This window comes from Colossoma macropomum, unplaced genomic scaffold (genome assembly GCF_904425465.1).
Source record: "Colossoma macropomum unplaced genomic scaffold, Colossoma_macropomum, whole genome shotgun sequence".
NCBI lineage: Eukaryota > Metazoa > Chordata > Actinopteri > Characiformes > Serrasalmidae > Colossoma > Colossoma macropomum.
In genome coordinates this window covers 2,657,112-2,787,896 of record NW_023494795.1, presented here as the reverse complement: position 1 = coordinate 2,787,896, position 130,785 = coordinate 2,657,112, and the positions used below count along the sequence as shown (strand labels likewise).

At 39.4% G+C, this 130,785-nt stretch overlaps 1 protein-coding gene across 2 annotated transcripts; it reads right to left on the bottom strand.

Annotated features, from left to right (window-relative positions):
* Positions 1 to 16,297: 16,297 nt before the first annotated feature.
* galnt14 (UDP-N-acetyl-alpha-D-galactosamine:polypeptide N-acetylgalactosaminyltransferase 14 (GalNAc-T14)) lies at positions 16,298 to 120,155 on the bottom strand. 2 transcript variants are annotated; one of them, XM_036581194.1, is made up of 16 exons: positions 119,694 to 120,154; positions 108,385 to 108,554; positions 84,219 to 84,317; positions 68,602 to 68,669; positions 67,326 to 67,391; positions 58,504 to 58,625; positions 57,327 to 57,414; positions 54,496 to 54,580; positions 47,915 to 48,018; positions 43,448 to 43,574; positions 38,150 to 38,242; positions 37,935 to 38,018; positions 33,245 to 33,389; positions 20,490 to 20,609; positions 18,268 to 18,568; positions 16,298 to 16,527 (listed from the first exon to the last, which is right to left on the bottom strand). In XM_036581194.1, exons 1-15 carry the CDS (start codon positions 119,823 to 119,825, stop codon positions 18,410 to 18,412), a joined length of 1,662 nt encoding a protein of 553 aa, XP_036437087.1. In that variant the 5' UTR covers positions 119,826 to 120,154; the 3' UTR covers positions 16,298 to 16,527; positions 18,268 to 18,409. The 2 variants fall into 2 exon arrangements, with proteins under 2 accessions (XP_036437087.1, XP_036437088.1); XM_036581195.1 differs by lacking the exon at positions 84,219 to 84,317 and having other exon boundaries at positions 119,694 to 120,155.
* Between the last annotated feature and the right edge of the window lie 10,630 nt (positions 120,156 to 130,785).

The window sequence follows — 130,785 nt, the reverse complement described above, 5'->3', positions numbered from 1 at the left end:
TTACTTTACACTCTCCAAGCTGGGACTGACTTCTTTGGCACTGACAGTATAACATGTTATTAACACTATTTATAATGCATTATATTAACAATTCATAATGTATAATAAACATGGCTATAAAGTGTAATTCATTTTTATAAATGTTTATAATCATGTTTATAATGCTGTATGAAGGCATTATAACATGTTATAAATGTGTTTATAGATGCTTACAACCATGACATTCATAGAAAGTGTTATTGGATTATCTTATGTGCTTTTACTCACAACTGGTGAGCTCAACGCACTTGGAAGAGAAGGTTACTGCCAATTCTGTTTGATCAGCTAACAGACACCCATGTTGGCTTGCACTGCTCTGAGTTATAAGTGGGAGTGGAGACGCCATCCTACCCACCCAGAGAGCGCAAGGCCAATTATGCTCTTTTGGACTCCTGGACACAGACCAACGCTTAAACGACTAAGCCTTAATTTAGACAGTAAACACCCTGTGAGCTTCTTGTATTTTTGCAATATCATATGAAAACGTGTGTATTAATACTTTTGAATAGGTTTATGACAAAAATGTTTAAAAATCATACGTTTCATATTAAAAATACCTGGAACGACTTTTCTATGTAGTTTGATTTTGGACACATTGACATTTCTGGTACATTTTAACTTACTATTTATGACCGCTGGAGTGTCACCTTGAAGCTCAAGCTAAGTCTTGTGTCATATATAAGTGAAAACAAGTCAATTACAAGGTAAGAAAAACATGATGAGTTGGACTCTTTAGGAAATGCGCTACATCAGTGCTATTCAGATATTTTAATTTTATATGCAACTACAGGCCACAAAGAGATGAAAATGAGCACCATTCTAATCTACCCTACTGACTGACTGAAAGAGGGGCTGCATTTTACTTTTTATTAGTTGACAAGTCATTCAAAAAAGTGGTCAACCAGTCTTCATTACCACATTAAACACAGGAGTGTTCTGGACTTCTGTGAAAAGTATCTTGCTAGTGTCTTGCTGATGGGCCGCTGCAGCAGATACTGAATTTCAGTGCTTTTTGTTGTATTTCAGTAAGTTTCAGCCTCAGGCAATCTGCACACAGAAGTACACACCCTGCCTGATTTAAACTGCAAGCTAAAATCAGCACAGCTCTCAGAAACTCACCCTTTCACAGGGAATTTAAACTGGCTCTGCACTGTCAAATGGGAATCACCCGATTGTTTATGAGGCTATACGCTGGTAGCAAGCAGCTGCATCTACTCACCAATAAGCCTTTCAGAGCGAGGTATATCTAGTTGCTGAGCCAGGAAAACTTCATAATGTCATAAAGTTAGTCCTGAATTGTGTTTGAAACCTTAGGCAGCGAGTAAAGAACATTACTTTGTGTTTGCTGATATGTACTCCAAGTTTGCTGTTGTCTAGGCTTGTGTTAAACAGTCTTCAGGTCCAGATCATCCAGTGGGTTTTATTTGCGTGTGTCCAGGGGCCAAACCTATTAGGGGGCCTCAGTGGGCAATTGTGATTAAATCTATACAGCTGTTTTGACTCATGGTAAGAAATTTACTGAAGGAAAAAGTAATTTCAAAGTAATTTGTCATTGGTTGTGTTTAGATGCACCCAATAATCTGATAACTGCAAAAAACCTGATTTTTTTCAGTAATTCGTTTAATGCGTTCACATTGATTTCCTACATGGATTTCTGCTTTGCAACCAGCCAATAAACTCAAAGAAGATGTGACACAAAAGTAATGTAAAACTCAAGTGCCATTATGGCAGCAGACTAACCGGAAAATGAAAATATACATCATCTAGAAGATGAAGAATATTTGAATTCTTCATTTTATGAAGCATGTAGTCGGTTTCAACATGTTGCCATGTTGCAGGTGCTGTGTTAGACGCTGCTGTCTGCTTCCAGTACAGTGGTCTGTTTTTGCACATGTGCAGACTGAGAAAAATGAAAGAAATCAGAGTAAGAGTTTACATGCTCTAAAAACCCTGATTACTGAGCTAAAATCCAGCCTCTTTATCTGAATTCTAAATTGAATTTCTAGGCCTTAATCTGTTCTAAGAAATTGGAGTATGTTCTTTACATGACCACTTAAGTAATCAGATAACTGCCAAAATCTGATAGTGATTGGGTTATTAAGTGCATGTAAGCAGTGATTGTGTTACAGCCGATCAACATCCTCATCAGTCCTGATCAAAAGCCGATTAGAACGTTCACTTCATTTTCTCCTCCAATCACTGCTTAGCAATCGTTACGCTATTGCCATGACTTCTGTTTTAGCAGTGAGCCAGTTCCTTCGAATTTGACTCTCCAGGTATTCAAAAGATGTTCCTGGGGGATCTGTAAAAGCGAGACTTGATCCTTCCACAGAGTAAAGGATGGCCTTTTACAAAGCCAAATTCACTCTCAGAAATAAAGGTACGAAACTGGGGCAGCACCCCTCCTGTCACTGGGGTGGAACCCTCAAGGGTCCATCTCAGTACCTTTAGTCAGGGAACATAACTGTACCATAATCCACTGACATTATATGTACCTGCACAGGACCTTTATTTCTAACAGTGTATAAAATGTCAGCCACCGAGTTACAAAAAAAAGTCGCATCATCCTTGTGAGAAGTGATTGGACAACTGTCATCAAAGGTGAGATATAAATGAAAAAAAATAAGTTTTTAAGTTTGTTGCTTTTTTCTGTCTTTACTTCATTTCAGCTGTCCGACTTTAATTTGTCATCTTCACTGGAGTAAAGGTTTTGCTTGTCGAAAGTGGACACGCTTTATAGAGAAGCACTTGTTGTTGGGTTTATGTTAACCTGTGCTCTCTTCAAAGTATGCGTAATCTTATTGTTGTCGACTGGAAAATTCATAGCGGTGACGTGCTCAACACTATGGTTAGTGTGCTGCCATCTTGGTGATGCATAGATAAAAAATGACTGACCATCCAAAAAATGTAGCCAGCCCTTCCTGTACAATACACCAAATATCTGTGCTACACTGTTAGAAATAAAGGTAGTAAACTTGTCACTGAGGTGGAACCCTCAAGGCTCCGTCTCAGTACCTTTAGTCAGGGAACATAACTGAACCATAATCCACTGAAATGATATGTTCTAAGCTGTACTGACTCCACACACCCCGTCTCGTCTCCAGGACTTTATTTTACTGTTCTGTTTTAAAACATTCGGTTATGAAAAGGTACAAATACGAATTTTCACCTGGATAAACTTATTTAAGGTTCACAATCAGACCTTAAAACCACTGTTGGAGCTTTGAGGGAACATTTACACTGTTTGTACCTTGATGATGAAAACGTACCTGAACAGAATCTTCATTTCTAACAGTGTAGGAGCTGATAACTTTACAATCCAGGCCTGATGGTCTGTTGAATGACATGGAAAACAATCAGATGGCCCTTTCCTACTGCGATTCTCAAAACCTACCAGGTCGGACAAATGAGCTTATGTTTCAGTGCAGTTTTTGTGGAATTAGCTTTATTTCGTGTGATATTTGCACACAAATGAAGTGCTTTGGGCTGCGTTTAGCATAAAAACTGATTTCTGTTTTCTCCTCCTGCCTCTGCAGTTTTTACCACCACTGTATTAAAGCTGACTGACGCCCACAGTGCCGACGAATGGATTTATTAATTGACTATTCAACCCCAACTTTGAATATAAAAAGCCTGTTTCATTGACATTGTTTGAGCCTAGTCTGGGACTAAACTACAATGCCGGTGTTTAAAATTCCATTTAGTCTAAGCTTTGGGTTATTTTGAGTTTGGGATACTTAACTCACTGCCTTCATGCATCAGATTGAGAAAACAAAACCAACACGTTCAAACTATCCTAAAACAGCACAAATTCAGGAGAAAAGAAAATGTGATCCTGGGCAAAAGGCCAGTGAGGTCAGTAAATCAAGAAATTTGGCTGTGGCCACGGAGATGCCTAGAGCGAGTAAACAATGAGGGCACCGATATGATGGCTCCACATGACCTCTCGAGTTCTTTGCACTGAGGAGTCAGCGGGGTTACACGAACCCTCACACTCCAGAGCAAACCTTTTTACCAGCTGCCCCCCAGCATATAGATCCCTGCTCTGACAGCGCTCAGAAAAACGGCAAAGTAATAGGAAAGTGTGCAGCTAAGCTGCGGAGCCCTGGGCACAGAGACAGACTTGGCAGCGAGATGTCGAGTAATATTTATTGGAGTGTTTAATCTGTTACTTTCTGCACCTGCTGAAAATAACTGGAGTGGAAAATCGAAGAAGGTTATCGCCTTCAAATTCGAGAGGCACTGAACAATTAACTTCAGAACGAGCTTGTAAAGGCATATTGATATAAGAACTAATAAGTTTCAGCAAATGGTGAAGATTCAGCATGTGTGTCAGAACAGTTTGGAGCCCTGGGCCACACATTCATACACTGTCATTTCAAATGTTTAGGTTTTAACACTTTTTTACAACATTTTTGTTTAGTTGAGCTCTTCCGCTATTGGAGAGAAAACTGAGGAAAGCTTGACTTGTTTAAAATATCAGCTGCAAGTTACATGTTCTCTTCCATTTTTTGCATGACACTTTTTGGAATAGAAATGCTAATAGGTGCAAAAAAGAGAGCAGGGACTGGTCTACGATTGGGCCGAAGAATTTGTTTAAGCCGATCTTTTAGACTGCTTGTCGCCCTGACGCCGTGCTGTGAAATCACAGCTATAAATTGTGGTTGTTTACTCTCAAAAGAAATGACTCGTATGGTAACTTTGCATTCACATTAGCAGGAGTCAGAGCAGGCGACCAGTCATTTCCTCTGGGAGTCGGTGATTTGTAGCTGTGCGTAAAATTTGCAAAAAAATGTAGCCCTATTGGATCAAAGACTAAAAAAGTGCTATAAGAAAATCAGACAGTGTAGCCAAACTTTTAGACCGATTTCGATTTCATTGTGCTGGTACGAGTGGATCAGACACAGCAGTGCTGCTGGAGTTTTTTAACACTGTGTCCACTCACTGTCCACCCTATTAGACACTCCTACCCTGTCGGTCCACCTTGTAGATGTAAAGTCAGAGACGATAGCTCATCTGCTGCTGCACAGTTTGTGTTGGTCATCCTCTAGTCCTTCATCAGTGGTCACAGGACGCTGCCCACAGGACGCTGTTGGCTGGATATTTTTGGTTGGTGGACGATTCTCAGTCCAGCAGTGACACTGAGGTGTTTAAAAACTCCAGCCATTTTAGATGGGTAATTAAATAAGAGGTTAACTTAACTAGGCTGATTAAATTCAACCTGACTCATTCAAGAGTAAGCAGAGCTTGACAGGGAAGAGCTCAACTGAAACTATTTAAATGTTTGGGCTGTTTGGGTTAATCTTACTTGCTACAGATGTGGGTATAACTAACAATAAGTAAGTGCAACTCAAAAACACAGTTATTTAAGCTTGAAAATGTCAAGTATCTTTGTTTTTGAGGCATTTAACATTTGCTTGCATGATTTTTTTAAGTAAAGCCAAGCTTACAGTTTAGTTATGTGGCAAAAAAAGTGCTAGCCTGAAGGCATTATTTGTAACAGTTTGCTAGACGTCCAACTTTCTGCACGGACAGCATTTTGAAATCAGCCCCAAGTCGAAGTCCACTCTCGTCTGGTTAATATTATGTTCTATTTTTGCTGATGTGAAGACGTTAAATGTGGGGAGAGCAGTTTGGTGATTACCCATAGCTGCAGCTTGCTTGTTTTTGCTCAGATGGCTATTTTAGTGTTGGATAATGATGACCGCCCCAACCACCACCACCAGGCATGGACACCACTGCTGTTTGTCTAGAGGACAGAAGCAGAGGCACAGCAGAAAAAACAGAGAACCAGAGAGAGAGAGAGAGAGAGAGAGAGAGAGAGAGAGAGAGAGAGAGAGAGAGAGAGAGAGAGAGAGAAAGAGGGAGGGACGTCAACAAACCTGCCCAGAGGAGCACAGGGCCTATGAATCACTGCCTGCTGATGTCCACTGATTACATCCTTAGCTTCTTTTAATGCGATGCGGCAGCTAAAGTAATTGTTCTCTGCTGAGAGAGAATAACGGCTGCTAATGTGTCTCTGTGGTCGAACCTCAGGGTTTCGCCTATTGCTTTAATGCTGGGGAAGTTAATTCACCTTGCTGAGGTCATACTGAAGGTCATGATCAAAGCTCTGCCCCCTATTTAGAACCAGAGAGACAGTTAATTAGTCTTACGTACTTAACGCTCCTTATGGTTTCTGGAATCCTGCTGAAAGAAATAAGCATATAGAAAAGTATTTGTGTTGAGTTCAGTTATGTACGCTGAATTTACAGTTTACCCTTTTTAACTCCTTGGGACCACCGGTGGTTCCAAAACGCACTTCGTCATATTCTTCATAACTTTCATATTTCATAAGCTACATTCTAAAGGTGGGGGTCGTATGAGAGCTGTAACTGTCTTCTTTCCAGTCAAATAGATGGGTGATGTCATTTTAAACCCTTATAATAAAAGAAGCTGAACTTAAGTTTTTTGTCTACTGAAAGTCGACCCATTTTTCCACAAATCTGGGCTATAAACTGGATCTCAGATGGTGTCTCATTAGTGATCTGCTCTGCAAAAAAAATAAAAATACAAAGAGCATCTAAGATTTTTGGCTTTCAGCAGTAAATTGTAAGCATAGAGCAATATGTGTATGATCATAAAACACATTCTGTTAATTTGAGGGGAGCTCTTAAAATAAATAAATAAATAAATAAAAGTACATTTATTTCATGCAGTTACTGAATAATTTGCCTTATGATTTGGTCATGTAAATTCAGACGGAAAAACCGAAATACACCCTGTGTAGACGTCAGAATCACGTTTTCATTTATTTAACGTTTAGTGAAAACCACGACGAGTTTGAGCTCATTTTTTAAAAGAAGGACCTTTTCAGTCATTCTTTTCAGTATTTAGTGTGTCCACTCTTTGCCTTCCATTCTTTATGTGAGACTTGCTTTTGATTTTTCTGAGAAATTTGCAGGGATGTTTTCCCACACATCCAAGGTTCAGTCCTAGAAGCTGATAGAAATAAAGACATAAAAATAGTCATATGCTAAGGTTTGGGCAGTTTTCACATCCAGAGAACACACTGTGGCACATTTTAATGCAAACCGGTTGGTTAAATGGTTAAATGAAGAGAAATTGTGCTCTAAAATTAACAGAAAATACCTTATTTAAGTGTGTTTCATGTAGAGAGAGCTTATATTCACTTCATCAACCAACAAAACATGTATTCAAACTTCTGACTCATCTGAGGCTGCACAATTAATCAGACATGGTTCAAATCAAATCAAATCAAATCAGATTTATTGTCACATCACAAGAGTACAGGGACACAGGTGAGTGAAAAACTTGAGTGCGAGTTCCACAAATTATGCAGAGAACAGTATTTACACATAGATAAACAAAACTATAGATAGGATAGAAGAATAGATAAAACCAATTTAACTAAAATATATACATATAATCTTACACAATAACTTAAAAATAATAATATTGCACCGAGACATATAATATTGCACTGGGAATGTAGGGTGGGTGTAATCAACTATATACTATATATAGTAATGGATATTACAATGCTATGTGGATGTGCAAATAATCACACTAGGTGTGGAGGTAGAAGATGGTACAGTAGGTGGCAGAGTATTTAGTAAAGTGCAAGGTACAGGAAGTTAAGTGGAAGCGCAGGGGGAGAGTATTGTCTTTGGATAGGTATTCAAAGTCCAGCTATGCAAGTAAAGTGCGGGAGTACAGTGGGTGCACGTACGTGTAATGGGAAGGGTTGGGCTGGGCAGAGCAGTGGTTACTGGCTGTTCAATAGCCTGGTTGCATGGGGGAAGAAGCTGTCTTTGAGCCGACTGGTTCTGGCTTTTAAGCTTCTGAGCCTCCTACCACTCGGCAGCTGAGAGAACAGACAGTGACTAGGATGGGAGGGGTCCTTCATAATCCTTCTGGATTTCCTCAGGCAGCGACTGGTGTATAAATCCAATAGGTTAGGGAGCTGAACCCCGGTGATGGACTGTGCTGTCCGCACCACCCTCTGCAGAGATTTCCTCTCACGAACAGTACAGTTCCCGTACCAGGTGGTGATGCTGCCCGTCAGGATGCTTTCCACAGTGCAGGTGTAGAAGGTCTTAAGGATGCTGGGGTTCAGGCCAAACCTCCTCAGCCTTCTGAGGAAGTAGAGGCGCTGGTGGGCCTTCTTCACCACCTGTGAGGTGTGCACTGCCCATGTCAGGTCCTCGCTGATGTGAACACCGAGAAACTTAAAGCTGCTGACCCTCTCTACCGCAGTCCCATTGATGGAAATCGATGGGTGTACTCTCTTCTGCTTCCTGAAGTCCACGATCAGCTCCTTGGTCTTACTGACGTTTAGAGAGAGGTTATTCTCCTGGCACCAGTTTTCCAGGATTTTAACCTCCTCTCTGTAGGCCGATTCATCGCTGTTGGAGATCAGGCCCACAACTGTTGTGTCGTCAGCAAACTTTATGATGACGTTGGAGCTGTGTCTAGCAGTGCAGTCATGGGTGTACAGGGAGTACAGGAGCGGGCTGAGCACACAACCCTGGGGGGCTCCGATGTTGAGGGTCAAAGAGGAGGATGTGATACTTCCCATCCTTACCACCTGCCGTCGGTCCGTCAGGAAGTTCAGGATCCAGCTGCACAGTGTGCTGTTCAGACCCAGATCCCGGAGCTTGCAGTCGAGCCTCGAAGGAACGATTGTGTTGAATGCTGAACTGTAGTCTACAAACAGCATTCTCACATACGTGTCCTTCTTTTCCAGGTGGGAGAGGGCAGTGTGCAGGGTCAGGGCGATTGCATCGTCGGTGGATCTATTCCGCCTATATGCAAATTGCAGTGGGTCCAGGGTGGCAGGCAGTGAGGAACAGATGATATCCCTGACCAGCCTCTCAAAGCATTTGCTTACGATGGAGGTCAGGGCAACAGGTCGCCAGTCGTTCAGACAGGTAATACTAGCTGTCTTTGGAACTGGCACAATGGTGGCTAGGTTGAAACTAGCTGGCACGACCGAGAGAGACAGTGAGGTGTTATAGATGTCTGCAAAAACTCCTGCTAGTTCCCTGTAGCAGGCTTTAAGCACTCTCCCGGGAATGCCATCTGGTCCTCCTGACTTGCGTGGGTTCACCCTCTTGAAGGCTTTGCACACATCAGCTACGGAGACGGAGGGGGGGTTGGGATCAGCGGTGGGCGGGGCGCTCTCCAGTGGTGCTGCGGGAATTCCGTCGAAGCGAGCGTAGAAGTTATTAAGCTCGTCCGGCAGATCAGCGCTGGTACTGGGCAGAGTGCGAGAGGCAGTTTTATAGTCAGTTGTTTGTTAGGAGTCCCAATTTTCTTTCATCTTTTTTACCCACATTCCTTTGACTTTCCCCTTCCTCATGTAAGTGGATGATTCTTACATCCATTCTTCCCAGAAATATCTTCTTTAACCATAAATATCTTTAGCCATAAATATTTTTAGCCAGAAATATCTTCTTTAGATGCACATTTGTGTAATTTTCTGTTAAATTAAATTTTCTGCCCTGAAAACTGAATAATTTGACCATTTTGGCTGGTAAATAAATGAAGGGTGGTCTCTGACTTTTGCACAGTACTGATCCTTGTAGCACCTACTAAATAGATGCGCTTTGTAGGTTTATAATCACTGACTGTGGCCCATTTGTTAGTGCACGGTCTATGAGCCCCCCTCTACCCCATCCATCACTGAAAAGGGACCACCATAAGACCACCACTGATCAGATATTGCCTGGATGGTGTGTGCGGTGCTGGTAAGAGTGATGACACAGTAACTTGTGTCTTTAAACTGTGTATTTACTGCCCACTCCATTAGAAACACCTACCTTGTTGATCTTGCAGGTGCACAGTTAGAGGCTGTTGCTCATCTTTTTCCATGCACAAGCTGTGTTAGTCATCCTGTAGTCCTTCAGCGGTGGTCTTTTTCTGATCACAGGACCACTTTGGCTGGATATTTTTGCTTGGTGGACTATTCTTAACCCAGCAGTGACCCTGAGGTGTGCAGTGCCTGATCCACTGGTACCTCTACCACACATACTACGATACCACTAGCATGTTGGTGTCTCACCTCCCAAATAATGTCTGGTCAGTGGTGGTCTTATGGTGGGCCTATAAGGCCCATAAGAGGGGGGCCTGATTAATTTTGCAGCCTCAGATGAGTCAGAAGTTTGAATACATGTTTTGTTGGTTGATGAAGTGAATATAAGCTCTCTCTACACTTAAATAAGGTATTTTCTGTTAATTTTAGAGCACAATTTCTCTTCATTTAACCATTTAACCAACCGGTTTGCATTAAAATGTGCCACAGTGTGTTCTCTGGATGTGAAAACTGCCCAAACCTTTGCATATGACAGTTTTTATGTCTTTATTTCTAGCAGCATCTTCCTTTCTGTGATCACTGACTTTATGGCAAAGGAAACAATGTGATTTCCAGTGAACAGATTATTCCAGAAATCTCTTTAATTCAGCCCACACAGCATTGTCACTGAGGTAGCCCAGAGGACATCACATGCACAGCCACGGAGAATCACAGAGCGAAAGCAGCTTGAAAGGAGACTCATCCCATGTTAATGCTTACAATTATAAAACACAGACTTTCTCTGTTCAGAATGCGATTGTAAGTCGTTCTTTGAAGCGTCTTTGCCGGCGGTGCTGTGCTTCATTGCTTTACAACAGCCCAAACTGCATCCTCTCATGTCTCTATAGAAGTGGGTAATTGCAGGCGTCCGTTTCTTAAGATAGACTGCTTAGCATTACAATGGCCACAGTGTAGAGTGTCCAGACATATCATTAGGCTCTGTGTCTGAGGAGAAGCTTACAGTGCGCTTCCTTTATTCTGCTATTCCCTCATGAAGACCTGTTGTTTCTTGATGAAGCTGGATTGTTAGGAAGTTCACCGATCAGGCATAACATTATGACCACCTCCTTGTTTCTACACTCATTGTCCATTTTATCAGCTCCACTTACTATATAGGTGCACTTTGTAGTTCTACAGTTACAGACTGTAGTCCATCTGTTTCTCTGATACTTTGTTAGCCCCCTTTTACCCTGCTGGAGTTTTTAAACCCCTCAGTGTCACTGCTGGACTGTGAATAGTCCACCAACCAAAAATATCCAGCCAACGGCGTCCTGTGGTCAGCGTCCTGTGACCACTGATGAAGGACTAGAGGATGACCAACACAATCTGTGCAGCAGCAGATGAGCTATCGTCTCTGACTTTACATCTACAAGGTGGACTGACAAGGTAGGAGTGTCTAATAGAGTGGACAGTGAGTGGACACAGTGTTTAAAAACTCCAGCAGCACTGCTGTGTCTGATCCACTCAGACCAGCACAACACACACTAACACACCACCACCACATCAGTGTTACTGCAGCGCTGAGAATGATCCACCACCCAAATAGTACCTGCTCTGTGAGGGTCCATGGGGGTCCTGACCACTGAAGAACAGGGTAAAAGGGGGCTAACAAAGTATCAGAGAAACAGATGGACTACAGTCTGTAACTGTAGAACTACAAAGTGCACCTATATAGTAAGTGGAGCTGATAAAATGGACAATGAGCGTAGAAACAAGGAGGTGGTCATAATGTTATGCCTGATCGGTGTGTTACATTCAGAGTTGTCACTATGGAAACACATTTTCTGCAATTAAGTGAACTTTTTACATTTCAATAAAAATATAATGATTTTATGTGTGGACAACTGTTCAAAACTGTGTTTGCCAGCTGAGTTTTGCTCAAAATTAGCTAAAATTGCCAGTACTAAAACAATCACTAATGAAACATTTGGTAAGGTTTCAGTAGTGTTTTGACTGTTTTGGCAGTGACATAATTGAATGCTCATTCATTTATTTTAATAAACATAATTGAGGTATAGAGTCACTCAAAGTCCAAAATGGGTTTCCAACTCTGACTTTAAACCAATTTGGTAGAAAGATCCATATAACCATGCCATGTTCTCCAGATCAGCTGGAAGTTACTTTGCCCTTTTTTGTAATCAAATGAAATAAATTGGATTTTCCAAGCACTAGATCCTTATCATTTATCGCAAAAGGAACTGATTGCGTTAAACAAAGCTTTATAACCAACTGAATCGTCTGCCAAAACACGCGCAATCGTTTCATTGTTAGAGAAGTCCAGAGTTCTCCGTCTCTTAAATCATTAGAGTAAGCCGGCTCGTCCCTGTAAGGTATAAAGCATCCCTTGGAGAAGCCCTGAAGCCTGATTGGATGTAATAGCTTGCCGAGTAGCTGGGAAAAAAAGCAGGCACTGATCAGGCCGTCTGAGCTGTGTATCGTCTGGGGCTCAGCTCTCTCCCACTGGCTGCTAATGAGGGGAGGAGGACAGAGAGAGGAAGTGGTAATTGGATAGTCCCTGTCCTGCCGCCTGAGCTGGTGCGGCTGTGTGTCTGATCTTTATATAGTGGCTTTAAGCAAACAGCATCTGCTGTCTGGGCAACAGAGGAAAACCACAGAGCAGGAGAACACAATCACGCCGCATTCAGAGCTCTGCGTGGTAAAGCTCAGCTCTGCTTGAGTTCTTTCAGATATTATGAAGCAAGTGGAGCGGATACTGATTCATAGACCTTCTATTAACAGATGAATATATGTAGCTGTCACATTAATTAAAACTGTCTGCCTGTTTAAGCTGCATGGAACTTATCATCAGCTCATCAGCTGTTCTGCAGCACCATCACTATCATTTATCTCCTACATTCAACATCCATGTTTCTGAACCGATAGAATATAATATTATATATATATATATATATATATATATATATAAACACACATACATGTGCATAACATTGGGCGTCACTGGTTGAATGACAAGTTTTGCTGAAGTGAGAGTAAGTTAATGCATTTTCATATAGATTACTCAGCAAATAAATATAAATGGTGCACTAAGAAAAAAAATATATGCATATATGCATATATATATATATATATATATATATATATATATATATATATATATATATGCAGAGATGCAGAGAGCATGCAAATATATATATATTTCTGTAGAGGATGTGTTTTATTTTCCCTGCATCTTATTTCCATTTAGAAAATCAACTAAACATAGTTTGACTGGGGATGTTCAAAGTTTAGCATAATACATATAAATGCACATATAAAACCTACATGTTGGCTCTGTCAGAACCAAACTAGAATTATGAAATACCAGCTACATTTTATGCTGTTAAAATTTCATATTGAATGGACAAATAGCAATGATTCAGAAATAATATTCCCTTAACTTCCAATCAAATTTAAGAATGTTTTTCCTTCCCCTGTAAAATCACCATTTTGGACATTGGTAAACAGCACTGTAAAAAAGGCATCTGAGTAAATATGTAAAGCTATTTATCTGGGCAGTAAGATTTTATCAAAATTTACTAAATACTAACATTAGAATGTAAACTAATACGCAATGCATTTAATGTTAGCTCACCCATTTCAATAGCTGCTAATCAGTCCTTCACTACATTAAACCAGCTGTGCTGCAAATGCAGTGAATTAAACTTGTGTTCTTCCAGCTGTATTTTTCTATAAACTTTTATAGAAACTGTTATGTTTTGTCATGATCATGTTCATTTGTATTAGTCATAATGTTATGCAGATCGATATGGGAGCCTATAACGTTTGCACAGTACTGTGCATATAATTAGAGCACTGAGAAACAATACAAAATACTAAGAAACCTGTAGTTTGTGTTAAGCCGGGGCTAAAATACAACCCATTTTACTGACTAATTAATTTACACTCCTGGGCAAAAAGAAAGTGGGCCAAGCTCAAAATGGAATAGCATTAGGCTTTTTATGGTCTCAACAACAAATCATTAAACAAATAGATAAAGTAACTTAATATAGGAGAGCTTTTCTCTTTGATTTCCTCAAATGTTGAAGTTTTGTGTGTCAATTTGCAGATGAGCTTTTACAGAAAAAAAAGTTTTCCCCTCAGCACTGACGGCTTCAAACAGCTGGAAAACATTGTCAAGCAAGTTTGATTTTAATGTGGGACCAAATATTCTCTATAGGGCTAAATTTTGACTCTGACCAGTTCAAAACCATCAGTAAACACCATTATATTTTGGGTTTGGACAGTTTTTTTGTTCAGGAGTGCAGATCAATCACTAGTTTTCTTTGTGATAAAGGCTAAAGAATAAGCACTTGGAAAATCTAATTTATGTGGTTAGCAACGTGGCTGTTAGAACCATGGAGAACACAGGACGCCTTAAATGAGTCGTCATAAAGGACCAGCAAAATACAGTCCTGTGAAGAAATAAGAACCTCCTGTGAAAAGTGTAGTCCTTTAAACAATACTGATAGATAAAGGTGATGTAATTTAACGAGTTACATCTACAATTACCATTTTTGTCATCCTTTATATAATTGAAATGAACAGAAATGCAGTTACTTTATGTGAAAAAGTAAGTACATCCTTATACATATTCTTCAAATGCATCAAATTGAAATCAGGTGCATCCACTCAGTTGCGATTGATTAGAACACCCTTAGAGAACGTCTTGGAGGAATCTGTCTTATTGAAACCTGACATATCTGGTCTGGTTTGTTCTTTGTTATTTGAGTGTGAGATCAAAAGAGCTCTCTGAGGCCTTCAGAAAGAAGGCTGTGGATGACTATGAGTCTGGGAAGAGGTTCGAGAAGCATTTCCAAAATATTGGAAATCAATGATTCCACTGTCTGGAAGATCATCTACTCTGCCAACTTGTCCTGGCCCGTCCGCCTCACCATATCTATCCCAAGAGCAGATTGTAAGATGCTACAAGTCTTTAAGAAACCTAGAATTTCATCAGAGGATCTGCAGGTAACTCAACAACAGGCGGCCCTGCATGCATCTACTATTACAAACAAGACTGCACAGGGGAGCTGCGCCAGGAGGAAGACTAACTAAAAAGAACATCAGGGCAAGACTACAGTTTGCAAATCAGTATCTGGGCAAGGACCAGAACTTCTGGAACAATGTGCTATGGACAGGCGAGTCAAACAGTCAAAGAAAACCAAAGACAGCATTTGATCAGAAGAGCCTTAAACCAACTGTAAAGCATGATGTCGAAATGTTTGGAGCTGCTTTTCTGTCTCAGGGCCTGGTTTACCTGCAGCCACAGAATTCACTATGAATTCTCTTTCATGCAGGAGAATGCTAAAGGAGAATGAGAGGCCATCTGCCAAAAGGTTCAAGCTGAAGAAATGGACCTTCCAATAGGATAATGATCCCATACAAGTAAATCCACCATGGAATGGCTTAAAAGGAAGAAATGGAGGGTTTATGGAATGGCCCAGTCAAAGCCCAGATCTGAATCCCAATGAAATGATAGTAGATGCCAAAAGCTGGTAGACAGTTCTAGGAAATGCCTACATAAATCTGTTTATATCCAAAGGGGCTATACCAGTTACTGAAGCCAGGGGTGTACTTACTTTTTTAACAGAAAAAAGACATCTCAGTTAATTTATTTGTAAATAAATGATTGTAAAGTCAAATTCCGCGTGTGTTTGTTCTGTTACACAACATTTATATAATCAATCATTTAAACTAATCAAATTAATCAATCACCCATTGCAGAACTGACTCTGTGTGTTTTTCCTTTCTTTCCTTTGCCGAGCTGTACAGTTGCCCATCTTGTGCGTCTGATGCTGCTGCCTCTTCTGCCTTGATCGGGTGCCACTGCTCGCCGTGCAAACCTCACCCTCAGAACCTGACCCCACTGATGCTGCTGCTGCTGCTGCATGAACTAAACTATTCAAATTAATCATTTGCTCCACCTCTTTCCCTGTTTTTGTACTACAATACTTTATACTAACAATGTTTACTATCCGGTGTCGACGAGAGGAGGATGGGTTCCTCTTCTGAGTCTTGGTTCATCTCAAGGTTTCTTCCTGTTTCCTAGGGAGTTTTTCCTTGCCACTGTCGCCACTGGCGACGCTCATGGGGGCTTGGACCCGGATTTCTTTTTGTAATGCTGATTTCCTTGTAAAGCTGCTTTATGACAACACCTGTTGTAAAAAGCGCTATATAAATAAACTTTACTATTTATGCATACTGTTTGGCTAATAATCAAATACTGATATGCCTACATATGTCCAAAAAAAGTATTTCATGGGGTGCACTTACTTTTTCACATAATGTAAGAGAAGCACATTGCAAGTATGTCTGGACAGTCAACCACTGTAACGCAAAACAGTCTCTATTAATGAATATGAATGTATGTATTCTGTCCTGAAAACAAGCGCGAGGCAGTCATGTCTTTAAGAAAAATAGGCCATTTATTGATGTGATGTGCGAGCTGATCTATTACACAAGTGCTTTGCTTTGGGGTGAATTCAGGGTAAAAAAGTTCTTTGTGCGTAGATCTCCAGTGTTACTTTAAGGGCCTCGCTCAGGTTTGTGCGTGTCTGGCAGACTTGCGTACGTGTGGCCAGCTGCCCAATCCTGTTCTGCACAGCATCAGTGTGATTGACACTCCAGGGATCCTATGAGCAAAGCAGGAAAGAATCATTAGATGCAAACAAACACCCAAAAAACACAAAACATTAACGCACTTCTGCACGTTTAACGCACAATTACTATTTACTCACTGAATTGAACATATTGGAGCAAAAAAAAAACCCAAAACATACACATGATATATAATATTATATATTGTTGTTTTTAATTTTTTACATTTTCACATGATTTGAAAAAGGCAGCTGTTGTTTTGACCAACAGAAATGGTCCAAAATAATATCCTGCTCCATTAACTTTCTAAGGATGCTAAGGATGTTTTTTCCTTCTCCTGTAAAAATGACCTTTTTGGATATACAAATATTGGAACAAAGCATTATATGTATATATACATAGTCCAGCCACTTCATTAAGTGCATCGCCTTGTTTCTACTAGCTCCACACATCATATAGATGCACTTCGTAGTTCACCACAGGACTTTCTAAGCCCCCTTCACCCTGTTTTTCAATGATCTGGACAGAGCAGGTACTATTTGGTTGGTGGATCATTCTCAGCACTACAGTGACACTAGAGTGGACAGTAAGTGGACACAAAGTTTAAAAACTATCCACTCATACCAGCACCACACACACTAATACACCACCACCAGTGCTGAGAATGATCCACTATTCAAATAATACCTGCTCTGTGGTGGTCCTTTGGGGATCATGACCCCCATCATTGAAATCACAGGGTAAAACAGGGAGAACAGAGTCTACAGAGAAACAGATGGACTACAGTCTCGAACTGTAGAACTTAAAAGTGCTCCTACATGGTAAATGTACCTGATAAAATGAAGACTGTGGAAAAAAGGTGTATTTGATAAGTAGAAAGCACATTTCACAGGGCCATGTAGATAAAAATGTGGTGGTTTAAGAGTTTTTTGATATAGATGAGCTCCCTGCTGAAACCGGCATTGAGTGGATCAAACATGCAAATGCACTTTGAACAGAAGATCCAAAGGTGTTCCAATCATGTAGAAAATAATATTCCAATCATACAGGACCAATATATTTTTTTACATTTTTAAAACTATAATTTTATTATTACTAGCATTTTATCAGGCACATGATTATTCTGCAACTCTGCTTGTGCTTTTACTCTGGGCAACTAAACTTGCTTGCATTTGGGCCACAGCCCCAAAGCAGCCTGCAGCAAAGGAAAGTGAAGAGCTACGCTGTAATGTAAACACAGTGTCAGTCCTCAGTTGTGTACTCATAAAATAATGCACTGACTGATGAGCTGGAGGTAGTTTAGTATAATGCTACAGACAGAATAGTATGGCCCAAGCCCTGCACTGTGTATTTATTTCCTCAACATTCAAAAATGTGGCTAATACTCTGCTAACACTGCGGTGTTGTGTTGTTGAAGGGTGTCCAAGCTCTGTCCTACAGGGCTGGTGTCCAGTACAATTTGGTGATTTTCCAGCTCTACTAAACATGCCAATAAACTCATGACTTGACTCTGGTGTGTGTGCACGGAAATGAACAAAATCTGTGTTTACATTACGAGCCTCGTGGCTCAATTCCAATTCAATTTTTTCGCTAATAATGGGTGGGATTGGGACAAAACGCTTTGGCCTGCAGGTGGGAGCAATGATTACGATTTTCTATGGGAGTAGGATGAAATCTCACAGGACCTCTACCTCCAGACCAAAGCTGGACACCCCTGGTGGAGTTTCCTTGTGACTATTTTGACCAGCCTTTTCCTCCCTGCAGTCTTCCTTTACCTCATGTGAGCTACAGACACAGAGTGAGTGGAGCAGGTCAGCAGGGTGTTTGGTGTAGTCTCCCCGGAGGTGCACACTGGAGCCTTTCCCTCGGTCTTCTCCCTCTGTCTCACTGGGCGGGGGAGGCCTGGCTGGGGTAGGATCATGAGAAAGGCATCTCCCATCTCTGCGTGTGGGCTGACGGCTCGCATGGGCTGATCACCAGCATCCTACTGCTCTCCAGGCCGTCCAGAGCCATTTCGCTGTCCAAGCAGAAGCGTGAAGCCTGGTGTTCCAGGTGGGTGCCGGATTTCTGCCAGCGCTGAGACACGGAAAATAAAATGCAAACAGGAGAAAAAAAAATGCAGATACACACCAATAAACATGAGATCAGCACCCAGAAAGAACATCAAATACCTAGTTGGGGGTTTAACAGTAACATAATGTCCTACAAATTATGAAAACTATGTATTTTTTTAATTTTGACAGTATTGAATTTCTGGCTGACACTTTATTTGATGCTTATCTTGCATTTAACTAATATTCAACAAATTATTTGTTAAATTTACCTTAATTTTTCCTAACCCTAACCTTAAGCTCAACCCAAAACCTAACCCTACCCCTGGTACTAATACTAACCCTGACTTTCAGCAGATAGTTTGTTAATCAACTGAACATCTGCAGACAGTCTTTTGGGAGCTATCTAAACAAAGTGAGACCAATTTCTGTTCCAAATCTATCTAATAAACTAAAATAAATAAATTCTGATACAATTCACCCAATAAATGTTAAACCATCAATCTTACAACAACTACCTTTAGCTAAATTAGCACTTGCACAGCTCCACACTGCTGTCCTACATAACACTGTTTAACATTGAGCAATTTGTTGTTTCTGGTTTTCACATTCATTTAATAATGAATTGAAAAATTGGCTCATTTTGTTCAGAGCTAATAATTCAGTGGGAACTAATGCCTTAGTTTTTGCTAATGATTTGCTTGTTTAAGTTCTTTGGCCACCAACAGATAAAGCCCCTTTTCCACTTGGCCTGCTGTGGACCTGCCCTGATGGGCTGACTGACAGATGGACGTCTATGACATTTGACAGACTGTGTGCCGTAACAGGTTAGTTTGAAATAAAGTTTGGAGCTCTCCAGTCAACAAGCGCTGATGATTTTACAGTCTCTGTCTTTTACCAAACATCTTATTGTACAGTAACATTGCTTCAAACATGCTTTGACAGTATGAACAAAGTGGTTACTGCTCAACCCCAACCTGTTTCAGGGGCACCAGGGCTGTCAAAGTTCACGTGTTAATAACACATTAACGAAAGAAATTTTAACACCACTCATTGTTTTAACGCCATCAATACATTTTCTTTCATCCAAAACTATGCGGGCTGAAGGCCGGTTCCTTGTGTGCTGAATCTGCAATTGTAGCCCTCTTTAAACACAGTTTTTAAACTGTGGCAAAACCTACGAATAAATCAACGAGTAGCAAACTAACAAAAGCAACAGCAAGTGGAAAGCTAAAGTTCCTCTACTACAACAATATAAGCTGTAAGAACAGCTCTATTGACTTTATATATGATATATACACTTTTTGGTATGAACATGTGGATGCTGTTGCTCTCACTGGACATTGGTGATGAAAATTGGAAACTGTGTTCACCCTGTGGAAATGATAAGTTCAGGCTCACCTCGACTCATGTGAACGCTGCATTTATATAATGTTGAAAATAAAAAAATACTATTCTGATGACACTTTTTAAACTGAAAGTCTTTCCTTATGATCACATTTAGGCAAATAAGCAATTCATTATGATTAACTTTACAAAATAATATAAATAACTGCAATTAATTCTTGTTTTTTTCTATCCTGTACTAAAATTACACCCTAAAATTTCAGTTACACCATTAGTGTTAGTCCTGTCACACTCCCTCCATGCAATGATCTGACTTTTCTCCATATAGCAAACTCTCATAGAAGAATCTTGCCACTCTGCGCTACACCCACCCGAAATACATCACTCCGACATTTCCAAGGCGACAAATTTGACAAGGGAAGCAGTTGCTGGTGGCTCCCATGAGAAAAAAGCTTTTCCACGGGGGCCTGCCTAATGCTCCAGCTGTCTTGCCGAACTCATAGAGGCTGTGTCAGGAGGCTCCTCTAGAAGCTGTCAGGCTGGGCGTAAGTGAAGCTTGATTTATGGCCTGTCAGAGAGAGCATGCTTTGCGGAGTTACCTGTTTGCCGTCGCTGATGTTGCAGGGCATGAGCAGGATCTGCGAGGCTGGGAAGGTGGTGGAAACGGACAGGCAGTGCTGCTGCTGTCGAATCTGCTGCCCGTGCGTGTAGATCCACTCCTGCAGAACACAGTCATGGTTGGATGGCTGGTTGACCAAGTTTGGTAATAGCACTGTGCACCTGTAAGGTTCTTTTAATGGACACTGTTCACTGAACAGAATCACACGTCTCTAACAATTAACCCTTCTGCTGAGTTTACATGTTGACAATAGACGGTTGGTGGTAAACGGTGATGTAATTTACAAACACACATCTGCCAGTTCCCTCAAACCACTGGACTCAGTCTATCACTCTGCACTGAGGTTCATCACTGGAGACCCTTAAAACACTCATCACTGCAGACTGGATGAGAAAGTTGGTTGGCCCTCACTAGCAGCACGGCGGGAAACACACTGGTTTATTTATATTTATAATACACTCTCTGGCCGTATGCCAGAATATATAACTTCAATGATGTCTGTAAATAATGGTATTTATCAGACTCGCTCCAGTGGCTGGATCACATGCCAGCTACCGGGAGTTTTTACTGAACTGGGAAAATCTGCCTGTAGTTCCAGCTCAGCTCACTGGGTCACTCAGTTATTTAAACCTTTACTCTCTAACCACCTCCACTCTGACTGACACTGATTTCTTACCATTATTGTCTTATTTTCATTATTTTATTATTTATTTTTATTTATCATTATTATTTTAGATATTTTAATTATTTTTTGTTTACTTTTATCCTCCTTTTATTTTATTTTGATTTGATTTTGTTAAATTTTACATTTTAGCTACGTTTTAATTACTGTTTTATTTTCTACTGTATTTTTATATATTTTTATTATTAATGTTTAATTTTTCTATGCTTACCTGATTTGAGTCATTTTTTATAGACAAAAATGGAGATGCAATTTTTATTTTTTTTTATATTCATATACATCATACAGTGGCACACTGCCATTGGCCGTGTACTGTCACCAATTTTGCTATAAGGCCTATTTTTTGTAATGGCAACATGTCAAGACAACTTTAGAAGCCATAGTTGTTGCCGTTGATGGCAAATTCATGTTGCAATTTGATATTAATGGCTTATCATCCGTAGCCCATTGAAACAAATGGAGAAACTGTATTAAAAGTGCAGATTCTGAACCTTCAAATCAATCAATACTCTATTTGTGTTTGTAAATGGAAGATATTTTATTTATTAGTTTTAGTATGACGAAGTTGATGAAAAGTTGAGCATGCTGCCTCCATCTGAACTGCAATTCATTACATAATTAATTAATTCTGCATTTAATGCATTCGAATACCATCATCCTGAGACTCAGTGTCCTTATTTGAGGACATCATATCTCAGCCTCACTGTGCTCTTCACATTACTGAGCTACCTTAGAACTGATATTCTGAAATGAGGACAGTGTGTTTATGTCTAGTGTCATTAGTGGCACAAAATCTGCTAGGACGTTTAAAAAAGATGGCACCCACCTCAGTAAACTCATCTTTTGAGAAACGCAAACAAAACAACAAGATGTTTTGATGCTAAAATTAGTTTAGTTACAGTATTCAAAGTTCAGTTTTATGCACTAATTTGATGCTTTCAAGAAATATATATAAGCTGTCTTTGTGCATTACACATGTAGTACCTGTACCAGGACAGTGCGACAATGTTCCTGAAAAGCAGGGGTCAAACTCAACCAACAAAAATTTAAAAATCCCAACAAACCCGTGGGCCAGAGAACGTCTATGTTTTTATTTCATTTTTAATTATTGTTGTGCTATAACCCCAACTGGCTATATAACATCAGGCACTTGTAGTAGACTTTGAAATATCCTAAATTTAAATGTCCCCAGGAGCTCAGTCTTTTGAATCTACTATCTGCTTGAACTAGACTCCTGGCATCCTTTCTTTGCTGCAGGTTCATTAAGACTTGAGCTCAGTTTCTGAGCTGCTGAGCTGACGTTAGATATATATAGTGGCTAAACGGCAAATGAAATTCAGCTAGTTTGGTGATATGACTGGTGTAGAATTGTGTAGAATTGAGGTGTAGCCGCTGTCCCATAGACTGTTGTTGGAGCAGGAGAGTTGGAGCACACATTATGTTGCAGTGCATGCTGGGGACTGTAGTGCAGCGCACAGTGAAACGAGCTAATATTAACAGAAAATTAAAATACTTTTGTGGGCCGGATAGGATTGATCTGGCCCGCGGGCCTTGTGTTTGACACATGGGCTGTAAAGCAACCAAGCAAACCCATAGTAACCTTATACATCATTACCTGCAATTACACAAGTAACATCAGACTGTGCACACGCTGTTAGAAATGAAATGATGTCACGTGTATTTAATGTATTTGTATTTTGTAGGCTATACTGAGGTCTGTATACTGTAGGGTGCAACTAAATATGCATAGGCTACATCATTCAGAACAAACAGATGCATCCTGATGCCTTCAAAACAGGAAAAAAGATCCAAATAGGTGCTACTTGTTTTGTTGTTGTGTATTTATTTTAACTGCAGTTCCCTCTAAAAGTTTTTATCTGCAAATAAAACCCATGTCAGCTACTTGCTTTTTACACTCAGGTAATTTAAAAACGTTACAAGAAAATAAACCCGCTATCCTTAAGGACAGTGGTTTTTTTTGTTGTTGCTGTTCACAAACTACTTTCTGTTCCAGGATGTTGTTAATTTTACACATTTGGCAGGTGCTACCAGCCACAAATAATGAGGAGAGATTCAAAACGCATTAATTAACTGGGTCAAGGACAGCAGAGTGGTGCAGGTCAGCGCACCACAGTATTGTCAGAAAACAGCTCACTAGACTGATTTAAAGAACAAATTAGCTTTGTTCTTTTAAGCATGTTCGAAATCTCTCTCTCCATCTACATCAAGTCAAGGTCTGTTGGTGCATGTTAAGCAGTTAACAGCCTGAGCGGCTTCCCAAAATCCTATTATTCACTCAAATGAAGTCATCGCTGTTAGGCGTCTCCAGTTTTGCTGTCTTGTTTCTAAGCGTTTTTAAGGCTGTTGGGTGTTTCCAAACGTATGAGACCAGTTTTCCGCTCAGCAACAAGAGTCATACATTGCACTGATCTCTGGCTACAATGATTACAGTTTAACATGAAGGCAACTGAAATACACCCTGACATCTTCTACATGTTAATCTGTTTTAGCACAACACTTCTTTCATGACCATGATTCTGTTCTACATTGTCAGTATCCCACAGTCTGTCACTACACTCTCAGAAATAAAGGTACTAAACTGTCTCTGGGTCAGTTCCCCTCCTGTCACTGGGATGGAACCCTCAAGGCTCCATCTCAGTACCTTCAGTCAGGGAACATAACTGAACCATAATCCACTGAAATGATATGTTCTAAGCTGTACTGACTCCACACACCCCGTCTCGTCTCCAGGCTTTTATTTTACTGTTCTGTTTAAAACATTCGGTTATGAAAAGGTACAAATACGAACTTTTCACCTGGAAAAACTTATTTAAGGTTCACAATCAGACCCTAAAACCACTGTTGTACCTTTGAGGAAACATTTACACTGTTTGTACCTTGATGAATGAAAAATGTACCTGAACAGAACCTTCATTTCAGACAGTGTATTTATAAAGATGGCTCGGTCAGGTTTTTGAGTACTTATACCTGAATACTTGTTCTCAAAATCACCCTTAAAAACAATAATATTTATTATGTATTTTTTGGAGGCCTTGTTTGTCCTGCGTAAGCGTGAGGTGTCTACAGATATCCAGTCAAATCACACACACTTTCTATGGAATTCTAAACTACATTTCAAATAATAATTGACAACAATCTTTGTGGCCCAGTTGTTGTAGAGCAGCTACTGCCATACTAACAGAGTGAGGAGGAGACTCTTCTCTGATATAGTGGAAAAAAAATGCTGTGATTTTGTCAGAATAAATAGATCTGCTGTTTGTTCTTAAGCTGTAAAACTGTTTAATTAGAAAAGAAAGAGAGAACAAAGTGCTAATATTCTCACCAAAACCATGTGAAGGAGTCGCAGGCAATGTAGATTTTGAGCTTTTTCTTTATCATCTGATAATTAAAGGCGCCCTCACTCGTGATTTTGTAGGTGACTTTGTTCTTTTAACTTCAACGCCACGTGGGAAGCGGTGCAGGTTGAGTTGAGGTGACGTGGTTGCCTGGCATGAATGTAGGATGCACTCAAATCGCCTGGTTTGGGAATTGCAATGACTCTGATCGCAAGACCCTCCAGCGAAAAGTGAGGACATCAGGGTCTCTCACCCCTCCATCATGGACATCTACACCACACGCTGCATCCGTAAAGCCACCAGCATCGTGGGCGACCCCATCCATCCCTCACACAGACCTTTTTCACTGCTGCCGTCTGGCAGAAGGTACCGGAGCATCCGTGCCATCACTGCCAGACTCTGCAACAGCTTTGATCCTCAAACGATCAGGTTTTTAAACTCACAAGGACTGAACTGAAAACCCCTCACACACTATCTGAAACATTGCTACTAACACTGTGTTCTACTGAAGTACTGTATATCCTACCTCAGTAACGGCTGTGTTTATATATGTTATCTGACTGCATAAACCCAATATCACAGCATGTTAAATCTCTCTGCACCTTATTCTCACTACCTCATGCTCAGAAATGAGTGCTGTGTCGGTGCTGCACTGTCCTGTCAGTTTACTGTGTCTAATGTCTGTTTTAATTATCATATTTATTGTATTGTTGCTAGTTTAATGTTTTCACACTCACATCTGCACATTTGCACTTTGTACTGTATTATTATTTTGTTCCATGCTGGTCCTGGAGGATCGTAATTTCACTCCACTGTATACTTGTACCCAGATGGAATGACAATAAAAGCCTCTTGACTTGACTTGACTCAATGAAATGAGCTATGATACATATATATTTTTAACATGTGTAATACATTGATAATAACTGTTCTATCTAAATGCTTTTGTTGATTAAATAAGTGTAGTTTAGGCTAATCCATGGAAACAGATGGTTTGAAGGCTTAAGGTTTGGCTCATGGTGCAAACTCTCCCTACCGCTGACCGTACAAAGGCTAAAACAAAGCTGATATACACAGATCAGGCATAACATTCTGACCACCTCCTCGTTTCTACGCTCATTGTCCATTTTATCAGCTCCACTTACTACATAGGTGCACTTTGTAGTTCTACAGTTACAGACTGTAGTCCATCTGTTTCTCTGATACTTTGTTAGCCCCCTTTTACCCTGTTCTTCAGTGGTCAGGACCCCCATGGACCCTCACACAGCAGGTACTATTTGGGTGGTGGGTCATTCTCAGCACTGCAGTAACACTGACGTGGTGGTGGTGTGTTAGTGTGTGTTGCGCTGGTCTGAGTGGATCAGACATTTATTTTGCTCATTTTGTTTTTGTAAAAGTTTTTTGTTTGTTTTAAAAGCAAAGCCTTCTGGTTTACTTTTGCACATTTTGCATTAAAAAATCTGTATTTGAGAAAAAAATCTGCAGTTTAAATTTGGTTACATTTTTTCCTGCTGAACCGTGATATAAACTGAACTGTGACCCAGAAGCCGAGGACAGAACCAAACCGTGAAAACGTCTCACCTCTTTTTCCAAATACGAAATAGAGCATACCAACATAACTAACGAATCCTCAAGTACTTAAATTATACTGAAATTTTAAATTATATTCATACAGCCTTAATAAAGACATGCAATTAGAAGATATCAATTGTAAATATTCAGTTCCCCTCAAGAAGCAGAGAAATCAAAACACTAGAAGATCAAAGAATATTAGATTTGTTTTACTGCTTTATGAGACGGTGATACATACATGTCTCACTCGCTCTTACAGAGATGCTGACGGACAGAATAAGAAGGCAACATGTAAATTGGTCATTCTACAGAAACGTCCATTTTTGTGTCCCTAGCATTTACAGACATATTACAGGGTTACAATTTATTTATATTTTAAAATAAAACTAAGTTATTTTAACAATTACACCTTCTTCAGCCTCAATATAGCAATATTGATTTTTAAATCAATCATATAGAATTCCAAGCACCACAGAAGAGCTCGTCCCCACAGTCATGTGTGAAGACTGAGACCATATTCTGAGGTAAAACACATGCTTTTCTGCAATTTTAACTACAATAATCTATACATGACTATGAAATATCTGAATTAAATGACGAAGAAAACAAATGCCAAATAAATATTATAAAATATATAATGAAAGTTGTTGTCCCCAGGAGTCGAGTCACTGGTGTTACTGCTTATTTTGAAATAAAAGTCACACTGATGACATCACTTGACTTCCTTTTAGCTGTTTTCTGAGGATCTATGAAGGAAAGCTCATGGTGAGTCCACTGTGTCTTTCAGTTATCAGAGATTTTCTCATTTAGCTCATGATTTCATATGAAGCTTTTAGCTGAAGTCACTGGTGTGACCGACTTTATTCTGAGGTCATTGTTTAAAAAATAGAATACAAATGGATTAAATTCCATATTTTACTGGATATTCCCTGATTGACGACATGTGGTTTGATGCTCTGTAGCAGTTATTTTATAAAATGCATTTTTCATTAAAATGTCTCTGGTGTTCCTTTATTATGTGTAACACCAATGAGGATCGGTAACACCAGTGACCCCTATGGACAGATAGATAAGTGGACGTTTCTGCAGAATGACCCAGATGTGTTTTTGCATGGGGGGATGGCAGCTTCCCATATGGTTAGCTTCACAAATCATCACACGGTATTAAAACTACAATAAAGTATACTGAGCTGATGCTAATGGAAAGCTCATGCCTGAGCTGGCCAGTAGTAACACGAAACACCAAGGACCAGGAGAAGGACGGAGGAATGAAGAATGCGAGGATTAATGTGCAAAGCTTTACAGCTGGGAGTCAGTGGGTTTACAGGGCTGAGGAGAGAGGCTGGGTCAGGAAGCAAAGGGCATCTCTGTGTTTAATATAATTACACCACGGCACAAAATGTGATCTGAATTAAATCACATTACCCTGCTGCAAAACGTACGGCTGCCTGTTCTCACGCCCCTGGCTGCACGGTGTAACGATATCCAGCGTGTCCCCTCTTTGAAATGTGACTAAGGGCTTTAGGTGTTTCACATTTCTATGAAGCGAGGATGTTTATACTCAGTGCTTCTGTTGTTGTTTTAGGGCACCGAACTGAACTGCGTTACTTTCTAAACCAAACCATTAAAGGACGACTTCACTCAGAAATATTAATGTTGCTAAATATAAATATAATCTCTTTTAGTGTTATGCAAATGATATCATGTTTTCATTCATTACTACTTACAGTCATTAGCATTTTGAGGTCAGTCTTGATCTACAATGCTCAAGATTATGCAGCAGCGCAATCACAGGAGCGTCTAACTGAGATTGCAGAATGATTTATACCTTGTGGATTTCTACCAAAAGTGCTCTGCATTCTGTTATGGGTGATTACCTCTGTACACATAACTGTGTTTTTATCTCTGGGGTTAGATTTATAGTACCTTATTACAGAGGCTTCTCCTTTATACTGCATATACTTGGTAACCGTTCATAAAAATAACCATGACACACTCAGTCATGTGATTACTGTTCTTTAACCTTTTTAACACTTTGAGACCACCGGTGGTTCCAAAACACACTTCATCATATTCGTCATAACTTTCATAATTCATAAGCTACATTCTAAAGGTGGGGGTCGTATGAGAGCTGTAACTGTCTTCTTTCCAGTCAAATAGATGGTGATGTAATTTTAAACCCTTATAATAAAAGAAGCTGAACTCACTATTTTTTTCTACTGAAAGTCGACCCATTTTTCCACAAATCTGGGCTGTAAACTATAAACAGATGGCATCTCTTCAGTGATCTGCTCTGTAAACATTATTTTTATAAAAAAATACAAAGAGCGTCTGAGATTTTTGTCTTTCAGCAGTAAACTGTAAGCATAGAGCAATATGTGTATCATAAAACACATTTTCTGGGAACTTTTACTAAATAAATAAAATAAAAATATACATTTATTTCATGCAGTTACTGAATAATTTGCTTTACGATTTGGTCATGTAAATTCAGATGGACAAACCGAAATATACCCTGGTCAATAAGAGGTTAAACTCTTTCTGCCAATAGTTTTAAAAAGGATATTATTTAAGAGCATCCTGGCTACACAAATTCATTTCCAAAAGCTTTACACTTAATATTTAATTATTTTCTTTTTGTGACTTTGGGAGGTTTTTTAATGATTATTATACTTATTTTAACAAGAGCCCACTGTCTATGAGACATATTCTCAGCTATATCACCTGGTAATGCACCAAAATGGAAATTCTTGGCCAAAACTAGAATTCAGAACACAATGGGCCAAAAACCAAAAAACGCAGTGCATTAAAGTATATGGGCTTCAAAAATGTTGAGTTTTTTATTTTTAATTATTCTGTTCAGAAAAAATAACATGACTGCTAAATAAACATTGCTCGGGTCAGGGGGAGGAGAACTGTGAGAGAGAGTGAAGGAGACAGTATTATCTTAGAGAACTGAAGAGCAGAGGTTAAACTGAGGGAGGCAGCAGGTCAGACCATCCATTTTTATATACATTTACAAGACAGTACTTAGTTACACAGGGAAAAATACATCGCTTGCACTCAAAGAAGAAAAAAATTAAGCCTGTGAATACAAAAGTAAATGAAATATGTATTATGAATGTTGTTATTTTTTAGAGTCAGTGAGTTTACATGCATTCAATAATCCAATCATAAGAATAATCGGATTTCTGCAGTAATCCGATTATTCAAATGATCATGTAAACAACATATTCTGATCTAGAAATCCGATTAAGAAATCTGATTAAAAGGCTGTATTTTAGCTCAGTAGTCAGATTTCTCAGTGCATGTAAACTCTTACTCTGATTTCTTTTGGATTTCTCAGTCTGTGCATGCGCGAGATCAGACTGCGGTACTGGAAATAAGCAGGCAGCGTCGCCGCGAGACGCAGCAAAACACTTTGGGGCAGCACAGAAACCAAACATGAAATAAAAGACTTAAATATTCATCTTCTAGATGATGTATGTTCATATTTTCAGGTAAAGTAGTGCGATGTTTAAAAAAACAGCCCAGCCTAAAGTTACGTTTATGTCACGTCTTCTTCTGTGAGTTTATTGGCTGGTTGTAAAGCAGAAATCCGATTACTGCCTGACTCATGTAGACCTGGAGTTTCCCCATTATCTGATTACTTATCTGATAGTTATTGGACTATAAAGTGCATGCAAACACATTCAGTGTCAGTGGCTTTTTTCTCTTTTTTTTTGGCAGCCAAAATCTCTGTGTCCTTGATATCGTTCTCCAGAAATAACAAACATAACATAAGCACTACAGCTTGAGTGTGGAAGCACAGCTTAGTGGTATAATGGTATGAATTTTTCCCATTTTACTCAGCTGCTACTCTGGTGGCCAGAAATGATGGGTGGAGTGGTGCAACAGGGGGTCTTGCACCTCCAAATCCATCCAAAAAATTTTTTTCTGAATTTTCCCCCAACTGTATCCCCAATTTAGTCATATCCCCCAATCTTTTCGACCTGCTGCTCACGCCACATCACTGGACAGTGGAACTCGCTCGGAGGAAAGTGGCAAGTGTTAAGTGATGGGGGGAGACGGGGGGCTATCCTACCCACCCAGAGAGCGAGGACAATTATGCTCTCTTGGACTCCCGGCCATGGACGGCTGTAGCATCACCAGGGATCGAATGAACAATCTCCTGACGACAGGGCCAACAATTAGACAGAGCCAATGCAGTGGTATCTCTTTAACCAACCTTTTTTTAATTCATTTTTTTCAATATAATATGCTCTGTGAATCGAATACATTTAGATTTCATGCTATAAAATGTGTGATAATGGCACATATTTTACACTTACAACCTTTTTTGATGCTCTCACTCAAATCTACTTGCACTGGAACATTGCTGTTAATACTGTGTTCTACTCAAGTACTGTATATTTCTACCTCAGTAACTGCTGAGCTCACGTATGTTATCTGACTGCGTATACCTACATATCATAGCATGTTAAATATCTCTGCACCTTATTCCACTACCTCATGCTCAGAAATGAGTGCTGTGTCGGTGCTGCACTGTCCTGTCTGTTTACTGTCTCTGATGTCTGATTTATTTATCGTACTTATTGTATTGTTTCTAGTTTATTGTTTGCACACTTACGTTTGATGGAATGACAATAAAAGCCTTTTGACTTGACTTGAAAGGTTTTTATAGTTTTATTTAACACAATCCATTATATCCCAACAAGTGATGACCACGAATGGTAAAAGTAGCGCCCCGCTGCTCAGCTCTCTGAACTCTCAGTTCGGTTAGCCTACCTTGGACGGTTAATTAGCCAAGCTCTTTGAAAAGGCGAGCAGCGAGAGCAAGCTTGAGCTAGAACAGGCAAAACAATACTCGCATTTATCTCCCTTTTGAGAACACTTCAGTTTCCCAGTCTGTTACAAGTTACCACTTTAGTTGTAACGCTTTACATTTGTGCTGATTATGATAATAAAAATAGGGACCTTTAACTCAAAGAGACCGCATTAGTGCTCCACTAACTGCAGGTGTGAGAAGGAAGACTAAGGGATTAGCATTCATAAATCCTCTGAACCAGATCAACACATCCCTGGAAATGTTCTCTGATCGCTGATCTGAGGTGAGGGACGAAAGTAATTGCTGCTTTTGATGATGAGAGGAAGAAGGCCAGGGCAGTCGGAGCAGAATACATTTTTAATGAAGCTTTAAACTGTCAGCAACCACTGAATATTGCAGTGGAAGCTGTGGGAGTCCTGCGTGGCTCCTGCACACAGTTCATTGTTCTGTCTCCGCTTCGCCGCAGTATTGACCTGCCTTATGTCAGAGACCATATTTGCATTGAGATTAGTAAATGTTGAAAACTTGGGGGGCCGTATCATAAAGGCTCACCAAAGTTTATGCATGCTTTACATGATTAACTCTCAGACGGCAAGGCAGGTTTATTTATATAGCACCTTTAAACACTGCTGTCGTTTAAAGTGCTTTACAAATCAGAAAATTCAGAGTCAGAGTTGTTCAAAAAAGTAAACATAAATAGAAAAATATAATTAAAACAATACATTTAAAAAGAGAAAATCTTTAAATTAAAAATCAAATTAGAAATTAGATTTAGATTAGTTAATAAATTTAAAAATTAAAAGTTAGTTTACAATAAAAAAAAAACGGGCTAGAAACACTAAAACTGCGTTTTCAGGCTGGTTTAAAGTGCCCAGTGTCGGGGCTCTTCTAAAGCTCTCTGTCCACTGGGTCCATTTAAGACCAGCATAGTATCTGAACGCTGCTTCTCCATGTTTAGTCTTCATCTTCAGCAGGACTAACTGACCAGTTCCTAATGATCTGAGAGTTCTGCTCGGCTCATATCGCTGCAGCAGATCAGATAAATACGCTGCTCCTGCACCAATAAGACATTTACAGAGCAGTAACAGCTCCTTACAGTCTATTCTAGAACAGACGGGTAGCCAGTGTGAGGATTTAAGAATGGGGCGGGGCGGGGCGGGGTGGGGGGGGGGTGTCCTTCTTTTACTCCTAGGGAGACTCTGTTTTGGAGTCCAGTTAGGAGACCATTACAGTGATCAATCCTGCTAGAAATAAAGGCATGGATGAGTTTCTCCAGGTCTGCTTTAGTCTGAACATCTGTGATCTTGTTGATGTTCTTAAGGTGATACTTTGACACGACTGATAAAACTAAGATCAGAGCCCATCAGTACACCAAGGTTACGTACTAGTTCTTAAACTAAAACACTAAAAAGAAAATCTACAGCTATGATTTTGCCATCCATTCACATTACATAACTGTTTAGATACAAATGCATGACTGATTACATAGCTAGTTATGTAATGAATTACATTTCCATTTTTACATTACATTCACTATTAACAGCTATGAATCTACACTTCTGACTTTTGTGGTCTGTTCCTATTTTAAAAAATGACAGTAAAATATGAAGGATTTTTTTTTCTTTTTGCAAAACAAGACTAGCAAGAACACATTTTTTCATGAAATCCAATACATAATAAAACATCTCATACACAAAAATGACATTCATTTAAAGGTTCCAATCTGCACTTTTGATAGGAATTCTGTCTTCAAAGAACTATGAGAGAAAAATAATGAAACTATATATAAGAAGTGATGTATCACGGTAGAGGTGGATGATGTGGCAAAAATCCTGATATCACTATACTTTTAACACACGATAAGTATCACAATATTTAGTTTTTCTGAGGTTTGATTCAATGTTAATGAATCAATGTTAATGTTAACTTTAAATAAAGTTATTTAATGAATTTAAAATATTGAGAAAAAAAAAATAATAAACATAATTCATGGCCTGTGCAAAAGTTAAGGGACATTTTATATTTTATGTATTACTTTTTCCAATATGTTAAGCTCAAAGAAAGAGCATAAATTGTGCACTAAATGGATGGTTAATGAGAGTTGATTTGTTAACCAATGTGGCCAAGAAATTCCAGTACTTTAACCGGAAAGAGGTCATTTGACTGTTGTGTAAAATGACCAACCGCATACTTGTTTTCGTGTGATACGGTTAGCAATTGTCAACACAGTAAATGATCTGGTAATTGTAGAAATCACATAATAATTGTATTATTAGCCACAGGTGTCACTGTCGTACCTGGTTGAGTGCTGGAACGTCCTTGGTGCCAATGCATGGGGCCAAAGCAAGCACTGGCAGGTCCTGCCCTTCTGCCCGGCGAGCCTCCAGACAGTTCTGCCTCTGCCGTATCACTCCAGCCTTCGCGTCTGAATCATCTGGAACTCTGGATTAAGAGGGGGACACAGTAGTTATAGGCCCAATCCCATTTCACCCCTCGCCACTTTTTATTTGAGGGTCCCATTTCAGAGGGAAGATTTCAACCACTACCCTGTAACTCAGTTCCAAGGGGCAACACTCGAAAACAAGGGATAGGGGAAAAAATAAGAAATGGGACTGGGCCTTCAAAGCTGGGTTGAAGCCTAGTTTTGAAGGAAACTGAACTAACTGTTTTGACCATTAGTTCACCAGAGAACTTAAAATGTGTTTTCTGTCAGATGAGGTTATCGTGCTCTTGAGCGCACATATATATAAGTACAAAATGTGCACTATGATTAACACTCCAGTGTCCAATAGATGATGGATTTAGCCAAAATTCTCCCCTTTAAATGTAAACTGGGCAGCCTTAATCTTTTGTAATGTTTATATAAGCATCACCTTCATTAATCAAAAGGTTGATGTCATTTTCTCCATCCACACAGTTTTAACAAACCTATGTGCTTCCAACAAACTCTCTCTGTTCAAATCAGAGAAACCTTTCCAACTGAAAGTGAACAACCGAGCGAGAGCATAACTGAGCTGTCAAGCAGCTATTCCAGTGTTTTGTGTGTATATATTCCCTTGGTGCACATTCAGCCGTAAAGGGTTAGAGTCTCACCTTCTTTTAGACTTTGCTATATAAAAACTTCAGAAGTATTTAGTGAGACATGGACACAGATAGACAGGAGATAGTTTACAACGACAGGTGATAGTCTAACAACGACAGGAGATAGCCTAAAACGGTAGGAGATAGCCTACAACGACAGGTGACAGTCTAACAACGACAGGAGGTAGTCTAAAACGATAGGAGATAGTCTAAAATGACAGGAGATAGCCTACAACGACAGGTGACAGTCTAACAACGACAGGAGATAGTCTACAACGACAGGTGATAGTCTAAAACGAGAGGAGGTAGTCTAAAACAATAGGAGATAGTCTAAAACGACAGGAGATACCCTAAAACGAGAGGAGGTAGTCTAAAACGATAGGAGATAGTCTAAAACGACAGGAGGTAGTCTAAAACGACAGGAGATAGCCTAAAACGATAGGAGATAGTCTAAAACGACAGGAGATACCCTAAAACGAGAGGAGGTAGTCTAAAACGACAGGAGATAGCCTAAAACGATAGGAGATAGTCTAAAACGGTGGGAGGTAGTCTAAAACGACAGGAGATAGTCTAAAACGAGAGGAGGTAGTCTAAAACGACAGGAGGTAGTATAAAACGACAGGAGATAGTCTAAAACGACAGGAGATAGTCTAAAATGAGAGGAGGTAGTCTAAAACGATAGGAGGTAGTATAAAACGACAGGAGATAGTCTAAAACGATAGGAGATACCCTAAAACGACAGGAGATAGTCTAAAACGATAGGAGATAGTCTAAAACGATAGGAGATAGTCTAAAACGACAGGAGATAGTCTAAAATGAGAGGAGGTAGTCTAAAACGATAGGAGATAGTCTAAAACGACAGGAGATACCCTAAAACGATAGGAGGTAGTCTAAAACGATAGGAGATAGCCTAAAACGATAGGAGATACCCTAAAATGAGAGGAGGTAGTCTAAAACGATAGGAGATAGTCTAAAACGATAGGAGATACCCTAAAATGAGAGGAGATAGTCTAAAACGATAGGAGATAGTCTAAAACGATAGGAGATAGTCTACAACGATAGGAGATACAACAACAGGCAATAGTCTAAAATGTTTTTCTGCTCACACTGTTGTTTTTAATACTGTTTTAGTGACGTAGTAGATTGAAGTGCTGGACGAAGGACGTCAGTTAGTTGTGCTCAGGCCTGTACGATACTGAATACAATGTGAGGCTAACAAAGTTGCTGAATATCACGACAGCGAGTGTGTTCACATGCACTTCATAATCTGAAAACTGCAGAAAATCAAAGTTTAGTAGTCAGTAATCTGATCATCATGTTTACATGCTCTTGAGTAATCAGATAATGGGGAAACTCCAGGTTTTCATGAGTCACACAGTAATCAGATTTCTGCTTTGCAACCAGCCAATAAACTCACAGAAGAAGACGTGACGTGAACGTAATGTAAAAGCCTTTTTTATAACATCAGGTGACTTTCCCTGAAAATATAAACATACATCATCTAGAAGATGAAGAATATTTAAATCCTTTATTTTGTGTTTGGTTTCGCTTATTTCCAGTACCGTCATCTGTTCTTGCGCAAGCGCAGACTGAGAAATCTGAAAGAAATCAGAGTACGAGTTCATATGCACTGAGAAATCTGATTACTGAGCTAAAATCCAGCCTCTTTATCAGATTTATTAATCAGATTTCTAGATCTGAGTATGGTATTTACATGATGAATAAACAGATAACTGCATAACTCTGATTATGATCAGATTATTCCGTGCGTTCACATCGGATTTCTGCAGTAAACGCACTCAATGATAGAAAGACATTTTTTTGGATGTGTTAACAAGAATCTAACTAACCTTTCCTTTACGCAAATAGCAAAATACGGGATTACAAAAGCCCCAAACAGCTTCTTACATCAGAACTGCAAGCACATTATTTTGCAGAACTCCAGCAGCACTGCTGTGTCTGATCTACTCGTACCAGCACAACACACACTAACACACCACCACCACGTCAGTGTTACTGCAGTGCTGAGAATGACCCATCACCCAAATAGTACCTGCTCTGTGAGGGTCCATGGGGGTCCTGACCACTGAAGAACAGGGTAAAAGGGGGCTAACAAAGTATGCAGAGAAACAGATGGACTACAGTCTGTAACTGTAGAACTACAAAGTGCACCTATATAGTAAGTGGAGCTGATAAAATGGACAATGAGTGTAGAAACGAGGAGGTGGTCATGATGTTATGCCTGATCGGTGTATATTTATTTTTATATAGTCTAACAAGAAAGAATACATATTTTTGTTTACTTATTTATTTATTTATGCATAGTTTTTAAATGTTTTGTAATTGTCCGTTTAGAGGAATGGTTAAGTTACTCATCTCCTGTAGGAGATCAGGGTTTAATGCCAGTGCAGAGTAGCACTCGTTAGGCTTCTAACGGTTTGTGCTGTAATGTAATAACGTCTCTCTGGTGATGTGTGTATGAGGTCATTTGATCTGTTCTGTCATCGCCACTCTAATGATGTGTTTACTGCAGAAACTCCCATAATGGTAACAATATAAATATGATTTATTACAGCCCTAGCGCTTATTAAAATATCAGGACCACCCCTAGACAGTTCCCAGATAGGCTTCTTTAGTAGTTTTTAACCGTTAAATGCTAAAACATATTTCTGCAGTTTAATATCTTCTCTCCTCTGTGATCTCAGTGCTGTTACTGCATTAATCTGATAGGAAAAGAATAAACTACCAAACAAAAAATGTGTAGATTTTTATTTAGTGTCACAAACCACCTCTTTGAATAAGAAAACACATGAAGAGCAATACAAGCCACATATCAATAGCATTTTATTGTTACTCTGATTAAACGAAACAATAAAAAGCGCTTACTGATCCAAACTGCTCTATGAACGAGCTCCTGTGTTTGCTCGGAAAAAAATCATTCAACAATAAAATTGCACTTTTATACAGTGATAGAAAACATGGGAAGTTGATACGTTTCATTGTGGCTAACGAATGAATGAAACTACTCTAGCTGCAGATTTAAGCTGCTTCAAAATCTTCCTGTCATCACAGACAGTGAGACGCCGCCTGTCGTGTTTTTTGTTTCAAAATGTACTGGATGTTCAATTTAACACTCAATTTTAGCATCATACACATATTTTTAATGTTTTACTCTGTGTTCTCTGTGACTTTAAACATACCATTTAGGCTTAACCTGGGTTTGGGAAACTGTCCCCCAAAGTCCTTCCACCTTGACCATGTACAAAACACTCGCACTCGCAGAAATATATCTATCAGAGAGCCAAGCAATCAAACATTTTGGCACTTCAATGAATATTTGTAGTTAATCTGAGCTTTCCTCCAGCTCTGGGGCATAATGCAGTCCAGCGTTCATGCTGCCTGAGACAGTGAATTGCTGGTCATATTAAGATGTATGGAAATGTACAGTGCAATGTTGGCAGATCCATTCATCAGACCCAGCAGAACACGTAGCTTCAGTGGAGCAAGATGAAACGCCTTGTAAGTAATGGAGGAGCTGGCCAGGCCCACAGCCCTACAGACTCATTTACTCAGCAAAGGGATGGGGGTATACAATTACACACACACACACCCACACACACCCACACACACACACACACACACACACAAAGTCTTGGCGTGGTTTCTATCTTTGTGATAGAATGGGTTCAAGGCAACAGTGCTTGTGGAGTATCTGCCACACCGGGCAGAAAATCTCACCCTGGAGACCAATAAGGGCCGACAGATCAGCACTCTGGGTAAAAGAAGCCTCTTACAAAGAAAAGCCATTCATCACACAGAAAAATAAAGACATGTGAATAACCACACATAATCCTCCAGTGCCACTCAAGCACCGACACACACGCTGGTGCGTGCACACACACTCACTTGAGCTCCGGATAGACGTTGTCCAGATACCACTTGAAGGATTTGCACTTGAGACTCTTCCGCAGTTCTTGCCTGCCGCGAATGCTGATAAGAGAGGAGGAGAAAGAGCAGAATGAGAGAGCAACCTTTTCCATAATGGCCTCCTCTTATCATAACACACACAAAGATTCCCCCCCACCACCACACACACACTCAAAAAGGCTTCAGTGACTCACTCTCCGTAGGACTTGCCCCTGGCTGCCGGCCGTGCTGAGTAGTAGAAGAGTTTGAACTCATCCATCCACACTTCAGCAGTGCGCCTGGTGTTTCTGAAACCAACCACCACACAGTCCTCAAACCAGCCGTATCAACTAACGGTGCATGTCATGGACAAAAAATTAGGTTCAATGCCACATATTGCGATTGTTATAAGCCAGGTGATAAATTAAAAGCACACTCATGTGACACGGTTAACATGGCACTGCAATATTTTGACCAAAATGTTTTCAATAAATCAGATGATTCATCAAAACACAGAAACCCACAAGGAGCATCTGAGATGGGTAAATCTGATAATGCAAAGCACACAATAAAAACATCTTGTGATTTGTGTACTCATTTGCATATTGTAGCAGCCTGTAGTATAATGAATAATTATAAAACGGATAGTTCTGGTCCTAAACTCTGATTGGCTGAGCCGTGTTCAAATCTGTTATTGCGCCACGGCACAAAAAAACCCCTTGTGCTCTTAATGGAATAATCTTTGACTCTAAAGCTGCTCACATGCAGCACCGAGTGTACTGATGAAGTAAGAACCCTTTTTTTGCTTAAACTGAGGGGCTGGCAACTTATGTTCTTAACTAATAGGCTAAAAGATAGACAACATGCTAAACAACTCCATCATTAATATCACAGGCTTAATTTAAAGTACTTACAGTATAATTAACTGTAACTGCAGTATAAAAGTCTAAAAAATGTCACTTGAATGTTTTACACACTTCAAATGTTCATGTTTCAGTCAGAAGTCGCGCCAAACCCAGACTGAATCCCAAACGGCTCCGTACTCCCTAAATAGTGTTCTAGCTATGAAAGTTTAGAAATTCTAGGCTCCACAGCCAAACAGTGCATCATGTATCGAGTGTGGATTTGTCTGAGTCCCAAATGACTGTTTTTTAGCTGTATTTTGCTCTGTTGGGCTGCAGGATCCAGTATTTAAACTCCTATGTAGTGCACTATGTAGGGAGCAGGGAGCCGTTTGAGATTCAGCCCCAGTGTAAGAAGAAGGTGCCACTGGATTGGTGCTAAATAAGACTTGCGGTGGTGATTTGGTGACCAAAAAGTACTTATAAAGCAAACGTGTTTGTATTAAACAGTGCTGCGTTATTCAATGTCAATAGTTATACGACAAAAAGTAAAAAAAAAAAATGACCGCAGTGTACAGCAATGGGTGACCATCGTTCACCTCCACATTCAGCAGCCCATGGTTGCTTAGCAATGATATTGTACTCTTAAGGAACTACATTTGTAGGTGGAATATCTGTTGATGTTGATTATTAATAATAGTAACTTAAATTATTTTCTGAAAAAGCGCGTATTTAGTCATATTTCATGTTGGCTGCTATTTTATAAAAGCAATAAGCCACTTGAGGCCGTGTGTTACTGCGATTTCATCACAGGGACGGGAGCTTTAGGGAGTTTTTAAGCTATAAAACCCACTCGGCCTCTCGCGGCTTATTGCTTTAATAATGATTCTAGTGATTATAAAGGATGACACACACTAAATATATAGCTGGGGGGCAGGAGAAGGAATTGGGGGGGGACTCTTGGAAGCCACATTTCTGATTGTTAAAAACGTTCTCCAATGTTAGTTATAAGCGTAAGGTCATCATGGTCAAAGGCACTAAGTTCTTGCATGACTTTTATCCACCTTAAATAAATAAGAGACAAAACCATCCTTATATCATCACTGTGCTGTGCTGGTTCCTGTAGGCTGTTTATCTGGCTAATGAGTAGTTTTACTTGACCGTGATAAAGAAAGATAAAGAGTTCAATGCCATGAAAAAGCAACAAGAACATTGCTGTCTTCAGCCTTTCATCCTGGACTTCTACACTTAATGCTGTAAACTGCAGACTTCAGTTAATTCATTTTTATCTGTTGCAGGATAATGTCAGATGTTACAGTAACTAATGGCAGCCAGTTAAATGCACGGTCAGCAATTGAGTTTAAGAAAAAAAATCCTGAAAAAAAAGACAGAAAAAATGTTCACAGTATGTTCAATAATAATAATAATAATAATAATAATAATAATAATAATAATAATTATTATTATTATTATTATTATTATAGTAGCAGTTATTATTACTGTTATACCATACTGATTGATTGTAGTTAAACATTTCAAAGATATCTGGTCAATTTGTTGCTCTTTATTTATTTATTTACTCTTTTTTTCACACTACATTATAGAGCATGACTCTGCTGTATGACAGCAGTGATTCCTGATGTATTATTCAAGCTTCTGAGGTATCAGGAGGCCAAAGATGTTATGACTAATTAGAACTTGGCCAGATCTTTAAAAAGCTGAGTGTGAGGCAGATGGAGCTCAACTCCATCTTGATTTCTACAAACCAGTTAAACAGCAACCTGCTCACATTATCTTAAAGCAGTGCGACTGAAGACAGGGATAAAAACGTGATCTCTAAATAGTTCAAACTTAGCCCAGGGTAAAGTATCCCAAAATACGCACATAAATACCCCCATTTAACTATCTATGGACTCACTGTCACAACAAATAATACGAGAAGAACGTGTTTAGAGAATGTCAAGTTAGGCATATATTAACGTCCTTGGTAATTATTTATTAACCCTGCTGAATATTAATTTACCCGCTTATAAGAGGAAACAGATGTGGACACGCCACACAGAACCCCACGGATTCAAAGAGCGTGCTGCACTTTTTCTTTAATATTTCATAGAGTTTGGTGCTGAGCTGCTTCCCCCAAGGGCAAAACATAATAAAGAAAACACATTCTACGCAGCACATTTCTCCTGGAGAGAAAAAAAGCCGGAGGATGATCTAAATGTATGGCAAAAAGTCAGCAAAGAGAAGCAGAAAACATTACATAGAGTTGGCAGCAAAAACAGTGAGGGAAAAAAAAAAGAGATTATGGACATATTTAGCATATTCAAAAGTACTGCGGTGTATTAGTATGCAGCTGTTTCTGTAAAAGCCAGATCTTAAAAAATAGGCCTTATAATGAGGTAAGATCAGAAGCTACAAAGCTAAGAAACACACTGTGTAGTGTCGTCCGCACTCATGAACTTACTCATGAATGTATGTAACACAAACACAAACTTGTAACAAATAAAACCGGCAAACAATAAGATGCACAAATTAAAACAGTGGCAAAAAAGGGGAAAAACACACTAAACATGTAAAAAATAGAACAAAAAAGTACAATAACTTGTTATATAATAATACGAGAGTGATGTAACAGTAACAATCCTGTAAAAGTAAGAAAAATAAAAGCTTGTTAAATTCTAAAGTGAAAAAATAAGTCTTTTCTGATAGAAGGAGCCTGGAGAATATTTACTGATGATGTGTTCCAGATTTTTGGTGCATAAAAACAAAAGTCTTTTAAGTTTCATATAAGGAATATGGAAAAAGTGGCCACTAGATCTTAGGCTACGTTCACATTGCCAGGCTGAAGTGACACGAATCCGATTTTTTGCCTTAATGTGATCTGATGTTTTCAGAGCTGTGTGGACACACAAATCTGATCTTTTCAAATCCGACCTGAGCCGCTTCAATACGTCTCCAATTCGTGGCTGTGTGACCTTAATGTGACGCTCAGATCGGAATTCGTGTTTTTTTTCCCACTGTGCGTGACCATCATTCAGCGTTACCATGGCAGCAGCGCCGAACAGAAGGTAAAGCCTATAAACGGTGGAAAAGCAGCTCATCTCACCTTTTTCTCCTTCGTCTCGCTCTAATAATGAAGCTGAGAGCTGATCAGAGTTAATTATCTTCTCAGCGAAGCTCGTTCTGCTCGTTAGTTTGTGCTGATGATGCTCGTGATTCATTCACGTGACGTTACTGAGTAGGATGTGAGCATGAGGGTCATTTCAGGATTGAAATTTCCCATTCCACCTTAAATGCTGCCTGAGGTGCCAGAATGTAACTGCTGCACCATTTAAGGTGGAACGGGAGAATTCAAACAAGAAGCTGGTGAACTTTTTAGTGTTTGTCAGTTTCTCGTTGCAGATTAAACGTATCAGGAAACCAGCTGGAGTGATTATAAACACAAATAAGTCCATTCGTCTCCAAATACTAGACGCTCATCTTAAATCTCTCTCTTTGCCGTTTCGTTAGCTACTAGCTAGGCGAGACTGTTGTCTGTGTTGCTATGGTGACCAGCAGTCTGCGCTGATCTTCAGGGTTAAAGGGTGAATTAGCAGTTCTACATTAACTCCAGAGTTTAAGACCATTTATTGTTAAACTGTGTTGAACGATCAGCAGAGCTTTATTTTACTGTAAAGGAGGATTATTTTATTTTTACCTACTAATCTGATTCTGCTGTGTAGCCACAACTGGGCGGTAAAAGAGCCGCATGCAGCTCCATGCATAACAGCCACCCTTGTAATGCATACGCTAAGAAGACACTTTGTTGTTTCATTCATAATAAATTCCTTTTTTCTTGAATCGTTAATGTACACTGTAAATCCTGATGTTCTTGTGAAACCTGATGTACAGTGACTGAAACACTGCAGGTTTAGGAAATCAAGTTGACCGCTGTTTTTCAGAAGCTGTGCAAAGTGCTGAGAATGCATGATGGTACAAATGTAAAATGCTTGTTTTCTTGAGTTCAACACAAGCTGAAAGATGCTTTCAGATGAATGAGAGATGAAAATTTTAAAAGTATGACAGCTACTCATACCACATTATCAACTACATAACCTTATACTGACTGGCCACTTTACTAACCTGTATACTGACTGTCCACTCTATTAGACACACCGACCTTGTTGGGACACCTTGTACATGTGTAGTTCTTTCTATGAATCTTTTTCAATGCAAAGTTTGCGTTAGTCATTCTCTAGTCCTTCATCTGTGGTCAGTTTCTGATTATCAGTTTATTTTTGGTTGGAGGTCTATCCTCTACCCAGTAATGACAATGAAGTGCCTAAAAAGCTCCAATAACATCACCATGTGGGCCACAAACACATCACTGTCACTGCTGTACTAAGAGTGTGTCACCACCCAAACAATATCTGGTCAGTGTCTTATTGTGGTGATTTATAATGATGGTGGCTGATAAACTGTGCAGCAACAGATGAGCTACAGTCAGTAGCTGTATATCTACAAATAGCACCTATCAGGTAGGTTTATTTGGCGACAATGAGTATAGGTCCAATGTAGATGTTCCTAATAAACTGACAACTCAGTGTGGAATGTAATAGTCACTCTATTGTTGTTCGGCATGTATAATGTGGCTCGATCACGTAAGTAAGAGATTAGCTGAAGGGGTCTTACTTGATGTAAGTGTTGGCATTGCCCTCTGGGAAGATGTAGGGGTGTTTCTTGCGGAAGACGTGGCCGACTCTGCTGCACGGGATGATCTCCAGACTTCCACCACACATCCACACTCTGAATGAGATCTCTGCAGGGGAGGTGCAAAGACCGGTAATGCACCAGCCTTAAGCCTTCACATTTAAAGCAACAGTCAGCATGTTTTTTTAGAGCTACATAACATAAAACTAACAGAGATGGTACCAATATCCAGATTCAGTACTGAACCAATACCAGCAGAAAATACTGGATCAGATTTTGGAGGGTAAAGAATGACTCTAAAATTCTGCAATGAATTAAAAATACCATAAAACTTCCTGTGGTATAATATAAGGTAAAGCTTAGTAAAGCTGGTCATGTGACAACTAACTTTAACATAAAACGTGTTGATTGCTGAGTAATAGTATTATACTAGATGTGATGTTAATAATAATAATAATAATAATAATAATAATAATAATAAGTAAATGTAATACGTAAATGTAATTCGTTGCTGTACTTAAGTAGTTTTTTCCTGTATCTGTATTTTACTGAAGTATTTCCATTTTGGACGACTTTTTACTTTCACTCCACTACATTTCAAAGTCAAATATCTCACTTTTTACTCCACTACATTATGAGAAATCTGTCGTTCCTTTTGGCTTATGAGTGTATAATAACAACATGACATGTCAAAACGAAGGAAGATATGACATCGATATCAACATCAGCCAACGTTTTCAGTTATCAGTCATTTTTAGATGCGAAGCACCTCATGAACCTGTCTTGTTTTGCTCAAGTGCTCAAGCAGCTTTTAGTGCTTCACAAGTTTAGTCTTCTAGCTAGGATTCCCCTCATTCACACAGTGCTACCGAGCTAGGAGGGTGAAGGCCAGCATGTCCATCCTTCGAGACATGTAAAGCTAATTACCACATCTTTTGAACTGCTGGTAAAGGAACACAACTGGACAGCCATCATGCTTGTAAGAGAATGCTGTTATAAGAGCTACTCTCGTAAACCTAAAAAGCCCAGTGTGGTCCAGTACATGTTGGCTGGCTACAGAAGGTACAAACCAAAAAAGGACATGAATTATCCTGCAATAATTATGATTCAAGACAATTTTTAAACTCACCAGGAACACAGATAAAGTCAGACTTCATGCTATGCAGTATTTAGTTTACTTTTGTCTTTGTATTCGTTGAGTGATGGATCGTAAAGAATGGGCAACTCAAACAGAGCTGTTATTGTTTTTCATCCATGTTGTCCAGACAGAACTATATACAGGGCTTGTACACTTTTTAAACAAAGGAATTCCATGATTTTTCCATAAAACATAAAATGAAATTTCCATGCCAAACATTTTGCACAGTGCTGGGCAATTATCTATACCAGTATACCATTTCCTGTTTTAGTGACATTTTTTGCAACATATTTGATAAATAAAAAACACAATTTTGTGCACTTTACTTGTGGTATGCAGTCCTTGATGGTTTACGTTTAACTCATTTGCTTGAAATCCATAAAAATACGGAAACTCAGGATGCATGAATTCATTAACTTTAAAAATGATAACTTTAATGTCACCTGATAACATATTGTGATACGTTTGAAAATACTATGATACAGAATTTTATCAGAAACCTCACAGCACTTATTTAACTTACAGACAGCTCTTTTAGGAGGAAAAAAGGCCTACATTATCTAGATACTAATTTAATGTACAAATATTATTAGCTAGTAAGTCAAAATGCAGTTTAACTGGACTGACTGAGTGAAATTAAAATTTGACCCATTTACAGATTTCTGCACCAGGTTTAACATTCAGACCTCAGAAAATGGGTCTGTCATTTTTCTCAGTACATTAATGTTCCATCATTTCAGAGCCTACATATTATGTTTTGACTCCTCTGTTATTCTTATATTCTTGTGCAAACATGTCCATCAGTTTTGTTTGCAAGAGTGGTTTAGTGTCTTGTCATAACACACAACGCATAACATGCAAGCACATCATGATTAGGCAGACATTGTTCCCCATTTTATTACGTTTAGCTCCACATGATTTTAAATCAACAAAAACAGGTTTCTGTAGCCAATGAAATGAGTTATCTAACTGAACTTTAATTTGTGAGGGATTATATTCACATGGTGTGGGGAGGTAATGTATTTATTAGGCTACTGAAGATTCTCAGTGATTTTAGTTCCCTCCAAATCCACAATGTCAGTGACATGATTTCCACAGTGTTTATGAGTGGGATATAATGTGAGTCGGTTCACAACGATGAGTACCCAGAATACAATGAGAGCACCTCAGCAGTTAACTCATCATTTCTGATTCATCATTCAGCTGCAGCATGTGATGTTTGTTTAGCCACCGCGTTCAAGACCGAATGCTGGTCATGCAGGTCCACTTACATTTGCCTTCTTAATTCATCTTCTCCAGTGTTTAAATGTTACACATTTACCAAAACACACACATCCTGAACACCTTAATAGGCCAAGATTCATATCAGATTAAATTAGATTAGATTCAACTTTGTCATTGCGCAGAGTACAAGTACAGAGCCTATGAAAAGCAGTAATATTAACAACACGTCAGTAAAGCTAGCTGTCACACAATCGGCGAACTCTCAGAAAGAGACGGACTTCATCTCCCAGACTCCTCTGGGAGATTACATTACTGATCAACTTCCCTCAGACTCTGACTCCGACATGGACTCCATTGCCCACAGTTCAATGGGGGCTCATGTGACTTCTGACGCTCACTCACGCTCCAATCAGCGCTCCAACTATCCCGAATACTAACTGGTATCACCTGTGTGTTGGGTCATATGACAGAGTAGTTTACTTCATAAGCCCGGGCTTTAGTTAGGACCAGTGCGAGGTATTGTTTCTTTGTAAACTACTGAGCGTTTGTATTCTGACTGCCATTATCCTGTATTTTGACCATTGCTTTGTTTATTCCGATTCTGCCTTTTTGCTTCGTCCCTTTTGTACTTTTGCCCATTCTGACTGATCTGTGTTTTGGAACCTTTTGCCCGTTTTTGTGACTTCGTCTTTTGCTCAGCCCTTTTCTAGTTTGATTGCCTGGTAATATTAAACGCCTTTGTCTTTTACATCCGCGAACGTCTGATTTCTGTTCACACGTCACACTAGCCCACATGCAGGAGATTCAATGATTTTTCCAGCGCTTATTGCTTTCCATGACTTTTCCAGGCTTGGAAAACCAAATTTCTATTTCATGACTTTTCCGAGATTCCGGCACATCCTTGTCATGCACAGACAATGCAAAGTTACTTTTGCCTGATTGGTCGATGCTGCACAGCCTCTGCATGTAATTTGCATTTGCAACTTTTTTTGAGTTGCCATGCTGCAAGCTATGCTCATGCTGCTCACTATCCCACAATACCTTATGCATTTTTTCGCAACTCCCCATTTAAAAACAGACCGAGAACTTCGGATGATAAATTTGCATGTCATGAACACGCAACCCATCCCTACTGATTTACAGGAGAAATAACAGGAGAGCACAACAAATGAAAGAACAGCCATCAAGCTATATTCAGACCATGCCAGGTAAAATATGCAACAGCAACTGAAGCAGCCCAGCTCCAGAAATTATACTGATTATTATTTACATATATTTGTAAAATACTTGATAAGCTAAACCATTAGACTGGATCAAAAGAGGTGCTTCTGTTAGCACATTAACACAGCACTGAGGGCACTGTCAGCTAAAATACATCAAATAATCTGCTGATAAGATGAGAAAACGTGGCTCTGTAATGTAAGTAACTTGTCCACACGCATGATTTACACCAGGCCTCCGGGACACGGGCTCACTCTCACAGCAACGCGAATTAGATCATACGGTTGAAATCTCCTGTCTAAATATGCCTCTGCCCTGCGCTCATCTGCAATTATGTGCACAGTGGCTCGTTTCAATTTGAATAAATGGCCCTCTGAACGGCTGGGTCTGATTCTGTTTTAAGTGTGCAGTTCTAATGCCAGTTACCGTTTTGAACCTCGTGTGGTTATAACTACTCAGTCCGTCATCATGAACGTAAATCATTCCACCACTTTCTGACTTCAATTAGCTTTTTTGTGGAGGATAAACACTTTTCAACATTTTAAACATCAGTTGAACTAACGGAGAGTTTGCTGTGCCTGAGAAAGCAGTTCTGTCTCACTGGCCTCCCTCTTAGCTATTAAACATGTCCCAACACTGCTGAGAGAGAAAGAGGAATAACTACTCTGGCCCCAAAAAAGTAAGCACAGATTAAGGACACTCCATTTCAGGGACACTATTTCAAAGTGTCTAAGTATAATGTATTGCTTGTGAAAGAATGTCCCAAGCTTGCTTTAGCCCACCTGTGGGTGAGCAAAGCTATTGAAGCTGATGTCCTACCCGGCTGGTACTCTGGTGGAGGGTAAAAGCTTCTGTTAGAAACTCACCGAAGTTCTCTCCTCCCCAGATGTCCATGGCTGTGTCATACTTTCCCAGATGGTTAAACCACGACTTGTCGATCACAAAGAGCCCCCCAGCAATAATGGGTGTCCTGAGGGATTCAAAGATAAACAATTATTAGTTCAATTAGGAGCAATATGATATTTAATCTTTTCAACTCCTTGAGACCACCGGTCTTTACAACTTTATAATAAAAGAAGCTGAACTCATAATTTTCTACTGAAAGTCGACCCATTTTTCCACAAATCTGGGCTGTAAACTATAAACAGATGGCGTCTCTTCAGTGATCTGCTCTGTAAACATTATTTTTATAAAATAATACAAAGAGCGTCTAAGATTTTTGACTTTCAGCGGTAAATTGTAAGCATAGAGCGATATGTGTAGATCATAAAACACATGTTCTGTTAATCTGAGGGGAACTTTCACAAAAAAAAAAAACAAATAAAATAAAAATGTACATTTATTTCATGCAGTTACTGAATAATTTGCCTTACGGTTTGGTCATGTAAATTCAAATGGACAAACAAAATATACCCTGGAGAATAAGAGGTAGCTGTTCTGATAAATTATGTTACTTTGCACCACAATATGCTTTTCTCAGCATTTTGAGGACACTGTCAGTACTTAAAGAACACTTATCAACAGCATACACCTAGCAACACCTTAGCAACCACCTGGGATAACCTAGCAATAGCCTGGCAACACTTTAGCGACCGCCTATGATGCCATAGCACTGGCCTACCACCATCTTAGCAACCACCTGGGATGACATGGTAACAGCCAGTGCTAATGATATAAGCCAGTCTATCTGAGATGTGTGAGATGATGCTAATGAGTGGGGTGTGAAGTTTCCATTACTTGTTAGCAATTTTGGCCAGTATAAAACTAAAGACGCACTTTGCACGACGTCTTGGCCGATCAACAACAATGGGGGTTCAGGTAAAATCATGCAAGACTGAGTTTTGCCAACATATTTTCAATTATTTCTGAAAAAGTAACTCTTTTTTGTATTTCGATGCAGGTTGAAACAATTTGATTTCTATCATAATTTACTTCTTTGTGAAACCTGCTTGAAATCTGTACTTTCAGGATCAGAGTCTTGCAGCCTTCAAATCAAATATTAATGACTCAGTGACAGAAGAGAGGCTATGTTTTGTAGCAGTGGACAAGCAGAGGCCAGTGAGATCATGCTGGAGTAAGACAATCCACTCTTATCATCCATAGAAAGTTTTACTGGCCTCCACTGTTCAAACAAAATACACTCAAAGAGCAACTCTACACTCTCTAAACCCTCGCTGTACTGTTACCAGCACCGTTTGCACTTTAATAAAGTAACTGTTCTCTCTTCATTATAGGGCACCATGTCCTCAGTCATTCATATTACTCAGATCACATCCTCTGAAAGATAATAAACCTCACTGAATGTAGTGCAAACTGTAACAGCTAATATTTCAAATGGCTTTGAAATTAAGGCAAGCTACAGTTTCTACCCACAGGCTGCCAGGCTTCTGAACAAGCTGTGAAGCTGTGGGTCCTTCCCCAACTACCATTCCACTCAGTCACTCTGTCAGCATTATTATTATTATTATTATTATTATTATTATTATTATTATTATTATTATTATTATTATTATTATATCATATCTCTGCTATGGACAATAACACTAACACTAAGTCACTTTAAATAACAATAACACCAAGTCACTTGAGTCACTTTAAAATGTATATTGTCTCTATATTTTGTGGGCCACTTGCCCAGCTACTGCCACCTGCCTTGGACTAGCTGCCCACCCGACACTGAAGTGGACTCCTAACTATTACTACTACTACTACTGTTAATATTAGTAGTATAATAATTTTGTAGGTAGTTTGACCAGAGGAGGATGGGTCCCCCCATGTGAGCCTTGGTTCCTCCCAAGGTTTCTTCCTCAGCTCTGAGGGAGTTTTTCCTGGCTTGCTCACCTGGAGGATTTACATTTCATGTTAAAACTTTGTCCTTAATGGATTTCTGTGAAGCTGCTTTGTGACATCAGCTGTAAAAAGCGCTATACAAATAAATTTGACTTGACTTGATATTTTGTGTATATTTACTCTATATTTTGTGTATATTTAATATTTCAGTTTGTTTTTCTTATATTTTACTTTTACTAATTTACTTTCTGTAGAGTGATTAGCTGAGCCTCACCACAAGCATTTCAATGCATATAAGTCCTGACTTGTTGTGCAAATGACAAACTTGAACTTTATGGTAGCATTTGTACCCAGGAAAACACTCCAAAACAGAAGCAGTACTGGGGGTGATTCGATACTAATCTAATGACTTTTTTCCTGTAACATTACATTACAGTTACCCTCTTAACTTTATGGTGTTGGTGTGTTTGTTACTCAGTGGTCTGGTGGTCCCACCACATTAGTGTTTGTTTAAATCAATAGAACCATAACAATTTATGTAAAAATGACGAGATTTTTAAAATATCATAAGTGGTCAGCGTAGGGTTCTCCTTTAGCAGCTGTAGCCAGTCAGCAGCCTGTCCATGCTGTCCACCCTCACACACACACACACACACACAGTAACAGCAGGCCATGTAGGAGGAGAACAGAGTGAAGGACACAGCACCTCCACACTTTTACTCCCTGCAGGTTCAGCCCAACACCACATGTGTAATATAAATGTGTGGGGGGTGAACAGAGTGAAGACACTGAAAATGGGTTATTTTATATGTTCTTCACAGAAAATGAGCAAAGTAGCATTAGCCAAGTTCAGAATTGTAACTAAGCATAGTGGCCATCTTGCTTGGAGCACAGATAGGAATAGTGACATACTTTCTAAATATTTTTTTTTACTAAATAATGTATTTAAAGAACTTCTGGTTGTTGTTTTTTGTATTTTCAAGGTAAAGATGTATAAGGGTTTTAATTAGTAAAGTAGAAGTAAAGTAATGACTAGTGAGATTAATTTTTCCAGAAATTTATTAAAGCAATTCTCTTACAATAAAGTCATCAATATTTGTTACTTTTTAAGATACTTTCGAATTCTTTTAAAGGGAAGTGGAAAGATTTATATTTATCATTAGTTTTTATTTTTAAATAAAAAAAAAAAATAAAATGCTGTCTCACATTTTCATGCCACTACCGAAATTCAAAGAGTTTTAGCCCATGGGTGGAGCCTCATTTTAGCCACACCCCTGCATTTCAGAGCAGGAAGTGAGTCTGCATCCCTGTCCCTCATGGCCACATGGTGAACAGTTGGATGTTTTAAAGTAAATGTGTCCCAAAGCCTGAAAATCAGTGTGTAACTTCAAACATGGTCACTACTAAAATGTAAAAGTAAACTAAAACTAAAAAGTAAACTTTTTTGTGTTTTAATGAAAATATTATTATACAATAATTATATTATTATTTTTATTATTTGATTATTATTTTATGTATGTATAACTGTTCAAAGCTGTGTTTGCTAGTCATGTACTGGCTGGCGTTTTTCAGTCATGCTCAAAATTCGCTAAAATCTTCAGGTAAAGTTTCAATAGTGTTATGGTTGTTTTGATAGTGATAAAATGGAGTGTTCAATCATTTATTTGAATAAAATGAATGTAATTACAGTAGAGGCTCGCTCACAGCAAAGAGATTTTAGTCTGAAGTCCAAGTCAGTTAAATATTTAAAACGTGTTTTTGGCATTGATTTGTAAATGTATATTTTTTTGAGTCCAACACTGAAATTAACTGACAGCACCCAACTTAGCCATGTCCACCATTTCACTGCAATCCAAGCTCTGGTAAAAATGACTATTTTATTTTAGGTATTGGTGATGATTCATTAATTTGGTGTAGATGACAAAACAGCCAGCAGCGCTGTAAGTGCAGCCCATAGTGAGGAAGCTGTGCTGTATTGTCTGTGACTCACATTTCCAGGGACAACATGAAGCCTTGCTGTTTCCCTGAGCTAAACCCCCTCCCTTTTGTTGCTTTTTCCCCCTCCGGCCTGTCAGGCTGAGTAAGTGTGTTCATAAAAAGAGGCTTGGGGGAGAGAAATCATCCATGAACAACGCTGGAAAACTGCAGGCTACAGGCGTTACCGAACCCGGCTGTGCTTATTAGGGGATGCACGCCTGCTGTGTCTGTGTCTGTCCTGTGATGCTGCATGATACGAATGTAAATCTGAAAAAGCAAAACAGCCCAAAACAAATGTTAACGTGAAAACACGAGCAGAAGTAATACAAACTTGTAATGGTGTCCTGTGTGAGAATGCTCTTGAGGCTTCACACCGACATTCTCACTAATTCTGCTAACGAACTGCCCCTGTAGAACCAGTTCTCTAGTCTGGTCTAGTAGCAGGTCTACCTAACAGTGAGCAGCACAAGACAAACGAGTAGAGATGGCGCCGATTCGATATCAGATGATGTTGGGTGTGTATTTCTTCCTGTGGGGTAGAAAGAGTGTTTGAGCTGTTTCAGCATGATAACCTGTTTTTAGATGCAAATGCAAAGAGTTTTAGTCTGTAGGCGGAGCCTTATTTTAGCCACACCCCTGCATTTTAGAGCAGGAAGAGTGACTGTATCCCTGTCCTTCATGGCCACATGGTGAACAGTTAGTCCCATTATTTTGAGATAAATGCATCACAAAGTCTGAAAATCAGAGTGTGACTTTAAGAATTGTCACTGCTAGAACTGAGTAAACATTGTGATTTTTTAATGAAAATATTATTTAATAATTATAATATACACACACCTAAAATTCGAATCAATTCATTTTATGTGTGTATAATTGTTCAAAGCTGTGTTTGCTGGTCGTGTACTGGCTGGTGTTTTTGAGTTATGCTTAAAATTAGCTAAAATTGTCATGTAAAGTTTTAATAACATCATGATTGTTTGGTAGTGATAAAATGGCGTGTTTGTTGTTGGCTGTGTATTTCTTGCTGGGGGGTAGTAGAAGAGTGCTTGAGGTGTGTCAGCATGATAGCCTACTTTTAGCTGTAGTGTTAAAATGTAAAAAATAGTTAATTTTAAAGTGTCATTTTTAAAGAAAATAACATTCAATTGCTTATCAAATTCATTCATTTGCATTACATACATATATATCATCTAACTTAAATAAATTATATTGTATTTAATAAGATGCAGTACAGTACTATATAAGCATTCTTTTTTTCTGGTATATTGTGCATTTATTACAGTTTCTTTTCAGCAAATATGCAAAAACTTTTTTTCACATGGACTCTGGAGTGGTCAGTCTGTTGTTCTGAACACCAGCAGCTTCTTTGTTTGATTTGCAAATTTTGTTAATTTGTGTCCGTTTCATTTTCTCAGTGAGGTTCTTCTTGACAGCTACACATCCTTTCAGACCCACAGCGCTGAGTCGTCTTCTCACAGTGGAAGGATGGACAGAAACACCTGTGGATGTTTTCAGATCTGAAGCAGCTTGATTTTCTCCTCTCTCTCAGAGATGAAAGCTTTAGGTGCTGTTTATCTGGGGGCAGTTTTGGTGTCTACCAGGTCTTGCATGGTTGTTATGACTCCCATTTTCTCTAGATGTTTTAATCATTAATCACTTCTAGGTTTAGAAAATCCTGCTTTTTCCTTTTCACTTTCCTCCTATGATTCTTTTTCAAGTGGCTTATCTAATCTCCTCAGAAATATCTCCTCAAAATAATATTCTTCAAAATAACTTCTATTTAATGGCTGTTAAGAATGAAAAATAAATAAATGAAGCTAATCTCTGAACTTTGACTTCTGTATGTCTTCCAAAACTAACCTAATCTTAACCACAATTATTCAAAAAAGAAACGTGTTTTAGTTTTCATTAATGAAACCAGTAACTTTTGAAAAAAGAACTTCAGAAGCATTGTTTCCATTTTGTTGGTCCTGATATTGTGGATTAGCCCTGTTTTTCTCTGGTTTTCCTGCAAAGTCAGAACATTTTAGTTCTGAAAATGCATGAAAACAAACACAAACATGCTCCCTACTGTCTCGGTTACATCTGCTTTATCCCTCATATGCAGGCAGTGGTGCTGAGAGGCCCAGGCTGTCTGTGGTGCTGCACCAGTGCGGGACATGTGGGGAAGCATGCAGGCTCTGAATGATGGCTCAGTCCTGCTCTGCCTGACTGCCTGCTTATCTGAGCCATTAACAGCCTTCATTACAGCAGCCACAGAGAGAGAGAGGGAGAGAGGGGGAGAGAGAGAGAGAGAGAGAGAGAGAGAGAGAGAGAGAGAGAGAGAGCACCAGTGTGCTACTGAGAGTAACAAAGTTGCATGAATGTAAATGGAGGAGTGGTAATAAAGGAATCACACCATGTACTGGGACACATAAGGTGAAATTGCCTTCGATCACAACCAAGTGTTGCATAATTACGTTACTCTGATGCTGCATTTTCAACGCTGAATTTCTCTACAGAGGTTAGTGCCTCTTCTCTCTCATCTAGCGATTAGGCAGAAACTGGAGAAGAAAACCCAAAAGGCAGGGCTTAGTCTCTCTCAGGCTGGCGGTCACTGAACTGACCCGTTTTCCCTTCTGTGCTCCCACAGAGATGGGAATGCTCTCTAATACCCCTCTTAGTGCTTCCCTTTACCTACTTAATGGGTTCCGTGGGGTCGGCTCTCTTGGCTCTCTTCTCTGCAGATAGTTGCTCCCACTTGAAATGAAGACTCCAGTCAAAGCCTGAAGCAGAAGGTGTGAGAGAGAGAGAGAGAGAGAGAGAGAGAGAGAGAGAGAGAGAGAGATAAAGAGAGAGAAATTTATAAGTTTTTCTGTCTCACAACAGTGGATCACTTATCACTGGGCTACATCACTGCAGCAACCTGCTCCAATCCCAGGTAAGTTCAGGATTTTTGAGGTCAACGTCAAATTCAAAGTCAATTTTTATTTATATAGCTTTTTTACAACAGGTGTCGTCACAAAGCAGCTTTACAGAAAAACCCGGGTCTGAGCCCCAATGAGCGTCGCCAATGGCGACAGTGGCAAGGAAAAACTCCCTAAGAGCAAGAGGAAGAAACCGTGAGAGGAACCAAGACTCAGAAGGGGAACCCATCCTCCTCTGGACCACACCGGATAGCAAACAGCGTTAGAATAAAATATTAGAATACAAAACAGGAAAAACAGGTAAAGCAATGGTTAATTAGATAGTTTAAAGCTGTGCACAGGTCACAAATGGAGTTACGAAATAACTGAAGTTTGGACAGACAACCATTCCTGAAACCCCTCCAATCTAACGCCCTAAAAATTCCCATCTCCACCTCCCGTTTCCCATGACAAAGTTTTCGCAATCACCACCACACCATCTCCTCCCTGTTCCTCAGTGTCAGTCCTACCACAAAAAGAGGGATTCTTTATCACATATCCGGCCCTTTAGCTACAGGCAGAAGCTGCCCAGAACTCCAGCCAAGTTCTCAGAGTTCTCCCTCTTCCCTCAAACAGTCTTCCCTCATACCACCACCATACACTGATCAGGCATAACATTCTGACCACCTCCTTGTTTCTACACTCATTGTCCATTTTATCAGCTCCACTTACTATATAGGTGCACTTTGTAGTTCTACAGTTACAGACTGTAGTCCATCTGTTTCTCTGATACTTTGTTAGCCCCCTTTTACCCTGTTCTTCAGTGGTCAGGACCCCCATGGACCCTCACAGAGCAGGTACTATTTGGGTGGTGGATCATTCTCAGCACTGCAGTAACGCTGACATACTGGTGGTATGTTAGTGTGTGTTGCGCTGGTCTGAGTGGATCAGACACGGCAGTGCTGCTGGAGTTTTTAAACACCTCAGTGTCACTGCTGGACTGAGAATAGTCCACCAACCAAAAATATCCAGACAACAGCGTCCTGTGACCACTGATGAAGGACTAGAGGATGACCAACACAGACTGTGCAGCAGCAGATGAGCTATCGTCTCTGACATTACTTCTACAAGGTGGACTGACAAGGTAGGAGTGTCTAATAGAGTGGACAGTGAGTGGACAGTGTGGCATCTGATTTTTCAGCAGAGGTTACAAATCATGCTACACAGGCTGAAGTGGCACAAATCTGTTTTTTTGCCCTAATGTGACTCAGATCTGATGTTTTCAGAGCTGTGTGGACACAAATCTGATCTTTCCAAATTTGACCTGATCCACTTTAATATGTGGTCCTAGATCGGATACGTATCCGATTCGTGGCCATGCGACCTTAATGTGACACTCAGATCGGAATTCATGTGCTGTATTTCCATCACGCGTGCGCCATTATTCAGCGTTACCATGGCAGCAGCGTTGAACAGAAGTTAAAGCCCGTAAACCGTGGAAAAGCTCAGCTCATCAAGTGTTACAGTGGCATGTGATAAAAGTATATTATAGTTAAAATGTTTAACTTATAGCTTTGTGTTGAAGACAACAAAGACATCTTGTTTGAGCCAAGATGTTACCATGGCACCCAGGACCACTGTTTTAAGCGAAATGTTACCAAATTTTTTTCTGCTCTTTTTTTAAAGATGTTTTTAAATATGCTTTTTTTTTGATAATGTAACGGTTTAAGAATTATTTAGGAATCAGAACTGGATCATTGTCACAGATGAAAAACACTAAAAATAATAGCTAAGAGAAGCCCTCAAAATCAGAAAATCCATCCCTGCAACTACATTTTCTTGCTTTTCTAAGTGAAAGCGAAGTTCACACATTCTCTATAGAGAACATGCTTCTACACAAACATTCAAAGACTGTTTATTTGCTGACTTTAACATGCTGGGAATAAATAAAACATAAAACGTGACCTGTGCAAAAGTTACGGCATGTTTTATAGTTTATTATGTTTATTTATTTTTTTTTAAATATGTTAAATGTATCAAATATACAGAAATAGTGTGCTAAAATTGCTGACAAATGCCATATTTAAGCTTTTTTTTAATTATTTAGAAAATCATCAAAACATTTAAGCAGGGCCCAAATTGTGCATACGACTGTCCTTACATTACTCAAAGTTGGCAAACAGTGGTTTTAATAATATAAAACCAATTTTGTTTGCAGAAGAATCACATTAAAATAAAACTGATATCCCAAATTCATCATATTTCAAAAATATCAGATCAAATCTCAAGGCAGGTAGCTTGACAGAAAACACTGTATATAAATAATTGTGTTATTCATCATTTAATTACTGCTCTGTTTACAGATTTCTTGACATATTGATGTCTTACACATTTAATGTCTTAATATCATTTAGTTTCTGTTGAACTTAAACTTCCATTTTTGACCATTTAATTCATTTAAATTAAAACCATTTATTTCAGCTGATATGTTTGGACAAATTGGAAATTTTAGCTGCCTAAAATCCTTTTAAACAAAATTTATTTTTATACCAGCCAGGCTTTTTAACAGACGTTAGCAAATGTTGTGAAGACAGTATGTGAACCAAGAGCAGCTTCTCTTTCTTACCGCCCCGCAGGTCTGAGGAAGCAGCGACGTAGGCGAACGAGTCCATGTTGATGATGTCAATCACTGGGCTGGCGACGCAGCTTGGGTCCTGAAATGAACAAATCTTGTCGTAAATCAGCTTGTTAATTAAGCTGTTCGAGCTTAATTAAGAAACAGCTGCATTTCTGAGGCATTTCAAGGCATCATTCTAAATCAGGCGAGAGGTGAAGTGAAGGCAGGGTAACGGTTAAGAAGATAATATAAGCAGCTTTGGGTCTTTTCGGCTTGACTTCACATCTAAAGAGGGGGAAAAAATCAATGAGTGCTGAGATTATCTGAGTTAAGAGCGGGTGAACGTGTCATGTACACACACACAATGCTCACACACAAACACACACACAAATACGACAAACACACGCTCCGAATCTTCTCCAGACACCGAGTGCTTTGACCGCATCATTCAATCCCGTCATGCTCCATGAACATCACCCCAGTGAGACAAAAGTCCTCTTGTGATGTCAGGATGAAGGAGACAAAACACATGGTTCCTGCGCTTAGACATCAATACAGACGGTGCAGAATTCAGACACACAGCAGGAATGTTCGATTTAGTGTTTGCATATTAACTCCTGTGTGGTGTTGTGTGTTTGTTAATCAGTGGTCTGGTGGACATTATTGTTTATTTAAGTTAATACAGTCATAAAAATGTACGTAAAAATACCAGATGTTTAAAATATCACAAGTGTCCAGCGTAGGGTTCTCCTTTAGCAGCTGTAGCCAGTCAGCAGCCTGTCCATGTTGTCCACCCTCACACACACACACACACACACACACACACACTAACAGCAGGCCATGTAGGAGGAGAACAGAGTGAAGGACACAGCACCTCCACACTTTTACTCCCCGCGGGTTCAGCCCAACACCACATGTGTAATATAAATGTGTGGGGGGTGAACAGAGTGAAGACACTGAAAATGGGTTATTTTATATGTTCTTCACAGGAAAAGGGCAAAGACCAAGAATCTGAGGCTGAAATAATAATAAATCACATCATTTTCTCTTTTGGTAAACATTAAAAATGGGTCCCACAGACCTGAACACCACACAAGGGTTAGAACACGTACACCCAAAAGTCCATCATTGTGTCACTGGATTCATTTATTAGCAAAAAAGATGGAAAAGATGAAAGTCTAAGTACCTCTTTGATCCTCTGAAGCAGCGGAGGCAGCCAGTCCTTGTTGACCTCACAGTGGCTATCCAGAAAGGTCAGGACTCCCGCTCCAGCAGCATCGGCCCCACGGACCCTGGACCTGATCAACCCTGAGCCACAGAAGAGAAGGACCAAGGACCAGAAGAGAAGCAACAATTCATTATCCGTGGTATAGTTACGGGAACAAGTTTAGCCTAAATAACAATCACAACAATCTCTGAGTTTTGTTTTATTTACATAACGAAAATCTTCTCAGAATTTAACATCAGAAAGGTTTGAGGACTGATGAGCGCTGAGACAGTTATATGCAAATGTTTAATATAATTTGTCCTTTTGTTTCTACAATTTTCTCCCCCGGTTCATCATGGCCGATTCCACCTGCTAGTTAGGGCTCACCTAATTAAACATGCAGCCTCTAGACATGCAAAGTCAGCCACCCCATCTTTCTGAACAGGGGTATCATTAAAACAGAGGGGTTGTGTTGTCTGTTGTTCTCTATCTGAGGTGATATGTCTGCACGTCCGCCATGTTGGAGAGGTCAAAATCCGCTTGTGAACAAATTCACTAGTATTGAGAGACGATGAGTCTCAAGATTAAAATCAGCCACAACTTCCTCATTACTCAACTGATTTTCACTAAATTAGTTTTGTTATAATCCTCAGACACGGATTAATCCAGGCTGCACGGATCTGCTCTCGGTAGTTTTTATTACTTTAATTACTGATCGGGCTAATTAGCCGTACAGACCAGGAGGACAGTATTCAGTCTGCACCTGATGCTAAAAACCGAGTTTAGTGCAAGAAACACAATCAGACACATCAGCAAATCCATCAATGTGTGAATCACTTCTAATTTTAATACACATAAAAATAAAATAAACCCCTAAAACACAGTAAGAAGGACGAAGCTGAAGTTGGCTTCCTATTTGCCAGCTTCGCCTGTTCCTGAAAATTCGAAGAAGAAGCTGGCGAATAAGAAGCTGACTTCAGGTTTGTGTGAGATGTTAACGTTAATCTATTATGAATACACAGATTAAGGAATGCTGTAACTTATTGCTACAAAGCTTTAACCATCACTGTAAACAAATAACTACTACATAAAGTTAAGATCCTGAATAGACTATTAAATGAAATAAGCTGAATATAAAACCAGAGGAAAAACAATCACATCAACAGGTTCTCTGTGCCTCATTAACCACACGGCCATATCTACACAAACATCACACAGACATGAGTGTGGATCACTGCGTTCCCTCCGTTATATAATCCTGTCCCACTTTCTGAGTGTGATATTCCTGAAATAGTGTAATTTTGGACAGTATCTTTCTTAAACTGCCGCTCTGTAATGGTACTGAATGCAGTCCAGCAGCAATGTTGACCGCCCCAAAATGGCAGCGGCGTTGACGTGCCTGGCTGGACCCAACATGGCATCTAGGTATGTATATCTCCATACCTAGGTATGTAGAGTCCACCTCTGTCAAAAGGCCGGACCTGTTATGTCAGAAGCCTGCCCTGATTGGTCCAAGAGCTGTTTACTGTTTGAAATCTGAAACTCAACTGACCCTGGAGCAGGTCAGGTGTGCTGCATAAGTTGCCATGGTGATATAACCTGGTAAAAAGTGATGTACCATTACACAGAAAACCCAGGGTTAGGATAAACTAAGCCTAAGGTTAGAAGGCTAAGTGAGACAGCCTTCTTCATGAGACAGGCCCCCGTTTAGTCTTTGAGTTATTGAGACCCACAAAGAAAATGTGCTCATTTAAAATACACACTTGAAAGGCTTGAGGTTCCCAAACAGGAGAAGAGAGAGTGGAAGAACCAGTTAAATAGATCCATCATTGTTTTCAGGAGCTGGTGAATTGGCAATGACAAACACAGAAGTGTTAGATGATTTGAAAAAGACTGTCCACATAATTTGGATGGCACCCAGGCCAATCTGAGACAGAGATATTTACAAAATTGTATTTTGGGACTAATTAGACTAGGCCACGTTTTTGGTGGTATAAATGCTTTAGATCAAGAGATGCCGTTGTGCAGGCGAAGCAGTTAAATCAGCAGCACATGACAGAGGACACGACGGCATTGTTAAAGTGCACGGCTCCTGCTGAGTTTCACACTGCAAGGCAACTTCAGCCAATTAAAAATCCCATTTCATCCTCAATAAGGCTTTATTTTCTGGATGAGCGAGTGCGCTTTCCTCTGCATAGCTGTGGACAGCCTAAACGCGTATAGAGGAGCGCATGTGTATGTGTGTGTGCTCACATCCGTGTGGTGTGCTTCCTCTATGAGCCGGCCAGATGGGGAGAGAAAGAGGCGGCAGCAGAGATTACATTCACCCTCAGCTAATAGAGTTAACATAGCAGAACAGCACACACTGTTTGTTGCTCCAGGACAACAATGGGGTTTAAATGCATTAAACCTTTTAACAATTTTCCTCTGTATAGAGTTGGTTGCACACCGGCTTTGCACATTAATCAATGCTGTATAAGCGACAATGTGTGACTGTGTGTAATGGAACCTCGAAGCACAGGGATAAACAGGGGTGGAGAGCAGCCAACTGATGCCATTTGTTATTAGTAAAAACATTGCAGCATCAGTTTACTGATTTAATCTGACGGCTTCTCATTTTCACACTTGATTTTGTACGGCACTGACATCGCCTTTAGAGATTTTGCTACGGATACAGCGAGCGCTTTCTGAGATTACTGCACAGAGTCAAAGGTGGGTAGAAGGGGAGTTTCGCGACGCTGTGATATCGCAATGCAAAACTGTGACAATGAATCATAGACAATGGACAGTTTATTAATTATGCCATCTAACGCAACTATTTAAACAACAGCTTGCAAACGATCAACACCAATAAACTCACTCCAGCACTCGTCCTGCCTCCTACCTCTAGCACCGTTGTTAAGATAATTAAACATGTGTAACAATTGGACTGGCGAGGCAGACCAGGAGGCGGGGTACAGGTGCAAGTGTCTTATTTGAGTCTGCAGTACTCCAAATGACAGGCAGGTAGATAAATAGTATGTGGATCCATAGAAAACACATGAAAACAATGTAACGGTGGAAACTACTGAGAACATGAACTGACTAGGAAAGCTTTCAAACATAAAAGCAAAACTTACACAAAGAAACCAAACCTTAACCAGGACCATACAACATCAAATATCAAACAATCCTGGCTGGGGAGCAAAGGAAACACTGGGGTATAAACACTAATACACAGAAAACAAGGAACACCTGAGACAAATGAGAGGGCGGGGCTAGGAAACAAAGAACAGGTGAGGTCAGGGCAGGACAGGGGAGGAACTAACATGACAACAAAAGCACATGGCACATGTAAACAAACACACAAGGTGCTGGGAAACAAGAAAACAAAGAAAGAAAGAAAAAGACCGGAACAGAGGGAGACAGGATGTTATAACATGATTACAGTCATCATTTTTTATTCAAATTTTGTTCATGTAAAAAGCAAATCGAATCATGAGCCACATATTGTGAAATAAACTGTGTCCTGAGTGTATCACTAAACCCCCCAGTGGGTAATAGCCAGTTACATCTACTTACATGCAATATATCTTGGATTTGTACTTCTCTGAGTATCTCCTAACCATTAAAGGGCCTACATTACGGAAAGCCAAATTTTTTAAATTTTGCTTTTTTAAATAAAAAATGTGACGTGTCAACATTACTAAAGTTGAAAAAAAAAAATCCACCTCAGTCCTTACAGTCCATAAACAAAAAGTAAGCTGCAAAAACATGAAAAAATGCTGGATACTGGCCTTTTAAAGAGTTACTATTAAAAAATATGATCCACTCCCCCTTCCATATAAATGTCCTGTTTTGAATTCATTATTCTTGTGATGTCATGAATACCAGTACATTTATGGGTATCCATATATTCAGGCTAGTTTAGCCCTGCCCATTCATGCTGGAGTTATAAAGAGTGTTTCAAATATCTGTATGTTTTTAAAAAACACAAATCATACTTCTGCTTTTACAACATTTCCAAAAAAGTTGGGACGCTGTGCAAAATGTAAACAAAAACATTTAATGTAAAGAAATCATTTAAACCCTATATTTCATTGAACATAGTACAAAGACAACAAATCAAATGTTGATACTGAGAAACTGTATTGTTTTTTGAAAAATATATGCTTATTTTGAAGTTGATGCCAACAACACGTTCCAAAAAAGTTGGGATGGGGGCCTGTTTACCACTGTGTTTCATCACCTCTTCTTTTAACAGCATTCTGTTAGTGTTTGGGAACTGAGGAGACACTGCTGTAGTTTTGAAAGTGAAATGTTTTCCTGTTCTTGTTTGATACAGGATTTCAGCTGCTCCACAGTTTGGGGTCTGCTTTGTTGTATTTTTTCATTTTATAATGTGCCAAATGTTTTCAGTGGGTGACAGGTCCATTTTAAATGAGCTCCAGCCCAGAGAAGGTGGCAGCATTTCTGGATCCTGTTTATATTTGGTTTTCCTCTTTGTGTTTTAGAGTTTTAACTTGCATTTGTGGATTCAGCACCGACTGTATTCACAGACAGTGGTTTTCAGAAGTGTTTCTGAGCCCATGCAGTGATTTCCACTATAGAATCATGTCTGTTTTTAATGCAGTGCTGCCTGAGGGCCCAAAGATCACGGCCAGCAAATACTGGTTTTTGGCCTTGTCACTTACATACAGAGATTTCTCCAGATTCTCTGAGTCTTTTAATGATATTATGTACCGTAGATGATGAAAAGCAAAAGTTCTTTGCTGTTTTATGTTGAGAAACATTATTCTTGAATTGTTGCACTATTTGATTTGAGTGGTGAACCCCTCCTCATCTTTACTTCTGAAAGACTCCGCCTCTCTGAGATGCTCTTTTATACCCAATCATGTTACTGACCTGTTGTCAATCAACCACCAGGTGTTTTTTTAAGCATTACACAACTTTACCAGCCTTTTGTTGCCCCCATCTCAACTTTTTTGGAACATGCTGTTGGCATCAAATTCAAAATGGGCAAATATTTTTCAAAAAACAATAAAATTGTTTAAAAAGTTTCAACATTTGATTTGTTGTCTTTGTACTATTTTCAATGAAATATAGGGGTTAAATGATTAGCACATCATTGCATTTTGTTTTAATTTACATTATTCACAGCATCCTAACTTTTTTGGAAGTGGGGTTGTACTTTTAGTTACAATTAACTTATATTAATGTTGTCATACTGATAATAAGGTAATTAAAAATGGACATGAAGGTCGGATTTATTCACAGAAAAAACAGTCTACCGCTGAAACTCATGAAAGCCTGCTTAGAACCTTTAGAACCATTAGGAATAAAACCTGAGGGTTTTGCTTCCTAACAGGAATTGGCTTGATGGTTGCCATTAGAGGCCAAGAGGAAACAAACAAATGTATCTGGAATTTGTCCCTTAACACCTGATTAAACAAACAGAATCCTTTCTGTGATCAACACTGTGATATCAACCCACCAGGAAAACATAGAATACCATTAGCGACTATTGGACACCACCAGGAACCAGCAGACACTTTTAACAGGTTCTATAACTAACTAACAGGGAGGTACATTAAACAGAATTCACTAGCTGTTATTTATGGAAAATGGATTAAGTGACGATATCACTAAGCAGAAGCAGCCAAAAGTTACCGTGCTGTTTGGCTGGTCCTGCCACTGGAGCAGAGAGTGCATGTGCCTGTGACGTCACTGGGGCTGAGAGTGCATCTGTCTGAGAGTGCATGTCTGCAGCCAGACTCTGTTGATTATTTTTAGCAGTTGAGAAGTTGGTGAGGGCATGTTAAAAAATATTAAACAGGATATTGGACTGCTTTGCTCTTGCTTCCCTGTCACTCTCAAGCATTATGATTTTATTTAAGACCAAAAAGATCAAAAAAGTGAAGAATAGCATCAAACAAACGGGTACTATTTATTCCTATTTAGGTTGTTTTTGCTACGTTTCTTTTACTTTTACATTACCTCATTATTCCATTCATCTCTTTCACTTGCACATAGGTTTAGTACCTGCACAAGCGTGCTAAATGATTCTAAAAACTCTTAATTGATATATCTGTCATTCAGCTTTATGTTTCCTATAAAAAGATGTACAATTTTGCCTTCCTTGCAACATTTCAGCATCGAAAACATTAAGCATTTCGGCACTGACTTTCTTTTCAGCAGGTCTACTTCTCGCTCTCCTACTACGTGCAGCTCCTCTGCAGAAGTCTTTCTCAGACTGCAGAAGAAATGCAGCGTGGTGCGGCCCTTAAGCCTTAACACGCATCACTTACCGGACAGGTTATCATCCATTAAGACAGCTAACCTGCTAAACAGCGAACAGCTCAGTGCGGGGAACCACACTAATGGGATTTCATTAAACAGTAAGTGGGCATTTTAGCTGTAGCCATCTCCGAGGCGCTGACCGCCACTCACAGCCGCAGCCGGCAGTAAGCAGTGAGAGCGCCGCCAGGCATATTGAAGTGGCAAAATCAATATTTTCCTGGACCGTTTAAAAGCCTCCCGTGTTCTTCAGTTAGGCGTGAGCCAAAACGCTTTGCTTACAAATGGATTTTTAAATCTTTGTATCAAACGTCTCGATTGCTGTGTTACACAAGCTGTTTACAGCGTAATCCACGTCTTGTCACTTTGTAGAGGTAATTTATCTACCCAGCCAAATTTTTTTTTGGGGGGGGGGCAGAGGGGTCAGAGAGAGCGCTGAAAGCCAAGAACGTGTGGACGAAGCCACAATCCTGACTGGATCCGGAATACAGAATGCTTTTGATAGGCCTTAATCTACACTATCCAATCTTTTCAGATCCTGATAAGAGCATGTTTACAGCGCTTTGCAGTAATCTCCACAGCAGAGGCTGGTGATGTGATGAAAATGTGTTTCACACCAGGAATAGAGAAGATACGACTACAAATGTTCCTAAATAGTTCTTGGTTTAGTCTTTTCGTTATATATAGAAACTAAGCTGCAAATACTGCCTGGTTTAAATTAGCTGTTTTTGTTATGGCATGAAAACCAATGCATTTACATACACCCCCCCATTCAGCCTAGAACCCTTTATCCCCGCCCATTTACCCTGAAGTTATAAGAAGTGTTTCAGCCCAGATTGCTGATTTTGAAGGGTGCGCAATGCAGGGCAGCCAATCAGAACAGAGGTCATTTAAATTCATCAGACTCAAAGATACTGTTACAAAAACAGCATGTATAAAAGGGAATTCCTGCATAATTAAATGGTTAAAAAGTAAACAGAGTCATTCAGAGTGGTTTGATGTGATGCTTCTTTCTAGGGAAACTCGTTTTCAGTGGTGAATAGGAAACAGTCGTGACAGAAACTGGACGTCTGGAGTCTTTAATGCTCCTAAAAACTACATCAAAGAAAGTTGTGAAATACACTGTGTGATGCCTGAGACACTGTTTTATGATAGCTTTAACCCTGCATTCACAAGCAGTGATGCGGCGCGGAAAGGCAACCGGAGCTCATTCGGAGGCGATTTCCGGCGAGAGAAGGCAACGTGAACGCTGGTGACACAAAGTGGGTGGAGTCAGTGATGCAACAAAGTTGAGCGGGTTTAACTTTATGCCAATAAGGAGCGAAGCGGTATGGCGGTTACCAATAGTAATTGAGCATTGAGCAGCTTAGTACACGCTTCATTTCCACCACTGTAAAATGGTGCACTCGTTTTTTTGTTCCTAAGTAATTGTTCCTACTAGAGGTTGAATAATTGCGGCGATGCTTTCGCCACAAATAGACAGTAATCGCAAAGACTAAACACTGTTTTCCTGACACGCTGACCGCACAGACACGGGGATTTGCAGTGGGAATGCATCTTTTTTGTAATGGGAATACATCATTTTTGCTTGGCGTCAGTTAAACCATGGCAACCAACAGTCCACTGAAAACACCCACAGGTGATAACGAAAAGAGGCGAAAGGTCGCTGTCGGTGTGAGCGCAGGGTAATATCAGCTTTTGGCCTAAAATGTATTTTTAGACTTCATTCATGACAGAGAAATCCCAAAAGAAAACTTATTTTGTTAGATTACGTTACTGTACTATTGTCAAATCCAAGAAATCCAATTCAGTATGGTTTTCTAGAATGGAGCATTTCTAATCAAAACACTGATTGTTTATATGTTAATGATTGAATTATTCAGAAATTTGGAAGAATCAACGCAATTCCCCTAGAATTCTAAGAGATAAAGAGGGGTTAGAAACTGGACATGTAAAATGAATTACGGCTGTTTTTTGGAACATCAACCCACACAAGCTTCAGAAGTGGTCTGCAGAGGAAATATGGGCTATTTAAAAGGTTCTTCACCCTTGCAAATCTCATTTATAAAAATAGCTCAGTAGAACTGTCCACTGAAAGGTTCTTTAGGGAACCAAAAGTGATTTTTCTATGGGATCGCGCCAAAAGACTCTTCTTTTCTGGTTTATTCTTAAGATTCTTAACGCTCTGAAACTGCTGAAGCAAGAGAAAAAGTTGAACCCCAATCTGTTCTGTGGACACTCTCTGATCTACTTTGCAGTCCATGCGACTGGCACCTGTGGAAAGGTTAGAACACAGCCACTCTCGGCTAGAGGTACAGTAAATGCACTGCAATCATTCGCCTAGTCTGTTTTTATCCTCCCAGAGTGAGGTCCTACCTGCTGCTAAATCACTCAGCAGCACAACAGCTAAAAGCAAACGGATGCTTTTAGGAGAGGCCGACTCGTCGCCGGCGCTGACAGAACATGCGTAATTCATACAAAGCGACAGACAGAAAAGAAAAAGAGAGACAAAACCATTAGCCTACCTTCTCTTCGGTTATTGCGAAGACACTTTACTTTGGGCAACTTGGTGAGAAGAAGGCAGTCGTTTGCTGAAAGAAGAAAAGTCATTAATTATGGAGAAGAGACTTTCAAATCATTCCAGCTTCCATCGTCCAAGCTAGCTTGTTTTCTTCCCTTACAAGGAAATGCCCCACCCCAAACACAGGATGCTATACAGATAAAGCTTGTCATGTCTGCCTAACAGTGGTGGACCAAGTACACAAACCATGTAGTTGAGTTAAAGTAGAGAGGTCAAATATTACTCCAGTAAAAGTAGAAGTTCCTCCCTTTAGACCTCCACTTGAGTAAAAGTACAAAAGTATTTGCCTTTAGATGTACTTAAGTATCAAAAGTAAAAGTACTAAAATATTAATTATGGCTCTGATGTCCTGTTATCATTTTTATAACAAGACTCGCTTCATTAACTCATTTTAGGTGAAAATACTCCAGTGTCTCTCTTGGTAAACCAGTCTTTTAATAGAGTCATTAATTAGTGACGCTGATGTCTATTAAAATTATCATAAGCACAAAACACTGAAGGCAAACAGTTTCCATCAGGTAGAACTGAGTGGCTCTGAAATCACTTTTTACAAACAAGCAAAGTTTCAGTTTAAGATTTATTTGTAACTTAGTTACAAGTTTAAGTTTAATAAAACCTTTAAACTCAGATTCACAAATGAGTTTCCTTTACTAAACTGCATCTGTAGGTCTCTGTTCATAAACATAAACTAGACAAAACTAATTTACTATAAAATGAAATGTGTTTGTATAAATTCAGACGTCAGTCACAACTGCACATGAGTACATATTTCTATATTGTGGTCTGTTTACACAAAGTTAGGTTAGTTCATCATTTATGTTGAATAGACTCTCCCAAAATTTTACGCTGCTGCACTGATGTTGAACCGTGTGCTGCACTGGGTCGGTATGACCAACAGGTCAAAACAAGGTGACCGCTGTGCCCTGATTGGTGTTTTTGCTTCGCGCTTCTTTCGTTTTGACGTTACGTTTTTATACACTCATAAACCAAAAGGAACGACAGATTTCTCATAATGTAGAGGAGTAAAAGGTGAGATATTTGACTTTGAAATGTAGTGGAGTGAAAGTAAAAAGTCGCCCAAAATGGAAAAACTTCAGTAAAGTACAGACACACAGAAAACTACTTGAGTACAGCAACAAATTACATTTACTTAGTTACTGTCCACCACTGCTACCTAAAAAGAATGAAAATACAGTGAAAGATTCACTGCTGTTACTCACGGTCTTCACTGAAGTCATCTACCAGGATGATCTCATGAATCAGATGCACGGGTGTCCGGTTGAGAACACTGATAAAAAATAGAAGAGGCATTTTTTCAGAGTCTTCAGTAAAATGTACAACATTCTCTTAACAAACTATTTCCAAACTGGATGAACCAAATGAAAAAGAAGTGGCCACTCCAGAAAGTTTTGTTTGCTTTTGAAGTTGATCACATGTCAAGTTGCTCCCTTTTGAAGTCATTTTTCCATCTCATTTATATTTCAACATCACTGACTAGCTGGAGAGAATCACATTAGCTCCAAAAATTGAAATGTTAATAATTTATCTGTTGAAGTATTAGGTTTCAATGCACTGAAACTGATTAGAGAACAAAAAATATCCATCCATTTCTTTCATTATAACAAAAAAAGTCATACCAGAAAAGTAACTACCAGAAAAGGAGAGCCTGCTACTGCTTTAGCACAAACTTCTACTGAGATTCACCTAAAACCTTTTTTTTAACTATTGATTTCAAATGGAAGATGTGAGGGCAGAAAGACTGGGGCGAGGATGAAGCTGTCATAGTAACTTCTGGCTGTGATACAAAGAGATGTTATGTTGGGGTGAAACCCTCTAAAACCATCTCAGCCTTGTCCCTGTGCTGGCTGACTGATGGACTTGCTCTCAGGCTCTTGGCTATATTCCACTGTTTGTTGTGTCATCTAGACACATTCATCAGGCTGGCCTCCACACTGGACATACACAACCAATACACACAAACATACACACATTCCCTTCACCTTCGCAAGCAATTTTTTAAATGGCTAAAATTAACTGAATCCTCTTAATGCTAAAAAAACAGAGCATTTCTCTGCATTATTTGGACGATACTATAAAAGTCACTTTTAGTGACATGATGGCGAAGCCACATCCTTGACTCGGTCAGTGTGTCCCAATTCAGGGGCTGCATCCTTCAAAGGATGCGGTCTATGAAGGCGTGTCCTTCGAAGGCTGTGCAGACCCGCGAAGGCTGAACCGAAAAGAGACGGTCTGCTCTATGGCGGATTTCCTGTTTGTGTCACAGCGCCGCTGTTCCCGCCCTTATGGCTGCGTCACGAAACGCCGCTCCTGTCTAGTTCTTTAAAAGTTCTTTAAAGACGGAGCCAGAAACTTTGATTTTAGTTTATTTTTTCATTTATTGGAGATGGAGATGCTTCACCACCGATGATGAGATTGAGGGTTTTCACCTCACCTCAGTTTAAACCCAGTACTTATATTTAAAATTGCACTCTTCAGCCGCCGTTCGCTCCTCTGCTGATGCCACCATGTTCTTGAATCCTCGCCGGCACGGAGTGAACCTCAGGATATGTTGGTGGGTGAAGGATCCACCTGTTGGATCCTTTGTTTCCATGGAAAAGGAGGACACATTTCTCGGCCGCATATGAAGGAGCATTCAAAATGGGATGGCCTAGTCGTGCTGCTGTGACGCAGCCGGCCTTCAAATGCAGCCTCCGAAGGACGCAGCCCCTGAATTGGGACACAGCCTGTGTCTATTGTAAAGTTCAAAAAGCTTGTCAGAGGTTCCAGGTTTGGCAAACAGCCACCACAGCCTTGCATAAGTCACCAAGAAACCATTAAACCCACTACACAACTTTCGTCATAACAGATTATAACAAGCCGAGTTTTGCCAGGCCGCCATGGGCTGCACAGCATTTGTCACACAAGCGTCAATGGAATTTCAACAACGGAGAGGCAGTCCATTCATGTCGGCTCCAAAAGATAAAACTTTTCCTTCTTAATAGAAACCCTCCTCTCGTCTCTGCAACTCTCACTGGTGCATTGCCTGCAAGCTAACTTTAGCTAGATTGAAATGAACTCTTCACACATGCTTGTTTTAAGAAAGTAACTCAGTCAGTCAGTAAGTCAGAGAAAGGCCCTGTCCCATTTTTTATTTTTACCCTTACCCCTTGTTTGAGTGTTGCCCCTTGGAACTGAGTTACAAGGGGTAGTGGTTTGAATATTTGCTATGAAATGGGACCCTCAAATTAAAAAGAGCATCACTTCATTAACAGCTACCAGCGCTGCTCTGTAGACGACCCTGCCAGTCTGCAGTGACAGCAGAGGAGGGTAAAGTTCAGCTCCTCACTGCTGGGCTTTAGTTACATTTAGGGCATCATATGCCTTCAAAGAGGGGGGCAATTATTTATTATCACCCACCCCTAATTCTTCAGTGATATGAAGCTGAAGTCAGATATTCACCAGCTTCTTGTTCAAATTTTCCTGTTCCACCTTAAATGGAGCAGCAGTTACATTCTGCTGGACTATTTAAGGCGGAACGAAAAATTAGTTAGCTAGATACCAAGACATTAACATACTATTAGCGATTTTTTAATCTTGTTATGAAGAAAAAGACCAAAATACATTGAAACGACATTAAACTGAGAAAATACTATTGTTATTGTATTTTTAACTGAGAAAATTCTCACATTTGTGTGTTTCTTTGGTCTCTTGTTCTCCGTCTTGCTGGTTTTCCTTTTCTCCTCATAACTCTGTTTGGAGTGAATCTCTGAAAAACCTCTGTTTGGAGGGTCATGTAGCCCCAACACTTCACCCTCCCCCTCTATCTCAACAAGAATAGGGACACCCTACCCCTAGACGTGAACGTGCAAAATAGAGAGCTAAGGGCTGAGTGTTAGGGGTGAGGGGAGAAATGGGACTGGGCTAAAATGTCTCTGAACTGAACTGAGCTCACACAAAAATGTGCGTTCTCTCGTTACCAGTAGACAAATAGATAAACACATGTGGTGCAGCTTGTTGCTGCGACTGTTTTCAATACCATTAGTGCTGCAACAGTAAAGCAGGAAAGAAACAAGTAGAACATCTTTAACTGAAGACTGTGGATGTAAAATTGTAAACCATGTGGTTCTTTTCGATGTACATGTTCAACTGCTGTCGCGTCTTAAACTCAGTTCATTAAAAAGCTACAGTGAACATGTGAACATCTGTGAATATCAGCATTTTTCTTCTTCTTTTGCTGTACTTACTTCTTTCATGCCCTCAGTTTTCAGCCTTTGTGAGAATCCATACTAATTGAGTTGCTGACCAATATACACCACTATAAACACCACCAGAGTCGGTCCAAAAAAATCTAACGTTTGATTTGCTCTGACTGGTCTGAAACTCGAAACAACCTGTGTTCCTTGCACAACACTCAACTGTGACTGGCTCAAAATCTGCAGACTAAAGCCAATCAGCAAGACCTGGCCAGACTGAGAACTGAGGCTCAGTGAAATTTTGCAAGCTAAAGTGTTTCCATTTATTTGAAGTTTTTTAGTACTCGAGTGCAGCTTCGGTCTCCACACCGGTCCTGAGAGCGTAAATGAACAGTTCCTGTCCTGACATCTTTTTGGCTCTGTCTTATCTCAGTCTTGGCCTAAAGTAGACTTGGAAATTGCTCTCAGGACCAGCTGAGAACATCGCCTCCATCTGAGGTAACTGCAAACTGATTTTTTTTTCCAATCACTATCGAACATCAATAAAACCTTCAAAGAGAATAAAACAGTCGTTTCTCTACATCAGAGGTCTTTAATTAAAATTCAATAAGGTCCAGTTAGAGAAAATATCCTCAAGCAAAGTTCTGGAACATCATAATGTCTAACTTGCATCATGATTCAGTGAAATAGACTGTTTACTGAAGTAGCCTAGTAGTTATATAAACGTCTTATTCAGTCAACAACTGAATGTCTAATCAAATACAATTCAGTAATATTTCAATAATATTTGTCAGTTTTTTCTTTTTAGATCACGTCATGTGAAATAACTTCCCTCTGACTTTCTTCTCCGACTGCTGTTTCTCGCCTCGTCCCTCCCCTGTGTGTGTGTCACTCACTTGAGTCTCAGTGCTCATCGTAATACACAGATCTGATTGGCTGAGTAGCGTCACGTGATATTTACAACGCATGCGATTGGTCTGAGTCTCCCGGGCTGCTAAACTGCACCGTAAAGGCTAGAAAAGCTACATTGATTAAAACAGGACCACCCCATCAAAATTAAATAATTCTCCATGGTTTATCGGTTATAGGTCCAGGTCCACATAGGACAACGTCTGGGTCTGGACTCGGACCGCGGTCCGTCAATTAGTGACCTCTGCTCTACATGTTTAATCTGTTTGCTGCCAGTTGTGGATTTAATTGATCTTTCCATGATGGCTTATCTGGGTATTATTTGTTTGTTGATGTTCACTGGTTGCAAAATTCAAACATCCCCTGACAGTAGATCAGAATGTTATTATTACTCTTTCATTTAATAATAATAATAATAATAATAATAATAATAATAATAATAATAATAATAATAATACTACTACTACTACTACTACTACTACTACTACTACTACATGTATGTTGGTGGTTCATATTCAGCTGATTTTAGGTTGTGATTCTGAATTAGTTTTGCAGAAGAAAGTACAGACAATAAGCTCAGCATCATTTGCTTCCAAAAGATATACTGCAAAGTTGGACTAAGACTACAATAAAAAGTAAATACTATTTTCAGGTTATATATATATATATATTATTTAATGTTACATTTTACAAAATGCATTATAAAATATGATATTACTTATTAATATATAGCATGTATAAATGTACAGCATAAATGTAAAATGAACTACAAATGAATTTCAGAAATGTTTCCCCTCCCCCGCCCTTGTAAGCTTGTCTCTGTTTCACCACTGCTGGTCTCGGTCTTGACTCGGACTCGTTTCTAATGCTATTAACTGCATCACATTTATTTCAACTGCTCACTTCTGGAGAAAATCTATTTTGCGTGTGACGCCTCACGTCAAGTTCAGCTTTGACACACAGATTTGTGTCCTCAACCAAAAGTGGTACTGATTTGGCTGTGTGTTGATGAGACCCTTCAAAAGGCAAACCACCGTATATCAGCAATAAAGATCTAAAATGGAGGAGATGCTAAATGTAGCAGTCTCTAAGCACAACCTCACTGACTATAAATAAACACATAAAAAGAGAAGACCTGATACGCAGTGAATTGGGAGACTGTCGTATTATCTTCAGTTTTGTGATTTTACTGTTCATGGCAGACAAGTTAGCTTGTAAGCTGCTAGTTTAGCTATTTGGCTAAGCACAGCTGCACACAACGCACACACTGCCAACCACTTCAGTTACCTACACTTCTTAGTTACAACTCTGAGAACTGTGTTCTCTTCTGTGTTTCTCTTTGCTAACTGCACCAAAATGGAGGATTTTATTTATATTATTATCAGTGTTCTCATCTAGTCTTGGTTATGGCCGTCTCACAATGTGACGCAAATTGCAAATGTCTAACAGGATTGTGGCTTTAATGCAGCCTTAAAATAATATAAAACATAAAATAGAAATACAATCATGTGTTTGTATTTACAAATATATACACATACAAAAGCAAATACTACCCTAAAAAGCCCTTTCTGTGTCTGTATAATGTCGTGCAAATATATATATATATATATATATATATATATATATATATATATATATATATATATATATATATATATATATATATATATATATGTGTGTGTGTGTGTGTGTGTGTGTGTGTGTGTGTGTGTGTGTGTGTGTGTGTGTGTGTATATATATATATATATATATATATATATATATATATATACACACACACACACACACACACACGCTGCGATGGACTGGCGACCTGTCCAGGGTGTATCCTGCCTTCCGCCCAATGACAGCTGGGATAGGATCCAGCACCCCACCGCGACCCAGAAGGATAAGCGGTTTAGATGATTGATGGATATATATATATATATATATATATATATATATATATATATATATATATATATATATATATATATATGTATATATATATATAAATAAATAACCATTACAAGGTTGGGGCAACATCAGGGCAAAAGTTTCTGAAGTATGTGGCAGTTTGATGGCTAAAGGCAAGAAACTGAACAATATCTGAATGTTTTGATGCACTTTTGATGCACTTCATTTGAGCTGGTGTTGTGTTTGTCCTCACATTTTGCCATTTGATCAATATATATTTACTGTATCATTTCCAGCTTTGAAACAATTAGTGGTCTGTGGTCTCATGCTCATCACTTACACCACGCAAACAAAGCTACTGACCGCAAGTGTCCTTTACTGTCTTTTTCTCATTCTACTTTTCACAACTTCTCCTTTAAGCATGTAGTCAACTGATTGAATGAATATATTTAGTACCCTTATTAGGGCTGGATATCATTAATATAGATTCCCCAATAGTTTTTCAATAAAGTACAAATCAAAGGTGGGTGTGGCTTAAACAAAAATTAATGTTAGGTGATGGAAATGGACGTATTTACTGACTGCAGCAGACTACAGACTAAACAAGAAGCACTGATATAAATAACGTGTATAAGAATGTAATTAATGCTAATTAACTTAAGTCTACACTATGTAGGATTTAGAGATTTGAAGGATGAGCAACTGCTCGCAACCTGCGGAGAACATTGTAATATTGGTTGTGCTTCGGACCCCTTTCCCCGGGCAGATGAGTCTGATTAATGTGAGCATGTTACAAGAGAATTCAAAGAGAACATCGAGCCGGACCTTCTTTTTGAGTCTGTGTGTGACGTTAATACGTAAAGACATAACATAGTCCGAAAACCTCCAGAGAAATCCCACCCAATTCCGGTGAATTTTAAATGATCATCTCAGGCTTACAGAGCAACATCGCACACACAAAGACACAAACCAGGTTTTTTTTCTTTTCCTGACTCACTAGTAATAATGCTACTTTTCAATTTCTCTTTTTTGTTTTTTAATCTTACATAGTGCAGATTTAAAGGTACTGAAATTTTGTACTAAATGACAATTCAACATTTGGTAGTATAAATCATAAAAAGAGGTGGGCAATATGGCAAAAATGTAATAAAGAAGTTTTCATAATACGTGTCTGTCATTTATTTTTTCTGAAAAAGTCAGAACAAAGTAGTTCCACCTTCTAAAATTTATCAACACAATGATTTGCATTTAACATTTTACACTCTGTGCTGCACCAAATCTAAAGAAATAGGATGAATTATGTTCTACTTGAAAGTGTTTTTAAACACTGACACATTGTGAAGTAATTGTGACACACTGAAGTAATTTACCACAACAACAACAAATATTCTCATACTGTCCAGCCCTAATTATCAAAGTCTTAAATTATGAAAGTCAGCCCTGACCATTACTAGTTTTTGTGTGATATTAAGTACCGACGGCTGCATTTTCCCGGCTGTGAATGTCACTCAATTGATTTCTCCGAGGCAGGCATTGGCAAAATGAGCACGGTGACTGCAGAGGCCACACTTCGCGAACAGCGGGAGGCGTCTGGACAGCCCAGTGAATCTCCCTAATGCGCTGCGTTTAGGAAAAAGGCCCCTCTGAGTTAATGGAATTTGTTATTTGCTTTGATGTATTCCGTTCTGGAACAGGGGTCGGTGGCATTTTGAAAAATCATAAAGAAAGAAGACTCCCTGTCCTCGCTCGCCGAGAATGATTTCTATAACCTGTCCCTATAAGTGGGTGATAAAGAGATAGAAGGTAATTGTTACATTTTAATTCATGTTGCCTGTCAGGCGTTTCCTAAGTCACGTCTAAGTGAGTCTTCAGTCGGGACTTGCCAGCTTCAGACGTGGAAACAAAAAAAAGCGTCTCTGTGCAGTGTGTCAGTGCAAAGGCGGTTCTCTTTGTTGTGATGTTTCCACACCTGAGGGGAGGAGAAAAACAAACACTCTCTCTCTCTTTCCTTTCTTTTCTCTCACATCTCTGATACGTAGCCAGCAGGAGAGTCTGAGAAAGCCAGCGAGTTCACCAAAGCTTCCAGAACGTTCTCCCTCACCTGCTTCAGGCCACTCAGCAGTAACAGCCTCTGTCAGCACCAATCAAACAGAGCCCTGAGCTGTACTTCAAAGCTCACTCTGTGGAATGTTTGGTTGGAGTGAATGTACGCGCGTTCATGACCTCTGTGTGGGAGAGAGGTCAAAGAAAAATCTTCAAGAGGGCATCGCTGATGTTACTGTTTACCTGTTTGTGCCGTTGCTTAAATAGAAGGTTATGGAGGAATTTATGGCTCATATGTTTTTAGATTCAGTAATCTCTTTGAGATTCAAAGGCACATGCAGTAGAGCAGAGCAGCACGACCAAACACATCTGGGATTGCCTTGATAATTTTAAGTGTTTGAGGATTTTTTTTTGCACAGAAAAACATTTAAAACAAAGCTACACATTTCTGTTAAATAAAAACAAACAAAGTGCATTTCCAACACCTCACATCTGTGAACAATTCAGCTGAAAGCAAAAATGTTGCATTCATATTGTTGCTGTCCAAAATAGTAATGCAAAATAGTAATAGGGCATTTTGATTGGTCCATTCATCATGAAATTTTTACACAATGTAAAGGACAGCTGCCATGTTCAAATGATGTACAATATAGATATACATATAAAAAAATGGATATACATGTTTTTTTTTTGGGCAGCGATGATACGAGAAAATATAGGACATTCTGACCACCTCCTTGTTTCTACGCTCATTGTCCATTTTATCAGCTCCACTTACTATATAGGTGCACTTTGTAGTTCTACAGTTACAGACTGTAGTCCATCTGTTTCTCTGATACTTTGTTAGCCCCCTTTTACCCTGTTCTTCAGTGGTCAGGACCCCCATGGTGGTGTGTTAGTGTGTGTTGTGCTGGTACGAGTGGATCAGACACAGCAGTGCTGCTGGAGTTTTTAAACACTGTGTCCACTCACTGTCCACTCTATTAGACACTCCTACCTTGTCAGTCCACCTTGTAGATGTAAAGCCAGAGACGATAGCTCATCTGCTGCTGCACGGTTTGTGTTGGTCATCCTCTAGGACTTCATCAGTGGTCACAGGATGCTGCCCTATTCTCAGTCCAGCAGTGACACTGAGGTGTTTAAAACTCCAGCAGCACTGCTGTGTCTGATCCACTCAGACCAGCACAACACACACTAACACACCACCACCACGTCAGTGTTACTGCAGTGTTGAGAATGATCCACCACCCAAATAGTACCTGCTCTGTGAGGGTCCATGGGGGTCCTGACCACTGAAGAACAGGGTAAAAGGGGGCTAACAAAGTATCAGAGAAACAGATGGACTACAGTCTGTAACTGTAGAACTACAAAGTGCACCTATATAGTAAGTGGAGCTGATAAAATGGACAATGAGTGTAGAAACAAGGAGGTGCTCATAATGTTATGCCTGATTGGTGTATTTCCATATATATTTTTTAAAATGTGTGTCAAGGTTGCAATACATTTTCCATATATGTTTGGCATATTAAATATCTTTGCTGTCAGAACAAAACCTTAAAAAATTGCAAATTACAGGAGAAGGAAAAAATGTTCTAAGCATTTAGTGGACGATAATTTTTTCCATGTAATTTTGGACCATTTCTACAGATGTGTTAATCATGAAATTTTAACACAATGAAGGTGTTTCCAAACTTCAAAAGACATCAACAACAACAACAAAAAAAAAAAAATCTACTAACATGCTAATCTGCTCTGAATGATTAAAAAATATATAACATTGTACAACTTTGGTAGATTTCACTGCGCTCAATTTAACACTCAGTCCCTCCAAAGTATTTCTACAGTAATGAAACAGAAGTGCTACATTACATGTTTCACCAAAACAATTTTACAGGCTGGCAAAAAGGTAGAAAGACATTGCAACTGAAATTGAGGCTCATGAATAAAAATGCACAGACTTTTTCTAATCATGCCTTGAAAATGAATTCACCTGTCGTGAAACTGACCGATAACTCAAGACGGAATGCAGCTCTAATGTCTCTCTCGCTATTTATTTTATACATTCGTTTAGCTTGTGTGTGTATTTGTAAACTACTTCCGAACTCTATGTAGGATGGTGTTGTTGTGGGATCCAGTAAACCAAAAGGTCCCAGAATATTTTGACCTGAGGACCCAAATAATATTAAACTGATACCAAACTGGCAGAAAAAGATGACTAAACTGAGTTTAGGAAATCTCAGCGTGGCTCCACATTAACAGTGCAGCTTACTGAGGGGTAGAGAGGACTGGTCTCAACATCATTACAAACAAAAAAACCTACAAACAACTACCATCAGCTCCTCCTCCCTCCTCTTTCTACTTCTCATTTATTCTGTCCATCATATCAGGGAGGAGGGATCATTCATCAGATTTATATTACAGAACCGACAGCGGTGTGTCCTGCACCAGCGCATTTATAGTTACAGCTTTTCTGAAAAGAACGTGAACTTTCCCATCCACCTTTTATTAGACAGTCAAGCTCAGAACAGCATCTAAAAACGTATCTCTAACTTTGTCCCGTGGTATTTATCTTTTAATTTGACCTGTGTCATTTTCTTATATGATTCTGAATTAATATTTATAATGTCTTGTGTTACTGTTTAACTTTATCACCTGTCTGTAAAGCACTCTGAGCTGCCACTGGCATGAAAAGTGCTATATAAATAAAAATGATGATGATGATGATGATGATGATGGATGATGATGGATGATGATGATGATGATGATCATCATCATCATCATCATCATCATCATCATCATCATCATCATCATCATCATCATCATCATCATTTTCAATTCTGATGTGCTTTTTTGTTGCTCTGAGAGCTCAGAGAGAAGAAAAAAGCAGTGATGAAGTTGTCAACGTTAATGGTAACAAAGCTTCAGCATTAAAATGAGCAAATAAACTACAGCGGGGGCAGATTTTTCTCCTCACATTTTTTTTCTCGTAAGTGACCACTACCGGGCTCCGTAAAAAACAATAAGTGTTGACCCTGGGTTCCTGGGTGCCACAAAAAGGACAGCATAGTCCGTCAATTCTTCAAAGAAAACCTGAGATAACGAATGTGTTACCATATGAAGAACATTACATAAAAGTAGCTAACTACCAGGTTTACTGTATGTAATCAGACACTACAAATGCTACTTCTTGCCAGCGTTCATCTTTTTTGGAGTCTGTCATGGTTCCTCAAGGAAAAGTAAAAAAGGCAGGGTATTGTTGCCACAGCTTAATGAACCTTGAGTTCGACATGACGACATGACGTCAGTGGACTATGTTCACGGGCTTCAGGTGACTTAAAATCCTGACCTGCTTAAAGGAACAGGCACTTAAGCCACACACCAGGTAGAAACAAGTCTTTGAATGGAAGAGCAGGTAAATGTTAGCATGTCCAGGTCACCATTCCACTTGTTGTTTGGGAGTGTGTGAGATTGTGTCCGAACCTTCAATAAGGCTAATTTTATCATCTGTAGTTGGTTAAGATACACTTCCCTTTTGTTCGATTCAATATGAAGCATGTCAAACCTGAAAAACAAAAAAAAACGCGACGGACAACAAACCCTGCCAATATGGCAGAACGATCCTATAATGCAGTGCAATGTGACAAATGTTTCCAAGCCCTATTACAGCCACCAAGAGGGTGAATAAAATAATACAGGTGAATTCTATAATCTATAAATGCTATTCACCAACTTGGAAAACATTTGGGATTAGTTACTTTAAATGGCACAAAATCTTCAACTTCAGGGTGAATCTTGAGAAATGTCTGCCCAACTGCTGCAAAGATGATGTTGCTATGGGAATATGAGAACATGGCTTAAAGCATGTTCTACTGCAACCTGTTTAACTAAGACATCCATGTTCCCTTATATCCTGTATTACTCTGTGCCTCCATTCTCTCCTAATAAGGCTCCAAACTGAAGCGGACGTCATTTATCGCTTCCTAAATCTATTTATCCACTTTTAGGCTAAAAAAATAAAATACAATAAAAAAGTACAGTAATATTTAACCACATTAGCACAATGACAGCTAAAAATGTATGTCAGGAGAACAAAAGCCTTGTAATATCCATGGGGACCAATTATCACCGTACAAAATGTGGAGAACATGCAGGGAAAGGGAATCTACTGGGAGTGATTAGTTTCAGACTGGAGAGAAAACTGCAGAGCCTTGAGGATCCTCTCAGTGAACTTTGCACACACTCACACATTTAGGCAGCTCATGATCGCTTAGCGGTCGGCTTGGCCAAACCGGGCGCTGAGCTCAGCCAAACAGCTGATGTCAACTGAGCCGGTGATGGATCTGGGAGAGGTCCAAGGTCAGGCTGAGAGATCAGAGAAGCTCAGATATGACGAGTTCACATCAGCATGGTACTTAAGATAGCACAGCGGTTCCCTTTATACTACGGATTTTTGGAAGGCTTGAGGATATTATGACAGGGTCCTTGAGAGTCTGCTTTGAACCTCAAAAAAGCAATACTAATCCGGCTGCTAATGAATGCTAATTTCAATTTTAATAGAAGTACCAAAAGAAGTGCATGTCTAGCTAGCATGTCTTCATCACATTTTACTTATTGTTATCCATGTTAACAAACTGAGCTACCCATACGTGGAGTTTGAGTGCTGGGAGGTGCGATGATTTATTTATTTTTTTTGCATATGCAGACACTCATGCAGACTTATGAGACCGGTTTCTTTTTTCCATCTGCTGCGCTGCTACAAATGTCTCAGCAGTGGTTAACAAGCTAAATGCTGCACAACATGTTTAATTTAAAAAAAAAAAACAAGTTAAATTGACTCAACCCTGGGCTTTCAGAATCATTATCATTTAAACGGGTGTTATTTGAGCATCACATCACTCAGCTGGAACCGAGCCTATACTATGGTGGATTAAAACTTCAGCCTGCTCATTAACATTACGCTAGTGTTAGCCTAGCCCAGCAGACCACAGCTCAAAACACTACAGAACAGGTTCAATTTCGGCTTTCTGTCACTCCAGTCATTTCACTTCAATTTCTCATATGAGCTTTTTTCCACTACACTTGTAACAGCATGGAAGACACAATCGAATCTTTACTGTAGGGTTTGGATCTGTAGGCCACTGGATAAGCTAACTAGGCTAGTAGAGCCAGTTAGCATATACCTAACTAGGAGGCACCAGATCCAGACACCAATGAATAGGGTTTGTTTTGCCTTTTTGTCCCTCCAACCTTTGACTTTGCTTCCTCAGATTTGAGTCATTATAAATCAAAACAGAAGCTACACAACACTTCATCAGAACTGAACCTGTTCTGTGATAACAGTTGGTCAGATGCTAGCTAAGCTAATGCTAACAAGCTCTTCTATCCTAGTTTGCAGCAGCATTTAACGTCTAGCATTTATTGCTAGATTGATGGTTTAACATCTATTGAATGAAGGATTGAAAATTGTGCACTGATTTCACTGAAATTGATTATGTTTCAGTTTTGGCAAAAAGCAAATGGCACAATACTGACAAACACAACTATAACATAAATCAATAAATAGCTACGTCGCTGCACCACCAAATGGTTCTGTGGTGCTGAGCATGATTAGCTTGCTGCATTGAGGAAACCACACTGAGCACGGTTTGGAAGTAATCTGTCAAACCACGTCGGTGTGGAAATAGAATGGTAACTCTGTGTGTTCAGTGGAAAAGAGGCCAAAATCTCTCATACAAACCAGCAAGCTTTGTGGTAGGTAAGTTGATTTGGCAGTACTAAAGTACATTAGGAGTAACTGGTGTCATTATTGAATAGTGCTGAAGTTTAATAGTAGACACAGGAGTGGCAGCTTGCTATCAGCACGGACGCAGCAATGTTCATATTTCGACTCCTTATTGACCTTGTGATTCAGAGGTCACAGTGAAATTCAGTGGGAAAATATATGCAGGGCAAAAATGTTCAGGTTTGGAAACTTTGTGCACCATGGGGTGGCGATAGCATCCATTTTTGAAAACCTCATTCATGTTTTGCCATATAGAAATACAGCTTGGAGCCACAGTTGCTATTATGGGCATTCGAAGTCTATTCACACCACTGTAGAGCTGTCCAGTTTTTCCCAGTTAAAGTTTTTTGCCCTCCAATCCAGTCTGAGTACTTTAATGCTGAGTCACAATCTGATATGATTGTTTTGTTTCCATAGAAAATACAGCCACACAATTTAGATGTGCTAGGCTGCTTGTTAACACTGAGTAATGTGAAATTCTGGACTGTTATATTGTTTTTGGCATACAATTTACAGCATGTTTAATACTGCCTTATGAGCTTATTTGGCTAAAAAACCCTGATGATCAGTGTAATGGTGGACGGAACCAGATGCTCGCAGCAGAGGCTTAAGTTCAAAACTTTAATATCAAATGTCCAAAATCACAGTTGGCTGAACAGATGCAGAGTCTCGAAAACCAGAGAAGCAGAACAGAACAAAGGGGCAGGACTAGAAATGTGGTCACAAACAGAAACCGGGTCATACACGGAGTAGCAGAGAGGAGCACAGTGGAAACGCTCAGCACACACGAGTGACGATACTTCGCAAGGAAACCAAGTATATAAGCCTGGGCTTTAGCTAAACTCAGTAACTCAAGGAACAGGTGTGAGTAATTAGAAGTCAACGTGGAACGGGATAGGTGGATCTGTGAGAGTCTTGGGTCACGTGCTGCAGCAAGGGGTTCTGGGAGACGTAGTGCTGAGCAGCAGCAGTGGCTGTACACTGTTAGAAACGAAGGTTCTGTTCAGGTACATTTTTCGTTCATCGAGGTACAAACAGTGTAAATGTTCCCTCAAAGCTCCAACAGTGGTTTTAAGGTCTGATTGTGAACCTTAAATACGTTTTTCCAGGTGAAAAGTTCGTATTTGTACCTTTTCATAACCGAATGTTTTAAACAGAACAGTAAAATAAAAGCCTGGAGACGAGACGGGGTGTGTGGAGTCAGTACAACTTAAAATGTCATTTCAGAGGATTAAGAATTCGTTCTCTCATTTTTTTCAATCATGTGCATGTTTTCTTTACTTTGTGTGCATTTTTTTTTTAATTCATGATCACGATTTCCCAATTAGTTCTCTCGTTTTTTTTTTTTTTTAATCGTGGCCGTGTTTTCTTCTTAATTGAACGCACCTTGTTTGTTTTTTGATTCGTGCACAAACAAAATAAATGTAGTAGATACAGTTTGTGTAATTTGTCCTGTGCAGAAGCAGCTGACGGCTCCTGACACTGTCTGACAGGTTTTGATGTGTTAGATTGATGCGATGATGGACAGAGATGCTCATTAGGTTTGATTTTGAGGACACTGTAGCTCCTCTTTACAGCAAACAGCCCACAGATTCATCAGTGGACTCAATTATTTCTTTACCTCCGTCCACTCCGGAGCTCCACAGACATTAGTTTTCATTTTCCTCTTTAAAATAGTAAATAGTTTCACACTATAGACATTCAGATTGCTTTGTTGGCTTCTGAAATGTGCCTTATTGCTGCAATGTCAAAACATGGCACCTCAGCAAAAGGGGTGTAAATAGAAGGCAAAAAAGAAGCAAACAAACAATCAGAGGTGGGTTTGGGTCAATATAGCCGATACCCAATCAATTAAAATGTGCCAGGATCATCTCTAAACCATTCTACTGCTTTAAACTGAAAAATGAGATTATTATTTTCATATTGTGCTCCGACTGTGATAATGCAATCTTTCTCTATGGAACTATTTCTCTAAGCGTGTGTAGAGGACCTTGTTCCCAGTGGTTTGCCTTACCTCCTAACTGTGCGCAGCAGAGTGGAACGTGCCTCGTTGTGGAACGTGATCACGATGCTGGTAGATGGCAGCTCGGTGTCATAGTGCAGTGTCGTACACCTGAAAAGAGACAGTAGTTCACAGAAATAATGAGGCACCCTGGTATCAATTAGTGCGAGTGTGTTCAAAAGGAGATCACAGCCACTTTCCCTGCAGTCCCACCAACCCAGTATGATTAAGCTGGTCGAGGCTGTTTGTACACAGCAGTGGCAGCTCAAACAGTGTGCGATTCCTTCAAAAGGCTTTGGACCTTTTGCATTTCTTGATCTTGAATGATTTTTACTCAGGTGATGTAACAGCGTTTGAATGCTGCGAACGCTGTTGGTTAAACGGTGTAAACAGTGTCAAACAAGAACTGTACGTGAGAGGAACGTTGCTGGGGCAACTGGCCGAAAGCTGGGCAACGCAGACAGACAGTGGGGGTGTGTGATTAGAATGATAAAGCCTGATAAAGGCAGAACCCAGAGGAGCACAGACATCAATTATGGAGGATCTCATTAAAAATAAACAGCAGGCCACCTCTGCCCTGACCGCATGAGGTGTGGGAGAAAGATAATCTGTAGACTCAGAATCTGACCACAAGATGCCCATTTATGAGAAATGGAAAAAAAAAAAAAAAATTACATTATTTATATATTCAGCATACATTGTTAATATATTCAGCTTTTTAAAAGATATTCTGGATGAGAGATTCAAAAAAAGCAACCACAAGAAATGTGATGGTTTTACTTTGCACCAACTACAGTACTGTAGCAGATAAAGGCAAGGGATTATGGATAGGGAAGATTTTTCTTCCTGGAATGTTACAGGGTCTCTCAGCGTGGTGGGAAAAGAAACTACAGTGCTTTAAAAAAGTCAGAACAACAGCACGGCAAAGACAGCCTCGCTGAGCATGAGACTTCAACTGATTGTGCTTGTAAGTAAACAGCGTTCTCTTTCCATGTTCCTGATGTTCCGCATGGTTCTTCAGTATTCATCCATTCAGTACTGCATAGGCGCCGTCACAAACCATGATTCTGACTTCAATACAGATACCAAGTGTAGCATCACAATGCTTGAAACCCAAACAATACAACAGCAAAACCCTGATAAACATCCAGTGTTTATTGGATTGAGTAGTCAAACTGAGAGTTTAGGAGAGCCCAGGATACAATGCCATTACAAAGTAGGATTAACCGAATTTAACGGCACATCTACAATTTTTTTGTTCCACTTAATGACTTTGATTACATTTTATACAACAGTTAGTTTCGGCCACGCAAGCTGATTGGTTGAGAAGGAGTGTTCTAACTCTGCTGTTGTTATTTCGCCATAACATCACAGGTTTTTCACAAAACACTATCACTCCGCTGAGATGCCGTTGCTAAGCACAATAAAAAACAAAAAAGCTGCTCAGTGGTGATGACAGTTTGGGAATTTAGTGTAAGGAGCTGGAGAATGAACTGCCAGCTGTGCAGCGAGTGGGCGGAACTCGTTACTCTGACGTAGCAACGAGCTGCTCGTTAAAACATATTAAACGCCGCGTTCACGGCCCAGTTTATTAATTTATTACATTATTTAACTGTATAAAAGCAACAGAACACTTGAGGAGTGTGTTATCGCCAATAACATCACGGCTGTGATGATCTACGGCGACCGAATCACAGCCGTGATGTTATTTCACGATAAAACACTCCCTCTCAGGTTCTATTGCTGAATTATGACAGTTATCCAATCTCTTCATCCCTTACAATCAAACAGGCTGTTTTTGTTACTGTGCCTTTAAGACTGATTTATGTAAATGACCTTCGTTCTGACAGGCCGCCCTGTAATGCACCTCACTGAAAAAAGCAGTATTAGAATTTCAGTGAATGGACAGGGCTGAACTGCTGTAGGCTGAACAGGTGGATGTATGTAAATGAGTTGGTTTTTGTGACAATTCAAAAACTAATTCAAAATGGGCTGTTTTTGCAGCTTGGCTTCCATGTATGGACTGTATGGACCAGTATGTTTTGAAACTTTGACAATGTTTACATACTACAACAAAATCTTACATTTAAAAGGGGAAATTCATGAGACTGGCCCTTTAAATAAAGAATTGAAAGTTAGGCCCAATCCCATTTCACACTTCGCCACTACTCAGCCCTTAGCCCTCTGTTTTTGGCATTCATGTCTAGGCGTAGGGGGTCCTCATTCTTGAGATAGGGGGGTAGGGCGAAGTGTTAGGGCTACATGACCCTCCAAACAGAGAGATATGAGAAAAAAAGAAAAACTGGCAAGACGGCTGAACAAGAGACCAAAGAAACACACAAATGTGAGAGTTTTCTGTTAAAAAAATTACAAAAACCATCATATTATCTTAGTTTAATAGCGTTTTGGTTCCCTTCTTCATAACAAGCATGCATATATATATATATATATATATATATATATATATATATATATATATATATAATAAAAAATAGATAGATAGATAGATAGATATAGTAGTGCTGATGTCTCGGTAACTAGCTGGCTAAATTTCCTGTTCCACCTTAAATGGTGCAGCAGTTATATTCTGGCACCCCAGGCATCAAAACTGCTGGACTATTTAAGATGGACCAATAAAGTTCAAACAAGAATCTGGTGAATATCTGACTTCAGCTTCATATCACTGAGGAATTGGGTGTGGGTGATAATAAATAATTGCTTTAGGAAAAACACAGAAAATATGATGCTGAAACAGTCACAACTTATGTTTTACAGTTGTGTTGATATACACTAAAGCTTCTGCTGTACATTCAGCTGTATGTTTTTTGTGATCTTTTTATGATTGTGATTTTTATATTATCAATGTAAAAATTCACATGTGGATCATGCAAATATGCATAAATAAGAGCAAGAAATTAAGATGATAATGCAGAAATTTTAGAAAAGGTAATTTTGCATGAAGGCAGTGCTGTGTGTTTTGTTTTCTTAAAGTTAATCATTCATCATACTTATATCAAATATCAAAATGTCTGGTGTGAGCACAGAGCTAATTTCCTTTAGGTGAAAACAGACCTGGCCAGTAAACGACTGATGTGTGTAGACTGAACACACAGCAGTGTTGAGGATACACTGTTAGTGCGCCGAGAGCCGGAGATGGATGTGTTCGAGCAACTGGGTCCCATTTTCAGTCTAGGTGGGGTTCACAATGAACACACACATCCTCTCTGGTATTGATCCCTTACTGCACCCTTCCCACGCACACTAGACATCCAATTGCACTAACCCACACAAGGTCTTCAAAGCAGGCAATCTATCAGTTGAACTGTAAGTCCCTTTCACATCTATTTTACACTTGGGACTCTGCATGCATTTGTTGTGCTACACCCTCTACAGCAGTGCTCCTCACTTTCAGTTCTAGAAGGCCACAGCAGTGCATGGTGTAGACCCCATGTGTCAAAACACAATCCTATCTGGCCCACACAAGTATTTACATTTTATTAATATTAGCTCGTTTCAAACTGCGCTGCACTACAGTCCCCAGCATGCACTGCAACGTAATGTGCTCTGACTCTCCTACCACAACAACAGTCTATGGGACGGCAGCTACACCGGAGTACCCCACGCAGACATGGGGAGAACATGCAAACTCCACACTGAAATGACCCTGGTCGCCCGGCCGGGAATCAAACCCAGGCCGTTCTCGCTGTGAGGCAACAGCGCTACCCACTGCGCCACCGTGCCACCCCATATTTCAAGTATTTATGTAATATTTCTACTACAAGTTTTGAATTAGCATATTTTGAATCAACAATGGTCAGTTCAGTTTACAGCAAAATGTTTATTAAAACTGGAACAAAACAAACATTCTCTATTTTTTAATATGGCCCTTTAGCGGTTGAGTTCGACACCCTGGTGTAGACTTTGCTGAAACCAACCCAGTTCACCTCAACACAATTCGATATTAGATAAATATACCTCAGCGTGAAGCCAATCTTTCCCTTATAACACCAAGAAGTGGGCGCACTGCTCAGTCTACCATACCTAGCTACAAATGATGAAATGGGTAAATCGGGAGAGTCGGGAGAATTCCAAAGAGAATTCTTCGCTCAGACAAACTTTACATCCAAGTGTGTATCTGTCATAATTTAGCTGCTAAACCAGTGGCCCCCAGACTGTCGATTGAGTCTTGTACAGTGAATAGAGATTCAATGAAGCTGAAGTTAGCTTCTTAGTCTCATTTCCCATTCCACCTTAAATTATGTAGCATTTACATTCAGTTGCCTGAATGGACACTAATGTGTAACTGCTGCACTATTTAAGGTGGAATGGAAACTCAAATAAGTTAACATCAAGCGCAACGATACTTTTTGCATTACCAGTGTAGCACTTTTCATATGTGAATCATGCAAAGATGGATAAAGTAAGAAATGAAAATGCAGAAATTTTAGAAAAGGTTATTTTGCTTGTAGGCAGTGCTGTATGTGTTTGTAGGAGGAGAAACAGTTCAACTGGAGTTTTATCAAAAAACAAACAAAAAATTCCCAATTTCAATTTTTCCAATATTTTAAATTCAGCAAACTGACAGTAACTGTGTATTAAAGTGTGCAGAAGTGCTCTCTGTAGAGGATGTGTTATTTATTCTCACTTCAAAAATCAACACAGTATGTAATTTGATTGGGACCCAAACTTTTGCATGTTACTGCAAAGCCGAACTTAAAACATCAGAACTGTTGGTTAGATCGCACAGACATTTGTCTGGAGTGGTAGGAAGCTTATTCAGTCTGTGCCTGGTGTTAAGATGGGTACAAGGTTTAGCAGACGCTCCTGTTGAAAGCAGCTTTTATTATCATAGACTAGATATGCAAAAATATGGAATTTCTCGGCCAGTTCAGTAACTGATAATAGAGATGTGCAAGAGCACTTGAGTACTTGAACCATTTCATGTGCCAGTGAAACACTTAGGTTTATGTGCAACAGATTTATTAATATTTATATAAACGTTATTTGTTTCTGTATTGTGAGTTTACTTGTGGATTATAGGTAAGAACTGTGACATATCAGCCATTGCTCTTTTCCTGCTTCATTAACTCTTATAGATCCTAAATTATAAAAATTTGCCAGATGTAATAATATTTACCAGATTATTGCAGCTGATACCCATATGAATAATAAATAATTGTACACTTTTCGCATTTTAAAACAAGTTCACATTATAATCCATATGTGAAGAGTAGTGAACCAATAAGAGACTACACATGCATGAGGGTGTGTGTGGGCTAATAAGGCGCCAAATTATTGAATATAAAATTTCCAAATTTATGAATAAATATATCAGCTGCCAATGTACTGCGCACCTCCACTATATATATATTTTTTTTAAACAGGAGCTAAAGTACGGCATTAGCAGTATCTGCTGTTGAAAACAAAACATTGTATCTCAAACTTTACAGAAGAAGTAAAAAACCTCATAAGGGAAGATGATTTAATACAACCCCATTTCCAAAAAGTTGGGATGCTGTGCAAGATGTAAATAAAAACAAAATGCAATGATGTGCAAATCATTCAAACCCTACATTTCATTGAAAATAGTGCAAAGACAACATATCAAATGAAGAGAGAGGCGGAGTCTTTCAGAAGTAAAGATGAGGAGGGGTTCACCACTCTGTGAAAGACTGCACCATCAAATAGTGCAACAATGCAGGAATAACGTTTCTCAACATAAAATAGTAAAGAACTTCTGCTTTTCATCATCTACGGTACATATCATTAAAAGATTCAGAGAATCTGGAGAAATCTCTGAATGTAAGGGACAAGGACAAAAACCAGTATTTGCTGGCTGTGATCTTCGGGTCCTCAGACAGCACTGCATTAAAAACAGACATGATTCTGTAGTGAAAATCACTGCATGGGCTCAGAAACACTTCTGAAAACCACTGTCTGTGAAAACAGTTCATCACTGCATCCACAAATGCAAGTTAAAACTCTAAAACCGCAAAGAAGAAACCAAACAAACAGGATCCAGAAACGCTGCCACCTTCTCTGGGCCCGAGCTCATTTAAAATGGACAGAGGTGAAGTGGAAAAGTGTCCTGTGGTCCGACGAATCAACATTTGAAATTCTGTTTGGAAATCATGGACACTGTGTCCTCCGGGCTAAAGACCACTCAGCTTATCAGTGCACAGTTCAAAAGCCAGTATTCATGATGGTGTAGGGGAGCATTAGAGCCTGTTAGCCGTTTAGAGCTGCTATTATATCGTCACTGTCAAAACAAAACCACATATTTCCTGGTAACTTTACAGAAAAAGGAACAAACATTAATTTTTAATGGAAGTTAAAATAAGATTTTTTATTCAGGTAAAGAGTAAGTGGAGGAGTTTTTAAATTATGCAAAAAAAAAAAAGACAAAAATGGAGGTAGATGGTTTTGTTGTGACAGCAACATTAGTATGATACACGTGGCCCCATTCATCTGACGTGATTTAAGTAGGCACTGCATTATGTGAACAATGCTGCATGCTATCCCCCATTACCTGTTATGATCCCATTCATCATTGTAACATGATCCAACATTACCTAGATATGCAAATGCACATCTGCATGCAGAATAACCTTGGCAGAAAGCCAGACATTTGGGAAGCTTCTGTTCCACCTCTTTCAAAGCGTATTCAATCCAAAAGTATCACTAGTTTGGAAATGCAGGATTTGTATTCCTCCAACGGTTCAAGTTTGTCATTCCAATGTTTACACATAATGATTATGTAAACAAAACAAACTGCAGCTTCAAACCTTGTTTCTTTCACTTAGTAACTAATTGTTCTTGCTTCTTAAGCAATGATGTTCCATCTGTAAACTTGAGGGGCATCACACAGCGCTGTGCAGAAGTCAGAGGCCAAAAGATACAGGTTATTAAATTTTTCAGGGTAACGAAAAAAAAAGTAGAAAACATACCTCACAGAAAATTACACAGAGGCTCAACAACTACATATCACATCTTTTCAGTACTTAATGTGTCCATCATTTGCTTTTATTACAGCTTCTATTCTTTTCAGGAGACTTCGTTTTCCAAAGAAATCTGCAGGCGTGTTTTTTGACATGCTGAAAGTTCAGTCTTAGAAGTTGGTTGCATTTTCTGCTTCTAACAATCCAAGTAACCCCACACATATTCAATAATGTCGAGGTCTGGAACCCCAGCAGCTTCTTAGGCTACGTTCACATTACCAGGCTGAAGTGGCACAAAGATGAGTTTTTCCCTGACTCAGATCTGATGTTTTCAGAGCTGTGTGGACACGCAAATATGATCTTATCAAACCCGACCTGAGCCGCTTTCATATGTGGTCCTAGATCGGATACGTATCTGATTCGTGGCCATGTGACCTTAATGTGAAGCTCAGATCGGAACTCATGTTTCACTGCGTGCGTGCGCCATCATTCAGCGTTACCATGGCAACAGCGCCGAACAGAAGTTAAAGCCTGTAAACGGTGGAAAAGCAGCTCATCTCACCTTTTTCTCCTTCGTCTCGCTCTAATAATGAAGCTGAGAGCTGATCAGAGTTAATTATCTTCTCAGCGAAGCTCGTTCTGCTCGTTAGTTTGTGCTGATGATGAACGTGATTCGTTCACGTGACGTTACTGAGTAGGATGAGCTCATGAGCGTCAGTTCAGGACGCCGGTTTGTCACATTAATGACAGATTTGAGTCACTTACCTAAACGAGTGTGAACCATCGTGTCAGAGAGATCGGATTTGAGAGAAGTGGTTTGAGTGCTGAGGCCTGTATTGTGAACGTAGCCATTGTTTGAATCATATTTGATATGTCTATTTCCTTTTCTCAGTGAGGTTCTTCTTGACAGCTACACATTCTCTCAGACCCACAGCGCTGAGTCATCTTCACAGTGGAAGGATGGACAGAAACACCTGTGGATGTTTTCAGATCTGAAGCAGCTTGATTTTCTCCTCTCTCTCAAAGATGAAAGCTTTAAGTACTGTTTGTTCTCTTGTTTGTTTACCTATTTTCCTTCTTTAACTTTCCTTATGCAAGTGAATTCTTTTATCTAATCTGCTTATAAATATCCCCTGAAAAAAATTGAAATTTTTGGAAAATGTACTCTGAATTTGCACAGTACTGTATATACATAGCATGCTGTACATAACTGCTCACTCCAACAGTACGTAACATACCTTATATTGTATTTATAGTATGTGTCCACACACACACACACACACACACACACACACACACACGTGTATATATTGTTCATAGTTATATATTTCATAGATGTCATATTTATGCCTGTTATTGCACATTTGCACTGTCCGTTTTGCACTATTGCTACTATTTGCACTTCTGGTAGATGCCAACTGCAATTCGTGGCCTTATACTTATACTGAGCAATGACAATATCTATATCATAGGTACTACTGGCTTCATAGCAAGCTGTGATGCCATTTAGCTGTTCAAGTGTACCTTTAAGGAGAAAACAGGTCATGCGACATAATGTAATCCATTTGGGTGTACAACTGTGAAATAAACACATGATTTAGATTTCACAAGTAATTAAACAAGCCATGGCCTCTTTAATGACTTGATTAAAACCCTGTTGGAGAAACACACAATATGCTGCGGTTACCATGCTAACATTAAATAAATTCTCTTCTTGGGAGGACTTTGGGCCTAGTAAGTAATGAAATATTTTTTACTACTTTAATTTTGCATGTTAATACTGTAAATGACAAGTATTATTCATTTTGCATATCTTATGCACATGTCTGCATTGGGTATTCATCTCTTTATGTGAAAACATCTGCCAAAACTGTTCATTGTATGAGCAAGAAAAAGAAGAGACAGTGACTCAGCCTCGCATTCTGTCTGAGCCATTTTCTGTAGACAACCTGGAAGCAGGAGCCATCACTCATCGCAGCCGTAGCCCCAAGGTCTTCCTGAGATAGGAGGATGGTTTAAATAGCGAAACACAGAATATCATTAGAGCGCCTGTCAGACACAACATCTGGTGGAGGGGAAGCCCTGCGCTGATTTCTCAGCGAGGATGATGGATGCTCCGCCGGAGAAATTTGGGAGCATTTCTCATGGTGATGAATCGGTGGAGATGTTCCATCATTTGAATGGATTCACTGGTGATGGTTTGACACTCTCTGTGCACTAAATTCTCTTTTTTCGGGGGGGGAAACCACAGAATACGGCCCCGCCAGCTAAAGCCCAGCATATGGCTTGGGCAAGGAAAAAGCAGCACAAACCTAAGTTGAACTTGGTGTACCGGGAGATAATTATAATGAGCAGACTGAATGTTTTTTGTACATCTCATTGACCACATTGGTGGTCAAGTATTTTATTTTCATATAAAACCAGTCTAAATGCTTAAGAAACCTATTTTTGTAGAGTGGCATTATTCATGGATTTCCCTTCACTTTTAATAAGAGCCATCTTTAATAAGCAAAGTCACTGAAATGTGTGTAAAATAGTAAAAACAAAACTGAACAAAAGTCAGTATTGCTTTCTATTATTAGCCCTGCCGGCCGGGCAAAAACAGTGCTAAAGGCTGTTTCCCATCTGAATTTCTACCAGGCTGAAGTTGGCTTCTTATTTGCAAGCTTTTTGTTTGAAATTTCCTGTTCCACCTTGAATGGTGCAGCAGTTACACCGTCACCTGTACAGGTAACTGACTAACTTCTGCACTGTCTAAGGTAGGGGTGCAACGATTATTCAACTTACTCCACTAAAATCAACGACTAAATTAGTTAGCAACTAATTTAACAGTCGATTAGTTGGTAACGTCAACTGTGACCGTTGACAACAGTGCGATGTCAGTTTTACGAACAAAATCCTAAAAATTATGGGAGAATTTCATGCTTGACTCAGAAAAGGCTGTAGTTGTCCTATTTGTAAAGCCGGCCTCGGCTGGCCTGGTAGCACATCCTCCATGTTGGGGCATCTGAAGAGGAAACACATCGGCTCAGTTGGAGAAGATTCATCTCTAAGATACGCCTCGCCCCAAACCGCATACTAGCTCACTAAATAGTGTGTAAAAATAGCACATACCATTAGTGCAGTCATTAGTGTAGTATGTGAAGTACAGAAGTGTGCGGTTTGGGACGCAGCAATAGTTCTGCTAAAAAAGAGCTAGTTAGCTAAAGTTAGTGTGTAAAGCCGTCCTGCTTCATGTTCTGAGCTGAGCTGTAACAATTTCTATTTTGAAATGCATTTTCTCTGGAATCGTTAATGGAGTTTGGAACAGAGAAGCAAGTAATTATTATTCACAGTGACCCTATTTCACTTTACAGATAACGCTTACAGTTTTTAACGCTGCATCGTTGTTTTAACGTCAAGGCCACCGGTGTGGTCAAATTGGTTGAACAGAGAAGAGCATTTGAAAACAGTTCTCTGTTCTCAGTGAACGTTTGGCTCCATTCGCAAAACAGTCTGAGGAGGTAGATCTTGGTGGACATACAGGGCAGCTGGACGAAGGATTACCGCTGAAGTGAAACTTCACACAAAATCGTTCATTTAACTTCGTAGAGAACAAATTTTCCACAAACGTTTACGACTTTCTCATCTGCTCCATCAGAGAGCATCTTCTGTCCTGCGGGAAGTGAATATCTGCTCTCAGAGGAGAGCGAGACTCACAGGAGGACAGAGACACTGACTTTTCTCTGTTTCAGTAAAGACATGTTATTGTAAAGTTTTGTTGCAACAGAGTGAAGACAGCCGAATATACAAAGCACAGTTTAAAATTAAGATTGATTTTCATATTTACTTGATTAACAGAAAACTGATTTAGTTTTGCTATATTTTATTGCAGCTATTTTGCACATCCTCGGTTTTCAATTTTGACAGGAAAAAGATATTGGAGTTTTATTAATCTTTTGTATTATACATTGTATTATTTTTGTATAAACGTTTATTAAAATAGTGAATAGTTGAATAGAATTCATCTTTGTCTTCATTGTTAGGTAGCAAATGCATAAAACAAAAAAGCTAAATTTAAAAGCTGATAGCTACATAAGTGTTATTTGGGGTAGTAGTGATTCATAATCCAAATAATCGATTATTCATTTCAGTAATCGATAGATTACTCGACTATCAGATTAGTGGTTTGTTGCAGCCTTAGTCTAAAGTTAAATTAACATTGAACAATAAGGCAACTTCGGCTACAGTTTGTTTTATTTTAAAATATAAAAAGTTTTTAACAATTACAGCTTCTTCAGCCGCCAATTTAGCAATATTGGTTTTTAAATGAATTATCTAGAATTCCAAGCACCACAGAAGAGCTCGTCCTCAGTCATGTGTAAAGGGTGACGCCATATTTTAAGGTAAAAAACGTGTTTTTCTGCAATTTAACTGCAATAATCTATACATAACTATGAAATATTAATTAATTGACAAAGAAAACAGACACCAAATAAATATTATAAAATATATAATGAAAGTTGTCCCCAGGAGTCGTGTAACCGGTGTTGTTGCGTAACAAAAAGTTTTATTTTGAAATAAGTCACACTGATGACATCACTATTTCCTTTTACCTGTTTTCTGAGGATCTATGAAGAAAAGCACATGGTGAGTCCACTGTGTCTTTCAGTTATCAGAGATTCTCATTTAGCTCATGATTTCATATGAAGCTTTTAGCTGAAGTCACTGGTGTGACTGACTTTATTCTGAGGTCATTGTGAAAAAAATTTAACACAAATGGATTAAATTCCATATTTTAGTGGATATTCCCTGATTGACAACATGTGGTTTGATGTTCTCTAGCAGTTTTGTAAAATGCATTCATTAAAATGTCTCTGGTGTTTCCTTTATTATGTGTAAAACCAGTGAGGATCAGTAACACCAGATAGAAAAGTGGACGTTTATGGAATGACCCATAAATATCAGCGTTTTATTGCATCCAGTACTTTGCTTCTTCCATCAATTCTCTACAACGTAATGCAAGATGTTTTGTTTTTCTGAGCACAAGTTTGTTACATACAAGTATGTTGGCAGCCAACTATGTGACCATCTACAAACAAACATCACCCACATGCGTTTGCAGATTCCAGGCACAGAAGAATAATTCGGCCTTTGGTCCCCTGCAGCCTCGGTGGCTGTTTTAGTCCTCGCGGTTCGAGGCGACATGGTGGCAATGTGCTAACCCGCCCTAACAAGACAGAAGGTCACATGTACCAATGTGCCTCTCATTAAAAAGAACTCCTTTTTTAACCAGCATCTCGCTCTACTGCACACAACAGGAACAGTCGAAGAGCACAGCAAGCGTCTCTGAAGATAAAACAAAATATGCTATGAAGAGAAATTAACTTCTTTGGTACATTTACACCAGACATCCTGCAGTTGTGAAATCCGGTTCTTTTAGACGTTTCCTAAAGGCAGAGATGTCAGGACTATGTGCCGTGCCTCAGATGGCTATAGTGAGAGTAGTTCAGTGGAGAGCACTAGATGACTAATGGGCTATTAGGGTCCATGATGTGCTTTCTCCGTTCAGTCTCTGTGAACTGTAGTTTGCTGAAAGTCAAGCACACTGAGAAAAGAGGCAAAAACACGCAGATTTGCTGCTACTTGTAAACAGTATTGCTACCTGTGCTCATTTAAACAGGCAGTGAGTTGGAGTCAACACTTCCTCTGCAACTCACTGGACTTTCATACACGTCATTTCAATACATTAACAGCCTTTATTACATCCAAAGACATGCAAAAAATCTGTTAAATGAAGGAAGTAATGATTCTTGGAGGAAAACAAAAACGCCTCAGCAGCTTGCTCATCACAATTACTTGTCATAAAGTAAAAGGCACAAAAAAAAATTAAGCATGCAAGCAACCTACTTTGTTTACTGAAGAACAGATGCACAGCACCATATGCACACAGAATGACTCAATTCAGAACAGAGTGACCAAATTCCCAAAAAGGGGCTCAGTTCGGTCTCCCAACAAGGCCTGGAGAGGGACAATAACTGATAGTCCCTGCAAAGCTACTGCTAATTAAACTGGGGGAGTTAGCCATCACTGTCCACTTCCTTAGAAGTTTCCTTAGAGACTGTAACCCATCTGCTGCCTTGGCCAGCCATCCTCTCATCCTTTGTAAGTTATTTGTCAACCACACTAGCAGCAACACTGATATGCAAAACCCCAGCAAAACCACTTTGCCTGATCCACTTGCATCAACGCTGCACGCTCCCCAACCAAACCACCATCACGTCAGCATCACTGCTGTTGAGAGAATGATCCTGTCACGGGACGGCAGGGAGGGACCCAAGTGCAGAGAGGAAAACCCGTGAGAAAGGGTCTTAAATGAGTTTACTGAGGTGATGGAGGGTGAACTGGGTGATTGTGCACATTGGGGTTGAGGCAGCTCAGAGGAGCGATCCGAGGAGTTACCACTGTGCCACCGGGAAGCACAGGCGAAAACTACAAAAACAACTAAGGAAACGCTAAAAGCAACGTGTTCAAACAAATACTGATAGAAAGTGAAATAAAAGATGATCAGAAAACAAAAGACACTTCCTCTGTGATTCTGAAAGGAAGGTCGACTTTAGGTTTCACCTGTTTGCTCTTTGTGGAACAAACACCTTTTGTTTGGCTTGGAGTCATTTCTTGTTCAGGCCTTCTTTTTGGGCTTTTAAGTAGTTTTGGGGCAATTTCTCTCTCTTATTTTTCCACCCCTCTTTTCTGTGACAAAGGGCTGCTGTTTGCCAGGCCTTAAGTAGACGAGTCCACAGGTGTTCCGAGTTGGGCCTAATCAGCCCGAGGGCTTGTGGGAATTGGAGTTCCCTGAACTTGTGGCGCCTCGCCACCATCGCCCTCTGCTGGTGGCCGGTGGCAAAGGCTGGGCCCTTACAGATCCACCACCAAAATTATATACATAATAATATTTATTCACAATTATTATTACACAATTGCCTGACCACAGTTATTAGAGCTGATCCCAATTATTTAAGCTGACCACAACTGCTTTAACATTCATGTTGACATTCCAACAGAATGTGAACTGGTTCATTCACATGTTGAGTTGAGGCTAAGGTTAAATAATTAATCATTTTTATATTGAAATCGTAATTTGAAAGAAGGTAATTGTCGAATGAGAACAGAATTTGAATTATATCCTAAAGAGTCAATTCAACACTTAAAAATGTGGAGCTTGTGAGTTGGCACACTACTTTCAGCATTCAAACCACGAAAACATCCAAAAAATATGGATCCCCGCTGGTGATATCCTGTATAAATAAAATAATGTGTGGCCACAACTTAGTAAGGCATGGGAACAAGATAAATAAGTCATGGCCTCGACTTAGTAAGGCATGGGAACAAGATCCTAATGCATGGCCACGGCTTAGTAAGGCATGATCTCGTTCGCACGCGTTACTAAGTCGTGGCCACGACTTAATTATCTTATTCATTAAATATCTCATTAGGATCTCGTTCCGATATTTGTGTGGGATGTCGCCAGCAGGGCTCCGTAAAACACTGGTGCTCTTGGCAAAAAAAGCCTGGAACCTAATTTATAGAAAATATTTGTATTTAAATTGCAATATTGCTGATTGCAATTATATTTTCCCCAAATCATTACTATAGCAAGTATCGATAGGCTTGTACTTTAATAGTAGCATACACTGTCAGAAAACAAGGGGAAAGGTACATTTTACTCCCCTAAGATACAAACACTGTAAATGCACCTTAGAGGTCCTTAAGGTCCAAATATGTACCTTAAGTGAGTTTTAGATGTAGATTTAGATGTTAGACTACATTCACTTTCCCAAGGAATAGTGTGTGTAAGACAGGGTGTATGGAATATAGCAGAATTCATGGCCAGTGACAGTACATAATAAAGTACATGGTGAGTGTAAAGCATTTAGAAAACAATACTAAATGTTATGAATGAAAAACAACCCATAATTCCTGAATGCGCATTTAATATTTGAGGCTGAATGTGTGTTTAATCTATCAGCAGGACATGAAGATCTGTATCTGGCATCTAAAGCTGAATAAATCAGTTGCTTTTCCATGGCAATGTCCTTGCATTGTTAAAAATGACTTTGAGAGCCAAGCATAATGGTTTCCTATCATTACAGAGATCTATTGACCGGGCGCACCCACTGCATACAGTATCGATTTACAAATTTAGAAGTTTCGCTATTGCCGTGTAGGCCATTTAGAGGTCATTAAGCTGAGCAGTCATAAGTTGCAACCCAATTAAATCACAGCAACTGTTCGCTTACAAATGGCTGCAAATGGATCCAATCTATGCCTGCATCCATCAGGCACCAGGGATGGAAACGCAACTTCAGAAGTCTAAAATGAGAAACACTGCCCTTTTCAGCGAACGCAAATGATCATTCACACAAACTAAAAATACATGTCCAGGAAATGGGGTCAATTTTCATTTGTAACTTGGCTGAACGGCTAAATAAGAAAAACGTCCCCTTTTTAATTAGCTCTTCTATTGCCCTCTATTACTGATTAGCACTACATTTCCACAGGCCCACAGGCTCCTTTGGGAAACCGCATGCATATGAACATAACAATGGGTCAGTTTTATTCATACTTATAGATCCCCTCCCTAAAAAGCTGTGCCCACTGATGCTTTCTCACCATAGCTAGAACCCCACTTCCAACGGGGATAAACAGCATGTCTAATTGCCAACACGCATCTAGCTGCTGGCAAATGTGCTTATCAGTTGTTAGCCCTTAAGAACTGGAGCTTTCACCGCGATCAGGCTCGTGCCAATTCGCTCTGGTAGCAGCTCTACTCTCCGGAGTAAAGGGCTGTTGCTTTGGCATTAGGGTTAGTGTGGGGGTGGTGGGGATCTGCCGCAGATGGTTGTCAGAATCTCATTTCGCATTTGATTTAACGCTTAGGGGGTTATATATGAACTCCGCGCGTTTATTACACCTCCTCATGTGACAGGAGCTGGGTTGCTCAAAGACACCTAGAAAAATGTGTACAGAACAAGCAGGGGTGGAAAAAGTACAGAGAAATTATATTTATGTGTCAAAATATTACTTAAGTAAAATAAAAAACACCATTTAAAGCTGCATCGTGTAACATCTGGGGATTTGGAGACCTCTCTGATGGAAATATGTAATTGTAGCCAAAATGCGGAGGAGCGTTTTGTAACATCGGTGGTGTTTCGGACCCCTTCCTCGAGCAGAACTCAAAGAGAACTCGGTCAAAACTTGTTGAAGGACATCAGGGAATGATTGGATACTGTCATCATACACCGATCTGGCATAACATTCTGACCACCTCCTTGTTTCTACGCTCATTGTCCATTTTATCAGCTCCACTTACTATATAGGTGCACTTTGTAGTTCTACAGTTACAGACTGTAGTCCATCTGTTTCTCTGCATACTTTGTTAGCCCCCTTTTACCCTGTTCTTCAGTGGTCAGGACCCCCATGGACCCTCACAGAGCAGGTACTATTTGGGTGGTGGATCATTCTCAGCACTGCAGTAACACTGACGTGGTGCTGGTGTGTTTGTGTGTGTTGTGCTGGTATGAGTGGATCAGACACAGCAGTGCTGCTGGAGTTTTTAAACACTGTGTCCACTCACTGTCCACTCTATTAGACACTCCTATCTTGTCAGTCCAACTTGTAGATGTAAAGTCAGAGACGATAGCTCATCTGCTGCTGCACAGTTTGTGTGGGTCATCCTCTAGTCCTTCATCAGTGGTCACAGGACGCTGCCCACAGGACGCTGTTGGCTGGATATTTTTGGTTGGTGGACTATTCTCAGTCCAGCAGTGACACTGAGGTGTTTAAAAACTCCAGCAGCACTGCTGTGTCTGATCCACTCATACCAGCACAACACACACAAACACACCAGCACCACGTCAGTGTTACTGCAGTGCTGAGAATGATCCACCACCCAAATAGTACCTGCTCTGTGAGGGTCCATGGGGGTCACTTTCAAAATGACATTCAGGTTTTACAGACTGACCCGCAGCAGTGCTTGGAAACCATATTTAAGCTTTAAACAGCAGGTCTGATCAATAGTAGTAATGCTACTTCTTTCAATGTTAACAAAAAAAATCTTACATAGTGCAGCTTTAAACATACTGAAGTATATTACAGTAAAACGTAAATAACACAGAAAATGAAGTCAGGCCAAGCCTACCTTGCATTACTTTTCTTAAATTTATTTAATATAATAAACCCAAATTAACAAATTAATTGGGTAAATATACAAGTATTTTTTTCTAGAAAATGTACTTGAATTAGAGTACAAGTATTCAATTACAATAATACTTGAGTACAGAACAAATCTTCCACACTAACACTGTTATATGTGGTATAGTAGCAAAGTACAAATTATAATATTACCAGTACATTCTTCAGTAGAATTCAATCTTACATGATTTAATTTGTAATAAAGCACTTTTCATCAGTTTTTTTTTGTTTTTTAATTTTATTTTTATGAGTTTGGTGCAAAATGCATTACAAATCACTTGACTTTTTTATGATATGTTGTTATGAGTGGGCTTTACACATACAAGAAACATCAGTGCTATATTATGATTTACAATTTATTTACATGAGTAATTTCCTTCATCGATAATTCTACTTGTACTCAAGAAGATTATCACTATGGCAGAAGTTCTTTTATTTACGTAGGAATTTTTCTCTCCCACACTGGGAACTCTACTCAACATGCACATGAATGGCAGTTCGCCAAACCGCTGTAAGTATTTCAAACCCAGTAACTGAGTATTTTAAACCAAGCTAAGCTAAACTGGCAGCGACAAACAAGTCACGACTTTCTCTCGAGGCCCAGAAACCGAGGAGAAAGTTGTCCTTTGTTTATCCAACTTCAGCTTAAGTTAATTAGAGGCAGCGAGAGCATGTCATGCCATCACACATACACGTAGGCACACAAAACACTCCAAAATGAGAAAGCTGACTGTAGGCTTGAAAAGCTCCAGGATGCCTCACTGCTGGGATTCATTGTGTGGCGGTGTAGTGTAACAGCGGGACGCTGGAGCTGCATAATCAGCCGCCTCCTCACCTTTCATCTGAGATTCTCTCTATTGTCACACAGACTCTGCATGAATTATTTCATTAGAAATGCAGACATTTTGCCTAATACTGCACCTCGACAGAGGCCTCTGACTTCTCTATCATCTCCTGAACACAGCCTGTTCCCCAACACAGGCACCTACTGAAAATCTCACATTTTACAGGAGAATTCACCACTAATTTAATCTATGGAGAAAGCAGTAAACATCACGACCCCTGGTTACTATCAACACCACTGTGAAGGAAATCTGAGTAAGTGTGTTTCTCTACAATGCAATGCAGTTTCACATCAGACAACCCTGAATGACTTTGGTTACATCTCAGTGATTAAATCATGTAGAATCAAACACTTTGTGGAGTTTAGCTTTAAGAAAAGCTTTCCAATCTTACTTTGCTCTTGTTTACATTCTAGGAGCTTACAGTTCTGTCCCTTAGAAATCTGGAGATATTATTTAAGCAAATATTCAGTTCACATTTAATTATTTAAGCACAATACGTAAATATAAAATTGATTGCACTATTATTTCATGAACTGCACTGAGTTTCAGTTTACATTCTGTATTGACAGTTTCGTCTCTGCTGTTATGACTTTACGTTCATTTCTAAAAACTTGCCAGAAACTTGTTTTTTGAATGTTTTATCATGCAAAACAGTAAATTCAAATCATAATAAAATATCTCCCCTTCTGCTTCCCAACACAAATGCGGCATTAACTGAACATTTAGAATTTACACTTACACTTTTTAATGATCAATAAGTGAGAAATAATTAAACGCCTACATAACGGAAAACCGAATTTTAAAGCGTACCATTTCCTCCCCAGTTCATATGTATGGAGCGTATGGACTGGGGAGCACCAAAAACAGCCTGTTTTGAATCCATTCTTTCTGAGGTGTCACAAACACCAAATCATTTACATATATTCAGGCTGTTGCAGCTTAGCCCCGCCCATTTATACTGAAGTTAAAGGTGTGTTTTGGCTCTAAGTGCTTTCTGAATGAGGCATAAATGAGGGCAGCCAGTTAGAGCAGAGTTGATTCACATATATCGGTCTTAAAGGCACAGTAACAAAAACAGCCTGTTTAATTCCAAGGGATAAAGATGAAGCTTGGAAAATTGTCATGTAAAATGACACAAATGTTGTGAGTTGACCTTATGAAAAAATGTAGGATATGTCCCCTTTATTGCTATTAACCCCTTACAAGCCACAGTTTTATTACACACTTGTATAACCTAAGAATAGCGCAACCCATTTGCATTGAAGTCGCTGCAGTTACTGAATAATAAGCTTTAGTATGTAATAAGGGGTTAATAGTTTACAATATTTATGCAAGTAAATAAGGACTGATATATACAGTTAACTATTTTTAACATCCTCTTCAAAGAGACAAAATTGCTGACTTTCTTTTCTAACAGCAGGTCAAGCTAATGATAAACTCTCACTAAATCCATTTAGCATAAAGCTTATATGGCTTAGAAAAGCCTGAATAAAGGTTCTAGCAGAGAAAGGCGAAAGGTATAAACACAGAGCTGAAAATCGTTCAGAATTGTTTTGATACTTTAGTATTGTTGAATTCCTCAGCAACTGTCAGAAGTGGGTGTGGCTTGAATCATAAATGAGTGTGAAATGCTGTGAGTGGGTATATTTACTGCCTGTAATGGCCTGCAGACTAATCAACGAGCCCTGATGTTAAGAACATGCATGCAGAATGTAATTTAGAGAGCCAATCAGGAGAAGAGATTTTGGAACAAAAATGATTTGGCTCACGGATGCTACTTGGAAACAGATTGAAGTATTTCTGTCGGTACTATAAAAGTATTACATTCTTTGATCCATGTACAGTTACTGAATTGGGTTTTTTGCACTGTAGAGAAGTATTAGCTAATACTGGCTAATTAAATATAAGACCCGTCACTGAGCCTTCGGTGTGGCAGAGTTTATTTGAAATGCAGTGACGATTAAAAGCAAAAAAGTCTTTGGGTTAATCTGCATTATTTAACTGATTCATTTCAAAGAAGTGCAGATCTACCCAGATTCTTATTCACTTCCCTATTAGCATTACTTTTGCTGGTAAGGGCAATATGACGGTATTAACTGTTATCATTATAAATTAGATGCCAAATGTAAACATAAAATGTTTAAATGTGCTTTTTTGAGCAAACTGTGGACATTAAGGACATCAGTGCCTAAAACACACTTTCCAACTGCATGTTTGATTACAATCAGCATGTCAAAAAACATATCATGAATCGTGAAAACTTTGAGAAATATCATGATATTACTTTTGAAATCTAATAAACTGAAAGAAAGTAGCAGTGAAAATGGAGACTGTCTTCTTGTTGTAGCCTTTTAGCAAAAACTCTGCCAGTTTTGTTAACTAAAATGTTTTGTTTGAATAGATTTAATGAATACTGTTTAAAATAATAATTTCTGAATATGCATGTGGAACAATTTTTAATTTTGTCCACTTTTGGAAAGTTCTGCTAATATTTTAGATGAGTTTGGCTTAGTGATATATTAACTATGTATTATCTGTGTTTAACCTGAGTGTTATATTGATTTGGCTGTGCAAACTGACCAAAAGTTCCCAAAGTTTGTGTTTATTGATCTTAAGAGACAAATAGAAGATACTAAGTACTATAAAAAAGTATTTGAATAAGATAAATTCACTTTTTCAGATTTAAAATCACTTTTTTCAGTGTAATGTATGCAGACACTGGGCTGGTCCAAGTTATCTGAATACTCGAGTACTCATTACTTACACTGGTACTCAGTTCTCTGTTCAGTATTCAGAGGCTTCATCTTTTTTGAGCCTTTAAACCCCAACAGATTTCTTTTCTTGTGACACTTGTGAGTCTTGTGAGATTTTTCAGAGTTAGATCCTCAATAATCTTTGTTTTAAATATAAATTATTGTATCGTAAAACCAGGTAAAAATAACAATTATAAGTTGAGCTCATTTTAAAGGTGTGTCTGACTTCTTTAGTATGAAAACAAAACCATGCAACAGAAATCAACACAGAGCTGTCAGTTCAGGACTGAAGGGGAAACTGAAACTGTAAACCATTGTAAGTATAATATCATCGCTGTCCAATGAAAAACATGCATCTCCATTTTTTGCGGTTTTTACTTTTCTGCATCATTTGAGCTCAGCAGATGTCCTTCACATTGTGTGAAAATTTCATGACCATTGGACCAACAGAAATGCCCCAAAATTATTAGAATAAAATATCTTCCCATTAACTTGCATTGAAAGTAAAGAATGTTTTTGCCCTCTCCTGTAAAGTTACTATTTTGGAGACCTGTTTTTCTTTGGACAGCGACGATATTCAAAATTTATAATAAGAACAGGGACATGAAACAAACCCACTACAGCAACTAATGAAGTTCTTCACCATTATTTCTTAGCAATAAAAATGATAAGAAATCACGACGTCATACCTAAAGCTAAAGGCTCCATAATTAACCTAAGAACTCTCTCCAGCTACAATTTCTCAAGCCTCCCATTATCTTTGAACTAAACTGAACTCAGGACTAAAGTAAGAAATAACCAGCACTGACACAAAGAGACATAACCAAATGAACGACACCCAGCACGAGGACGCTGAGAGAATGCTGTCAGACCCCTGTCTACGTGTCTGAAAAACAAAACAGTGGTGCTGTATGCCTCGTCCTTCCTGGGGGATTCATAGTAAAAACAGATGTTTATGGATGATTCTACAGAATCAGCTCAATCAACATTCCCACAGTTAAAAAAACTATTAAAAAACAATGAAGTATTCAGACCATAGGTATTTACAAGGATTATGTTGTGATCTATTTAAACCCAAGGCATTGATTGAGATAGTACTAAACTAAACCAACTAATCTAAAAAAATCATCATTTATATGATATTTTTATCAGCAGTCAGCTGTCCCAAACACTAACCCCTAAATTTCAACTTGAAATAAGACTTCTTTGTATGTTTTTTTCAATGTGGTTCGATTTCTTTTAAAGTGAAAATGAAAGAACTAAAAAACATTTTTAAAAATGCTGTCCCACATTTTCATGTCACTACCGAAACACAGAGTTTCGATCCAGGGGCGGAGCCTTGTTTTAGCCGCACCCCTGAATTTTAGAGCAGGAAGTGAGGCTGCATCCCTGTCCCTCGTGGCCACATGATGAACAGTTAGATCCCATTGTTTTAAAGTAAATGTGTCCCAAAGTCTGAAAAATGGTGTAACCTGAAGAACTGTCACTACCGAAGCACATATTTTCTGCAGTCGAGTGAAGTTATTTGCATTTTAATTAAATGTGATGATGTTTTGTGTAAGCAACTGTTCAAAGCTGTGTTTGCTAGTCATGTCCTGGCCAGCAGCTCTGAGTTGTGCCCAAAATTAGTGAAAGTTGTCTACTAAAACATTTGGTAAAGTTCTGGAGGCATTATTGTAGTGGTGGTGACAAAATGGAATGGTCAATACTTTAATTAAAAAAATAAACATAATAAAGGTGTAGAGTAAATCAAAGAAAAAGGATTTTTGTCTAAATTCCAAGTCCGACTCTGAACCAATTCGGTAGAATGATCCATATAAAGCCTGCGATCAGCTGAGCTTCAGCCCGACTGCTAATACACTGTTGCTGCCTACTGGACATTTCGCTGTTGTCAGAAGAAAACCTTGTATCTCCATTTTTGACATTTTTTCAGTTTTTGCCATAATTTGAAAATGTTGCTCTTTACATTGTGTGTAAATTTTGTGATGAATGGACTAAAATAAATGACCCAAAATGAAAAAAAAATCTGGTTCCATTGGCTTACATTGAAAGTAAAGTATGTTTTTTGCTTCTCCTGTAAAGTTACCATTTTGGAGATACGAGGTTTTCTTCCGACAGCAGCGAAATGAAGTAACTAACATAGCTAACATCATGGTTAATGATGAAACACAGATATTACTGTTTAAACGGTGATTTTGAAAACAGGAATTTGAGCACTTGTTCACAAATACCAACAAATGCTACCATCCCAACATGTTCACGCTCCTCATGAATAGCTGTCCGCTACAACATCATAATAGCAACATACATATTCATCAGACATACCGAAGATTGTGTTTTTGCAGCAGAAGCATGCAATTAACGGGCAGTACAGGATCTAGTCCCAGCTAAAAAAATCAATAGTGGAGCTTTGAGACTCTGAGACAGAAAACTGACACGGACACACAGCAGTTGGAGGGATCCTCTGGTGAGCTGTCCTTCTGGAAAGAGTGGAGATGCAGCCTGGCTCTATCTGACCTCCAAGACTACCAGCCCGGAGAAGCCACGTCCCCACGGACTGCCACAGGCGGTCGCTTCAAAGAAAGGTTCAGATCAGATCAAATCAACTAAATAAAGCCTCCTCTCTGGTGCCCAAGCTCAAGGACAGGAAAACAACACGATCAAGTGATGTGAGTCCAATTAGAATAATAACACGAACACTGATGAATTACTTAATGAAGTTTAACAAAGACGCTAACCAACCAGCTGAGATTACAATGTAATGCAATTACGGTATACAGCTCTTGGTTATCACTGATGTTGCTGATGTGTGGAACATTCTCTCAAGGGAAGAGTGAAACGCAAATGTGAAGATTGGGGTTTTGGTTTGTGGAACCGCAGAATGAGAGCCTGAAGACGTAAAGCAGGGACATAATCTGTGAGCGGCTGAAAATTTCTGCCAAATGAGCACTGAGCTCATTTCATGCTGACGGACTGAAGAAACGCACCATAACCTGCTGATGGTGTGCCACGCGAACATCATCGCATGCTCAGCGAACGCCTTCTGGTTGTTTTAGCCGCTTAAAAAAAAGAAAGAAAAGCTCTGTCTTCATTTAGCATTATTGTGCTCGTCATGAAGATATACGTTTTTCAAGGGCTTTTTCAAGCAGAGCGGGATTATCACCTCGTTTCTAAGCCTGGATGAGTTGAAGATGAGTTGAAGCGCTGCTAAATAGAGAATCTTAATGGGATAATGTTCACGCCATGCGATAGAAGAATGCATAAGACGCAGCTGCAATAGCTGTGGACTCCTGGCTGAAAGATAAACCCAGTCATTCAGTGAGAAACACATCCTCCTCCACAGGAAACGTCTCAGGCAATACAGAGGAACAGGGTGCTAGAAATCCCCATGCACACGCGCAGGCCTCACCTGTAATGTCGAGTGTCTCTGAGTGCTCTGTTGCTGGGGATCCGCTCACTCTCTCTCTGATTGAAGGCGTACAGGCTATAGGGATCTTGGCCCGGCTTCCATCTGTGAGCACTGAGGTAGTTCTTTTCTTCAAACTCTTCCAGGAGATCATCCCATTCGGTGTCTGAAATCTGGAAAAGCGATATACATCAAATGTAGGGATGCACCAATATAGCATGATACCAAATAAGTAATCATTGATTACTTTTTTACTCAACCATGATATGACAGTTTTTGAAAATATTTACATGATTTTATGTAAACATATAATGTAAATATTTACCAACTGCTTTTATTCAGAGCCATTTGTAATGGTAGGTCAAGGAGTGCGGTTACATGCACTCAATAATCCGATAATAATCGGATTTCTGCAGTTATCTGATCTGATTAGTCAAATGGTCACCATACTCCGATCTAGAAATCAGATTAAGAAATCCGACAAACAGGCTCAGTAATCAGATTTCTCAGTGCATGTAAACTCTTTCTCTGATTCTTTCTCTGATTCGAGAAGTGCTGCTGCGAAGTGCTGCAGCAAACCACTTTTGGAGCAACGGTAAATCCGACTACACGCTTGATGAATTGAAGGATTTAAATATTCTTCATCTTCTGGATGATGTATCTACATATTTTTAGGTAAAGTGGCACAAAGTTTAAAAAAAAGCTGCGGCATGAAGTTTAGGTTTTATGTTACATTTATATCACGTCTTCTTCTGTGAGTTTATTGGCTGGTTGTAAAGCAGAAATCCAACTCAAGCACATATAAATGGTAAAATCTGATTTTCTGCAGTTATCGGATTATTACGTGCATGTAAACACACTCAATGTATTCTTATTACACAAAGTATTCTTAACAGTATAGCAGTGGTGTGGGCAGGTAATCAAACCTCCAGTCTTCTACATGTGGGACAGTGTTGTTATCCACTATGCTATCCATTTGTGTGAGTATTAATGACTACAAGTAAGCCTATCACAATTATTAATCACTTGATTGCAATTATTTAAGGTCATCACAATTATTTAAGATGACCACAGTTAATTTCCACAGTTGTTAGCTTTCTAAATTATTTATTTCCATCACAACAAACAATGTTAACTGGGTGCATTTTCATCCATTGGATAGATGTGAAAACATGTAAATAAAAGAAACAGGAAAGACACGTCATTGGTTGTACAAAGACCACAAAAGTTCTAACTTCTAGCTGACTGTAATGGACGAACATGGAAACAGGAAGCAAGTGCAAGTCTTTTTACTGATAAACTGTGAAGCTGAGGCAAGCAAGGTTGGGATATTCATATTAAACACACAATGGACTACTAGAACTAGAAAACAAATGGAAGTAGAAAATGTCTGAGAGCCAGACATGAAAGCAGCGATGTTTGGAAACCAGGAGAATAAACCAGAAACAACGAAAGAACAGAAACACAAGAAAGACGAGGGCCATCGGCTAGTTTGTACAAACAATGCTCAAAAAAGACTGAACATGCAAGAACATATAAAACAGACAAAACAAACCACAGCTGGAACAGATTACGAAGGGGAGGAGCTACATACAGATCTGGGTGGAGCAGGGAGGAGCAAGGAACCTAAAACAAAGGCACATGACGGGGAAATTAGACTGAAGAGAGACAAAAAGGGGGAAACCAACCAGGACGGACAAGGAAAATAAACAGGAACACATGGCTAGAAGAAAGAAATAGTGAAGGAAATCAAAATTTAGGCAGGGCAGGAATACAGTTATGCTGTAACACCTTTATGGGCGGTGGTGAGAAATGTTTGTTTATTTGAGCTTGAGTGGGGTCTTTTGTCAATAAAGATCTAGAAATTAATAACTGCATACACTAAACAAAAAAGACAAGTAAATTGTTGATCATATTTATTTATATGACAATTAATCAACAGCTAAATTCTCAAGAATGTGTGCAGGCTAAAAATATTAATTATCATGTAATTCCAAAAAGTTCAATAGCATAATAATTTCCAAATTTCTAACAGTATCACAATATTTGATTATTTCACTTTGCATTAACAATATTACAGAAACCATGCTTCCTGAGTACCTGTACAAACCTGACATAGCTTGTTCTGATTGGACGGTTCTGGTCTGTTCTGCTTTTCCTAAATGGATATTATGGGTAAAAATGCACAAAATAGAATTTAAACAACTGAAAACAAACAGGCGACAAGAATGCTGTGTGGCACTGATAACAGTACTTAGACGACACCTAGTACTATTTGGAATAATAATAACTCAATTTTTCATTTATTAATGAATAATATATCAGCTGTCAATATATTATGCACCCATAATCAGGCATGCATAATGGTAGCACCAGACACACTCTCCAATCTACATTCCCAAACTGCAGCGAAGAAGAACCGCTGTGGGCAACGTCCTCAATCAAAATGAATTCATATCTCAGAACACTGAAGCACTGCAGCCTCCCATGCAGGGGGTTGAACACACTATATTTCAGAATCCATGAAGGCATATCAATCATAGTTTAATAAACCTTCATATTCTGCACCGACAGCACTCCCGTTTATTATTTTCTGGGGCTGCTTTTTTCCGGATTTGCTGAAGTCAGACCATTAGGAGGTCTGAGGGCTGTTTGGTTGTTGCTGGTGATTACCTGTGCTAGTAGTTTGCTCGTTTCACCCCAGAGGATGAATGGGGACTGATGATGCCGCTACACACACCTATGCAGTAGCACTGAATGGCAGCTCCCTTGAAAGGAGGTGTAATGTTATTAAATCTATACTGTATGATGTTGCAGTGAGCCTTTCGCTTTTCAACCTCGTGTTGAGGGACTGATTTGAGTAAAAAAGATCATTCGCTTGCTCAGTTGTACATTTCACCCATCAGCCTATGAACCTACGAATGTGGCACAATCAGCTGAACTATAATTAAGGACGAACCACTTGATGAAATGGTTAATGTCATTATGCCGTGATCCCATTAACCTTATGCAATAAACCTTTAATTTTGGATTGAACTATCCCTTTAATGAGACAGGGGGCACCGACGCTGTGTGGTGTGAACCCCCGCCACCCGCTCCCCCCCGCGCTCTCTTTTGCAGTGCTGTCGGCCTGTGAGGATGTGTCATGGCCCGTTGCTTTACAAGAGCCACAACAGCATCTTTACAGCCAGTAATAGAGGTGGGTAATTGCAAATGTCTGTTTCTTAAGATAGACTGCTAAGCATGACAATGGCCAGGCTTTCAGTTCAGCCCGCCTATGCATAAAATCAGCTGAAGGCCCGTGAGGAACGGCAGCAGCTGGAGGATCAAATATGATATTTCCATTACAATATGCCATCATGACTCAGCGGCCTTGTTATTCAATGGAATAAAAAAGTGTGATGGTATTAAGTTTTAAAATGTTGTGACAAAGCTTCAGGTTTAAAGCTCAGGGTGCTAAACCATCCGTTTAGAATGTTCTGATATATCACCAAATAATAAAGGAAAATTGTGCACATTTCTTTATGTATCTAGAGACTAATGTCATCTGAGTTTGGTCTTTATAAGACAGAAACAAGGCAGGAATTAGCCAGATATGTACCATCTTGCTCACAGAGCACACACTGGATATACCTGAACTCTCTGTTTCCAGCAAACTCTGTTACGTGAAGTGAATTTAATGAATACGCGTCAACAAAAAAATGTGCCGCTTGGCGAATCGATCCGTTGACTGAGTGAAACTTTGTATTTGCACGATGTGCAAAAAACTTACAGACTACCACGCACATGTATTTCCCAGAGGATCCCAAACAGCCCCACTCCACATTCCCCAGTGAAATCATTAGCTCGGTGTTGCTCCACAGCCACTGATCGGGCCGTCTAAGCTGCACCACGTTTGGGGCTCAGCGCTCTTCCCCTGGCTGCTAATGAGGGTAGGAGGACAGACTGAGGAAGTGGTAATTGGATATTCCCTGTTCTGTCATCTGCGCTCCGACCATGTCCTTTTTATAGTTTTACGGCGAGTCACAGCTTCTGGTCTCTGGCAGCAGGAAGAAACCGCACATACGCCAACAGTAGCTGGTGAACCGCAGGGGTGGATGGAACAATATACTGTGTGTTAACCCCTTAAACTCTAAGAGCTCAGTGGAATAATTAGACTTCCGTTCATCACTCTCACAACTGTTATGATTAAATTAGTACATGTTGGGACTGCAATATATTACACCATTGTAATAGGCTAAAAACTAGATCTGTCAAATGACTAAAGTAATATCACATTATTTTGTGCAGTCAATGGAGGGTAACGACAGATGTCTTATTTACTCAAATTGGATCCTAAAGAAAGATATTTCCTATTTAAACAACAGATTATTCTGTTACACCTATATGGGTGGACAAAGCGGTCTAGCCTATCCCAGCAGTCACTGGGGGAAGGCAGGAAACACCCTAGACAGGTCGCCAGTCCATTGCAGGGCAGACACACAGACATACACACACACACCTAGGGGCAATTTAGCTCCATTTGGCCTGACTGCATGTCTTTGGACTGTGGGAGGAAACCCACACAGACACGGGGAGAACAGGCAAACTCCACACAGAAAGCACCCTGGTCACCCGGCTGGGAATCGAACCCAGCGCTACCCACTGCACCATCGTGCCGCCCATATCATATACAGTACTTTACAAAGTCTTAGACACCTAAGCAAATTATTTAAACCGTTTATCTTAACAATAAGTTCATTTTTGCTGGTAAAAACAGCATCTATCATTTATATCGCTAGTTTGAAGAAGAGCTTGGTTTCTGATCACTCCTGGACGGCCCCAGGCATCGCATAGATTGGTTAAATTCCATCATCAGCACACCTGATTTAACATAACGAAGGTCTGATTTTCCAAATGAGGTATTGGATGACAACTAGGCCTGAGCGGTAGAGCGAAGTAATTGCATGGAGAACTGAGAGCGAACTAGAGAGGAGTAATTTACTGTTAATCGGCTTGCTAAATATGTTGGGAAATTGTGGATCATGTTCCTTTAAGAAGTGTGCGGGTGTGCCCAAATAGTCAGTTTTTTTTCTGCTTTCAACAGAGAAAAAAAGAGAGAAAAAGAGAGAGAGAGAGAGAGAGAGAGAGAGAGAACGAGGGAGAGAGAGAGAGAGAGAGAGAGAGAGAGAGAGAGAGAGAGATTTGTTAAGAAGCTTGCTGTTCTCTCTGCTATGCACAGTAATGCTAGCTGTACTCACCACACAGCTCTTCTAATATCCACTTATTTCACTTTACGTTTAGTTTGAGCGCATGGAACCGAAAATAAAGGCAGACGTGCTTTGGAACTTCAACTTACTTCAGTGCGACTCACTGCAGTAAAACAACCAGGCGTGACTGGATATTACTATAGAGCAAGGTTATCTGTAGACCTGGAACTTTTAGAAATAGTGATGTTATTTACTTTTACTTTTAAAACACTGGGCTATTATGGGGCCTTCAAAAGCAGTTAGGCTACAGTAGAGTAAAGTCCCAACCTGTCTCTGCTGTGTATGATTTACAGCCAAGTAAAGTGTGCAGTATAGCCTGATAGCCATACTGCCTCGTGTCCATGAGTTTACTTGAATAGTTGGAAATATGAATATAACTGATATCTAAAAATAATGAGCAGTGGAGGCTCTCGAGGGGAACTGTTGTCTTCCATACTGCTATTGTTTTTGTTAGTTTGCTGCTCATTGATTTATCCACATTAATTTATCTGCTGAAAGTGCTGAATGTATTCACTGAATTAAAAGCAATTCAAAAGTTATATTGGAACAAGAGATCTACCATCACAGATTCTGACACAGGAACATACAGCATGCGAACAGCTGGGCTTCAGCCTGGACTTCTGCAGCTGGCATGAAGGATATGCATTATTTATCACATTAACATGTAATTAACATGTAATTTTTGACAGTCCTAATAAACACACATTGGTGAAACCTTGATGTGACCCAGTGTTTAATAGGCTCACATTATTTTGACCAGAAGGATTTACGTTTGGTGATTGGTTAGAGGCTCATCTGCATTCTGCCCACAGTATCTGTAGACTGATAACAATTAGCAAACAACATTTTGCCCTAGAGTTTAACCCCTTAAAATTCCTTATTACATACCTTATTATTCAGTAACTACAGGGACTTCAGTGCAAACTGGTTGGGCTATTCTTAGGTTATAGAAGTTTGTAATAAAGATTCGCGACCAGCAGGCCCTGGCCGTTTAACGCGTTAAAGAGTTCATTGTTTCCGCAGTATTAGCCTCTATAGTGTGATAAAGTGAAAGGGCAATAGGTCACTGTAATCTCTTCCGGTCAACCGAAATCAAAATGTTCCAAAATCTGACAGCAGTAGAGTCACGGCATAGCGTGAGCAAATCTCAATTTTGAATGTTACTCCTGACTGTTCTGAGTGTTCTTATTGGGCATGTGCCCACAATAATTATCACAATAATTGTCTAACCTTTACTCACAGCTTATAACATCATGACAATATATGTATTAAAATATATTTTAATAATATTTAATATATTAAAACATACTTTAAAAATGATATCTTTAAAGATTTCGCTGTTGTCGGAACAAAACCTTGTATCTCCAAAATGGTCACTTTAAAGGAGAAGGAAAAAACATACTTTACTTTTAATGTAAGTCAATGGAACCAGACATTTTTCCAAGTCATTTTTTGCCATCTCTTTTGGGCCATTCAGTATGAAATTTACAGACAATTTAAAGGGCAACAGGCATTTTGAAATTATGTCAAAAACTGAAAAACGACAAAAACATAGATACAAGGTTTTGTCCTGACTGCAGCGATGTGTTTTTGTACTTTAAAAACTATATCTTTAAAGACGTTTTTGACGTGCAGTATACATGTAAATAACACTGTTCATATAACGATGCTCACTGTGTATTGTTATTATTACACAGGACTATTTGCAGTTAGGACTGGACCTGAGAACCGTAGAGCACTGCAATCTTTACCAAGAGCTTGGAAAAAAAAATACAGCTCTAATGAACCACTGTAGAAAAGGAAACTCACACAGACTTCTGAGAAACAAACTTGTTACAACGTTCAGGTAACTTTTTAACTTTGTATGTTGCAGTTTTATAGTGAATCATTAAGCCTGACTCAAACTGTAGCTCTGAGTATTCCCTGATTCACCTGTTAGCCCATTCGCTGTCTGTCGAGCTGCTTGTTAAACAAAACCAGACGCTTAAATAAGGTTCGGTTTTCTTTCAAGCTGTTTCTTTCATACACACACACAGTTTGTGAACATGTGTTCATGAGATGAGCATCTTTTACCTTCTCCAAGCTGGGTGGGACGTGTCCACAATAGCAGCACAGTGCGTGTTTAATTTAAGGGTATAGTGAAGTACCAAATACCAGCACACATCCATTTCTTACAGTTTCTTTGTCCATTGCTGTATGAAAATCTGAATATTAATGTCTTGTGTCATACTGTAAACCATACTGCAACCACCGTATTGAGGAAGAAAGTTATAATGTAATATTTTATCCATACCGTGTCTCCAAATCTACAGTTATAAAATCAGGGAATTGAAGTTCTATCTTCAGGGGGTTGAACCAATTCCATCAGCAGGAAAGGGAGCTCATATATCACTCCAGATTCAAAGCTCAGCAGCGCACATGATCGTTCAGAACTGGTGCCGAAGAACCTTTAGCCTCCCATGAGGACGAGTAAATCAGATTCATGTCATCCAACACCAGTAACACGAATGCACGGCGCAATAACCCAGCTTGTTTATGTAATATATACTGCAGAGCACGTGTGCCATGAATCAGACTAACAACATACATCAGTTTTCCCCTAAGTAAATGATGATAATGTATCATTCAGCAGATGGAGCTACAGCATATCTTCACTTCCAATAAGACTGAGACGTCAGCACTGCTTGATGAATGGGCTGAACATACTGGCTAGCCTACATTATACCATTTACACCTCAACTCGATAGCATACATCAACACAGCCCTGATCTATCAAGGCCACCCTATATTTCACATTCCATCTTGCCAATTACAGCTATTTCAGACTTGGCCCGCCATGTCAGGGTTACGGTGTAAACAATATGACTGCTCTAAGTAGCAGACAGTGCTGGAAAACATGATGTTCGGCACATATTTCTAAAGAGACGCTTCCTTTATGTTCCTTCTGCAGCTTTGTGCTCTGCAATAAAAGTGCTGGTGAATGTTTCAGCTTTTGCTGCAATTTTCAAGGCCACATTGATTGTTCGACACTGTCCACAGTCGCTGATTTTACCCTGCAGCAATCTGAATACAGCGTTTAGGTTTACTAGACATATGGAATGTCTGGATCATATACACATCTCCGTGTATAAACAGAGTGAGTCACTGATGAGAAGATTTGATGCAGTTGACAAAGCAGCAACAAATATACTACAATAATCCTGCGAACACAAGTCTCATGTGCACCCTTTCAAATTGAACATCATTTTAAATTCAGTACATCTTCATAACTGTTTAGGAACTGCGACGTCAGCATGCGAATGAGTTATTGATTTGATTCCCCCTTGATATGATCTGCTTTAAACTGCAATATCATCACAATTACGCTCTAATGGCAAAACTGCTTTTTTTACACGCTCGCTGCTCAATTTCAAATTGAGCCTAATCAAGAAAAGCCCTGTAGAATACAGAGAATTAGGGAATTATGGGTTTCAAATCGTTCCAGTGTGTAGAGAAGTATCACACGTTAACGACCGATTCAGTATTTGTGAGTTCGCTGTCTGCATGCTGGCGCAGGACTAAAGGAAAGAGTGGGTGAAAAGGCTCAGTGAGTAGGAGCGGCAGTGGCGTTTGGTGGGGGTGTTTACCGAGCAGAGTCGATGCACAGTGTGCTCTGCAGGACAGCAGGAATGTGTTTAAAAGAAAAGAACAGCGTTTTTTTTATTTCTATACACTGCGTCTGTAGCATATTGTCACTGTCCAAAGAAAACCAAGTAACTTTACAGAAGAAGGGAAGAATATTTTCTCTTTTTCCAAACAATTTAGAACCATTTCTATTGGTCTGTTCATCACGAAACTATGAAAGAGTTTCAATGGCAGCTGGAATTCTTAAATCATGTGAAAAAAACAATTAAAAAACGACAAAAACGGAGATATAAAGTTTTCTTCTGACAGTGACGATATGGTGAATTACAATCGACAATATTATCCTTGTACTTAAAGCACTCAAAGTAGTCTTGGAACATTCTCTAAATACAAATTATGTCTTTTCTATTTATTACTTTTCAAGCCAAAGTTATCATTTATTCAGTATTTCCCTCAGACATTATAAAATCATAACCATGAGGAATAATGAATAGGTTTACTAACTGAAACTCAAAATGATTCCAGGAATTAACTGAACTCTTAAATAAGGCAAGTAAAAGCAGTCAAACTTTAGCAGACAAACAGTGTCTGTTTCCTTTGCGTCAGTCAGTATTTAGTACTTTATTCAGATTAGATGTTCAGATTATTCAGATTAGTTGTAAAATTTCTCTATTTCTGGATGACTGCTGAAGTCTTCTAGGCACAGAGTGTGAGTTCGCAAAACTGGGGGGCTTGCTGAGTTTGTATATTGCACCTGTAGCAAATGGTCAGATGAACACTAACACTTTTGCACCTACAGTGCTCGAAAGTCTCTGGACACTCTCTGAAGACAATTTTAGTCTGTTTTAAAACAGGCCACTACTTCACACTCGACTTTGAAATGTTCAGTGTGCCTGCGATCCTTCTCACAGGCATTTTGCTAACAAGAGATGATATTTTATTGACAGATCAATTCAATCAATATTCAAGTTTTCGAAATCTCATTTAGAATATTAATGAAACTTTGAGTCAGAATAGCATCAGAGATCTCTCGTTCGATGTATTTTGACGTTTTTACATGTATGTACATTTGGGACTGGACCCAAAGTATTTGATACATTATAATGTAGCTGAAATTGCTTTTGAATATGGCATAGCACAATATTCATAACACACCATAATCATCAAAAAATATGATAGCGGTGTCCCGAGACTACTTTTCAGCATAGAACAGAAAAAATTGAATTTATAAAATAGGCGTTAATTGGCATGTGCTGAACTCGGCTTTTAAGTCAACATATTTTCAGTTTCATTACTAAGTACAAGGAAATTATTCTCCACAATAATCGACTGTATGCTGCAGATGCATATAGTCAGAGATTAGGTTGAAAAATGCTGGAGTGTTTATTTAATGCCTTAGAAAACAGTCTAACACAACGATGAACCCCCTCGAATGGCTGGAGAAACGTCTTCCAAGTTTACATTCCAAGTCTTGCTGCCTTGATTTAGATATTACATCAGCTTAACAATCTAAATACAGGATTCTGCAGCAAAGATATTTCCATGTTTATAACCGTGCTCCATCGCAAATATGAGACATATTCATTTACACAGCAAAAAAATGAAGTGAAATTATCTTAAATGTAGTCTAAATATCTTGAGATGACTGTATTGAACTTATTACTAGACTTTTTTACTTGTTTTAGACAACCTTATTAAGTGAAATTATCCCACTGTCTGACATCATTTTACTAAATAAATGTCTAGAAATAAGTTATAACAAGCTTATAACAATGTATTAGACATATAGACTAGTTTTAAGATAATTTCACTCATCAATGCCAGTTTTTGCAGGTGTAGGTAGCCAAACATCTTTAGTGCTCTGAGATTGTGTTAAACTAGGACATTAAAGCATTTAGACCTGCATGACTAAACAGATAGACTTAATCCCCACAGTTGGCTTTACTGGAGCTCCAACTTAACACTGTACACTGTGTAATAAAGTGAGTGGGGCTTGTTGGCTTTAACATCTGGACTCATGTTTACAGACAAACAAACCAAAGGTGAGCCCAAGTCCGTATCACATGTCATGTTTATCAGCCGTGGAAACTCGTGGCTCCATCTTGGCTAAACTTCTCTGGATAAGCCTGTGAGGCGGTTTCACTTCAGCAGCGTTAAAAGTCGCTTTGTAAACCAGTTCATGTTCCCACAGCCGCGCTTTCCCCCGGCAATGGTTTCAAACTGCCGGTATGTTTCACACAGAACGCACCTGCTGAACAAACTGTGGGTTTTCTGAGGTGAAAAAGAGGAAACGCGAGGTTTTCTGTGAGGGAGATGTGAACCTGTATCGCGTAAACACTCGGAGTCCTGAAGGCTGGTATCCTCACACCTGTACGGAGCAACGACATCCTCACAGCTCACACACACACACACACACACACACACACACACACACCTCACCTCTTTCTCCTTTGGCGGCTCTCGTCTTTGGTCAGGTATTTTCCGGCTGTTCAGGAGGATGAAATACAGCAGAGCCGCCAGCCAGAAGAGCGCAGCCAGAGCCAAAGTGAGCTTCCGAGAGAGCCTCTTCATGTCTCTCTTTTTGTTGTTGTTGTTTGTTTTCAGGTCTTCAGGCGGCTGTTTAAGCTAAGCTACATCTTCCCTCAGCAGTGTCAGAGTCTTTCTGAGAGGCTTCCGCTCCTCTCGCCCCTCCGAAATCTCCCCGAGCTGTGCGGAGACTCGCTGTGGGCGACGGTGAATCGTCGTCCAGCTTGATTAAAATCATCCCGTCCCCCCGCTGAGGTAACGACCAAATGTGAATGAGTTTAGCACCACCTACCGCGGAATGATCTGGACACGTCTGCTTTTCTCTCTCCTCCCCGCACCAACTTCTCTCAGCCCGCTCAGCCTCACATCTCTGCTCACAAGACCGTCTGAGGCGCCTGATAACCAGCTGCGTTCACTCAGTGATGTGGTGGTGCTCGGTTAGAAATGAAGGTTCTGTTCAGGTACATTTTTCATCCATCAAGGTACAAACAGTGTAAATGTTCCCTCAAAGCTCCAACAGTGGTTCTAAGGTCTGATTGTGAACCTTAAATAAGTTTTTCCAGGTGAAAAGTTCGTATTTGTACCTTTTCATAACCGAATGTTTTAAACAGAACAGTAAAATAAAAGCCTGGAGACGAGACGGGGTGTGTGGAGTCAGTACAGCTTAGAACATATCATTTCAGTGGATTATGGTTCAGTTATGTTCCCTGACTAAAGGTACTGAGATGGACCCTCGAGGGTTCCACCCCAGTGACAAGAGAGGAACTGACCCAGAGACAGTTTAGTACCTTTATTTCTGAGAGTGTAATATGTGACACTTGAGTAGTGGCCCAAAAACTACTTGGACACTTTTAACCATTGATAAACTTTAATTAAGTTCTTTATGTGACTTCATAAAATGTGGAACAAAACTTTTATTTAATTCTACATAATTAAATGGTTGAGATGTAAACAGAGTCGTTCAGAGTGGTTTGGTGTGAAACACTTCATTCTGGCGAAACTTTCCGCGTCAGAATTGTTCACAGTGGTGGTGATAGGAACCAGACGTCTGAAGAGTTGAATGCCTGTAAAACCTCCCTCACAGAAAGCTATTATGCAAAATGGTTATGAAGGCTGCCTGATTTCATCATTTTACGAGTTTTGTGACAAATTTTTGACTTAAAATATATTTTAATCCATTCATTGAGCCACTGACAGGACAGGCCCATTGGGCACCAGCTGGACACTATATTACATCTCTTCACTCATATTATTATGCACTGCCACTCTGATTATACATATAGTCATATTTCATATGACTAATTTGTAATTTGTATTTTTATACTGCATATTACTCTTATTTATTGTTTTAGTATATTTTATCTATCTATCTATCTATCTATCTATCTATCTATCTATCTATCTATCATGGTGTACATGCAGGGCGTTGTAAGACAAAATAGTCCCCAAAGAAAATATTTATGTTTTACGAATAATATCACATATAAAACCTCAGAAGATGTGTGTACGTTCACTGGTCATTTTGGATAGTACACACATTGTGTTATAGACATTGTGACCTCTGGTTCCAGAAAGACTGAATTATTCAGAAATTTTGAAAAAGTGGTGGAATTCCCCTTTACATTTTGTTTCAGAGAAAAACGTCAATCTCATGGTAGAATTTCTGGAGAAAGCCTCGAGAAAGGTTCCAGCCAGACTGCACTAAGAGTACAGAAGTGGACACGTCGAAGTCTGGGTCATGGTGTCCGTGAGCTTGTGTTCAGTGACGGGATCATAAACTCGGAAAGACGTTTTGGATGAAAACCTGCAGAACTTTGCAAAGAAATTACTGAAACGAAAGAAATGGAAGTGGATCAGCAGGATAATGATCTGAAATACACCAGCTGCCCTTTGAAAGGTCATGGATGGTCTGTTTAAGTTAAATACCACTTAGTTTGACATTTTGTTTCCTAACACTGTTAAATACACCAGCAAAGACCAGCCTCAATTCTGTCTACATTGGTCTATACTGGTTTATGCTGGTATAGTGCTGGTCTGGTGCTGGTTTAGCTGGGCACCCAACACAATCATGCTGGTTGTCCAGCATTCCAGCATTCAAAACACAGAATATGGTGGTTTTGCTGGTGACCAAAACACAAATATTGTGGCATTGGTGTAGAACATGAATGGAGAGAGGTCATTATTTCTGCCACCAGAAGTGCTCTTTTACTTACACCAGCAGAAAAGGCACATGGACAAATATGCTGGTTTTGTTGGTGACCAGCTCTGCTGGTCTATGCAGTTTTGTTTTTCTAGGAGGGAACACACTTAATACATTTCAAGTGTGACTAAAATGTCCAAATACTTTTTGGTGCCATTGTATTTTGTGAGTATCCTTTACACTTGGCTGTTTTATGCGTCATGAGTATCAGGATGACATCTGGAAAGAGACTGTCTACATAAAAATTAACAATCCAGGCTTATTACATACAAATGTTTATTATTCAGTAGCTACAGAGGCTTCTATGCAAACTAGAGGTGTGTAATAATACTTTGCCCATCGCTTGTTAGGGGTTAAAACAGTTTTAAAACCACTTCAGGAGGTGATCTGCCAGATGTTAAATAAGTATAAATGCATCCATCTCTCTGAGCCACAATCGACAACCAAACCCCCACCTTATACTCCCAATACTCCCCCTGCTGTTAATGACTGTAATTGTAAGTGTATAGGAGGTAGTCTGTTATACCCACATAGACCCTATATACTCATGTAAAAGTGCAGTTAAAGCAACACTATGCAAGATTTGGGGATTTGGAGACCTCTCTGGTGGAAATATGTAATTGCATGAATGTGCGGAAGAACGTTTTGTCATGTCAGTTGTGCTTTGGACCCCCACAAGCTACATGAATCTGACTTTTGTAAGCGATGTGATGTTCTGGATTGTGTTCGTATCTTCATCAGTGTAATGTTGATTTTGCATTTGAGACCAAAACATTGAGCCGGACCTTTTTTTTGAGCCTGTACATGTGACATTAACATGAAAGGACATATGATGTGGTCTGAAAAACGCCAGCCAAATCTGTTCCGGTACCTCTGAATTTTGAATGATCATTTCAGGTTTTACAGGGCGACTCACAGTGGTTTCTCCATACTCAGTAATGCTACTTCTTTCAATTTTAACCAAAAATATTACACAGTGCTGCTTTAAGACAAGGCCAAGTTGAATAGCTCTATTCCAGAAGTAGAACATGACCCTGCAGATCTGTTTAGTGTTCAGACATGAATTTCACCATATTTGCAGGGCATGTACGAAAAGCAGTGGCTACACAGGATTTTTTTTCATGCAAGCTTCCTGGGCAAAGCAGGTCCTTACAAGAATGTGTTTAACATTTTATTTTCTCTTTAATCTGTTTCACAAGGCTGGGTTTGTACCATCAGCTGTTGTCTAACTATTGCCTCTGTTGACTCCGTGCTGACTTCATAGGCATGGCTGGCAACATATGTATCCCTGACTGACACCATTTTTAATTCAAATTAGAATTTAGAAAAAGTCTCCACTGTACACTGCATTAGCATGCGGGGCCTGCGGTGCCTTGGAGTTATCCTTCTTTAGCGTCTGTCGAATCACAGGAGATATAAAAGCACATTGTTGCTTTATTCTTCGGTTGCTGGGCCTGCGGGAACACATTAGCATAGTTCTAATTAGCTCTCATGCTGCGTGCCAGAGGTTGAACATGCTGCTCGGGGAGTCTTCTTACAGGAGGAGGTTAACCTGAGGACGTTCCTGTGCAGGAGAATGAAAATTCTCTTCCCTCGCTGGTATTCACAGAGGCCCTTGAGAAGAAAAAAAAAGGGCCTTATTTAGTGCTCGCAGTGCTGACATTATGGAGGACAACTCGCAAAGTCAACGTTGCCACTTTTGGTGACGTCTAGAGGCCTGGACCCAATTTAGGAGGAAAAAAGCATGATCCTGTTGACAAATGATGGCCCAGTTTAAGAGATGGTGCTTAGGAGGTGTCTTATGATACTTATCAGCCCAATCTCAGGGGCGTCCTCGTGGGAGCTCTGCGTCTATGTGAAATTGGATTTATGAAGTGTCAGATATATTTTTGCTCTCTGCGTGGTAATGCGAAGCTGTGACAGCAGAGAGATGGTTTCCGTGCTCTGATGAGGAACGAGCTCTTGCTCAAATCTTATGACTGATGTTGCAGAGAACAGGCTGGATTTAAAGGAGTGTGTATGTCTACAAAATGTTTTCATACATTTTCAAGACAAAAAAACTGGAGACTTGCTTTAGATTTTTCTAAGAAATCTGCAGGGATATTTTTACACCCCCCCAATGTTCAGTCTTAGAAGTTGGTTGCATTTTCTGCTTCTCACGATCCCAGAACTCCAAGCATATTTAGTGACGTTAAAGACTCTGGAGTGGACCCTCCATTGGTCTGAGAATACAAGCAGCTTCTTTGCTTAATTTCCCATTTTGGTTTCTTGACCAAAATGCTTTCAGACACATAGGACTCAGTTGTCTCCTTACAGTGGAACAATGGATAGAAACACCTGTGGATTTCAGATCTAATGCAAATTTTTATCTGATGGTGACAGTTTTGGTCTATAAGGTCTTGGATGGTTGTTAGAAGTACCATGTTCTCTATATCTTTTAATAATTTTTCAAACTCTAGTTTAGAAAAGATCCTGTTTTTTCAGTTACTTTCCGTCTTATGTCTAACATCCAGAAATATCTCAGAAATATCTCCTGAAAAATTAATAACTTACACTGAAAGGTATGTTTGACTAGAAATTAAATGAATGAAAGGTGGTCTCTGACTTTTGGGCTAATTAGTTTTTTAATTTTTTCTATATGTGATACATGTAATAAAAATAAATAAACTAAGTAATAGTCAGTAAAAGTAATAGTAATAGTAAAGTTAGAAAACCATGTATTTTTATAGGATTTTTTTAAACATTTGTAAAAATATTATTATAGGAAAAACATTATAAACATCCATTAATACAACATTTAAAAAAAAACTTTAAAGATTTCTGCTGACTTGTTTGAACAGTAAAAGTGCAGCTGATGTTTTCAATGGTTTTAAAAGGTAACAGAATTTTTGCTTATGATGATGACAAAACATTGGTATCAAACCTGTTATGATAGCATGACCCTGCTTGTTTTGGCACTGCATTACTAAGAGCATGGCTAACTATTGCATGACATTTCTAACATCTCAAAGCCAGAGCTAAAATGCTTAGATGGACCAGTGCACAATCTGTCTCCTGCTAATGTTTAAAGACATGTGGATAAGTAACTGAATATTGCAGGAAGTGCCGGCCTCCTGCTGGCAGACCCTAGACAGATGAATCAGATGTAAGGAAAGAAGATTAAGAGTAATGTTACCGCGATGGGCCTGTTCCATCAGGCAGCAGGCCAAGAGCGAAAAGGGTGTGAAACATAACCCTTAGAAACTACTTACCCTGGATGCGCTGAAAAGGACATAGATACCCAAAGGCAAAGGACATCAGTTAGGTAAGAAGATCAGTTGGGGACATGCCAGTGGATACCCAGAAGAAAAGCAAACAACCAGCAGTGCATCATGTTGCCACAAATCCTGAGCACCTTTGAGGAATGGAAACCAGAAAAAGAACTTTTGCTAGGAGTGCAATCAAATCTGAAAACGTATTCAGCCTTAACAGAATGTTACCTTGAAATTCTGTTATCTGTTAATAACATTGCTTTTACTTTTTGTGCAGCTCACAAGAATTTAACTAATGCATTGATTATAACTACCTCAAACTCTCTTTCATCTTGAGAGCTGTCTGTCAATGTCTGATATATGCCATTCAAGTTCCACTGTAAAAGAAAATACTGTGAAATTACAGTACCTTACTGCTATTAGTTACATTTACAGCACCACTTTAACAGTAAATAACAGAAAAAAAGCAAATATATACTGTGACTAGAGACACCTGGGCCACAAGATTACTGTGATGTAGCTGCATTAAATCAAAATGCTGTAATTAAAATAGATTAATCTCCAGATCTTTACATAACAACTGTAAAAGCAATGCAACTCAGGAACCAATAAATTAATGGTAAATGACTTTTAGTTTACCAGACTTATGAACAATATCAATGACCATGTTTCGCACAGAATATCTCAAATATGCACTATAAAACCATAAATATTCTACAATAACATTTTTTTTTCAACACTTCAGGGTTCTGGCATTTAAACAGTCTAAATAAATAAATGAATGAATGAAGAAATAAATGAAACACTAAAACCCAAATTGTCAAAATAAAAACACTTCTATTATTATCTATTCTTTTATTACATTTCTTTTATTAAAATGTTTACGCATTTTTAACTCTCACTTGCTGCATCATCACAGAACAGACGAAAGCTTTCTTTGTCTTCTCTCCTGTTTCTTTAGAAGTTACGTTAGCAATCCAGGTGATCTGAACTTTGTAACAGCCCCTATATGTACACAAACAAGGACTCGTAGTACATTTAAGCAATAGAACCCAATTGTGAAATAACATCACTGTGATTTGGTCGCCGTAGATCATCACAGCCGTGATGTTATTGGCGATAACACACTCCTCGAGTGTTCTACTGCTTTAATACAACAGTTAAATAAATACAGTAATAAATTAATAAACTGGGCCGTGAACGCGGCGTTTAATATGTTTTAATGTTCGCAGTTCCTTCACCAAATTATAGTTCCTTAATGAGCAGCTTGTTGCTACGTCAGAGTAACGAGCTCCGCCCATTCACGGCACAGCCTCGCCTTTTGAAGTTTGGACTGAGCTATAAAACTGACCCAATATCAAGTTCAGCTCAGTTTTGTCAGTTTTTGCCAGATCAGTATTAATGTTGTTTTGTTCCAGCCAGTCTGTAAAGCATCTTACAGCCCATTTAGTTTGGCGAATGGTGTTGGGTTCATTTCTGGCTGATTCCAGGTTGTTTAGGTGAGGGTTAGGATTAGGTTTTGGGTTGAGGTTAAGGTTAGGATTAGGGCCAGGATGAGGGTTAGGATTAGGTTTTAGGTTGAGGTTAAGGTTAGTTTTGGATTAGGGCCAGGGTGAGGGTTAGGATTAGGTTTTGGGTTGAGGTTAAGGTTAGGGTTAGGATTAGGATCAGGGTGAGGGTTAGGATTAGGTTTTGGGTTGAGGTTAAGGTTAGGATTAGGGCCAGGGTGAGGGTTAGGATTAGGTTTTAGGTTGAGGTTAAGGTTAGGTTTAGGATAAGGGCCAGGGTGAGGGTTAGGATTAGGTTTTAGGTTGAGGTTAAGGTTAGGTTTAGGATTAGGATCAGGATCAGGGTGAGGGTTAGGATTAGGTTTTAGGTTGAGGTTAAGGTTAGGGTTAGGATTAGGGCCAGGGTGAGGGTTAGGATTAGGTTTTAGGTTGAGGTTAAGGTTAGGTTTAGGATTAGGGCCAGGGTGAGGGTTAGGATTAGGTTTTGGGTTGAGGTTAAGGTTAGGGTTAGGATTAGGATCAGGGTGAGGGTTAGGATTAGGTTTACTTCAGTGCATTCAGATGCCTCACTACTGCTAGTGCACTGATATGTTGTTGATGTGTTACTGATAATCTGTTAGGAGTTTATTAATCATCTTCAAAGGATCCAAATAAAACGTTACCATTAAAATATGACTGCAACACAACATGGCTGTAAAAAATCCTTTGGATGGAAACACAGATAATGATAATTGTATTTCGGAGCAACTTACTGTCTCACAAACATTACAGTTCTGTAGTCTGTATGTTTGTGAGTCTATTTGGCTCCTCAGTGTAAAACACAACTGCAAACACCTCACTGTAAAACGAAACAATCAGTGTGTACATATTTTCTGTTTGTGAGTCTGATTGAAGAGAACGAGCATGACGGACTATCCAATTGATATAACACAGGATTAAATGAAGATAATGAGATGATAGCAAACTTCTCTGTGCTGAAAGGTCACAGTGAGAAGGAGAAGAGACGAGACGAATGAGGAAGAATAAGAAGGACAGCGCGAGCGAACGAATACGGGCAGGAATGGAGGGAATGGCTTCATTTGTGCGCTTGGGTTTCTGTTTTTTTTCATGGGAGCTGTTAGTAAAGGAGGTGTGACCGCGTGAGCAGCAGCTTAGTGAGATTCCACAAGTGAAAGATGAATCTTGTCTGTTGAACTGTGAAGACGGGGAAGAAAAGCAGACTTGAACAGAATGGACAGACGAGAAAGAGGGGCTTAAGCGTGTTTGCTCAGTCGCTGCCTGTGCAGAGAATGGAGGAAGGACAGGCTCTCACGCTCTCTCCAGCTGCTCCACTGTTGATGGTGAAAAAGTGCCTGGAAAGGGGGGGGGTGGCTGTATAGTAGTCAGTAATTTTCCATGCTCCATCCATTTTTCCCAAAAGGATATTGCCAAAAATATATGAGACTATATGAACTCTTATATACAAAATATAATATTGGGTACAACTCTGACATTTTAGAAGCATCTCCCATCTACAGTACTGTGCAAAAGACAGAAAGCACCCTTCATTTATTTGTCAGTCAAAAAACCATTAAGCACTAAAGATTAGATGTGAGAGAATCTACTTGCACAAGGAAATGGAAAGTCAAAGAAAAGTAAGTGAAAAAACAGGAGTTTCCAAAACAGTTCTAAAAGTTCTTAAAATATGTAGAGAAAATGAGACTCCTAACAACAGTCCAAGAGCTGGTTGACCCCAAAACTGCCCCCATCAGATAAACAGCACTTAAAGCTTTCATCTCTGAGAGAGAGGAGAAAATCAAGCTGCTTCAGATCTGAAAACATCCACAGGTGTTTCTGTCCATCCTTCCACTGTGAGAAGACGACTCAGCGCTATGGGTCTGAACGGATGTGTAGCTGTCAAGAAGCTGTTAAAACAGAAAAGAGAAAAAATACAACAAAGATGCTGCTGGTGTTGTTGTGGGTTCCACATTGTCTGTAATAAATATATAAATAATTTGCAAGCAGGATTCATTTAAGGCACTGTGGTCATTGCGGGTAAATATCCAGCAGGTTGTGGGCTTGTGCCTATTGGGTGGGGCAGGCTTGGATAATGATTGCCTGCCTGTAGAAGTAAATGGGCAGGGGTGGACTTCGCAGTAGGCAAAGGTAGGCAGCCACCTAGGGCCCTCATGAGCCAGGAGCCCTATGAAAATATAAATTAGATAAACACGTTATTGTTAAATAGCCAATTATATTATTTTTGCAATTGTAGCAGTTAATTTCAGTAATGTCAAAGCAGCCCCACCCTCCAGTCATGATTATAATGGAATATCCTATGTTGTTATATGTTGACAGAACTGCATGAGGGCAGACTGGTATGAAAAAGGATTAAGCGATTAAGCAGTAATGTACATTATGAAGAGGTGTGATTTTTGGGGAGTTGAAGGGGAAAATTCAAAGTTTTCCAAGAGAAATATATAGGAAACACTGAGGAAAGCAAAAGGTTTGTTGCTAAACTCCAAAAGCTAACTTACAGACAGCTACAGTGTTGGGGAAAGTACTCAAAAAAGTAATCCATTACAAGCTACTAATCACTTCCCTCAAGCTGTAATGGGTACATTACTTAGTACTTCCCAAAAAAAGTTGCTTTACTTTACCTGTGGCATTAAAAGTCCTATATAAATAAAAATTATTATTATTGTTTTTATCATCCGAAGCCCTATAGTGATTCAAAACAAACACAACAATATGTTTTTACCAATCACACACATCTTTTGAATATTACTTCAAATTTGAAGTACATTCACATACTAACTCAAAAAACTGAAAGCTTGACTGAGGTGTAACTGCGGATAAAGAAACAGTTGCTAAGCAGTGATTGACGGAGAAAATGAGGCAGCCTTTCAGGGAAGACATGGAGAGCGTCAGGATTATGTTTGGCCCTAACACAATGACGAGGCTGGAAAACTCAACTACCAAGGGCCTCCGCTTTGGTGAGAGCCTCCCCGTCCTTGCTCTGCATCCACTAATAGAAGAGTAAATTACTATTTATTTCCTAGCTGTCCATAGATCTGCATGTGATGCAGGTGTGCTAGAGTACGCAGTGAACGTGTAGCAATGTTTTGAATTAGTGGTTTCAACTTGCAGACTTTTTTCCTGAAGAGATCAAGAAAAGAATCAACTGCAACTTAAGTCATTAACTAATAGAGGGAAGAATTAAAAGCAAACAAAAAAGAGTAAATTTTGTGTTTCTCAAGGAAAAAAATGTTCATGTAGTTATGAATAAAAGGGCACACGGTGTCTCACTATCTCAATATTCAAGCAACATATTCTTTACTCGTTTTTTATCATGCAAAACTGTCTTGAGAGCCAGTGTTGGTTCTTCCTATGTGCAAACTACAGAGTTGCGTTGAGCCCCCACCACCGAGAGCCCACCCATGCTGAGCATGATGGCATGACACATAACTGTTTATTAGAGCTCTGAGCACCAATGTAAAAATACATGTCTTAATGTTGCAAAATTGGAGTAAATGTTTGAGCATTTTTAAGCTAAACAAAACTGTGCTGTGCTGCTACTGAAGTTCCAAGACAGCTGTACAGATTTTGTTATAATTAAATGTGTGGGCTCCCTACTGGCTTTGGCCCCTGAGCGCACGCCCATAAAACCCATGGGATGATCCAGTCCTGCTCACATTCTTAGAAATAGTGTTGATGCCATAGAAGAACAACATATGACCCACTGGAAAACCTTTCAGTTGAGTCGTTTCAATTGAGATTGTAAAGGGATCCATTGGAAGCTTCTTCAGGAGAAGTGGTTCTTCTATTGCACTGTTCTGGCTGGTTATACATGGCGAAACTTTCATGCAACTCATTTCATCATTTGAGTTGCATGCAGCTTAATTTTCATGCAACTTAATATTTACACAAAGCAATTCAAAAATAAATCTGCATTCAATCCTGCAAACTCCACTAATTAGACTAATTGGCAGCACATAAGTCTTTTTAGACATCATATCGTTCTCACTATATAAAGGCCTCTGGGGCATGTTAGTGATATTTGCATATTT

What these genes read in the sequence shown, in the direction of transcription:
- galnt14 (XM_036581194.1), bottom strand. Translation starts at nt 119,825, where the DNA reads ATGAAGAGGCTCTCTCGGAAGCTCACTTTGGCTCTGGCTGCGCTCTTC. An exon ending in TGCTTCAGAGGATCAAAGAG is followed by an intron (nt 57,415 to 58,503) that starts GTACTTAGACTT and finishes TGTTCATTTCAG; the next exon opens with GACCCAAGCTGCGTCGCCAG. An exon ending in ACATCAGCGACGGCAAACAG is followed by an intron (nt 18,569 to 20,489) that starts GTAACTCCGCAA and finishes TCCGTGTCTCAG; the next exon opens with CGCTGGCAGAAATCCGGCAC.